Source organism: Mirounga leonina, unplaced genomic scaffold (assembly GCF_011800145.1).
Source record: "Mirounga leonina isolate KUSES-001 unplaced genomic scaffold, KU_Mleo_1.0 Mir_115, whole genome shotgun sequence".
NCBI lineage: Eukaryota > Metazoa > Chordata > Mammalia > Carnivora > Phocidae > Mirounga > Mirounga leonina.
Window position 1 is genome coordinate 40,931,198 of NW_023270268.1, and position 144,179 is coordinate 41,075,376.

Below are 144,179 nucleotides of genomic sequence, written 5' to 3' on the forward strand. Positions count from 1 at the left end.
CCTACCCAGGGAAGGTTTAGAAATTGAGTATTTCCACTTGCCAGCTGTGACAGTGACGGGAGATGAGAAATCTGAATGGCTCAGAGGCAGCCAAAGCTCACCTCTGCCCGTAAACGGACATTCTGATGATGACACAAGAGAGGCACCAAAACTTACAATCTATGAATGAAATTCTTCTGTACAAATATGGAGTGTGCTAGCCTTTTGTAATACAGCCTCTCACAAACGTTTTGACCCTTATTAAGAAAAAGATGAGATATGTGCATTGTTTAAATAAAAATAAACTGGAGTGTTGCAGACTGCCTTAAGCTAGGGTCCATCTGACGTTGTTCTTTGGAGAGTACAGTTGATCTCTCAATAACACAAGACAAATGTTGGTCAGATGCTAGATATAGCTAGACGTGACCCCAAATGTGACTTTGCTGTTACTGTGGTAAGTTTGAATTACTGTTCTCTGAGCTTTATTTATCCTAGGCTTGTAAACTAGCAAGTCATGGTAGTCTGTACTCTCAAAATGCATGCATGGGAAGCCTCAATATTGTTTGCATGGCACAGACTACAAGCACATCGGACTGATAAATTTCTCTAGGGAGAAGTTGTGGTAAACTAGGGCCATAATTAGAGCTGGATTATAATGTGATAAAATGCATAATGATTACCTTTTAAAAAGATGATTCTTGATCAAAGTTCAGGTCTTTAGTAAATATAAGTTCCTCTACTTACTAGCTTTTCAAGTATACATATAAATCAATAGACTGGCATTTTAATGACCCTTTTCTAGAATTAGATCTCTTTATAGTGAATTTGAGATTTTAAATAGATTCATAAATTAACATCCACGCTTTACTTTTAAAATATCAAATTCCTCGGGCGCCTGGGTGGCTCAGATGGTTAAGTGTCTGCCTTCGGCTCAGGTCATGATCCCAGGGTCCTGGGATCGAGTCCCACATCGGGCTCCCTGCTCCTTGGGAGCCTGCTTCTCCCTCTACCTCTCTCTCTGTCTCTGTCTCTCATGAATAAATAAATAAAATCTTAAAAAAAAAATCAAATTCCTCTTTGTCTAAAGCTATACTATCTTCATTTTCTCTTTTAATAAATATCAATTCTGGGGAGCCTGGGTGGCTCAGTTGGTTAGGCGACTGCCTTTGGCTCAGGTCATGATCCCAGAGTCCTGGGATCGAGTCCCACATCAGGCTCCCTGCTCGGCGGGAAGCCTGCTTCTCCCTCTCCCACTTTGCTTGCTTGTGTTCCCTCTCACGCTGTCAATCTCTCTCTCTGTCAATTAAATAAATAAATAAAATCTTTTTTTTTTTTTAAAGATTTTATTTATTTATTTGAGACAGACAGAATGAGATACAGAGAGCATGAGAGGGAGGAGGGTCAGAGGGAGAAGCAGACTCCCTGCTCAGCAGGGAGCCTGATGTGGGACTCGATCCCGGCACTCCAGGATCATGACCTGAGCCGAAGGCAGTCGCTTAACCAACTGAGCCACCCAGGCGCCCTAAATAAATAAAATCTTTAAAAAAAATAAAAAAATAAATATCGATTCTGCTTGCATTTTTTTGTTTATATAAACTTATTTACACAAAAACCTGAAGTGGAAGAGAAAAATGATTTTGAATTGTGTCCAGTTTTGACCATTAAAAATAGGAAACAATAGGAGTCCAACAAGAAAAATGAGGTTACATACATAAAATTTACTATTGTGTTATGTTCCTAAATTCTTAAAATTATTTTTTAACTGAAAGAAGCAAGAGTTGTAAATAAAGATTCAAATAACACTTTTCTAAACACCTGGGTTTTATCTCTACTATAACAAATAGTACAAGAACAGGGTCTGGATTTTCATGGCAGTCCCGGAATCTAAGAGGGCCTTTTAATTACTCTCACGTAATAGACCATGGTTTGAAAAATAAAGCCTTGAATGGAACTTCAAGATAGCCAAATACACATTATTTTATTTTGTGTCTGTGCTTCTTTAAAGCCTCATGTTCTCCCCAAATATCTTTTCTTTCCATAGCCACATGTCTGCCACCGAGCAAGGCTTTCCATTTGACAGGTAATTAAAAGGAGGAAAGGTTTGCCAAAGCTTACAACACTCTTATTCAATGTTAAAGATACCATAGAGAAGAGTTTTCTAGAATGTGCTTATAATACATAGTTCTGCATTTATTTCTGTTTAAAAGACCTATAGCAAGGAAAATAGCTGACAGGCAAGTCCCTAAATCTATTCAATCATTTCTTGGGAATTCAAAATGTACAGTAACCTCTCAGAGACTCTAGGAAGTCCTGCTATAGGGAGACCTGTTTAGCTTTGTTTAACAGGGGTTCCCAACTTTTCAGGCACTGTAATACTTATTAACATGGCCGTGTATGTTTAGGGAATTGCCAAAAGTGATAAAGTTGAAACGGGATAAAATGTTTTCAAATTGCATGTAAATATTCAAAAGTCAATATAGCACCATCATCACAATCCTAAGGTACTTTACAGTTTACAAAACACTTTCAAATATGCCATTTCATTTTATTTCTGTAAACATCTTGGGAGTTAAAAAAAAACAAGTATTAATCACACCCACTTCAAAGATGAAATAACTAAAGCTTACAAAACTTAAGTGAGGGTTCCTATTCTGGTGAAGATGAGGTAAGCAACTCTACTCTATCTCACCATCTGAATACAACCCAAAACTCCCTCCCAGAATGCATGGAGTGAATGCTTGACGACAACTCTAAGTAAATGGGAGCAGGTGACTTGGGGAAGAAAACCAGAACTCAAAGTACAAGAAATCAGTGGAAAGTTTCCTCGTTTTTTCTTTTTCCACCCATATCTTTTTGTCTTGGAGTCAGCACAAGTCCCAGAATAGTATAGTGTAGCAGTGACAAAAAGAGCTCCAAAAGAAAAAAAAAATTTTTTTTTTTGGTCTTAGTACTGAAAAATGGAGCCTCTAAAAGGAGGACAGAGTGTGGAGAACTTTATGGTCTTTTTTCTTGCTCTCTCAGCTTTATCGCCAGCAAGACCCACTCTTAAAGCTACAACCATATGGTGGGGCGGCAGTGGCAACGAGGTAGAGACTTGAAAGGAGGAGAATCCTTCTCTCTAATCAGAGAAACTGTGTGATCCAAGGACCATGGAGGAAGATCTTCATTTTTCCCTTCCATCCTCCTGCCATTTGCATTTGGAAGCAGAGGCAGGCTCAGGACATGTATGCAGTGTAAGCAGACCAGCAGGGGACCAGGAAGGAAGAACACTGGGAGCCAGTCTAGGGAAGACAGTGGAGAAAGAAAAGGACCCCAAAACATTTTATATGAACCCTTTGGCTTAATCCTGAGCTGAGTAGTAGATCTGACCCTAAACAGTGTACCAAAAGCCTTGAGGACTGAAGTAGGAGGTAGACAGCCACCCAGGTCTCAGACTGGCCCCAGGTGGGACACATGCAGGAGAATGCTGAATAACATAGCAAAAGCTTTAACAGTATATGGACATTTGAACTACAGTCCACATAAACATTTCAGACATTGCAGCCAGTTCCTAACTGACTCAATTGCCTACTAAAACAAAACAAAACAACAACAAAACATTCTCTATGGGATTTGATCAAGACCCAGATCCTCATAACTTAATATTCAAAATGCCCAGCATCCAACCCCAAACCCCAACTTATAAAAGAATCAAGAAAATCTGACAAATTACCAATGGAAAAGAAACAACAGATATCAATTAATGTGAATCAGATGGTAAATTATCAAAGACTTTAAAGAAGTTATCATAAAATGCTCAAAAATGTAACAACATTCTTAAAACAAATGGAAAGATAGAAAGTGTCATCAGAGAAATAGAAGTTTTAAAGGAGAACCAAACAGAAATGAAACTGAAAAATACAATCACTAAAGTTAAAAAAAAAAAAAATCACTGAACGAGCTACACAGTAGAATGGAGAAAATAGAGGAAAAAGTTAATGAACCTGGAGATAGATCAATAGAAATTATCCAGTTTGAACAATAGAGAGGACAAAGTTTAAAGAAAAAATGAACAATCTTAAGACCTGAGGACAACATCAAAAGGTCTAACATTTCTGTCTTTGGAGTTCCAGGAAAATAAGAGCAAGGTAATTGTGCAGAAAAAAAATATATTTGGAGAAATCATGCCTGAAAACTTTCCAATTTGGGTAAAGATATAAACTTACAGATACAAGTTCAGCAAACCCCAAACAGGATACACTTAAAAAACAAATAATACATTATATGTTAAAAAAAAAAAAAAAAGAAGAAGAAGAAGATAGCAGGAAGGGAAGAATGAAGGGGAGGAAATTGGAGGGGGAGACGAACCATGAGAAACTATGGACTCTGAGAAACAAACTGAGGGTTCTAGAGGGGAGGGGGTGGGGGGATGGGTTAGCCTGGTGATGGGTATTAAAGAGGGCACATATTGAATGGAGCACTGGGTGTTATACGCAAACAATGAATCATGGAACACTACATCAAAAACTAATGATGTAATGTATGGTGATTAACATAACATAATAATAAAAAAAAAGAAAGAATAAATATACATGGTCTTTTAAAAAAAAATTCATGCCCATACACATCATAATCAAACTAATAAAAATCAAATATAAAGAAAAATCTTGAAAGCACTTAGAGAAAAATAATGTATTACATATAGAAGAGTAACTATTTAAATGATTGTAGATTTGTCATCACAAAGAAAGCAGTGGAGCAAAAATGATATTGTACTAAAAGAAGAGATCTGTCAACATAGATGTCTCCATCCAGTGAAAATAACTTTCGTTCACAAAATAAAATAAATTCATTATCAAATGAATGAAAACTAAGAGGATTTATCACCAGCAAAAATCTGCTATGAAAGAATTGCAAAAGGAGTTTCTTTAGGTGAAAGGAAAAAATACCAGAAGGAAACAGATTTGGGAATAAAAGAAGAGCAACACAAATGGTAAAAGTCTGCCTAAGTAGACTGTACATTCTTTGAATAGCTGAAAGTAAAAATTATAACATTTTCTGGTGGGTTGTCAAATAAACATAAAGTTAATGAATATTACAATTGAAACATAAAGGGAGATATGGTGGTAAGGTCTCTACATTCAACTAGAAGGAGTGAAATATTAATTCTAAGTAGACTCTGAAAACTTCAGTATGAGTATTGTAATACTTGGAGCAAGTCTGCGAAAATATTCAAAAGAATATATTCAAAACTTAATTGATAAATTAAATGGGATACTTAAAATATTTAATTAATCCAAAAGAAGGCACAAACAGTGGAATGAAAAAGGGGACAACAGAAAACAGACAATAAAATGGTAACCTAACTCTAAACATATCAATAACTACTTTAAAGATGAATGGTTTAAACATACTAATTAAAAGGCAGAGTTGTCAGATTGAGAAGAGAGAAACAAATATATGTGGTCTATAAGAAACCCACTTTAATTATGAGCAACTCTATGCCAGCAAATTAGATAACCTGGAAGAAATGGAGGCATTCCTAGAGATGTATCAACTACCAAAACTGAACCAGGATGAAATAGAAAACCTGAACAGACCTATAACCACTAAGGAAATTGAAGCAGTCATCAAAAATCTCCCAAAAAACAAAAGCCCAGGGCCAGATGGCTTCCCAGGGGAATTCTACCAAACATTTCAAGAAGAATTAATACCTATTCTTCTGAAACTGTTCCAAAAAATAGAAATGGAAGGAAAACTTCCAAACTCATTTTATGAGGCCAGCATTACCTTGATCCCAAAACCAGACAAAGACCCCATCAAAAAGGAGAATTACAGACCAATATCCCTGATGAACATGGATGCAAAAATTCTCACCAAAATACTAGCCAATAGGATCCAACAGTACATTAAAAGGATTATTCACCACGACCAAGTGGGATTTATCCCTGGGCTGCAAGGTTGGTTCAACATCCGCAAATCAATCAATGTGATACAATACATTAACAAAAGAAAGAACAAGAATCATATGATCCTCTCAATAGATGCAGAAAAAGCTTTTGACAAAGTACAGCATCCTTTCTTGATCAAAACTCTTCAGAGTATAGGGATCGAGGGTACATACCTCAATATCATAAAAGCCATCTATGAAAAACCTACAGCGAATATCATTCTCAATGGGGAAAAACTGAGAGCTTTCCCCCTAAGGTCAGGAACGCGGCAGGGATGTCCACTATCACCACTGCTATTCAACATAGTATTGGAAGTCCTAGCCACAGCAATCAGACAACAAAAAGAAATCAAAGGCATCCAATTGGCAAAGAAGAAGTCAAACTCTCACTCTTTGCAGATGATATGATACTTTATGTGGAAAACCCAAAAGACTCCACCCCAAAACTGCTAGAACTCATACAGGAATTCAGTAAAGTGGCAGGATATAAAATCAATGCACAGAAGTCAGTGGCATTCCTATACACCAACAACAAGACAGAAGAAAGAGAAATTAAGGAGTCGATCCCATTTACAATTGCACCCAAAACTATAAGATACCTAGGAATAAATCTAACCAAAGAGACAAAGGATCTTTACTCAGAAAACTATAAAATACTCATGAAAGAAATTGAGGAAGACACAAAGAAATGGAAAAACGTTCCATGCTCATGGATTGGAAGAACAAATATTGTGAAGATGTCAATGCTACCTAGAGCAATCTACACATTCAATGCAATCCCCATCAAAATACCATCCACTTTTTTCAAAGAAATGGAACAAATAATCCTAAAATTTGTATGGAACCAGAAAAGACCCCGCATAGCCACAGGAATGTTGAAAAAGAAAAGCAAAGCCGATGGCATCACAATTCCGGACTTCAGGCTCTATTACAAAGCTGTCATCATCAAGACAGCACGGTACTGGCACAAAAACAGACACATAGATCAATGGAACAGAATAGAGAGCCCAGAAATGGACCCTCAACTCTATGGTCAACTCATCTTTGACAAAGCAGGAAAGAATGTCCCATGGAACAAAGACAGTCTCTTCAACAAATGGTGTTGGGAAAATTGGATAGCCACATGCAGAAGAATGAAACTGGACCCTTTCCTTACACCACACACAAAAATAGACTCCAAATGGTTGAAAGACCTCAATGGGAGACAGGAGTCCATCAAAATCCTAAAGGAGAACACAGGCAGCAACCTCTTTGACCTCAGCCGAAGCAACTTCTTCCTAGAAACATCGCCAAAGGCAAGGGAAGCAAGGGCAAAAATGAACTATTGGGACTTCATCAAGATAAAAAGCTTTTGCAAAGCAAAGGAAACAGTCAACAAAACCAAAAGACAACCGACAGAATGGGAGAAGATATGTGCAAATGACCTATCAGATAAAGGGCTAGTATCCAAAATCTATAAAGAACTCATCAAACTCAACACCCAAAGAACAAAGAATCCAATCAAGAAATGGGCAGAAGACACGAACAGACATTTTTCCAAAGAAGACATCCAAATGGCCAACAGACACATGAAAAAGTGCTCAATATCGCTCGGCATCAGGGAAATCCAAATCAAAACCTCAATGAGATACCACCTCACACCAGTCAGAATGGCTAAAATTAACAAGTCAGGAAACGACAGATGTTGGCGGGGATGCGGAGAAAGGGGAACCCTCCTACACTGTTGGTGGGAATGCAAGCTGGGGCAGCCACTCTGGAAAACTGTATGGAGGTTCCTCAAAAAGTTGAAAATAGAGCTACCATATGATCCAGCAATTGCACTACTGGGTATTTACCCCAAAGATACAAAAGTAGGGATCCGAAGGGGTACGTGCACCCCGATGTTTATAGCAGCAATGTCCACAATAGCCAAACTGTGGAAAGAGCCAAGATGTCCATCGACAGATGAATGGATAAAGAAGAAGTGGTATATATATACAATGGAATATTATGCAGCCATCAAAAGGAATGAGATCTTGCCATTTGCAACGACATGGATGGAACTGGAGGGTATTATGTTGAGTGAAATAAGTCAAACAGAGAAAGACATGTATCATATGATCTCACTGATATGAGGAATTCTTAATTGCAGGAAACAAACTGAGGGTTGCTGGAGTAGGGGGTGGGGTGGGAGGGATGGGTGACTGGGTGATAGACACTGGGGAGGGTATGTGCTCTGGTAAGCGCTGTGAATTGTGCAAGACTGTTGAATCTCAGATCTGTACCTCTGAAACAAATAATGCAATATATGTTAAGAAAAAAAAAAAAAAGAAGAAGAAGAAGGTAGCGGGAGGGGAAGAATGAAGCAGGGGAAATCGGAGGGGTAGACGAAACATGAGAGACGATGGACTCTGAAAAACAAACAGGGTTCTGGAGGGGAGGGGGATGGGAGGATGGGTTAGCCTGGTGGTGGGTATTGAGGAGGGCACCTTCTGCATGGAGCACTGGGTGTTATGCACAAACAATGAATCATGGAACACTTCATCTAAAACTAATGATGTAATGTATGGGGATTAACATAAGAATAAAAAAAAAGTGTAAGTAAATAAAGCATTTAGCAAACGTAGTAAAAAAAAAAAAGAAACCCACTTTAAATATAATGATATAGGTAGACAAAAAAGGATGGTAAAAGCAATATACTAGTACACTAATTAGAGGAAAACTGGAATGATTATATTATTATATTATTATCAAAGTAAACTTCGAAGCCAGAAAAATTACCAGAAATAATGAGACATTACATCATGATAAAAGGATCAAAACATCAGGAAAACATCCGTGCTAAATGTATGCAACTTCAAATAAATGAAGCAAAAATGGAAATAACTGACAAAAGAAACATGTAAATCCGCAATTGTACTTGGAGATTTCAACACTCCTTTCTCAGTAATCAATAGAATTAGTAGATAAAAAATCATAAGGTATAGAACTGAATGACACCATCAAACAATTGGGCCAATAGAACATCCACCAATAGCAGAATACTCATTCTTTTCACATGTACACGGAACATTCGCCTTGAGAGACCACATCATGGGTCGTAACACAAACCTTAACACATTTAAAAGAATGGTAATCATACAAATCATGTACTCTGACCATAAACATATTATATACTTACCACATAATACAGCCATCCCACTCTTAGCTATTGCTCTAGAGAAATGTAAACTTGTGGTTATGCAAAACATGTACATAAATATTTATAGGAGTTTTATTCATAGTCACCTAAAACTAGAAACAACTCAAATGACCTGCAATAAGTAAATGGGTTAGAAAACTGTAATTCATCCATACAGTAGATTACTACTCAGCAATAAAAAGGAACTATGTATACACACAACACTACTGATGAATCCCAAAGGCAATAAATACACTGAAGGAAAGAAGCCAATCTCCAAAGGTTACAGGCTGTACGATTCCACTTAAAGGCAAAACCTATGTGAAAGGGGAAGAGATTAGTTGGTGTCAGCATTTCGAAGCAGGGGGAGGTTTTAAGTACAAACGTGAAACTAAAAGGATTGTTTGGTGTGATGCTATTTTATATTCTGATTATGGTGGTGGTTACAGGAATTTACACATATGTTAAAAAGTGCAGAACTATACATCAGAACCAGAAAAGGTTAAACAACAACAACAACAAAACCTTTAATTGAGTTGCCCAAGATTATGTGACTTTTATGTGGTGAGTTAGAAGAAAAAGCGGTTGCATTTGTACTGGGCCCTCAAATATTTGTCGAAAGAAATGAACTGATAAATGAACCAGCACTTTACTCTCAAAATAGTTAATTTGGCAATATATTAATTCATTGCAAAAACTGAAATCACAATTTTTAATGTATTTATATAATGCTTTATACCTTTCAACAATCCTTCCTGCTTCAACAGTCTCTGCCATGTGACTTTGCAGTTTTTCTTCCTAATGGTTCCACGTATATGTCTCCAACCCTCAGTCTGGGTTCAGCTACGTGACTTGCTTTGGCGAAAGTATAAGGTAGAAGTGATGATGGGCCAGTTCAAAACCTAGACCCTGAAAGGCCTTCTATGTTTCCATTTGCCCTCTTATGCGTCTATCGGTGCCGTGAGGAACACATGCTGGGATTAGCCCACTAGGCCTGCGAGGGAAATGAGATATTTATAGAGAAAATCCCATTAAACTGAGCCCAGGGGACTCACAGAGCCATGAGTCTTTTGTGTGGCAAAGGCTAACTGCTATCTTTCTAAAGCACAAATTGACCCCTGGTCCCTCACAGGATCCCAGTCTTAGGGTAATAGCAATGAGAATCAAGATATCTAGGAAAGTATTCAGACAAAGGGAACAAGACAAATCCAGTTCTAGCAGATGGAGTGTATGATTTCTCCACAGGCTCAAAATAAAACTTGGTTAACAGATCTGAAAGGAAAAAATCAAAGGAAAATAAGCATCAATGTTAGCTTGTTACTTGATCTACTTGGGGCCCCCTTAAGCACAGACAGGAATAGAATTTAGTTAAAATCAAGCACGACTGAATCTCTAGGTGAAAGCCTAATAAATACAGAAATAGGAAAAAAAAACAGATGGGTAGCTGAGGAGCGAGGAATGCCTTTATGGCAATATAAAGAGGCCACCACGTAGATAAGCACTGTGTTTCTTCTTTTGACTTGGCTATCAAGGGAGCTGAATGGTAAGTTTTATGTGCAATTACCGTAAACTTCTCCGCCACTTCCTACAAATGTTTTCTGACCTTTCTTATTTTCAATTTAATGGTATTAACACTATTCCTTTGGATAAAACCAAAAAACCAAAACAAAACACTATTCTTTCAGACTATCTGTAATTCATTTTACAGATAGGTATGACAGATATTATAAATACCATATGATGCCTTAGCCTATGAACTATTTGCCTTCAAAATTGTACATTATGATCATCATCAACAATGTACTCAATATACCAAGAATTATGGGGGTTACTACATGAGGGCTGCTCCTGGCCTTTTAAATAAAGGGTCAATAACGTTGAATTTTGTGAAATTCTCATTCACTACACTGCAATATTCAGGCAATCTTAACAACTTTGAAAAAAAAAAATGCCCCAGAGATGCAAATTTAAGTAATTATAGTTGTTCCTCTTAACTCTTAGTCAATACTGTGATTAATTTCAGATGTGCCAGACTGTAAGCTTTCTGCTGCCAAACTTTCTGAAGGAATGCTCCTTTTAACAGCTAAAAGATACCAAAAGTCAAAGGACTAAAAAGTAGTTTAATTTGGATATGCCTTACAACTCAGTGTTTTAAATAAAAAGAGAGCCAACTAGCATAGCATTAATGCTTGTTTTATTTGGAAAGACCTTGAATTTGGAAAACCATTCTTTTATCCCATGCTTACTGGGCCATGTCATTTGCTATTGATGATCCTCCAAGTTTATTCATACCAGGATAGCAGGATGCTTTTATATACAATACAAATTATGTTGTGCATAAATTCAATAAGATAAATATTAAATTGAAGTGAATTAATCTTTACGCTTTTTAAAAATCCTTTCCAAACTTTTCTAAACATGTTATGGACATCAATAGCAATTTTAATATTCTAATTTAGTTGAAAATTGACCTTATAAAATTACATTTGGATTTTCTGGGAATCCTATTATCAGAGATAAATTACACTGGAACAGAACAAAATCTGATATTTACATTCAAATTTAAAAATTGCATTTACATATAAGTTGAGAGAAACCTCATTTAAGAGCAAAACACATTTTGTTACATATTAGAATCACTGAAACACTTCTAAAAAATACCTATACGTGGGCCTTCCCTCCAGAGATTCTGGTTTATTTGGTTAGGGCCAGAACATCAGTATTTTTTTACTTTTTTTAAAAGATTGATTTATTTATTTTAGAAACTGAGAGAGTGTGTGAGGGAAGAGGCAGAGGGAGAAGGAGAATCTCTTCCAGCAGATTTCCCCTCTGAGTGCGGAGCCCAACATCTCAAGGCCCTGAGATCATGATCTGAGCTGAAATCAAGGGTCAGATACTTAACTGATTGAGCCACTCAGGTGCCCCATGCATGAGTATTTTTAAAACTTCACCAGGTGATTTTAATTTGCAGTCTGGTTTGAAAACCACTGACCTAGTATTTTCTTTTAAGTCATTGTGGGATGACCCCTATAAGAACTAATAACATCTTAGGTGTTCTTTCTAGAAGTACAGTGACTAGACCAAAGGAGGCAATCAGAACCATTCCAGTAGGCTGTGCCCTACTCAGATGATAAACTGGAAGTGTGATGTTGGCAAAGGAGAAAGAAGCAGGGAGTCACAGAGGACAGGATGATGAGATGGTTGTGAAAACCTAAAATGTTTACTTTGGAGAGCAGACTTAGGAACGTTACAGTCCATTTGCATTGCTAACACATGGAAAAGGCATTCAACTTAGTCTATGTTCCTCCAGAAAGCAGAACTAGAGCCAACAGGAAGAAGTTAAGAGGGTAACTTGTATCAGCTCAATATATGGAAAATTCTGATAACAAAAGCATTTCATCCACCGATGAGCAACCTACAAATCCTCAAGTAGAGGCCAAGTGATCTATCATCAACATGAGGAGGTTGAACTAAATGATCTTTTCTTTATCGTTGTGCTAATAACCTGAGAGAACATCTTGAAGTTTCATGAACTATCTCAAACTGTGTTCTAGTGTTTTAGGAACTAAAACAGAAGAAATAATCGACTGCGGGAACACGGCCAGAACCAAGGCCGTCTATAGTCATGAACTGTTTTTTTATGTGATCACAATAGGTCCAACATGTCCGCCTTAGCCCTGGTCAGGTCTCTGGATGTAGTAACCTAGGGAGAAGTTGGTCATTTTGTCTTCCAATATAGAAACCTTGAGATTTCGTTTAGGTTGCCATTTGACGATTGATTAGACATTTTCCATTTAACACGGTCCCCACTAATTAGCTGAAGATCCTCCTGCAGTAAGCTAAGCACAGGTTATAAGTATTGTGTGGTGACAGAAATAACATCTTTGTTAAAGAAAAATTATTGAATGACACCATTAAAGTACTATAAGGCAAACTTTATTCAGGACCATTGCAATGGGTATAGGGACCACTGCAGGGGGATGTGGCAATGAGGGGGAGAGATTGGGCTCAACATGGAACACAGCATGGGCAGTGGGAATTTATAGCTGAGGAGCAGGGTGGAGGTCAGCTGATGGAAAATTCCTAAGAGGCAACGTCGGGGAAAGGGGGAATTCTGGCTAAACCAACCTAAGAGGATTCTTGCCGAAGGCAGGCCAGAGGGATCAAACGTCCCTGGACATATTGACAGATCATTCCAACTGGAAAAGAGAGTGCCTGCAGTGATATTAACACTTGGTAAAATCAGCAAGCCACCCTGAGCAGGAGGGAGGTCCAGAGGTGGTCATACAAGGACTAGTGGAGAATATGATATTTTAAGTGTGGAAAAGATAATCTGGTGAAGTGAAGGGGGTGGAGGGGAGAGAGGGAATGTTGGTGATTACTGCTTTAAATAATTGAAAGATAAGCCCATATTAAAAGGCATTTTTTCCTACCATTCCCAAATGCACAAATATAAACTTTAAGCAGAAATTACAAAAGACAGATTTTAGAACAGTTAAGAAAAAGCTTTGTTGTCTCTGTGTCAGAATTCAGGGACGAGCCCATCCCCGGATTATAATGCAAGGATGATACTGAAGTCATGTCTGTAATTTCAGGTAGCATGATGGGCATGTAACAGATACCTAACAAACATTCACTAAACAAAGTTTTCAAGTATAGTCTGGATAATCATCAACCAAGGAAGCTTGAAACAGATTTATTTAGGGTGGGAGCAGGGCAGAGATTGGACTACCGAGCTTTTAAGACTGCTTCCAATCTTGAGATTCTGTTGTCAGATGAGCAAATTAAATCACTAAGCCCTACAATAACTCTAGGTTTCTATTATTTTAAAATCAATACATACCTCAGTCCATCTTCTCCAAACAAAATATGTATCATTTTCTCAAACATGTGATTGGTTTTATTAGTCAGGTAAAAATAAGCTTTCTTGAAAGTCTTGAAACCGTAACATATAAAGCTTCATTTCTTTCTCACACACACCTGTTGTGGGCCTGGCACCTGTTAAGGCAAACTCCCTTCCAGATAGTGACTCGGGACCCAGATGTCTCAATACATATGCTTCAAGGGTCACTACTGCAGGCTCTTAAATGGTTGGCCTTGGGTGATCCATGTCACTTCTGCTCATAAGCCAATGGCCAAAGCAGTCACATGGTTCAACCTATGAGTGGGAAATCTGGGAAGCATGTGGATATTCTGTGAAAAGCACATGAAACTGTCACAAAAGTAAACCATTATCGAAGATTTAGATTCTGGGCTACAAACATCTGAGAGTGGATACCTATTAATCATGTCACATAGACGAATCCATATTCTGCACTTCTTGTTTGGTACTCACTTTAGAACTTAAAAAAATAGTGTAACATTGGACTAAATATTTGCAAGAAAGTCTGTTGAAGGATGAAACTGAAAAACAGTGCACACAACATACTTTCCAAAAATAATAGAATAATCTGACATCTTAAGGTCAAAACAAATGTCCCAAATTAGTAGATGTTACCCTTCCAATCCATGGCAAGTTAGATGTGGGTTTATGCCCATTTGTCACATTCTTGTTTTGAAATATAATTAGATTGATTATAACTCCTGAATATCATTGCTCTCTCCCAAGTCTTTACACATTTGAATTCACTGTTTGTTACCTTTTACATGTCTCAGATCTGCCAAATCCTTAACCAATTTTTTAAAAGATTTTATTTGTCAGAAAGAGAGAGAGAGAGCACACAAGCAGGAAGAGTGGGAGAGGGAGAAGCAGGCTCCCTGCGGGGCTCAATCCCAGGGCTCTGGGATCATGACCTGAGCGGAAGGAAGACACTTAACCCACTGAGTCACCCAGGCGTCCCAATCCTTAACAAATTTTAAGTAGTTAAAAATATCTCCTCCATATTTGTATAAAAATACTGCTCCCCAAGTCTGCTTTATTCAAACTATTAGTTACATGCAGTCAAGAAGTTTCTAAGTTCTGGATTTTTCTGACATAATCTCCACCACAACTCTCCTAAACAATTCATTCCTTTTTTTATCAGATTCATACAGGTCCATACCTCTGAAATGATAAAGTTTTTTTTTTTTAAGATTTATTTATTTATTTATTAGAGAGAGAGAGAGCATGAGAGGGGGGAAGGGCAGAGGGAGAAGCAGACTCCCCGCCGAGCAAGGAGCCCGATGTGGGACTCGATCCCGGGACTCCAGGATCATGACCTAAGCCGAAGGCAGTCGCTTAACCAACTGAGCCACCCAGGCGCCCTGAAATTATAAAGTTTTAATGCCATTGTTCATCACATTTCTAGGACCACACTGAATAGATATTAAAATCACGCTTGGTCGGGACACCTGGGTGGCTCAGTCGGTTAAGCGTCTGCCTTGGGCTCAGGTCATGATCCCAGGGTCCTGGGATCGAGTCCTGCATCGGGCTCCCTGCTCCACAGGGAGCCTGCTTCTCCCTCTGCCTCTGCATCTCTCTCTCTGTCTCTCATGAATGGATAAATAAAATCTTTAAAAAAATAAAATAAAATCATGCTTGGTCAAAATCAATGAGCCACACCCAACAGCAATGCAATCTGTAACCATGGTAACAACTGTAGTTCCAACAAAAATGCACATCAAGGCCACACTCTCCTTGGAGTTTCAAAATGCACTGCTTTTCCTTTTCCTATTTTATATTTTTCAGTTTAAAGTGGGATGATAAAATACGGAGTTTTAGTCGCTATATAAGCATAATGCTTTTTAAGGCATTTTGTTGAAAACTGCTTTAAGATAGGTAAAACCGAATTCATGCAATTCAAAATATTTATTGAAAGTCTAATACACATATAGCCACTAAAGAGGTTACTCGTAAATTGATCACTCCCTGTCTCAGTCCTTCAGCATAAAATGCTGAGAATAACAATGATACCAGTTTATTTTTACAACATCGTAGTATATCACTCTATCCAACTTGAGGCCTCCTACATATCCCTTTATTCAGGAACAAACTTGTACAATCTTTCTCAAGTCTTTACCTCACACATCAAAACCAAAGTACACATTATTAAAAACAGATTTATTTTTCTTTTTGGTCTATCTGTTAAATTCAAAACTCCCTTCCCTTCAGGGATCATTTTGATTCAAATGCAATAAAACCAACTCTCCATTACTTATTCACACATAAGTGCATACTATATGCCAGGCTGTATGCTAGGGTCTAAAACAGAAAAGACTAAATAAGGCCCAATCCCTTTCCTCAAATTGCTTGTGGCTTTACTGAGAAAAATTAAAGGTAAATAAACAATGCAGTGTGTTAAGTGCTCAGAAAAGCAGGCCCAATTAGAGAGGCAAGATAGGCGCTTATCCGTGTTTCAGTTATTTGCAGCTTTGTGACAAACTACACAGAACTTAGTGACTTAAAACAAGGTTATCTATGTTTCTCATGGTTCTGCGGGTTGACCGGGCTTAACGGGTGGATTTTTCTTGGGGACTCACATGTGGTTGCAATAGGAAGTCAACCATGCAGACAATAGCCATCTGAAGATGCGACTGGGCTCATTATATCCAAGTAATTCACTGGTGTGGTGCCAAACCATACAGGAACCCAGCTACAGCTGTCAGCTAGAGTGCTTGTACGTGGCCTCTCCATGTGGTACGGGCTTTCCACAGAATGGCACCTGGATTCGAGAGGGAGTGTCCTAAGAATGAATATTCCAAGACAGCAAAGCCACAAGGTCTCTCATGACAACTTGCAATATGCAGAGCTGCTTCACAGAAGACCCACCCAGGTTCAACGTGGGAGGGAACAGGACAAAGGTATGAGTCCTGGAAGTGTGGCTCACTGATGAACACCTTTGGAGACTTGCTATCACAGGCACCAAATCATTTAGGTTTCAATAATACATATATATATATATATATTTTAATTTCCTCTTAGCTCACAGAAGATCAACAGGGAAGCTGTCTTGGGGCAATGTGAAAATTAACGGAGTCCCTCTGGAGTTAGAGGAAGAGCACCTGAATTCAGTCAAGCAGCCAGGGCACAGGGTGACCCAATGGAAGGAAAGGAGATCAAGAAGATGTGTGGTCAACATTTGAATACAGGAAAGCTGGAGTAAATGAGCACTATTTTAGTACACTTCCTGTCAACAACTTCCGCAGGAACACATTTCATTAATCCTCAAAAAGCCAAAACAGAGATTATTAACTTTCAAAATTTGTCTGAATCATTCAATTTTTGTACCACAGGAATCCTGTCCTCGTTGCTGCACTTTTTTTTAAAGATTTTATTTATTTATTTGACAGAGAGAGACACAGCGAGAGAGGGAACACAAGCAGGGGGAGTGGGAGAGGGAGAAGCAGGCTTCCCGCCGAGCAGGGAGCCCGATGTGGGACTCGATGCCAGGACCCTGGGATCATGACCTGAGCCGAAGGCAGACGCTTAATGACTGAGCCACTCAAGTGCCCCCTTGTTGCTGCACTTATTAGCCCTTTGCTGATTATGAAGAAAAAAATCATTGTGATTTATCTTTGCCCACCATGCAGTTTTTAAAAACATATTTATTTTTACAATTAAACTCTCTGGAACTGTCCTAATGTAAGTTATTTGGTCTACTCAAAATCAACTACTGTATCAGTTGTAGTTGAGTCTGACCACTTCTACACTGATTTTATTATTAGTCTAGGCCCATATTTCCTAGTGAACATAGATTAGCAGTTTACAAAGTAGGTAAAAGAATAGAAAACAAATAGGGACACCTGGGTGGCTCAGTTGGTTAAGCGGCTGCCTTTGGCTCAGGTCATGATCCCAGAGTTCTGGGATCTAGCCCCTGCCTGGAATTCCCCTTAAGCACCAAACTTAAGCCCCCAGGGAATCTGCTTCTCCCCCTGCCTCTCCCCCTCCTCTCTCACTCCCTTTCCCTGCTCATATACACTCTCTCTCTTACACATGCACTCTCTCAAATAAATAAATAAAATCTTAAAAAAGCAGAAAGCAAATTATTTCCTCGGTACTAACTGAAAATAATGCTAGCTATCCCTTATTTCAGAATAAGGTATCTAATTCTTTCTTTTAAAATATTGTATCATGTTACCAAAATAAATAGGAAATTACCATTCAAAATCATCCAATGTTATCATTTTTATTCATATTAGCCTTTAAGAAAAATTTTGAAAGCATAAATTAAAAAAAAAATTAAGGTTCCTGCTTTGTTTCAAATTTAGACCCTACTAGTTATCTACATTGACCACAAGATGGGGCTGTGATGTCACAATTTGGCAAGATTTATAAAATATATAAACTAAACACAGATTAAAATAATTTAATAAAACAAAGTTTGATAAGATAATCTCATGTTTCAAATATTATATATTTTCAATTAATCGATTGTCTAATCACTAGTGCTCAGCAAAGAAAAAAAAATCACACTGTAATTTGTCCATTTCTCACTTGGAAGTTACTGAGCTTTTTCAAATGAAAAATTCTCCTGTGTTGATGCAAAATTATATATATAACGATGTGATTTCTTTAAGGATTCTTGTTACCATTTCACACTGCATTTTTAAAAGTTACTGAACTTAAATCAGTGTTAAGAAAGATGTCTTTTAGAAATACTTTTAAAATTATTGTATAAGCACAGAGAAGTTCATTCCTCATCACAAATCTACATGAAATTTTTCTCTCCTGTTCTATCCCTTGATTATTTTTTTGTAATCTAATATAGTTGACCCTTGAGCAACACGGGTTTGAACTGCACGTATACACTTTGTGAGTTTTTTTCCATACAGTACTGTAAAGGTATTTTCTTTTCCTTCTGATTCTCTTAACATTTTATTTTCTCTAGCTTACCTATTGTAAGAATAGAGTACATAATACATATAACAAAAAATATGTGTTAGACTTTTTATTATCAGTAAGGCTTCCAATCAACAGGAGGCTATTTATAAACTTGGGGAGAGTCAAAAGTTATACACACGTTTTTGACTGTGCGGGGAGTGGGAGTGGGAGGGTGGTCTGGGTGCCCATAACCTCTGCATTGTTCAAGGGCCAACTGTAATTACTTTGGGGTAAGGATGATTTGAAAGAAACCGTATTTTCTTTTTTTTTTTTTTAAGATTTTTAAGATTTTATTTATTTGAGAGAGAGATAATGAGAGATAGAGAGCACAAGAGGAAGAGGGTCAGAGGGAGAAGCAGACTCCCCGAGGAGCAGGGAGCCCGATGCGGGACTCGATCCCGGGACTCCAGGATTATGACCTGAGCCGAAGGCAGTCGCTCAACCAACTGAGCCACCCAGGCGCCCGAAACCGTATTTTCTTTATGTTATTTATGGCATGCATGATCTTTCCATTTCATCTGTTAAAACTTCTTTAAGTTGATTATTTGTGTGTTTTGTATTGTTAAATAGGCCAAAATTCCTTTCTAATTTTCAAAAGATTATAAAAATTCAGATTTCTTAGTTAACCATTTTTCAGTAGAGACACAACAGCATGCCAAAATAATCAGTTACTTGATTTATTAAACAAACACCACCACCTCAAAAATCAGCAAAGAAGCTACTTTTCACATGTTTTTTTTTTTTTTTTTTTTTTAAGATTTTATTTATCTATGAGAGAGAGAGAGAGCGCACAAGTGAGAGAGCACAAGCTGGGGGTGCGACAGGCAGAGGCAGAGGGAGAAGCAGGCTCCCCACTGAGCAACGAGCCCGACAAGGTCCCAGGACCCAGAGATCAAGACCGGAGGGGAAGACAACGGCTTAACTGATTGAGCCACCCAGGTGCCCCCCACATAATCTATTTTAATATATTAACCATGATGCAAAAATATAATTTAATTCTTAAAAGAAAGCTGTCAGGAAGTTTAGATTTATAAAGTCCACACATCCCTAGCATGTATACTCATCTTTCCAATTTTTCTAGTTCCTTTTATTAGAATAATTAAGCTATACTGTACTTCACATTTTAAAACAAGTCTACATGTAGTTTTCTACTCTTTCCATTACTTATTTGTATTTCTCTTCAAATTTCATCCAAAATTCATTGCTATCATTAAAGAGTTTTATACATTTTCCCCTTTTTTCACCCCAAGGGCTTTTTCTTAATAAGAGTTATTCTAAAAGAAGTCTGTAGCTTGCTATTCTGAAAGACCACAGATAAACAGCGCTGTTTGACAAAGGCTGCTTTCATGAAGTCTTAAGGACTTTAATTTTCCAAAATAGTCAACATCTAGTCAAAGAGGGCTATTTGCTGAGACCGACTCTCAACTGTGACTAAAAATTGTATTTGGCTTTCCCTGCAACTCGAAGAGATCTGTTGAATAGACCACTCCATATTCCAAATGAATGACAGGCCCCCAAAATGTCATACAAGATGGACTGTAGGGCTTAGCAAGCAGAGAAATTAGTAAGTGCAGATGACAGACAAGAAAATAGGAGTGAAGGAATATATAAAGAGATTGTTATTAGGATGGACAGAAGGGACTCAATCCATATGGTAATAGTTTTCCTTATTTTAATTCTGTGAAGGGGTATTTGATCTCTTCGGTTAGTTACCAATGCAAGTAAATTATTAGTGTTTTTTAAAAATGAACCAGAATCAAGAAAATTAATATACTGAACTACTACTAAAGTATCTGTATTTTTTTCCTTTTTTTTTTTTTTAATTATTATGTTATGTTGGGGAGGGTTTGTGCTATGGTAAAGTATCTGTATTAAGGAAAAATATTCACATTAATTCCTATGCACATTTAGAATTAGGAAAAAAGCCACCAATATGAGCATTTAAAGCTCTCTGGGAATACATGTATACACACACACACACACAAACATGTATGCATAAACACAAATAGTTACTATTGACATCAATATACTTCCATTTATTCAAATTAAATTAGTTATGGGAATTCCCCCCCTTTTCTTTCTACTGTTTGTTCTTTATATTAAACAATACACAAATATATATTCAGAGTAAAAGATTTCACTTCCATAAAGCACTAAAAATAGCAAGGATATGATCTAGCAATTCCAATTCTGGGAGTGTATCTGAAAGAAAATCATTATCTCAAAAAACAATCTGCATCCTCATGTTCACTGTAGCAGCGTGATTTATAATAGCCAAGACATGGAAACAACCTAAGTGTTCACAGGTGGATGAATGCATAAAGAAATTGTGGTATATATACAAGGGAATATTATTCAATCTTAAAAAGGAAGGAAATACTACAATTTGTGACAGCATGAACAAGCCTTGAGGGCATTATGCTAAGTGAAATAAGTTAGACAGAGAAAGACAAACACTGCATATCACTTACATGTGCAATCTAAAAAAATGAACTCACAGAAACAGAAGAACAGATTGGTGGTTGACAGAGCTGAGTGTTCTCCATGCATCCAATCCTACCTATTTTCCATCTTTCCAATTTGCTGATCTACTTACGGGAATTTTCACACTTTTCCTCACTAATTATGAATTGTTCTTTTTAAAAGTACATTTCATATAATTTCATGAAACTTGGGACAAGAGGGAAGATAGAAAATGCTACTGACTGCCTTGATCCAGTTTCTGAAAACATAGCATGAGATTAAAATAGTTACTATAGGTTGCCACGCATGTGAACCACAACTGAAAAAAACTAGGATCTAGCAGATGTCTTTCTTCTGAAGTGTATCACAAGGGACATTATGCTGCTTGCACTCTGTTAACAGTTTATAACCAGAGTCTGCTCTGATTGGCTGGTATCCACGACATACCAGTTGTTACATATTTAGAATACCATCCCTGAAGTATTGTAATGTAATTCAGAAATAATTAATAACATGTCTCTTCAACAAAGTTGATGGGCTGTAGGAATTTACTTCGAGTATTAAGTGCCACCAAAGAAGAGAAAAGAGGTAGAACCCAACTTCCTTATTTCCTAAGTCCATCTTCCAGTAATTATAATCTTGATCATCACTATCTCCTCAGGGCCTGGAACACTGCATGGCCCATAGTAGGGACTTGAAAAACACCACTGAATACATACATACAATGGAATATTACTCAGCCATCAGAAAGGTTGAATACCCACCATTTGCATCGACATGGATGGAACTGGAGGGGATTATGCTAATTGAAATAAGTCAAGCAGAGAAAGACAATTATCATATGGTTTCACTCATATGTGGAACATAAGGAATAGTGTGGAGGACCACAGGGGAAGGGAGGGAAAACTGAATGGGAAGAAATCAGAGGGGGAGACAAACCATGAGAGACTCTGGACTCCAGGAAACGAACAGAGTTACAGAAGAGAGGGGCGGTGGGAGGAATGGGGTAGCTGGGTGATGGGTATTAAGGAGGGCACGCATTGTGATGAGCACTGGGTGTTATACGCAACTAACGAATCATGGTACACTACATCAAAAACTAATGATGTACTATATGCTGGCTAATTGAACATAATTAAAAAAAAATCATCCCCCTAATAAATGTGATCTGAAGAGTCAATAAATAAATAAATATACCACTGAATAGATAAATATATATTGAATAAATGTTTGTCTGTATTTCTTCACTTGTAAAATAAATTAGGTCAATCCCCAGTCATTATGAAATTGAAGATAATACAATGCAATTCATAATTCAGTAAGTAGAGTTTTCATTAAGTTATAATATCATCAGTAAATATAGCAATCAAAATGAAAAAATCATAGCCTATTACATCCAGATATTGCTTTAGGATACTCCATCATACATTCTCTTCTAAAGATAAATCACCAAGTAATAAAGAGGCCAACAGAAACTTATTTTAATTATTTTATTTTTCATAATTTTCTAACACATGGTGTTAGAAAAGTGAATTTTGGCACCATGACTTACAACTTTATTTCAAGTTTAACCTTTAAATTAAAAACAGTAGCTGTAATAAGTATATTTAAACCTCACTCAGAGAAATGGTGAAAAATCAAGTCACAAATTTTTTGTGCTGGGGAATTTTTTAAAAATGGGATTAAGAAAAGGTAACAAAAAGAATAGGAAGGATAAAATGGAGACTATGCTGGAAAGACAAAAAGGTAAATAACCTTCTCTAAAAAAGAATAAGAAGGAGACAAAGGGCAAAGAGAAGAAGAAAGGCTCACCAACTTTATTTTCCTGATATAAAATTCAAGTACTTAACCAAGTTTTTTAAAAATCATAAAATGCTACTACTAATCTCATGAAATTTTCTTTTTCCTCATTATTTTCTAGAATTAAAATCAAAAGCCTGTTTTGACTCAAGGACACTTGCTGATCTTAAGTTGATATTTGATATACTTCACAAAATGGAAAGGCTTGAAAACTTTCCTAAATCTAATACCTACTCAATATAGTCCACCTTGGAAAATTAATCTGAAGGAATATAGGGTTTGATTTCTAATACAAATGTAACAAAACAAAATCTGTCTAACAATCTAAACAAAAATGTTTTCAACTGGCTCTAAACCTCAGTTGTATTCTGTACTAAGTTTCTTGAGGAAAAACATTGTGTAATATTTACTGTTCTTTGTATTCCTTCAGTAACTACTATAAAAGGTACCTGTATAGGTCATAAAAAAAAGTACTTACACAATTAGTTGCATACAAATTTAGTTACAACTCCAGTTTTCCAATGTTTCAAAAATTATCAATTTTCACTTATATTCATTTTGTTTACATGTTAATAAATAAAATTCTTCCCATGCTTTTTTAATAAAATATTATTAGTCTCTTGTCACTTGTACATTTATAGCTGAATATTTTATCAATTGAAACACAAATTCAGAAAACTGTCATTATTCTCAGAGAAAATAAGGCATAGAAATAAATATTTGCTTTTACTTTTTCTTTCTTTTCTTCTTCAATCTGTGTTTTAAGGCTCAGAGCAGACATTAAGAAGTATCAAACAATTTTTTACAAAAAGTTTTTCAAATGTTTGGCCCAAAGTGAAGTTGTTCTGTTGAAGTTATTTAAATATTCCTCTCATCTTCTCAAGCACAACTTCAAAGACATGTTCGTCCGTTCCAAAAGAAGATTCAATTCAATGAAAAGTAAATAACTTAGGGGTCTATAAATGACACTGCAATGTATCTCGTTCCATTTTTAACAGGAAGTCCTTCATGCAAATGTGTGAGTCTCCCTGGATGCATGAAGCTCCAGCCTTTTCTGGGTGATTCAATAGAGCAATTGTACCTTAGAAATTTGCATCCGCCTCCCTAAAAAAGATGGAACAAATGAATATATCAGCTTATTATGTTTAATTTTTAATCAGTGGGAAAATTCAAATTATGTCATCTAACCAGAATCTTAAAAAAAAAGGCAAATCTAAAAAAATCTAAAAAAATTAAAAATCGTAATGACATATTTCTTTTACAGGGTGTGAAAAATCAAAGCCGTAATTACCTGAAAATCTTCTCCCACGTTATTGAGTGCAATGTTGATGGTAAATGTAGAAGCATCATGATGAGGGCGAAGAGAGCGCTGTCTTTCAGGGGAGTATTTTACTACAAAATTCAATAGAGCAAACCCCTAAAAACGCAAAGTACACCAATGGATTTGCTTATCAATAAAAATGTAAAATAGCACATTTGTGTAAAAACTAGTAGGAGGTGGACAGGGGGAATGGGAGGATAACTACCTTCGTATAATAACCTGCAAAGACCTTCAGTGTAACAGGTGCAATAAACTCCCGGATAAAATGAAGCCATACATTCTCCAGATCAATTTGCTTCATGTGGATATCATCAGTTGGGACATTTTCATAACCACCAGATATACGGCTATCCTAGAAACAGCATTAATGATGTCATAAAGTGTGGTCCACATGTAATTCACATTTATATTACGTTGGAATTTTTTTCAACCACAAGATCATAATAGACAATAAAAATAACCGTTGTTCAATCATGGTGTACCATCTGCTTTAATTGCAAAACTCAAAATAACTTAGATAACATGCATCAAGGATGCAGCAAAGTATCAGACTCTTTTCTTACTTATTTAATATATATGTGAGGTCTCTATAAAGTAAATAAAACGTATTTCCAAAGCCCCCCCATGCCTCCTAAAAAACTGGTGTTTTACAGTAACCCTCCAGGCAGTCTTAGCTACTTGACGGACAAAGATTCTGCTTGTCTGCCCTTTGGATCCCCTACCACTGAAAACAAGCTTTCCCTGCTATGTTCCCCACTTGAAATTTACGATACCCAAAGTCCTTCCATGATTGCTTTTTATGATCCTACAACCTGCTGACTTCAAGTTCTTCCTCATACTTTGAACTTCTGTCTCTCTGGTCAGCTAACTAGCTGGGGTATGAAATTGAGCAGAGACAGTAATATTCCAGAGTATTCCCCTAAGAGCAGGCATCTGTGGATTCTCCAAGGAAAAGAAACACATTGAACCACCAACAGCAATACTTCCTGCCAAGTCTTTGACACTGAATATAAATGCAAAACTGAATTACACCAATGGCATTCAAACAGATTTCTTCTGCCAATGTTTACACACACACACACACACACACACACACACACACAAAGCTTTGGCAGTCAACCAGATAAACTTTGGGTCCTTTCACTATTATAGGTCACTGTGAAAATGCAGAGAATAAAAAGTGGCCCTGGGGAAGACCAATACCACAGAATAAATAGACATATATTACCTTACCATTCCAGCCTGGAGACACTGACTTTAGAAACCATCCAGTGTAATTACACACATAAATGAGAACCTGAGGCCAGATAGATTAAATGCTACCAGAGTGCTCCTGACAGCCTTGGCTAGCCCCTGCATTTAAGTTTAGGAGTCAGAGATGCATGACAAAACAGATAATCCCCTTTAATTGTCTAAATATCTACCCCTGCTTCTATCCCACATACACATTATAGTTCCTTGTGTGAAATTACCACTTACATGATGTTTCCCCCCAGACCACTGGCCATAATGCTCCATTTCTTCCACCAATTCATCACAGGCTTTTTCAGAAAAGATGGGAAACCAAAAGACATCAGGACAAGGCTATAAAACAAGGCATCACCATTAAGAGAATAATAGTTTGTATCTTTTAAGTAATAAATGGCATTTCAAAAGTAACAGGATGGGATACTCAATATTCATCTCATTTAGATGCCTTTTTAAGAGGTTTGCCCAATATTACTGACATTACTGTTACAAATAATAGTAGCTTTTCTTTAATGCTAAGACTTTTTTTTCTTTTTTTTGCATTTTAACATCTATAAAATCAAGACATATCTTAGACTCACATTTGGCCAGGGGGCCACCATGATGTAGTTGTAATGCTACAGTGTGTGTATACTTGGCAAATTTCCATTCTGCTTCACCTTGTGTGTACGTATACATCTGTGTGTGTGTGCACGTACACGCACGCATGTAGCTGGTGTTGCACTTGAGTTGACTTGCCCTTTGAAATGTTTTCTAAATAATTTACACTACGATTTGTCATCGACTCTTGGTGGGAATGCAAGCTGGTGCAGCCACTCTGGAAAACAGTATGGAGGTTCCTCAAAAAGTTGAAAATAGAGCTACCCTACGACCCAGCAATTGCACTACTGGGTATTTACCCCAAAGATACAAATGTAGGGATCCGAAGGGGTACGTGCACCCCGATGTTTATAGCAGCAATGTCCACAATAGCCAAACTGTGGAAAGAGCCAAGATGTCCATCGACAGATGAATGGATAAAGATGTGGTTTATATATACAATGGAATATTATGCAGCCATCAAAAGGAATGAGATCTTGCCATTTGCAATGACGTGGATGGAACTGGAGGGTATTATGTTGAGTGAAATAAGTCAAACAGAGAAAGAGATGTATCATATGATCTCACGATATGAGAATTCTTAATCTCAGGAAACAAACTGAGGGTTGCTGGAGTGGTGGGGGTGGGAGGGATGGGGTGGCTGGGTGATAGACATTGGGGAGGGTATGTGCTATGGTGAGTGTTGTGAATTGTGTAAGACTGATGAATCACAGACCTGTACCTCTGAAACAAATAATACATTATATGTTAAAAAAAAAAAAAAAAGAAGAAGATAGCAGGAAGGGAAAAATGAAGGGGGGGAAATCGGAGGGGGAGACGAACCATGAGAGACTATGGACTCTGAGAAACAAACTGAGGGTTCTAGAGGGGAGAGGGTGGGGAAGATGGGTTAGCCTGGTGATGGGTATTAAAGAGGGCACGTTCTGCATGGAGCACTGGGTGTTATACGCAAACAATGGATACTGGATCACCACATCAAAAACTAATGATGTAATATATGGTGATTAACGTAACAATAAAATAAAAAAAAGAAATGAAAGTTATTATGTATACAGTGCTCTATGACATATGATAACATCTATACCTTGATAAGTCTAAATTAGCTTTTCCAATATGTACAAAATAAAAAATTTCTAAATGACTAGAAAACATTGTGTCTTAGTTTAATTGTCAGTATTCTTATTCTTTCTCACAGTACACAAAAGAACAGCATCTCAGAATCAAAGATGCCTTACATTCTCTGAAATAAGCTATTAGCAACAGTTTGGAACACTAATCTAGAGTTCATTTTTTAAAAAAAAAATCTTTGAAAAGAGACTCTTAAAGTTCAATTTCTTTCAAAGATAAACTTACTAAATGAGGCCTACACTAGAGATTTGCCAAAGGTTCCTTATTTTTCGTGGTTTGAGATAGTTACAACATTTGGAAGCATGCTAATAAAAAGGGCAAGATCTTAAAATTATTGTTCGAGCCCATGTTCTACATTTTTACAACTATATGACCCTTAAGGCTGTAACATTTGTAATTAAGCCACATGATTTTTACCTAAAAGATGGTTTCTGCACTTTCACAACAACCTCTGCTAAAGCTATATTGCATTACTATTGTTCCCTTCTGGAAAACAAGGCAAAAGTGCTCTACACATCATAGTAATTATTAATACAAACCTGTTCAACTATATTTTCAGTGAAAATCTTTGAATAATCACGGTTTATATACTTCTCTTTCCAATCCTACCAAAAAAAAAAAAAATCAATTGCACAGATTAAAGCAAATACCTTTTTATAAGTAACAGAAAATCCAAAGTATATGCATTTTAGAAATTGCTCAATTTATAAGTGACTATGTGTACTGGACAAAAAGGAATTTTCAGAAATCACAGTTTATGTTTTTTAAACATAGTCTGATTCTGCATATGCTCACATCACTCTATGAAACATCAAAATTTTATTTATGAAATTTTATACCTCAAGATTTAAAATTTGAGTAATCTTACAGCAATTAGATTTACATACTGTGTTCTATGCATATATACAGGGATAGGTAAATATGTGCTTAAAAGTTAGTGATAACAAAATCCTATCAACAAATATTAGTAAAAATTAGCAAATTAATAAACTAGCATCTTACTTATATATACTTTAATAGTGAATTATCTAAAATAATTTTGATTTCTTAAAATTATTTCAAAAATTTCTATTCACTTCAGTTTTTAATATGTATCAACAAAATGATCATGGGTTACTAACACTTTCATTTCTTTTAATTACTGAAATTAAGGCATAGAACCATACATTGAGAAATAGCTTCTCTTCATGCTAATTCAGGAACCTGATTCTTCTCTTTGACTAATCTCTGATACATGAACCACATACAAAGATATCTCAATTTTTGTCAACATCAGTTAAAGAATCCTTTTCCTGGGTCAAGTGTTTTATTTAAAAACCACATATTTAGAGGGTATATATGAAAATATGGGGTGATTTAGTATCAAAAAAGATCTCTTCTTAAATGTATTTAGACATATTTAACAAGATTTTAATTTTCTCTTTACAAAGTACAAAGGGAACCAGGAGGGAAGAACTGAGGTATAGACTCAAAATAATGCCAAAGTATGTTGCAGAAAATATTTGTCTGAAACACGTCTTTTGAGGTCAGATTTCAGAGAGGCCCTGATAATCTGTATGCTATTCTTTGCACATCTTTGTTTATATGTAGCTCAGATATTTTTGATGTGGAAGAACCAAAGTTATCTTCAAATTCTTCAATATATTTCATTTATACATAGTATGTAATTATAAGAATCAAATTATTGTATTATCTCATTAATCTCTTCAATAGTGGTTGTTCTCTGATTCCAAAATACGGTGGGAAATTAGAAAAAAATAATCATTCATAACATTTCAGAATCTTTTATTTTTTCCTATGCATCATTATTGATTTTTTGAAGTAAAAGGAAAAAAATCCCTAAGATCTTACAGTAAGGCATTAACTTCTCATTTTAGGCTACCTTTCAAGTATCATTGAACAAACTGTGACTTTACTCATTTCTTAGAAATTCTGATAATGGGACAATCATCAAATATTTTGCTATGGGACATCCCTCAGGAGGCATTATCGATCAGGCTAATTACCAAAAATAAAACAAAGCCATGGAAAGAGAAGCAGTTCCTACTTACTTCTGATGTTTTCATTTCATATTCTCCAAAGATATGAATTCTGACACAAATGTCTACAATTCAGGATATAATTTGGGACATTTTTTCAGGAACTAATATTACCCAAGAAATAAAATAATTCTATTGCTCAAAATAACCAAGAGACTCAGTGCCAAAGTAAAATACGTAATTACATCCTCACCATTTTCAAGAGCCTCTTTTTAATTACACTCCTGTGAAAGATTAAGATATGAAGCTAAGAGGAAATGAAAATACTTTTAAATACAAAAATGTCAAAAGACATTCTTTTTCTATTGAACAGAGTTTTCAGAGACCACTAAATTTACTATTCCTGGATGTCAACTACTCCTACAAAATAAAAGACAATTCTAATCAGGTGGATTGAGTCTATGTAATTTAAAACTTTTGCTGTTGAAAAGGGGAAAACCATGAACAGTAGCATTATAGAGATGATTAATAAAGAGAGTATTTTCCCTTGAATAAATGTTCCAAACTGACTGAAGAAAACAGGCTCCCGTAAAACAAAAAAGGAGTGAATTCCTGTATAATTCAAGTCTTTAAGATACAAAATTTTAGAGTTAGAAGGAGATAATTTCTTCAACTTCAGACTTTCTATATATGCTGAATCCCCTTACTCTATAATCTTCTCTGGCTGTCTTTGGTGTACATTCACAAACTTGTTATAAAAAAATAAATAAAATGATAAAATAAAATGTATTTTCCCAAACTAACTTCTTGAATTCTCTTCTTGAAAATCAAAACATAATATTATCATATGTGAGCTACTTGTTTTTCTGAAATTACAATTAAAAATTTTATGATGCTTTTGAATATATAAAATAGAAATATTGAGAGAAATCATAGAAACTGATTAATTTCTTTCCCCACTCCTAATATATGTCTTAATTAAAAAAAATTTCTTGGTCAAGAAATATAATTAATTGTATCTTTTATTTTTTTAAAGATTTTATTTATTTATTTGAGAGAGAGGGACACAGCGAGAGAGGGAATACAAGCAGGGAGAGTAGGAGAGGGAGAAGCAGGCTTCCCGCTGAGCAGGGAGCCCGATGCGGGAATCAATCCCAGGACCCTGGGATCATGACCTGAGCCGAAGGCAGACGCTTAACGACTGAGTGCTTCTAATTGTATCTTTTAAAGAATAATATAAATAATAATATTTTAAATTATGTTATTTTTAAAAGACAAAATTAATTATATTTCTTGAGCTGTTTTTTAAACTTTAAAATTTTTAAAGCCTCTTACCACATTTTCATATTATTAACCCAACTGATTTACATCCATTTAGAGTTATAGGAAAAGAAGAAATAAATGAAGTTCAGTATGAAATACCTACCACGGGATTTTCAAAAATTTGCCAGAGGTCATTGTTATAATGGGAAGTATTGTAATTAGCAGTTGATAAAAGTCTTCCAAATTCATGTCTATTAGAAATGTACATAAACACACCCTATGTGCCAAAGAATAACAGTATTAACAATCTTAGAGGAAAATACAAGAAAATAAACTTAACCATAGGAAAAATATACATGAGATATTAATTTCAACTTTTATATCTCATTCCTGAACATGCATTTTTATTTTTCATATAAAACATGCATGATTTAAAATAAAAGAAAAAAAATTTATTAATTATGAATTCAGGCACCACACAAAACTAATTGATAGCACTAACACTCAACTGAAAAAAAGAAGAGGAAGAATGACTGTTTTTGTCCCTTTCTCATTGATCCTAGATGTAGACATCAGGGAAAAAAATTCCTGTTTGAAAGCAGAAATATTTTTGAGACAACAAAGTGCAATGAATTGTACCTGTTTTGGCTTCTTTCCCTTTCAAAGAAAATGTCACATTTTTAAACAAGAATTCAAATGTCAATATTTCATCAGACTATGTTATTCTTTTTATTGTTCTGATGTTTAAAAACTGAACATAGCAATTACTTATTCATTAAAGGCAGCTAAAGAAAACCGGTCTCATTTCCTTGCCCCAAACCAAATAAATGTGGCAAACACCACTATGGTAAGTTTGTTTCTTTTTGTACCTGTTTTAATGGTAAAAGGGTTAGTTATTAATAAAAAAAAAATAATAATGAAGAGTACCCCAATCTCATTTTAGTCAAGATGTACTTTATACTTACTCCTACTTTTTCTCTCCCTTAAAAAAAACAAAACCAGAAAAACTAGTGAAAGGGATTTGGGTTTAATTTTCTCATTCGTCAACCAAAAAATGTAAATCTGCCCAAAGAACTAAGAGTTGAGTATCACATAATGCCCACCCCCAACACACAAAACATACACACACATATACAATTTAAGAACCAATGAATACCAACATTTTACCGTGCTAAGTGGAAAGAAGACTCTTAAACTTTATTGGTAGGCAATATACCATATCTAGTATTAATTAAATAAAAACAAATAAAAATAAATAAAAATAACACCTTTGGGGGGCTGAGCATTTGGAATGTTTCCGGAGTAGGGGAGTCTTTTTCCCTTTGTAAAGTCTAAAATGAAGAGAAGCATTGGGTAAGTTGACCTGCACACCCACACTCCCCTAGGTATTCTTAGGTAAATAACATTAGCAGCCCTTGATCAAAAGCTGACATTCTGAAATGTCCTTCATAGACAACATGCATAACAAGCAAAGCTTATAGCGCACACAAAGAAACAACTCCAGCCCTTTCTTTCTTTTTTTTTTTTTTTGTCAAACATAAATCCAAGCTCATTCCTTAGTAGAATTTTCATTAGACACAAAATTAAGACAAAGGAAAAAATGTGTAAGAGAGGCCATTCCAGGATGCGCTGTTGAGTCAAATTAGCAGAACATGAGCACAAATTACAATCACAAGTACTGAAGATACTCAATATAACAATGCACATAGGTTTGTGGGAAAAACAAACATAGTCAAACAATACATGCCTTATTAAACTAGAAAAAATACTTGCCAACTTTTCTGATTTTTCCCAAATCACATTTGCTTATATGAATTTGAGTAAAATAATCCAATCATTTCTAAAATAGAAAACTATATAAACATGTTTTAAAACATTCACACATTTTGAAAAACAAACTATTTTCTACAATCATTGAAGTTTTATAATGAAAGTACATTTGTAGAATAGCAATATATCATTACTTTTCACACAGATGAAATATACTACATATCACAATCCCTCTCTCAGTTTAGTGATAAGGAACTGCTTTGAGGAGTGTGCAGTTTATAATGATAAAGAGAATAATGGGCATTGATTTCAGAACAAAAGTGTGTTCTTCTTAAATGTGTAAATGATTATTTCACCCAGGCTTTATCTAATTAATTTTAATTAAGTCAGTTTTCCACTATAAAATTTCAGATGGAAGTGAAGATGAATTCTTAAAAATGCAAAGCTGATTTGTAACAAATCCATGTTTATGATTGAAATCTTTCTGTTGCTTATGCCTAAGCATGGAACCTAACATTTTCCTATTTCTACAGATAAATGTTCACAAATTATTCTCTATAACTGCTCCCAATTTTTCAATATGGAACCAAAAAAATTGGCTAGTACTTACAAATTAGAAAGAAAAGGGGCATCAAAACACAATGACATATCAACTGGTAAAGCAAGCCATTTTATAAAAACATTCAAGCAAGCCATCACTGTAGACCCTACCATTTCTCTAGCATTTCGGCACAGAGCCATATCAGGATCCAATTTATCACGAACAAAATAGTTCCTTTCATTCATCTCTGATCGAAGAGTCTTTCCCTTAATTAAGTACACATTAGCCATGTATGGGACATTCCATATCCCCCTGAAAGTAAAGACAAGACATTCCAAAATACCACAAATAAAAAATATTTAAAGGTTTATTTTTATGTTTTCAAAACAAATACCTTGTATGTTTTTAAATTTTGTATATATAAATCATTGAATCAAATTACATGCAAATGCAAACATATGTAATGATATTTAACATAGTTATACACACATATATGACATTACTTGCTACACACTACATTTTTATGCAATAAATCACTATCTCCCTACATTAACTTCATTTTAGGGTTGATACCTGTTTAGCATTTTGGCTGTAATCCTTCACTTCATTATTAGAGTATAATCTATTGTACAGAAAGAGTTTCCATTTAGGATTAAGCAGTTTGATAGCAAAAATAATTACATACAACCTGTGGTGTACTACAGCTCGTTCACACTGGCTCCCCAGAGCACTTAGCTCTACTCAGTGACTTCCCATTGCGAGCCTGAAATCAGCCACTGCAGAAGCATTTACACCGCAGAAACTGGCAAACACTACAAATCAGGGCATCCCTCAACCCCCAGATCCAGTTGTTAGGCCTTTACCAGCACACCACTGAGTACAGCCTAAAATTCTCCTAAAATATATCCTCTTGAAATTCACTAAGCCATCTCAAATTTCTTGAGAAAGAGAAGATATGAAGAAATAGAGCTAGAAGTACGTGAGGGTTGGGAGATAACTTTATTTTGCCCTTCATTCTTCCCCACATTTGTCTTTTCACTCTGAACATGACTCATTTCCTAAGAATAGTGAGTGAGGTTTCACCTGAAGGCAAATGCCTATTGCTTTTAGAGAAAGAAAGGAAAGATTTTGACCAAGGAAATGAAGTTAGATGTTAAAAGGAATATGATTTCATTTTGTTTTGCTAGATGAACCTCAAGGGAAACAGCCATAAAAGATAATACAGTGTATCATCTGAATTCAGAAACTTGTCACTGGCAGAGTATGCAGTTTTGAAGAAAGACACACACACACACACACACACACACCCATGTGCATATGTGTCATAAGATGTCATTCCTTCATGTAGCTTTTGGACATGAAGTGCATTTTTGTATTAACTAGATCAAAAACCTCTCCCATATTCTTTTCCTTATACTTTAAACAACAGTGACAGGAGGCTGTACAAAATATCACCAGTGCCTAAAGCAACTTAAATGAAACATTAATTCTATATTCTACTTCTGTGAACCCTTATTTCTGTTATACCCACAGACAATATCAGGCATTTGGTCTATACAAATCATCCTAGAGATAATAAAATACTTTGAAACAACAGAACATGATCTGAACAGTGTTTTCTCAGCTATCATGCTTCTTAATTGCAGCTAACAAAAGCTTTAATCATATTTATCATTCAAATTTACTATTACTATTTTCACAAGTAAAACATCTTTTTAATACTCAACTGTTCAACAAAAAGTATGTGGGGTTTTATTCTCAATTTAGGGGCACATATTTTTAGTCATGAAAGAATGTTTTCCCTTTCTAACTGGGCTGATGTATCTGAGAAATTAGGCAAAGGCTTTAATGTATCAGTCACTCTGGTCCATCATCTGTATGAAGAAAAAGGATAACATTCCACTCTATACTACCTTAGGAAAAAAACACTATTTCAATTCTGATTATTTTTTAGTCTAAAAAATGTCAACTATTGTCTCTGAAATAAATATCAATTCATGCATACACTTTGTAGCAAGTATATTCTTTTTAAACTCTGGAAATGGAAATCAGATATTGGTGAAGAAATTGATCTTTAAAGCAGAATATTAGCTATTTTACACAGAACACTCTTGCAGTAGGAAATGCTAGAAGGTAAATCATTGTCTTTGTTATTGATTTTGTTTGTTCACTTGTAAATTTTAAAAGCTATCAAAACAACTTTCGGGGCGCCTGGGTGGCTCAGTTGGTTAAGCGACTGCCTTCGGCTCAGGTCATGGTCCCAGGGTCCTGGGATCGAGTCCCGCATCGGGCTCCCTGCTCGGCGGGGAGTCTGCTTCTCCCTCTCCCCCTGCTTGTGTTCCTGCTCTCGCTATCTCTGTCTCTGTCAAATAAATAAATAAAATCTTAAAAAAAAAAAAACAACTTTCATCCTGGCCACTAAATGAGCTAAACTAAATTCTTCTTCTAAACTTTTAACTAAATAATATTAGTCTTCTGACAACCCTCTCACAGCTACTCCCACCTACCATGTAGTATCTTAGTATTTCCCACAAGTTAAGTTTGTTCCTGTGAAGATTTAGAACCTCAAAGACAGATTTTTGTAATATTATTTTACACTAGTATTTCAGGATCCCAAGTGGTCTCAGGTTGGCAGATTTCCACTAATCATGAAGAAAAGAGGAACAAAAACTCAGGTAATGTTAACAAGACCACATTTTGAGGTTATGGCACTTTACATTAAAAGACTGACCAAGTAACTTACACTCTATTCCCTTGAACAATATCCACATAATCTTCAGATCGAGCATAGTATCCATCAGGACTCAAGGCTCCCCAGAAGTTGGACCATAGCTTTCCATGACGAGTTACGAGAGGAGCAATGATCTTTCTAAAGACAGCGTGAAAGGAAAAACAAATCCAAGTAATTGTTTATTCTTAAATTACCACAGAATTATGTGTTTTGGGCTTAGCATGACACATACAACACTAAAGTTCATTTAATACCCATGTAGTGAGTTAAAAAAAAAAAGTAAAATAAAAGATAAACAGGAATTTCTTTCCACTTTTTCTTAAATAAGCACACTGCTGATTTTCAATGATGTTTCTTAAAAAGGCAAAGTAATCGAAAATGCTAATTAAAGTATAAAAATGACTTTTAAAAGTACCTTACTTCTATCCAATTAAGTCAAACTACCTTAATTATTTAATTATTTTAAGTATTTCAGAAATTATACAAAATGAAATCAAATAGTTTCATTGTCATTGAGAAGACATAATAATCCCTGGTGCACTGAAGTATCCAACAAATATTTGACAAATATTTGTTGAATAAAAAAATGAATAAAGATGAACTGAGATATTTGTAAATAGGCCAGTTTTCCTTAAGTTAGGTCCTGAATTACTTTAAAGTATGTTTCCTTTTTTTTTTTTTTACAACTTTTAAAATGGGCTGTGCTATCCCTGGCAACACTGGACATTCTTCTGGCCCTTCAACTACTTAAAAAAAAAAAAATAGCTTTGCACAGTGGCAGTATCGTAGCCAATGAGGTTTATCTGAGGCGCGATTATTGCTAATTAAAAAAAAAAAAATAGAGGGTAATTGCCATAGCACTCTGTCTGACTACCTACCAGGAAAGTAGTCCCTTTGAGACAAGCACATGTTACAGATTCAAAATATGTCAGATTTTTTCTTAGGAAAATCTAATTTATAATGTGTCAACACTTTCCAAATGAGGTAATTCTGAGGTTCCTCTAGAATTACTTTAAAAATGAAGTGAATTATAGTGGTGTCAATTTTTAAGAAAAGCTCACCCAACTCTTTTATGAGGAAGTTTATGAACCAGGTATTTGCCACAAAAAAAAAACCCTATTTCACAGCACTCCAGTCCTGTGAAGACCAGGTGTGCCCTTTCCCTTACCTACAGAAAAGTGAAACAGTCTATAAATACACATTATTCAAAATAGTGATTTTGGTTTATTTTTCCTGGTTCCTATTAAAAGGAAATGTTAACCAGAAACACTTAAATTGTCCATCAACAGATGAATGGATAAAGAAGATGTGGTATATATACACAGTGGAATATTATGCAGCCATCAAAAGGAATGAGATCTTGCCATTTGCAACGACGTGGATGGACCTGGAGGGTGTTATGCTGAGCGAAATAAGTCAATCAGAGAAAGACATGTATCATATGACCTCACTGATATGAGGAATTCTTAATCTCAGGAAACAAACTGAGGGTTGCTGGAGTGGGGGGTGGGGTGGGAGGGATGGGGTGACTGGGTGATAGACACTGGGGAGAGTGTGTGCTCTGGTGAGCGCTGTGAATTGTGCAAGACTGTTGAATCATAGATCTGTACCTCTGAAGCAATATATTATATGTTAAAAAAAAAAAAAGAAGATAGTAGGAAGTGAAAAATGAAGGGGGGGAAATTGGAGAGGGAGACGAACCATGAGAGACTATGGACTCTGAGAAACAGACTGAGGGTTCTAGAGGGGAGGGGGATGGGGGATGGGTTAGCCTGGTGATGGGTATTAAAGAGGGCACGTACTGAATGGAGCACTGGGTGTTATACGCAAACAATGAATCACGGAGCACTACATCAAAAACTAATGACGTAATGTATGGTGATTAACATAATAAAAAAAAGAATATCTACAATATTAGAAATGATACTATAAATTAGAATCTATATATTATGTTAATTTAAGAAATAATTCAATGGTGTTAACTGATAAGATCAAATATATAATAGAAAAAAAAAATCTTGTAATTTATAATCCAGCTGCCTTCCATAGAAGGTTAGGCAAAGAAATGGAAATCAAAATCCATCTTCGGTGTGCCTCAATGTTTTTGAGTACTGAAATACAGTAAGGCCCCTTATCCATGGTTTCAATTACCCAGGGTCAACCATAGTCCAGAAGCAGATGATTCTTCTGATGAATCATCAGATCAATAGTAGCTTAACGTTAAGTCACACTGCCTGTGTCATTCCCCTCACTTCATCTCCTCACGTGGGCATTTTATCATCTCACATCATCACAAGAAGGGTGAGCACAGAACAAAAAGATATTTTGAGAGAGAGAAATCACATCCACATAACTTTTATTACAGCATATTGTTATAACTGTTCTATTTTATTATTGTTGTTAATCTCTTACTGTGAGCAATTTATAAATTAAGCTTTATCACAGGTCTGTAAGTATAGGAAAAAAACATAGCGTATATAGGGTTTGGGATTATCTGTGGTTTCAGGCATCCCCTGGAGGTCTTGGAACGTATCCCCTGTGGATAAGGGGGACTACTTTATCAGGACAGCAGCTGGGGGATGATGAATTACACTACATTACTGAAGGAGTAAAACCTGGAGTAAGGCAGTAAATAGCAGAGATGGGAAAAGAGGGAAAAGAGAGCTGATGAAATGCTAGAAAGCTACATGCCCTAAGATGTGACCCATCCCTTGTCCCTCTAACCTTCAGTCAAGTCTACTAAACCTCACAAGATTTTTGGTATATGTAAATTCTTTATAAAAACTACATGCTTGGATACAGAAGCAAGAACTGTATGTATCATATGAACCGAAACCTTTGATCAGTAACAGAAATTTATGGAATTGGAAAAATATCCTGAGTTTTCTAGCCTTTCAAGGGCAATGGGCCCAGATGGCAGTTGAGTTACTTTTGAGGGAATTTTATTTTTTACCAGGTTTAAAACATTAGATTAATATTAAAGGGGATATATGTTAAATACATAGTATGAATTCATTAAATAGTTCACTGTAAGAATAAGTACCTGCAAAAGTGTCATATAATAAAAACATATAGATATTATCTAAAAATGTACATTCCATAATATTGAATTTAAATCAAATTAAGAGGCAATTAACATTGCAAATTCAAGAAAATATTACTGAATTCCACTAGGTTTTAAGAGTTATAAATTGCAACTCTATCCCTTATCTCTAAGGTAGCCTAACTGCTCCTTGCCTAATGATCAAAAGGTTGTTCATGTTTTGAAAAATTACTTGCAATTTATAGATATACAGTGGGGCTGTATACACAGATTAATACTAAGAGGTCTTAGATTTTGAAGTAATAACTGAATTCTCAAATTGGCAAATCATATTACATATAGAGGAGGTTAGTATAGCATAACAGATTTCTCATATATTTTACTCAGCAAAATAAAAACAGCAATTCTAATATTTCACTGCTAACCATACTATTTGCTAAGATAAATAACTGCATTAATATATGTAAACATACTTAAAAACAATACGTGGCATTTAATAAGCACTCATTAAAGGTGGGCTATTAGTAGGAGGATTAATAAACTACTAGCAGCAATAGGTGTAATATAATAAATAATGACTAATATCATTATAAGCTGGTATAGATGATGTCTTTTTCACACTTCAATTCCACTAAATAAAAATAGGTACTGCCAAGTAATAATTATCAGTTCAGTACTAAATAAAATCACAGATCTCTGAAATTTCTTTCAAATTCTAAGACCTTAGATCTCCGTTTGCAATAACTTTTTAGGTCATAAGTTTTATGAAATTCTACTTTAAAAATATCTACAAAAAATTTTAAAATTCCAAATTTTACAGATATATCATAATTTCACCTTGCTTTAAACAGAAAAATAGGCCAAATATAATTGATAAACATTGCATTTGTGATTGTAACTAATATTAAATACTTCTAATTTTCATCATTGTTTTCTATTTGACTCCTTTGAAAGAAAACTAGTAAGAATTGAAAGTTTATAAGGCATAGAAAATAACTTCATGTGAGTTCCCTCAATCCACTAAACATAGATATGTAAGCATAGTGTGTCCACATAGACACAGAAAATGATTATCATTTTAAAAATAAATTGAAAATGAATCTTATGTAGTACCTGTTTTGTTCAATCAAAATTTTTAAGGTCCTTGGATTTGTCAAAACAACATCTGCATCCAGACTAAAATAATAATCACAGTTTTCATCCTGACGGCAAAAATCCCTAACATTGAAAAAGAAATAAGAATTAGATAAAATAAATACTTGCTAGTTGAAAAATGTCAACATAAAGCTTATACATAAAATAAAGTTTCTCTAACATATTCTTCTAATCAATATAGTAAGACAGTCTCCAAAGGGATAAATACTGTCTTAAATTTCAAAATGGTCAGTTTATCAACATAGATATTCACATGGAGATCAACACTAAAAATTTTAGGTCAAGTGAAATACATTTTCAAGCCACTAAGAAGTTTAAGGCATAAGATACCCAGTCAGAATGGCAATTTAGAATTTGGTACTTAGAACTCTCTAGAAGGGAAACATAATTTATCTCAATGTATTTATCAACAACTTTTTTTCACAAATCAAAATGCTTTCTGCACACACACACACACACACAGTGCAAAATCTTGCTTATCCAACAACTCAGTTTTAAGTGAATCTTGGAGATACAAGTGTGTAATTCTTTAGGTATTAATACTTTTTAAACTTGATTTGCATGGAATTCTAAGAAATTTACTCCCCTGCTTCTTATCAGGGGTCATCATGGACTATGACATATGTTTTTCTTGGTAGAGTCTGTAGCATTTTCATCAGGAACAACAAGGAATGAACTACTTGTGATACATGAGATGCTTCCAAGTATTATGATTTCTACATCTGGGGCTCTCTCCTTTTGACCTCCCCTCCCTCACTGCTGATCCTAGTTACCACTTTCTGCTATTGTCAGTATGTATCTCTATACCACATTTGTTTCTAAGCAACTGTCATACAGGAAACTTTGCTAAACTTGCACAAAAAATTAGAGAAAAATTTTTTAAAGTTTTGTAATTATGTATGATGACAGATGGTAACTAAACTTATTTTGTGTATTCAAATATTGAATCATTATGTTGTACATCTAAAGCTACAGGTTATATGTGAATTATACCTCAATTAAATACATAAGATAAAATAAAATAAAAATAAAATAGCCAAAATTATTTTGGAATAAAAACTGAAGGAATTACACTACTTGATTTCAAGATTAATATAAATCCCTGGTAATAAAGTGTTGCATTGATCTAAAATCAACGGAACAGAGTAGAGAGTTCACAATCACTCATAAATATTCAGTCAATTGATTTTTGACCAAAGCCAAGTCAATTACATAGGAAAAGAAAAGCCTTAAGATAAAAAGGAGTGTTGAAACAACTGGAATTCCTTTTGCAAAGAATAAAATTTGACCCCCACTTCACTCCAAACACAAAAATGTATTCAGGATGAATTATAGATTGAAACATCTTAAACATAAGTGCTAGGACAATAAAGCTTATAAAAGAAAAATTCCAAGGGATGTTTTCATAACATTGGAATCAGAAAGATTTCTTAAATAGAAAATAAACCCCAAAAGCAAAAAGCATAAAAGAAAAAAAAAAAAGAAATAGAATTTTATTGGAATTCAAATTTCTTCTTATCAAAAGACATGATTAAAAAAGTAAAAAAAATCAAGCCACAGAATGGAGCAAATAGTCACAAAACATCATACACACACACACAAACACACACACACACACCCCTTGTATACAGATTATATAATGAAATCCTATAAATAAACAAAAAAAGATAACCCAATGTAAACAAAAATGCACAAAAGACTTAAACAGATACTCTACAAATGAATACATACAAATAGCCAATTAATATACAAATAGAGAATTCGTTGTCAGGGAATTAAATTAAAATACAGTAAGATATTTTTGATACCCAATAAAGTAGCTAAAATAAAAAAAGATGGGCAACATCAACTGTTGACAAATGTGGAGCAGCCAGAGGTCCGAACTACCTGCTGTCAGGTGTGTACAATGGTATAACGGTTTGGAGGACTATTTGGCAGTTTCTTATAAAGTTAAACATGCATTTATTCTAACCCTATGCCCTAGTTAGTCTACTCCTGGGTATTTTCCTAAAATATACGGAAGCAAAATATGTACACACATACACCCACATATACACTTCTAATAAGGAGTCTTCTTTAGCAATCTTATTCAAATGGCTCCAAACTGGACATGATCTAATTCTATCAATAAGAAAGTGTAAAATCTATTTGTGGTATATTCACATGACAGAGTATTAGTCGGTCATGAAAGGAATGAACTGCTGATAACTGCATTGACATGAGTGAATGAGAATATGTTGTACTGAGCCAAAGAAGCCAGACACAACAGAGTATATATTTAAAGAAAAAAATCGAGAAAATAAGTTCCAAATGTGGATCCAAGGTATTCTCCAATGAATAAATTATGGAACCATTAGTTTTGTCTTTCTGAGGCTTGTTTTCCTGCCTACGCCTTTATTCCCCCACCAGGCACTACCCATCACTCTGTACCGTGAGCTTCCACAACACAAGAGAACATCTGAAGAGAAGTCACATGATTTATTTATCTTTTCTCTCAGCAGCTCTTAAGTCACTGCTGGCATATTCAATTAACATTTACTGAAAAATGATTGTTTTTATTATTTCCAGAGTTTTACTAGTAATCTGTCTAAAGTATTAAAGGGGCTAAACAAAGAACCTAAAACTTTCTTCTGAGGGATATAGTTTTATCTAGACCAGTAGGTGACTAGAAAGTAGGAATACCCTTTATACCCCACAATCTGAAACACACATTTTCACCACACATAATCTTCAGATAGTAAACATTTAGATCACTGCTACATCAGTCATACTATTCATTTGTCTGAGTATCTTTTTTTATTTCTTATTTTAAGTAATCTCTACTCCCAGCGTTAAGGCTCAAATTCATGACCCAGAGATCAAGAGTCACATGCTCTTCTGACTGAGCCAGCCAGGCACCCCTGTCTGAGTATTCTTTTAAATCTTGATCTGCAGTTCAATTAACAGCTTGATTAAATATGTTGACTCTCAACCATCTCTCTCTCTGTATACATGTAAATACACACAAACGTAGATACAGTCTAACAGTAGAGGTGTGCTCATGAGCATACACAGCACACATGCAAACTCACACACAGAGCTGAGACACCCAAGTTCAGGATACTAATTTTGAAGAAAAGTTGTTTTTCTTTAAATTTCTTTAGTAGAAATTACTTAAATTGATTAAAACATACATTCCCATGTTTCTGGCTTCAGCTTGACTTAGATTTTCTTCTGGTCCTACTATTTTTATAGTATTGATTTCATGTTTAGCTTTATCAAAAAATACTTTGATGTCCTTTTCATGATAAACTTCCTGTAACATATTTTAAAAACAGAACATTAGTGCGAAAATGACAATAGGATAACTGAAGTATTCATATGTAGGGATGGCATCGTATTCAAAGTTGTGAATTCCACAATTCACATATTCCCTCAATTACAGATGAAATGATAACCTGTATCAAACACGTATCACGTGAAGAATCTAAAATAGATACACATCAGTATTTTTTAAAATAAAAATAAAACAAAATTCTTCTAACATCTACTCCTGGACAGGTCCTTGAAGAAATATTTAAATCCTGGGTTTAAATTTAAACAAAATGTTTCTGACTTGAAGGAAAAATGGCTTGTGGCCTGAGAATTTCAGACATGTGTTTTAAAATATCCCAAAAAAATGTCTATTAAACCTAATAGACATTAATCTAAGTTAAAAATATAATCATATTTTATAAAGTAAGTATTATAATACTCTTTGAAGCCGGAGACAGAAATGAATGGTCATATATAAAATTGTATTTTTACAAAAAGAAGGTAAAGTTTAAGAAAACTTTATTGATAAATTATGAACATAAGTCATCAAATTAGTATGATTCAACTGTGCTAAAATTTAGATAAGATTATGTGTCTCCAACAGAGCATTTCAGAGCTTTTTGTGTATTGAGTTTCACTAAGTTATTTGAAAGCTTTTCACAGCTTGTTAAAACGAGTTATAGCATAAAAGCTGCACAGAGTTAATTTTATAAAAAAAGAGAGAAGACAAAATCCTCTCTCATCAAGGAGGTCCTATGAAAGGAGGAAGACATAAATAAATGACACAATATATAAAAACAAAACACTTCAATGTAAATAAATGTATTATGACACATTTTACAAAGCAAATGCTCAATGATTCACCCTTTTAAACTTATTGTAGCTGGTTTTCTGCAAATTTAAAATATTCTCTGGAAAAGGCAAACGATAAGCTGACATGTACATTAGGAAGAAAGAACAATATTAAACAAAAAGCATTAGGACAAAAGAGAGAAAATGCATATTTCATAGCTATTGTGTTTTTCTAGAAGATGTTAAGTGTCAATTGTTTTAACAGGAAAGGGACAAGTAAATGGGAAAATATTGAGCAAAAATGTCTCAGTTGAGATTATGTGTGGGAGGTTTGCGGGAGGTTCTGATTATTTTTGGAGGAAATGACAGTATCAAAATCCTTTGGGGAAGAGCATGCCATTGTGTGGTTAATCAAAACAATACTGTATCTGGAAGCTGTTTTAAGTTCTGATGTCACAGTATTAGCTTAAGCTGCAAACAATTTAATGACCAGTTCCATCAAAGAAGGTACAAGGACTAACCCAAAGGCAAAGGAATATGAGGACTTTGACATTTCTTCACATATTTATATATTAAGTTGAACCATATGAAAATAGCTGATATTCCACCATTTTGAATCTACAAAATTGAGTTTCATGTGGCTCATTCCAATATTATAATACTAGTTTCCAGACTCTAAAATCCTTAGGTCCTAAATAAACAGGACAGTAATTATCCCCAAAATTCCCCACTGTATTTAGCTCAGTGTGTTATTTTACACATAAACAAATAATAGCAAATAGTTCCAAAGAAGGTCAAAAACAATTTTCACATAAAATATTCATTTCTCAAACACTTACTTTGTTATGAATAAAGAGCTTAAGCGCTTCTTTTGGGTAATCCAATGTCAACAATATGTCCAGAAATCGAGGTAGGAAAGGGGTTGGTTGTTCAATAAAAACTCCTATTGTTACATTTGGATGGACCTTTGTTTTATGGCAAACATAAAAGCAAATTATTATTAGTGTGGGTGTACTCTAAATTCTATTTAAGTCTTAATCAGTACAACATAAAATATATTAGGAATATCATTTATAATCTGCTAAATTTCAATTGCCCCATGGCAATTCTCTAACACTTAAAATGCATTCCTATGGTCCCCCTCAAAGTGATTTACCTAATCACATCTTGACATTATGACTTAGGTTTGAAGAGGAAACTCACTATCATATTTATTACATGAATGTAATAAAGGAAATTGCCTACTCTACCATTCAATGCTTCCTTTATGATAGTCTTTAAAGAAATTTCCTTCAGATCTGAATCTACTTTGTCATCTTCATCTAAGAAGTCAGAATGCTAATTGTTTTTCCCTTTTGGTTTCCATGGCTTGGAAGTTCAACATTTAATTTGTAGCTCAGATAAAGCAATCATGGAGGTCTTGAGCCTTTATTTCTATCCTTGAATATTTCCTTTAATCTCTTTTATGGATAGTACTTTATTTTGCTCATTATTATATATAAGAAAACTATTTTCTTTCACTAATGTAGTTTATCTTGTTCGATCTATTTCTATAGATTTTTAAAAATCCTTTTTGGGTATGTTTTACAGGATAGTTTATCTTTCACTAATTGCATGAGAACTTTTTGAAAAATTCATCATATTTGTCAGTCCTTGTGATGAGCAACATTTAGGACAAGGAGTAAAAGGTTCCTGGCCTTAAAAATTTACAAATGGTTGGGGAAGACAGAAACATAAGTAAATGACCATGTAATAGTGTTATTACCAAAACTATAAGAAAGATTTCATTATAATGCTTTTTTAAAACATGTCTTAAAGTCTGAATTTAAAGATTAAAGATTTTTAGAAGTATCATATATGTTAAGTGCTGAATTAGGTACCGCCTCTCCCATCTTTTCATGCATGATGCCTCATGTATTTCTGTTATCTGGATCATAACTTAATATCTGTTTACATTGAAGAACAACTTATTTACTGTTTACTTCTTTATCAATTTATTCACTCAAATATTTATTACTGAATAAAAAAATACAAACAACTAAAGACAAAATATCTACCCTGTAGGAGTTCTCAATTTAATAGGGGAAATAAGTAAAAAGTTGATCACAACTCTCCCTTATTAAATGAAATAATACATTTAATTTACATTTCATAATAACCTTAGAGTTACTTATTATTCCAAATTTACACATGAGGAAAATGGGGTTTAGAGAAATTAAGCAACTCAGAACACATAATTAGTAGGTAAAGAGCTGGGTTTCAATGTGCTACCTTTTCATTATCCATCTAAGTTCTTTTTATATACTAATGATAATACAACAGTTAACATAGATTGAAGGCTTAGTACTGCATATGTATATATAATTTATACATGTAAAATATTATTTATATATCTAAGTATAAAGTTTCATTTAACCCTCCCTTTCTTTATATAGAAAGAAACTTGCTTATGGCCCACACCTAAGAATATGATAGGCCTGAGATCTTAACTACCCACATCATTTTAATTTTTATATCCCTATTGCATAATAACTACAAAATTTAAAAAAATTTTTTAAAGGTTTTATTTATTTATCTGAGAGAGAGAATGGGAGACAGAGAGCATGAGAGGGGGAGGGTCAGAGGGAGAAGCAGACTCCCTGCTGAGCAGGGAGCCTGATGTGGGACTCGATCCCGGGACTCCAGAATCCAGAATCAGTTGCTTAACCGACTGAGCCACCCAGGCACCCCAATAACTACAAAATTTTAAAGCAAACGTTTTTCTATATTTGCACCAGAAAGTTTATGTAAAAGAAGACCGAACAGATAAAAAGAATTAACCCTCCCTCCAAAGGACAACACTACTTTCTGCAAAAAAGATCAGGATGAATTTTTAAACATCATGGTGCTGCTTCATTCAAAAATATTCTGGCACTCTTTCCAGATAGGAAATATTCAGTTAGTTATTTGAGAGACCAGCCAAAAAGTCTTATTTTCAAGAAAAGTAGGGCTCTATTCAGAAGCTCCTAAATGTGCACAAGTTACTCTTTGTCCTCCTTTCAGACAGTGATAAGCATAGAAACAATTTAATTCAGGAGCTTCAGTTCTTTATAGTAAGAGTATTTTATATTTGCATGGATCCAGGAGTTACCAAGACTATATAACTGGGAATTTCATTTTTGCTTATATTGGTTCTACCTATCTGGCATGCTGTAGATACTCAATAAACCTATGATGAATGAAGGAAAGAATCAGCCTTAATGACAAAATCATCCCTAGAATCCAACTGGTCATACCCACAATAACAGTCTTCCAAGTTACAAGAGCAATTTTTTGGAAGAAAAATGTTACCATAAGATATCCTAAAGCTGCTCTGGTTGATGACAGAAGGATGCATCAGAATGTTCTACAGGTAAATATTATTTATAATTGCTCCTTTACCCTCAAAGTGTAAAAGATAAACTACAGCTATAATTCTCTATGAGCTATACATAAAAGTAGCACTGTGCCTGGCATATAATATGTACAGGGTTTAGAGCCAGATCGCCTAAATTCAAATCTCACCTCCAACGCCTAAAAAACTTGGGTGCCCTTAAGCAAGTTACTTAATTTGTATGTATCTCAGTTTTTCATTTGTAAAACTGAATCAATTAGTACAATCTACTTAAGACATTTCATGAAGTTTAATTGAGTTACTTTATGTAAAATACTTAAAACGGTCCTTAGTTACATAATCAAATATTATTATTTTTTAAATCATCATATTTGAAAATCAAGCACAGATAATACTAGTCAATACAAATGCTAAAGCATTTTTTTCCTCAATGCTTTAGCTAAGTTAGCGGACTAAAATAGAACAAGAGCATCCAATCATAACAACTATTAAATATTAACTAAGTCCCTTTTATTGGGATCAATTACTAGCCAGTTTCACTTTCAAAAACAGTTCAGAAACACACAAATCTAGCAATTTTCTGAATCATCATTTTAGCTTTATAAATCCATTATCTACCATATTACCAAAACTATAAAATAACATGTTTTTGAAAAATCACTGCATTTCATGACACTGTGCTTTTTATTTCTACATTTCACACATAGTCAATTCCACTCACATCTACCGTAGATAAGTCAATTGTATCCACATCACAAAGAGTGCAGCCATTATCCTGCGTCCATGCGTTCGGTACATAGTTTCCAAAATAATTCAGGAGAATCTAGTAAATGAAGGAAAACTACATTAAGTAAGCCTTTCCCATCAATTCTATAAACATCTATCTTCAAAGCAGGTTTTCTGCATTAGGTATATTCCTTAATAATTCTACTAATATTTAGCGCCTAAAGGTATACACTGAACTAAGTTCTCTCCAGATAAGGAATCATAAAATCAGGGCAAATTTTGTCTAGAAAGGCCAAAAAATGCATTATAAATCACAAAGGTCATTTTATTTCAGTAAGAAATAATACCAGAAGAGACATAATTGAATAGATATGTCAAATAATGAAATACAGAGTTTTAATTGAGCTAATGAGACTTAGCCAAAACAACACTAATAAGAGCAGTCATGTGAATAGTAATTTAGTAATAAGATAAATATGTTCAAGGCCTGGTGCAGACACCTGCAGTGAATGGGGCAGTGCCAATGTAAACTCTTGCCAACCATCACCACACATAACAGGTATTATATATATACCTTATCACCAAAAAGCACTAAACCCTCCCAGAAACTATGCTACCTACTATAAACTAGGCTTCTGGGCAGTGGTTCAGGGGCACTGACTTCAGGAAGACAAAGGTTGCAGATTAAAACAGATCTGGAACAAGGTCCTAATTACTGCCACCCCACAAATCCTATTAACAAAAAACTGAAGTACAATATTGCCTCCCCTTTCAAATCACTCAGACATCTCCTTTGTAACTTATCTCCCCCTCTCCTCAGGCATCTATTGGCAATCATTTCATCCATAAAATCGGAGTCCCTTGAGTGTGTTTCAGGTGGAGAAGAAAATGAGGGAAGGTAGACAGAGGACAGACATAAACACTAAAATATGAGCCCTCAAACAAATCCTGAGTATTCCTAGAGTGTAAACATTTTAGAGAAAATTCTGATCTACCTTTAAAAAAATCAGTACACTTTTCTACTGCAATTTTAATACCTGTAGTGGTATGACCATTTGTAATTTTTAAATTTTTATGTTTTTATTTCTTTTCAAAAACTATTTCACCTCAAGACCGTAAAGTTGCAGCAAACTAGCTTTAGCTGTGATTTTTACATTACTGTGAAAAGGAAGCACCTAAAATACTCACTGTGCTTATATAATCATTAATTTTTCATTAGAAAAGTGAGATGAACTCAAAAGAAAAAAATGTCAATATACTAAATACGATGGTCAAAATGTATGGTAGTCTAGCTTCTTAAGACCCTAAAAGATCTTCCAGTACAGAACAGATGAGGTAATTAGTCTAGTACCCATTTTACCAGATTCCTCTCAAATATTTGGGATGCCATCCAAATACTTCTATTGTACTAAAACTGAAACAAATGTTGTTGAAACAGTACAGTACTCATTAAAATGGGAAAATCTTTGTGTAATCGTAGTACGATCACAGGACATGAAAAAGTAACTCATTCACATCTCTTTCGAACTACATGATAATTCAGGAAACAAATTACAGGGCAGGAAATATGTACTCACGAAATTCATTAATGACATTTCAAGAGTCAATGTGGTCATTTTAATGGACCTCTATAGTAAAAACAGAAAATTTTGCTATTGTCAAATTACAAATGCAAACATTAATCATTCATATTCTATACAATAATATGGTTTTGAAGGAAAAAAATATATTCATGTGAAAATGGATCCTGTACTAAGCATTATTTCTAAAAGAAATTTTAAAACATTTTTTTTAAAGGCTAGTGGGAAATATAATTTGTTTAAAATATCCTGGGAAAGAGTTTTTTTTTTTAAAAGAAGAAAAAAAATCCCCCAAATAGTTGGCCATATCTAAAATTCCCAACAATGTGTAAAGACTGGCACTTTCCTCATCTCAGAAATCTCATAAAAATTAAATATTTATTTCATGAATTATTGATCAGTCTATTAGAACCCTATGTGAATATGGAACTGATTGATATCTTTTAAAAGGTTAGAGCATAAAAGGTATTACTACTTTTAGTTTTCAGAATTAAGACTTTATTTTTAACCTTTCCACTTTCTACTTTTTGCCTCAATTTAATTTTCATAGATAATTAAGATATTTTAAAAACATTACTTTTGACTGGAAACCTTTCTCTTTTGTATCTCTCACTACACAGGGAGAAGTTATCCATCACCTCCACCGTCCATTTACATCTGTTTTCTTCATTAAAATCTGCAGACATTTATGCTGGCAGCTTTGGAAAGTTCAGAAGACTGTTTATGTAGTTTGGCTGTTCCAGGCAGTCCCCGCTACTAGGTGGTAGTACTTTCCTGATCCTTCTTGCACAATTATCAGACCCTTTCCAGGAATGATGTCATTTCATTGGCAGAGAAACTTTTCCAACCAATCTTTTCTTTTTTCTTTTCTTTTCTCTCTCTCTCTCTCTCTTTCTTTCTTCCAAATCATCCAATTATTCAAGGTCACAGTGACCAAGTATGTACAAAATTAACATCCCTATTTTTATTGCAAATCAAATTAGTTTCAGAAATGCTTGTTTTCATGTGCAAATTAGGTGATTTGATCTTCTTCTGTTCAATTTTAGCTTCTATAAAAATACCACCAATTTCATGATTGCCTTAACATGTATATTACCTGATATTTAAAAGAAAAGGTTAGTTATTAAAGTAAGCATCTTATGTGTTCCTAACAATAAATGAGCTTCAAGCATAAAAAGTAAAGCTTCAGCCAGAAATCACAGTTTCTGTCTAAAAAGTTATTTATATCAGATTGTATGTATCTAGCCAAGCATGAAAATAATTATGTAGATAACATATTTTAAATAAAATGAAACTTTATTTTAAATAACATATTTTAAATAAAATATTACTTAAAAAACACAAAATTGTTTACACATCATTATGAAAACAAGTAAAAAGTATAATGTTCATAGATATAGACTGAAAGGACATAAAAACTGAAAGCCATCATGAACAAAACAATATCAGAGGTTAGTGGGATTATAAGTGATATTTAAAGTCACTTATAATTTAAAAATTACTAATTTTTAATTATAATTTAAAAATTATTTGTATTAATAGCATGAGATTTAGAGAAAGTAACTAACTTTAATAACTTCAGTCCATAAACACATTAAAAACAATTTATCATTTACAGATTATGTATAATTTTTAAATGAAAAAAATGGCTTAAATATTATGTTAGGTCAATGTTATGGTTCAAAGCCACTGACATTATAATCACCCCTTACTAAATAAAATAATAAGTAAAATTAACTTACAAAAATTCATACAGAATATCCTTTTGCCTTTCATGATGGCTAAAAAAACCAAAGTTTGTATCTAGAGAATAATCTGCTTTCTTTCCCCATTAGGCTGGACACAGGGGAAAATGTGATATATTCATGTGCCTCTAACTTTAACATAATATTATTAAATAAGGTATTCGCATAAAGTAAATGCTTATTTACATAATCTTTTCTCAAATGTTTATAACAAGTATAATTTTCATAATAAAAAATTTACTTCACTTTGTTACCAAATAGCATCCCAGGAAGACAGATAGGATCACGTCAGGAACTGTCATAGTCCAAACTGAGAATGTTTCCTAGAAGACCTAGACCAGGTCTTTCTAAATGCACTAAGGGTTAGGGCTCCTTTTCTTATGAGATGTCCTAAATTAGTCACTGTGTAAAACTCCAGGCAGCATTGTCCTGGGAATTGGGAAGGCACTGGGGATGATACCACCATCACTGAACATCAGGCCTTACTCACAACAGCTGAATTCTCAGGGCTAAGCCCCCTCTTTCAAGCCCTTTACATGTGATTTAAAACACTGCCAAGAAGAAACGGCACCCTATTTAGTTACAGGAGAGGTCTGGTTGTGCAAAAGCCCCTGCCTAACTGGCACAAGGGTCTCAGACTGAGGCCGAAAACAGACACTGTGAGCGAGCGTGCGTGTGCACAAACACATGCGCACGCGCACACACACTGTAAAGTGCTTCGTAGACAAATCTGTCCATTTATCTGCTTACGGAGAGTCACATTTTATGACTTTTTTTGCCCTGCCAAAAATTAATCTGTCTTGCCACTCCCATGAATAATGCTAGGTCGTTACATTGTTTCTAAACTCTGACATTTTTTAAAGGCTAATATATGGCAGACATGTGCTGGCCCCGGGGGAACAAAAAGTAAATGGGATAGATATGATTTCTATAACTCCTAGGCTAAAGGCCCAGTAAGGGAGACCAAAAAAACAAGTAAATCCCATCCCTGTCCAGAGTGTGGCAACATGTATTGTGACGGAGGAAGTTCCAAATATTATAAAAGCATGCAGGAGACCGGAGGAGTAAAGACTAAGCTGACACCTAAAAGGTGAAGAAGATTTAGTAGGTGGGTACAGCAAGTGGGAATTGGGGGCAGAGGATTCCAGACTGAGTGAAATGTGGGCACAGAAGACTTGTAGGATGAGGAAACACGAAACTTGCAAAATTCAAAGTAATTCAGTATGGCAGGGGGTGAGGGAGAGAAAGGGGGAGAGAATGAGTGAATATGAGAAATGTGTGTGTGGATATTTGTAGGGTCAGGAGTGGGGAAGTAGATGGGACGGTGGACTAGTGACCATTAAACCAGGAGTGGAATTTTAAAAAGAGCCTTAAAGGCCAGTTGAGAATTTGGATCTTCACCCCGAAGTCCACAGATGCAATTACGCAGGTGAATGACATGACTGGCTTTCTGCTTCAGCAGAATGCCCTAGTTCCAGGCTCCTGGTGGGTGACTGCGAGGAGTGGTAGGGTGCAGGCGGCAAGAACTAAGGAAACTATCACTGGCACTGAGAAAATTAGACAAGGCACAGGAATCAGAAAAAAATAGCTCTTGGATTGGGAGTGGGAAAGCAACTAGAGCCAAAATAAAACCTAGGTTCCAGTTAACCAAATGGATGAAAGAGGAGGCAGAGCTGAAGGTCTTGAGCTCCAGATCTCATACGATACACAAATAAACCAACTGGGTATTCAGACCTGGAGGTCAAGAAAGATACAGGAGCTAGAGTAAGGATTTGGAAATCATCAACATTAAGGTAGGAATGAAGCAAATTAACTAAGAATTTGTGAAGAGAAAAGGAAGGTGTCTCAGATAGATACCTGTGGAACGCTTACCTGAAACTAAACTAAATAAAGGGATTGCCCCCAACCACTCCTGAGCCACTCCCCACACACAATGTGTTAGATTTTTTAAATGCATATTTAAAAAATAAAAAGAAAATGAGAGAGGTTTAAGAGGCCAGATAATTAATAGACAAACCAGCACAGAATTGTGCAAAGGGAAAGAGGACCACGTGGGATCAGCATAGTCAAATGTTATCTTTGGGTAAAGTAAAAATCAGGACTGAAGAGGATGTCACAACACACGTCAGCAGGAGCATTTCCTGGTGTGGTGGGAAGAGGGACTGAGGGGGCAGTAAGTTGTCTCTACTTTAAAGAGTGTGGCTGTGAAGGGTGGTGGAGGAGGAAGACAGGCAGGCTGGAAGGCAAGGGGATTGAGGAGGATGTTTTAGTTTGTTCTGGCTCAGTTTTGTTTTAAGATGGGAAAGAGCAGAGGGTCTTTAAAATGCTGATGAGTAGGAGAGAATAGAGCAGGGAAAACTAATCCAAGATATAGAAAGTAATGCACCCAGCATGATGGCTTCGTAGGAGGGCCGGAAGGGGACAAAAAGCAAGGTGGAAAGATTAACGAGAGGAGAAGAGGAATCTACTGCTTCCAATTTGATGTTGGAAAAGCTGCCAGTATCGGCTTCCCCTTGCATTTCTTCCCATCCATATAGCTTTTATTGGAATTCCAGACTATTCAATCCTCTGAGACAGCAGGCGACATCTCCCCACCCTCCCTTCCCACAGTGCAGATCTGTTCATCTCTTTTCTAGGTACTTATGAGTAAACTAGGCATCTCGGTATCTCAGAACACTGCTTTAAGCACAGTTTTCACAAGATAGATAGGTATCAAACTTATCTATGAATTTTTCACTCAATAACATTTTCAGCAAGCTCAATTATATATATTTGAAAAGCATCCAAAATTTCATTAGTCACATTAAGTCTTTGTCAATTATAACCCAGCAACCTTCGTATAAGATAAGTGCAAGAAGAAAGACAATTATATGATCTCACTGATATGAGGAATTTGAGAAACAAGACAGAGGATCATAGGGGAAGGGAGGGAAAAATGAAACCAGATGAAAGCAGAGAGGGAGACAAACCATAAGAGACTCAATCTGAGGAAACAAACTGAGGGTTGCTGGAGTGGAAGGGGGTGGGAGGGATGGGGTGGGGTGACGGACATTGGGGAGGGTATGTACTATGGTGAACGCTCTTAATTGTGTAAGACTGATGAATCACAGACATGTACCCCTGAAACAAATAATACATTATATGTTAATTTAAAAAATAAAAAATTAAACATCAAATCTAAAAAAAAAAGATAAGTGCAAGAAGAAGCTTCCAGCCATATAGTTACATCTCAATCTCAACAGAGCTTTTAAGTAAGAAAATGGTGACTTACAGACCTGCACATTTCCTATTCAGATAGGATACCCTGTATGAGGGAAATATGGCTCATTCTCACATTCACTGTTATTATTAAACGCTAAAGTGAAATGTGTTACCAACAGAATGCAAAGGTATCACTTTGCTTAGGAAACATCATTAGTTTGGTGAATCTGAAAGAAATCACTTAATCTACAGTGTAAAAGATGAAGCCAGTAGATTGCTAGCACCAAAATAGAGCCTCTCAAAGACACTAAAAAAGAAAGGAGGAGGAGAAGGTGAAGGAGGGGAGGGATGGGGGTAAAGGAGGAGGAAGAGAAGAAGATATTCTACATATTGCTCTAGAGTCTATTTCCAAGAAATAAAGAAACAGGGAAAAGTCACTGTGACTCACCTTGGTGGGTCCATTTCCATTAACTGCCACTGGTAATGTTTCATAAAATACATTCTTAGCTCTGGCTTTGCCATTTTCAAATTTCAAAACAACTTCATCTGGGTTAAAAAGAAAAAAAAACAGATTTTAGTAATTTAAAATGTGTGTGTATTCATATACACACATATATGTGTACATTTATATATATCTTCTGGTTATTATAAAATTTCCCACAAATGCCATTCCACGTGCCACAACACTTTTACAAATTTTGCCTACGCTACATCAGAGAGCACCTCAGTCACTCCAACCTGGCACCAGCGAACTGAGGTGCTAATCCACTGAGGTGTCTAGCAGAAGGAAAGCATCTTTGCAAACCTGCCTCCAAGGACTCTTGATAGTAATGTGATCCAGGATGAATTAAATTATTGTCTGAATTTATTCAACTGTGAAATGGGATCTTTGCCTTTCAAAGTTATTATGATGATAATAACAATATAAATATGGTGAATAGAACACTGCCAGACATAAGCAAGGTCTCCACCATTGGCTATCATTGAGAGCATTGCCAGTTCTTGAAAATCAGGCCTAATGCCAATTCCAGGAATACACAAATCAAGTGGGAGCAGAAACAGCTGGGTGTTTTTGTTGTTGTTTTCCAGTTCCTTTCTTTGCATTTCCTAAGCACTCCAAACTAAATGCTTTCATCCTGAGAAATTTTTAAGGTATGAACTGCCTTGAAAAGTTGGACTGAATTGCAATGTATTTTTAATGTTTAAGGTATTAATGCATTAATGAATTAATGTCTTTTTATTTTTAATATATTAATTAATTGATGTATTAGTATATTTTTTCCAAGACATATGTCTAACTAGGAAAAAGCATAAAGGCATACATGCATATGCACACAAAACACAGACACACATACACACACACACATTCCACAGTATATGTGCCTGGTTACCAGTTTATCTTCAGCTAGGTAAAGTAGTCTAATACTCATACTCCTGAGTAATTCACAATATAAAGAACTTATACTGAAAAATGTGTAATAATAAGGTATAGGTAATTTAAAAATACATCTAGTCTCCAGATAGTGAGACACTAAATTCTAAATTACCTAAAGCTAAAAGCTTATCTTTTTTTGCACTAGTCTTAGGGCATGATTTTAAGTAAATGCGTTTCACTATATCAAGCTAAGCTCAAGTCCGTTATTTTTTAAAAGTTGTAATATCTGTACACTAAACCTTAATCATAGCCCCAAATTGATATGATAAAGGACAGACAGTTGAGAACACAGGTGTTCATTTGTATACATGAGCAATTCAGTATTTAGGAAGCATACCTACAGCTCCATTTAAAGTCTGGAAAATTTTGCATTTGTGATCCAATGTGATGTTAATAGCTTCCTAAAAATGAGAATACAGATACCATTGAAAATGACAATATGCAAACAACACTATCACGTTAATATAGTTTATTCTTTTGCAGAATTTAAAGATCCTATTTGTAAATTATTCCAGCAATATTCCTCAGAAAGACAGAAAGACTGTAATTTTATAGTTGCTTGAATTAAAGGATAAAGGGAATGGCAAAGTATTCATGCTATTCTCCAAATATTTCCACTTCCCTACCTTATGACTAATTCTGACCAGTGAATTTTTAGCAGAGGTGAAATTATTTCACTTCTAACCTGGAGCATGGAGCTTCCAGTTTGAGATGCTAGGTGTGCTCTCTCTCTGGCACATGAACTAAGATGGCTGCTCCATCAGCCAGGGTCCCAGGTGAGGACAGTAAGCAGAAACCCTCTGCTGACCTACAATGGACATGTAGCAGGAGAAACCGACCTGTGTTGTGTTAAGCTCTTGTGGTTTGGGTTATTATTACAGCATAATCCCCAATCCGACTGCTACAATAGATATGTAATTAACATAACCATAAAGATTAATCTGCTTTACAAACTTCATGATTCTCAATGCACCAGTTTTTCAGCTACATTTCTCTGTATAATAATACTCTTAAAATTGACTTTGTATATTGTTAGAGACCGAATGTTTGTGTCCCCTCAAAATTCATATGAAGCTCTAACCCACAATGTGATAGTATTAGGAGACAGGGCCTTTGGGGAGTAATTAGGGTTAAACTGAGGTCATGAGATGTCCTCATGACAGAATTAATGCCCATATAAGAAGAGACACCAGAGAGTTTGTACACATACTCTCTTGCTCTGTGTGTATGTGTGTGTGTGTCTTTGTGTCTCTGTGTCTCTCTCTCTTCAGCATGAGACGATACAGCAAGAAGGTGGCTGTCACCTACAAGCCAGGAAGAGAGTCTTCACCAGAAACTAACCATGCTGGCGCCCTGATCTAGGACTTGCAGCCTCCAGAACTGTGAGAAATGCATTTCTATTGTTTAAGCCAACCGGTCTATGGTATTTTGTTATGACAAACCAAACAGACTAGGACACATGTTAACCAGATAAAATCTTAGCCTTCCAGAGAATCTTTTTATTATTATTATTAAGTTCAATTAGCCAATATATTAGTTTCTGACATAGTGTTCAACGATTTATTAATTGCATATAACACCCAGTGCTCATCACAACACATGCCCTCCTTAATACCCATCACCCGGTTAGGTTACCCTATCCTAACCCCCTCCCCTCTGCAACCCTCAGTTTGTTTCCCAGAGTCCAGAGTCTTGAAAGAATCTTAAACAGGATTTATACAACTAAAAATATTATGAACTCAGCAGTGAGAGTTCAGAGAATGCATCCTGAAGCAGAGACAACTAAATATGACTCAAAGTACATTCACAGTTGAATTACACTGAGAAAGACAAGCATGAGGCTGCAGGCACTAGCACTCATGCCAACAGAGGGTTTCTCCTCCCAGATGAAAGAGCAAGTCCTCAGGTTTGCTCTGTCAGGCATATAAGAGGGAAAGCAAGAAATGGAGATGAAGAAAAACATTTTAAGAATAAAGTTTCTTCAGTATTAAGTGTCTAATGAAAATATTTAGATGACTGAAATATTTATCTAAGGAATAGAAAGTTACAGTTGCAAACTCACCGTAAAATACACTTTAAAAAACTTGTTTCCAATAATAGTACCCACAAATTATACAATTCAGTACATTTTAGAACTATATCAGTTCTAAACTATATCAGTTACATACAGTGAATTTATGAAACATTAACTTACATTATGTAAATATACTAAAAATATTCTCAAATTAGGGAACTTTGGTTCTACTTTTCTCCCAAGTTTCATTTAAATCAATCTCAGGAATGTTCTCTCAAGGGCCGATAACACAGCTATTGTTCCCTACATCCCCTCCTTAATAATAGAACTCAGATTTTCAGTAGGATGTTTCTGCTTGAAATAAAGGCCAACACTTACTTTCCATATTGTGAATAGCCACATAAATATGTGCTGGTCAAAGAAAAGTAAGAGAATTTTTTTTTTTCTAAAAAGGTTAAAGAGAGTTGATTCAACTGAGATGGCCCTTTATTTACTATTCTGCTGTTAACTGCCTAGAATATGGATGCAATGGCTGGAGCTCCAGTAGCCATCTTAAACAAGGAGGTTATATTGAAAATGGGAGCTATTCCATACCCTCTTCAGTGGATCAATGTAAATTTTGGTGTAAAATAGCTGATCATCATCATTATCCTGGAGATTCCACTGTTGAACTATCTGGTTGATATACGGAGCATAACCAATAAATCCTGCAATATAATAGAGATTAGAGAATTTAGTAGTCAAAGACCAAAACGTGTATCTATTAATTTCACTGACCAGTTGCACAGAGTTGTAAAACCATTAGGCCTAATCCTTAGGTTGGAATTTTACAGCTCACCATGAAAGAAATGTTATTGAGAATCCTTTTTTTTTTTTTTTTTTTTTTAAGATTTTATGTATTTATTTATTTGAGAGAGAGAGAGAGAAACAGCATGAGAGGGGATAGGGTCAGAGGGAGAAGCAGGCTCCCCGCTGAGCCGGGAGCCCGATGTGGGACTCAATCCCAGGACTCCGGGATCATGACCTGAGCCAAAGGCAGTCACTTAACCAACTGAGCCACCCAGGCACCCGAGCATCCTTTGTTTTATATATAAACTATAATAGAGTGAGTTTTTACCACCAACTACAAATCAGAGACTCTTTTTGAATAAACACATTCCCCAAATTAATCGACACAAGAGAGGGAATAATGTTTGCCAAGGCTCCTAAGGGAAAAAGTTACTAGGAAAAGAACAGAGTAAGACAGAAGAATTTTCTTCCTGACCTTCTAAAATGCTCTTTCTTGGATCCTTTGGAGAGGATTCACTGTTTCTGGGGGAAAAAAAAAATCTCTACTACAGTGGTTTTAATGTCAGTGCCGGTGATGCTAACAAAATCAAAGGAATGTTGGAAATGTCACTGACTGCAAACATCTCAAAGAAATTCTATATCTAGGACATTTTGGGAATTTTTCCTTTCCTTGAACTAGTCATTATTGTACCTGTTAAACCATTTTCTGGCCAGATTTTGTCTGTCACAGTCTGGAGAAAGGAAGTCTAAAATTGGATTGTTCTCCTTGGCCTTCGAGCATAAGCATTAAATTTGCCAGTAACAGCTGTCTATAAAAGACACAGACAACAGGATCATTTTCCCCCTTTTTCAATCTTCCTCTGCATTTCAGAAATGCAGGCAAGCTGCTATGTTTCACTGACATGCAATACTTTAGAAAAGGACCAATGTTACTCCTGTGAATTGAAATAAAACCTAATTTTTTACCCTCAAAATTAAAATTTCCTCGTAGGAATAAAAGAATGAAAAGAAATAAGTCCAGGAATAATACAGTTACCTAGAAGAAACAAGACAAAATGAAAACATACTTAAACCAATCACTGGTTGCTCATTTTTGTTATTTTCATCAAATTAAAAAATCCTAAAACACTGAAAAATAGCGCATTTTTAATTCCTATGACCCATCTACGGTGATGAAAAATATGTCCAAATAGTGACACATGACATTTTCCAATGGCTTATATTTCTGTTTTTCAAAAATTATGTTTTCTTATCCTTTTTATAAATCTATTTCAAAAATGAAAAGAAATTTTATCTATTTCAAAGTATGTGAGATCTATTTCATATGATTTATATTTTTTATTAAACTGCCATATTATTTCAAACTAATAAAGTTTATAATATTCTGAAATTTTCCTGATTAGGAAACATGTTTTCTAATGATAAATTTTTTTAAACTAAATGATATAATCATAAACAAAACTCTTGTCCCTTAAATAACTGTCAATATACCATTCATGAAATTATATAAACCTTTATTGAATATATTTAGATTTCCTAGCATCACTTTAATTACTATGACTACAGAAAGCAAAGATCATGTTTTGATGTCCTTATATGATCTCTTTCCCACTTAAAAGCACCTTTTCCTTAATTAAACTAGCTCACAAAGGCACTCACTTGCTAGTCTTCCGCTGTTTCCACAGCACTGTGCATCTGATTGAAATTTAGATTCCTGAATAGATATATCACTATCTAGATGAATTTACATATGACATTTTACTACATATGTCATGTTTAGGAAAATTAATAAATGTAAAATAAAACTTCTCCCAGAGGTCCATAGCTAAATGGTTTTTAAACTATCTAGGACTTCAGATAAGTTAAAAGCTAGTCATGTGTTATTGAGAACCTGACAGTTTGGAAGTAGAAGTTGCACCAATCCATAAATGAGGGTTCAGACAGAGACGTCAAGAGTGGGAAACAATCTTAGGAGAAGCTTCATCAGCGCATAAACTGTAAATGTAAGAGGAAAAGACAGCTAAGGTGATGAGGTCAGAGTGACCAATCTGAGAAAACCTAGGTTCTGACTTGAATGTGGAAGTAAAATCCAAAGGTGGTAGATAGATTGGGAGAAAAATAAAATGGTCAAGAGATCTCCCAAATGATAAACGGTGGTTATCTTGAGATGGAGAGAAAAAGTGAGCTGAAACCAGGCAATACAAACTGGAATTTAAGGTTTCAGAAGTGCAGTATTTATAATGTGCTGACAAAACTCCAAGGTACAATGACAGGAATGGGTTGCTAAAATATATTGCAGGTAAATAGAGCTGGAATTGAGGCACCTCAGAGAAATTATATTACTTGCTAAAGGTTTCATTTTTATAAGTGACTTGAGCAGAGCCTAGAATCCAAAAGTGCTGTTACCTCAAGTAGTACTTACTTGAACTAGACTGAATAGTATCAGTTATATACATGCAAATCACCCCCCAAAATTTGTTTTCCCAATGTGGCTTGCAATTTCCACCCAAATTGTTTTTCTAACATGTCCCCCATCCTATTTGGTTATATCTTCTGGTCATACGTTTACATTAATCCAGTCTAAGGAAAACATTTTGGAGTCATAATAATGTCCAAAGTCAAGTTTTATTTTATTTTTTGGAGAGGGGAAATGTGATAATTTGTTCCTTTAATCCATTATTAAAACTAATGCAGCACTTTATACCCACTCAGTGCCAAGCTTTTTGACTAGTGATTTCAAGACAAATCACTCATTTACTCTGATATATTTAAAATATACATAAAATTAAGTAATGCTTATTTTTATAGCTACATAATTAGTTCCCCCTAAGTAAGGGAACTTACTAACCCCATTATCCTAGAGCCAGAAAATTCTCAATGAAACTATAGTCAGAAGACTCGAAAAGTCACTTAAATTGGGGGAACATGGATTTTCCACTTATAATCTGGAAATAATATTTACACCACTTAGTTTTGTTAGGAGCATCATATGATATGACATGTGGAAAATCTTTTGTCAACTACAAAACCCACCATGGATTCTAAACTGATATAATTTTTTCGTAGTAATAAGATGATAATGGTTATTTAAAGCTTCATGTCTATAGTTACATATACCAAAAAAAAGGTTGTTTCATCAATCTTTATAATTTTCTGTGACTAGCATTAAACTCCTCTGCCAGTATCTTACCTCCTGAATTCAGGTAGCGTTTCCCAATGTGCACAATGGGATACTTGTCTGCTAGTCTTTTATCTGGCCACAGAATTCCATCTGCTGCAAACACCACTTTGTGGTTTGACTTTTGAAACTTTTTTAGAACTTCTTCTGGACCACCAGCAAATATGACATTAAAGCTGTTTAAAGAGCGGGGAAAAAGAAGTTTTAAAATACACTTGTCAGAATTTAGGCACATAAACCAAGAAATAGTCACTAATAAAGTTAGAATTTAGCATCAACCTAAGATTAATACCAATGATTTACAGAATACTCCAAACAATTTTCCCTCATTAAATTATATAGAATGTACTAAATTATTCATATTTACATTATATTGGCAAATGAAGTCCAAATAAAGATAACTTTTTTAGTACTAGTCTTAGTATCCCCCCAAATCAAAATGCTAAAGCAGTGTTGAAAGGTTAAAAAGTCAATAACTCACTATATAACTTAATAATAAAGACATAGTCATTGACAGAAGCTGCCATTATAACTGCCTAATGTTTCAATGTAATTTGTACCCATCCATTAAAATTTCTGAAGATTTCATTATCTTTGACAAAATGTGTTTGACTACTAAATGTCACCTATATAAATTTATATTTGAATCATTGTTTAGCCTAAAATCTTAAAAATAAAAGTGTTTAGACAAGTGCATCTTTTTAAAGCTCAATAAATTTGGGAAAAAAAGTCTAAAAGTTGACACTATAATGTCTATGGTTTCACTGATTTTTCTGGAGACATTATTGCTCATTGTTCATTCACAGAATGACAATGACTTAGCCAAATAGGAAGTGTAAAATCCACTACCTGATATGCTTCCACTCTGCAATAAATTCTTTATTCTTGTTACAAACACAAATTGTTTTGCATCCTTTTTTTTTTCACATCAGAGTACCTCAAGTCCAAAAGTTTCTAAAGACGATAATTTATTGACCTAACATCCCAGGTAGCAAACAATAAGAACAAACTAATGTTCACAAATTCAGCACCAAGTCTTCCTAACAGCCGATAGTCCAGATGCACTGCTGGGATATGTGAGTGGAGGAGTAAGGAGGTGTCCCACATTCCTTTCCCAGCCACACTTGCTCTCAAAGAGCTTGTTAATATGCCAGGAGAATAGTACTGCATCAGGCAAGATTTAATAACTTTCTATATATGAATTATTTTATCAAAATAAAACACACTATTGCTCATCTTTATAAAAGTAAAAACCACACGAAGTTGTAAAAATTACTTTAGCAAGAATAGTGCAAGTTTATTCTTGTGGAAGAGATGCTAACTGAGCCTCCATATACATTCCCGAGCCTTTATTTGAATAATGGAATCCCCCTGTGTTAACCGGGCACATGGCCATCCTGCTAAAGACTACTCTGAAGCTAGATGTGGCCACATGATTAAGTCTGTCCAGTAGAATGTGAGTGGGACCGGTGTGCTTCTCTAATCTCCAGGTCCTGTACTTTAAAAAGAAGTTGCTTGCCCTCTGCTCCTTCCCTCTCTTTCCCTTTCATGGTGAACTACACCTCCCAAGTAAAAAATACTTGACATACACACACCCTCACCATATACTCCACTTCTGAATCTTAAAGCCAAACTAAGAGAGTTAAAATATTACTAATGTGCAACTAAATTTAGTAATTGTATCCAGCCAATTTTTTTTAAAAAGTAAAAATAAGGTTGGGATCAGAGAGACAGACTATTTCATTTTATATTGTTCTAGAGGATTTAAATTTTATGATTTGTTTTTTCTTCAGTTATAGAAAATATTACCTCAAAATTAAAACATATCTATATATACAACATTTTCGTACATAGCTTTTTCTTTCTTCCAGAATCAATTGGCAAGCTTCTGTTAATACTATTAATAACATAACCATAAAGAGACTCAGGACATACAATTTAAAGTCTGCTAGTTGGGTTTTTAATTTCAGTTCTGCCATGAGCTATCTGAGTAACCTTAAACCAGTTACTTAAACTCTTTATGTTTCAGTTTCTTTATGTAGAAAATGGGGGAGGGGAGAACTTATCAAGTTATTGAAAAAAATTAAAAATTAAGAAAAAATACATGGCACATTATAAATACCCAATGAAGCTAAAAATTAACATTATTGTTACCAGAAGAGAGAGACTGCAGTAATGGGAGAGGCAGGAGGAAAACTCACTTTTAAGTTTATACCAATCTGTAGTTTAAAATAATTTTTATTTTTATATACACATATGTGTTAAGATAAATTCTAAATCAGAAAAAATGTGTTCCAGGGTGCCTGGGTGGCTCAGTTGGTTAAGCGACTGCCTTCGGCTCAGGTCATGATCCTGGAGTCCCGGGATTGAGTCCCGCATCGGGCTCCCTGCTCGGCAGGGAGTCTGCTTCTCCCTCTGACCCTCCTCCCTCTCATGCTCTCTGTCTCTCATTCTCTCTGTCTCAAATAAATAAATAAAATCTAAAAAAAAAAAAAAAAGTCTCTATTAAAAAAAAAAAAGAAAAAATGTGTTCTGACTAAAACCTCAAACTAATTTTTCCCCGTTGATTTAAAAAATGGAATTAACCTGACTACACAAAATAATATTTATAAAAATATATCAATTTCTTCTTTTTCTTATAAACAAGTACTACTTAACTCCTCAGTATGACCACTTTAGACTTCTGCCTACTAAGATAATCCATCCTCTTTTCTAACAGGGGTAATTTCCTTAAGACTACTAGTTGTTGATATATTCTTTTTAACATTAAAGATTAGGAAAGTAGACCAGTGTCATGGGTAATTGAGCCATAAGAGGCAAGGAAAATAAATCAAACCTTCTGAGACAGAGATTGCCCTGCAAGTTGCAGAAGAACCCCAATACATTGTCTGGACATGGAAAAAAGGGCTATATATTATGTCAGAGAATCACATGATTGGAGACTTGAGGCCAACTGGTTCAGAAATTTTGCAGGTAGCATTGTGTCTTCAGCGGTATAAATGCACATTTGGAAAGTGAATATTTTCTGTCTTTATAACCCTAGTGAAGGGGTACAGTATCTATGCTGTATGTCTCAAACTATTAGCAAAAGGCAGTAGCTTGAAAAGGAGGATTTGTAGCAACTTCTACTTTCATGACTTAGTAGTTTATAAGTATGCATTACCTTTATAACAAAAAAAACAATTATTTTAAAGCAAAATGTAAAGGCAAAAATTATGTTCACATAATTTAAGTAAGAATTTGACTGAATAAAAATTTAAGGTTGCTAAAACTTTCCCATCGTATTTTAGCGGCATTGTCATTTCTGTGTTTAAGTACTTTAGAAAAGTTCTCTAAATTGATTTAAAACTTTTCAAAGGGGAGAAAGTTTTTCTACTTAAAATTACTTTGGCCACAACAATCTGAATAATCAAATTTTTAAAAAATGCACAACGGTCACAAAAATAATTCTCATAGGAGTTTGGTCCATTTAAATATGAAGAATAAAATAAAATTTTCCATAGTTAACTCTGGTAAATATTCCTGGTCCTGCAAAAAGCATAAGGTCCCACCTTATGTGGTCACACTGAGTTCTCTAACAGACATGTCAGCGTTCTATCTCCAACAGGTCATTCAAATTTTACAAGTGTTTGTCCTTCTGTGTTCCCGGTTTCTGTGGCACCATCAACCACCCAGTCACGCAAGTTGAAAATCTTTCTTCCAGCCTTGCCTCCTTCCTTTTTTCTACAGCATCTCTCATCAAATATTTCACCAAATCCTATTGATTCCATCTACTTAATCTATTTAGCATTCAAATCCTCTCCACTTTTTCTAGAAGACACTGGACAAGATTAATTCAAAAATCCTACAAACCCCCACATTACCTACCTCCACCCCACTTCTGATAAGGACTGACTAATATAAACTCCTCTGGAAACCATTCTAGTTCCCAGACTGGATCAGTGGTTCTCAACTAGGTCTAGAGCAGGACTCTACAAATATTTACTATCTAGTCTTTTACAGAAAATACTTTCGGCTTTGAGGGCAATATGGTCTCCCTCGCAAGGACCCAATTGTGCTGTTGTGATGCAAGGGCAGCCAGAAGCAATTGACATAGCTGTGTTCCAATAAAACTATTTCTAAAAACAAGAAGTAGGCTAGACCATGGTTTACCAATCCCTGACCTTGGAATAAAGTCTAAATTAATCAGCATCACAATAATAACTTTCCATTAAATAACCTGTTCTGAAACCAGACTGAATTATTTGATCTGTCATCTGTGTTTACTCATAATGTCCCATCTGCTTAGCACATCCTTTCTCAATTGGGTCCACATCATTCACTCTTGAGGCCCATTTCCAGTCTCACCTCTTCTAAAAACTTCTAGTGGATCAGCCTAAATGGAAAAGATCATTTCCTTCCTTTTAACTCCCACAGCTCTTTTTGTTTCCCCTTTCATGAAACATTTTATTTCTTGCTCTTCATGCTTGGAATGCCTATCTTATACTAGACTGCCTGTTCTTCCTTCTTGGGCCAGATCCACATCTTTATTCATCTGTGTATTCCCCTAGCCTTGTATTTTGAAGATAGTCAGTAAATATTTGTTGAACAAATGAATGAATAAATAAATGAATGAATGAGTCATCCCCAGTCTTAACAAGAAGCAAAAGCTATTGGGTAGCCAGAAAAGAAAGCGACAGAAGTGTTCCCTAATTTTATTTATTTGTTCCTCCCCAATCCAACAATTTCTTCATCATCACTGACACAAACTTAAGCCAAGAGTTATAATCATCCAAACTATTAGCAGCTAGTGTTTAAAAGCTTAAAGTCTAATGAAACTGAAGCACACAAGTAGCAACACACCTGATGTTTTTGTCTGTAATCATGTCCTCACCTTAAATACGTATCTGTATTTCTATAGATAATAGCACAAACCAGTACTAGGGAAACCACTCTCCCCTCCCCCTGAAAAAACAAGCAGTTAAAACGGTCAACCAGAGGATGCCTGGCTGGCTCAGTCAGTAGAGCATGCGATTCTTGATCTCAGGGTCACGAGTTCTAATCCCACATTGGGTGTGGAGCCTACTTAAAAAGAATAAATAAATATTTTTTAAACAACATTGACCCAGTTGAACTTGCAAAATAAATTACAATAAAATCACAGTATAAAATGATAAGTTTTCTGTAAGAATTTTGAAGGAAGGGGTAGGAATTAGCTCTTAAAAAGTGGGTACTACTTTAAAAACTAAATATTACTGGGAGGCTTTTTCCTCCAAATGGTATAGACTTTCACTTCCTGTATAGAATTCTTACTGAGGCTGGGTAGAGGTAGGAGTCAATGAGGACACTGCCAAGCTGGAGAGTCATTTTCGCCAGACTGTTTTCTGAGTGGCTAATGCTACGTAACACCTAACGAAGAAGGCAGCCAAGACGGGAATGGTGGCAAGACATCAAACTGCTCAAGCTGCTAGCTACATGTGGGGCCACGAGTCACCAGCACTTGTTGTTTCTGGGTCAGTCTCCTTATTAGGAAAATAGTCAAAAGGTGGTTAATTAAATGAAAATTTCCCTCTACTTTTAAATAATAGTTACGTTTATCTCTGCAACATGAGAACTTTTAAATCTGACACATATTTAATACGCAGTAAGTATTCAGTAAATCAATGGGGGAATTAAAAAAACTTTTAAAAATCCTCCAAACTTGTGATTATGCAGCTACGACATGCTAGATACAACATACACAGAGCTATGGATAGAAAAACGTATCCAGCGGGCAAGATTTCTGTCCCACTCAGCCCTTTTCCCCAACTCCAGTTCCAACCACAGGGGCTAGCACCATATTTTGCACATAACAGATACTTAATACATGTTTACTCAAAAGAACAAACTTTAAGGAGTAGGCAATGTGGTCTGGAAAAAAAATTATATATATATATATGTTATACATTATATACACACACATATATTTGTACACATACATACACAGTCAGACAAAGTAATGCCATATAAGAGTATCATATATCAATCTACAGATAAATAGATAATACATACACATATACATATATATACATCCAATGCTTCTTTTGTATACAATTTATTTCTTCCTCATTCCAACATACCCACTAATATATTCAGTAAATATTAACAAGAACATTTGAACAATTTGAAAAAAACAAAAGTCACTCATTTCCTACATGATTCCTAAACATATTTCAGACTGTTCTGGATGAGCCAGAAGTCAGTACAATATATTTAACTGACAGCTAAGGATTTCAATCTTTCCTTCAAAAAAGGAAAAAAAGAAAAAAGCAATACTGAAACTAAGAACTCTGATGTATTTTGGCCTTCCTTCATACTAATATAATGAAATGTTGTCCATTGCTAATGAATAGGTTCTTTGTGTCTGCACACTTAAATTGTCATCATTGACAGGAAGGAGGAGTCCATCAAATAAATCTGCCATAGTTGGTTAAAATTATAGCCATCATACTTGAAAAGCTTTGCTTTCAGAAAATTTTTATTCTGTCTTCTGTATAAACTATATAAGACAACATAAAATGCAGGCATACTGGGTATGTAACCTGAACTATGAAAGGTATAAAATATTTATTTCACGGAATAAAATAGATAGGATCTGGTTATCTATAAAATGAATACACATAAATTATATTTATGACAATAACAATAAAATCATAAAAATATTTTTATAAACAATTACCAAAACGATTCAGTAAAACATAACCTTTGACAATTTTCTAAAAGTAAATGATTCTAAAGAGATTATGCCAACATACGAATTTTTTTTAACATCCAAACTTTTTTTTTTTTTTAAAGATTTTATTTATTTATTTGAGAGAGAGAATGAGAGAGAGAGAGAGAGCATGAGAGGGGGAGGGTCAGAGGGAGAAGCAGACTCCCTGCCAAGCAGGGAGCCCAATGTGGGACTCGATCCCGGGACTCCAGGATCATGACCTGAGCTGAAGGCAGTCGCTTAACCAACTGAGCCACCCAGGCGCCCACATCCAAACTTTTTTGAAGACATATCATGTCTTTCAAATTAGGTCTGTTCAGTTTTATTTGCAAAATTAGTATAATATGAGAATTCCTTGAGTGTGGGATCTATGTTTATCTCTTCTTTTGAAGGGTTAAGTTTAATGCCTGGATCATGGTTTGCTCAAGACATGTGTACCAAATGCAAAGCGAAAAATCTGTCCACTGATCTCACTTTCTCAGCAAAATAATATTTAGTTAGGAGTCAAAAAAAGAAACATTGGCCTACATCTGGAAGATCAGAAGCATCATTTTCATGGCTTCTGACAATCAAAATTCGTTTTTCTAATGATTTCAATCTTTGAGATTTAGAAAATTTGGATGCTTTCCTACTTTTATAATTCATTTTATTTCTCTAAATGAATGAAGAAAATCAATCTTTTAAAAACAGTTACAGGGCACTTGGGTAGTTCAGTTAGTTAAGCGCTGACTCTTGGTTTTGGCTCAGGGTTGTAGAATCGAGCCCCACATTGGGCTCCGCACTCAGCGGGGATTCTGCTTCGGGCTGTCCTCTTCATTCCTCCCCTACCCTCTCTCTAAAATAAATAAGTAAATCTTAAAACAAAATTAAAAACAGTTTCAAAACATCCACCATATTTCTCCTCTTGTAAGATCTATTTCTCGCTCTTTTAATGCAAGTTTCTGTTACCTAATATTTATTGATACCTTGCTATTTACACAGACAATATTTAAATCAGGTACATCCCCCAGCTTCACTGTCTAGGAATAAGGACAATTGGAATCCAACATGATAAGTGAATGGAAGCTAGCAATATACAAGTGGTAAGACATATACATTAACAGAAAAGATTTGTATAACTAAGATTATTCCTGCGTTTTCAACCAGTATTACTTATCCTCGATCAATACCCCCAGACCAGAGCCAACTAGAAAACTACTATAATAATGGCTTTACTTTATATTCATTTTAATTCTATATCGACTTTTGTATTGTAACATTGACTACCATTCTAGTTTTTTAAGTTCAGTCTTCCTTACTGCTATCATTAGATAGCAAGAGCTTATAAACTGCAAAGTCAATTCCTTTATCTTACCTCAAAGTCATATAGTTAATCATATTTAAACAAATACTTAAATGAACTGAGGAGTCTCTATCTACCAAAATCCTTGGGTAGATATTTTCATAGAGGAAATACTACTTTTTGGTGAGGCCAATAACCAGCACCAAATATTTCTTTTAAATATTTCATATACTGGGAGTCTTTCAAAATGTAGCACATCTGCATTCTGATTATTGGCATTATATTCAACATCACCAAAAAAATAGAAATTTCTGCTCAGTCCAAATTCAAACTCAAATATTTATACCAACTTTATTTCTAATTACTTTTCTTCTAAAGAATTTTCTTAAGTCTAAAAGAAAAAGAATAAAAGAAATAACCAAAGTTTTTATTAGACATTAATGTGATACCCAAAAAAAGCATTCTACCACATGCTTATTTTGGGGTCTGGACTCTGCTGGTTTATAAATTACTGTATCTAGTACAGAACAGGCTTGTGGAGATATTCAATTTGTATCTAATTTACTCATAATAAAACACTTTCTGTTACATATTGGCCTATACATTATTCTAAAGAAAGAAAAAAAACCTGTTTACTATATAATAATAATTAGATCGGGCTCCCTGCTCAGCGGGGAGTCTGCTTCTCCCTCTCCCTCTCCTCCTGCTTGTGCTCTCGCACTCGCTCTCTCAAATAAATAAATAAAATCTTTAAAAAAGACTCTCTTTTCCTCGCCCTCTGCCCCTCTCCCCCCTCATATAAATCTTACTGTTGTCTTTTTTGTCAAGCTGGATCTTAACATATCATCTAAATAAACAAATGCAACCTCAAGCAGTTTTCAGATATCTCAAAGTGTCCCTTTTCTTAAGAGAAACAACTGGCGGGGCGCCTAGGTGGCTCAGTTGGTTAAGCAACTGCCTTCGGCTCAGGTCATGATCCTGGAGTCCCTGGATCGAGTCCTGCGTCGGGCTCCCTGCTTGGCGGGGAGTCTGCTTCTCCCTCTGACCTTCCCCCCTCTCATGTGCTCTCTCTCATTCTCTCTCTTTCAAATAAATAAATAAAATCTTTAAAAAAAAAAAAAAAGAGAGAAACAACTGGCATCTAATTAAATCAGTTTCTCCTAAGGCTAAATCTTAGATTGGGGGTGGGGGAGGTGGAATGGGGCAAGAGGGTAAAGGTAGAGGTTAAGAGGTTCTTCTGAAAACACAAAAGGAGGCTTGGGTGTCTAAAACCATTACTGGCATATATGTGGTAACTTTTACAAGGAGAATTTCCCTCAAAGTCAAAATCAAAACGTATGTGTGGCAAGTTCAAGCTGACCAAAATGGTTGTTTGAAATCCACGGTAATTTTAAACCAAAACATACTCAATATTTAATCTGAACAGTTATTATGAGCTTCCCACTCTTTTTTCAAGGATAAAAAAATATATAATAATAGATGCTGCAGAAAAATCCCTGGTACACAAGCTGACAACAGCTATCCCACATTTCATGTTCAAGAACAGGTTAGCTATAAGCAGAACTTTATTTCTTTCCTGGGAGACATTAGGGAAATTCTAAAGAAGCAAGTATACAGACCCTCTCAACTTTTAATGGTTGATGGCACCAGGACTTCATTATGTCTATTTTCATTTCAAAATTTATGCCTTTCTTACTTATATACTTGCATAAAAAGCATTACCCTTACTTTTATCTACAGTAATTTATGGTGTTGGATTTTCAAATTGAGGAAGAAAAATATAAGTAATCTTTCTGAAGTTAAGAGGAAAGCACAAGATTTGAAATGAGCAATCAAGGACAAAAAATAAAAAGGTAGAAAAAATGGAAGACAAGGTAGCAACCCCTAATGACTCATGATAACCTGACATTATAAAAACTTGCTGAAAGAAGGTAAAAAAGGACAGTGGACACTCAAAATTAAGTAGAAGGAAAGTAAAACAATATACAAAAAAAGATATTCACACATGAGAAAGGCTTTTCTTTTTAAAAAATAGGCTTTCTCATGTCTCACTTATAACTTCTCACGATCTGTTTCTTTCTGGTTGACCAGGATCCACTGAATTACTTTCCTCAATAGAAAAGCTCAACATGACCTTTCTTCCAACTCAAGTTAGAATTAAAACATGAATTTCACAAAAATGCTAGCTCATGCCATGTTTTCTCATTGTTGCTTACAGTAAATCATCAGATTCAATCCATTACATAATTATGTCAAACCACAGTTTTATAATTATGAGTAAAATCTACTTTCTAAAACAGTAATTCCTTGAGAATAAAATAATTTAATATATAATCTGCAAATATGAATTTTGACACTTTTAAAAAATAATTTAATGTAAACTTAAAAATCCATAAATTATTTCTCTTACCATTCAGTAAACAAAACAACCAAATCCTCTTGATTGGCATAATGTTCCATGATTTCTTTCATTAATCTCACTTTCTGGCCCCCTCCAATACTATTAATTCCAGCACCACCTCTCCACTCTTCTCCTTGACCAAGGACCTATAAATGAAATCAACATTTATCACTGAGCAAAACTCAAGTTATGACAGTATCATAAAAGCTAGAAGTCATCAGCAACTTGTATAGTATGACACAGTATCCACTCTTTAAACATTTCACTAAATCACGAAATCACGATGCTACAGAGAAAAACACTTGATGCATAGGTCAGGTCATGATTCTTCAATGTTATCCACCCCATAAAATGCCATTCCCAATTTTACCATTTCAAAAGTAGAGTCTAATCTAAGGAGATCAAGGGGTATGGGGGGGTACAGACAATATTTCTCATATCTTATTTCTATTTGTTCAGATAAAATGAAAAAGAAAATACAGAAACTTTCCATAACTTTTCAATCTGGCAGGAAATCTGCATGATGAACACTGAAAGCTCAGTAACTCCTGGACAGGGCCCTTAGGTGATTTTCCTACTGAACCAAGTGGGTTGTTCAAGGAAAGACAGAGAACATTAGGTCAAATGTCACCTACTTTACCTTATAAATCTTACATTACTCTCAATAGCTTAATAATAATTTATCAATGCAAGAAATTGCCTAAGCACAATTAATCAAAGCTAAACTTATAGGTGTTCTCCTCACTGTTTGCCTTAGGCTCCTCAGTTGCCTCCCACATTGCAAGTGCATGGTAACACTAGGCTGCTTCCATAGTTTGGTGATTGTAGATAATGCTGCTATAAACATAGAGAGGCATGTATCCCTTGAATTAGTGTTTTTGTACTTTGGGGGTAAAAATCCAGTAGTGCAATTACTGGGTCGTAGGGTAGTTCTAGTCTTAATTTTCTGAGGAACCTCCATACTGTTCACAGTGGCTGCACCAGTTTACATTCCCACCAACAGTACAAGAGGCTTCCTTTTTCTCCACATCCTTGCCAACACTTCCTGTTCCTTGTGTTTTTGATTTTTGCCATTCTGACAGGTATGATGTGATACCTCATTGTAGTTTTGATTTGCATTTCCCTGATAATGAGTGATGCTGAGCATCTTTTCATGTGTCTGTTGGCCATCTGGATGCCTTCTTTGGAGAAATGTCTGTTCTTGTCTTCTGCCTATTTTTTATATTGGATTATTTGTTTTTTTGGGTATTGAGTTGTATCAGTTCTTTATATATTTTGGATACTCACCCTTTATCAGATATATCATTTACAAATATCTTCTCCCACTCAGTAGGTTGCCTTTTAGTTTTGTTGCTTAGTAGAAAATAAATACTATTAGCTCCAACATCACTAAACACTGAACCAAATATAAACCTGGCTAGCAAAGCCCACGGGGCTCCTAGCCTCAGATTCTCTAGTTATTACTTTATTACCACCTCTACTGCAGATTGGGGATAAACGCTACCAAGAAAACTCAAAACTGATGTGTATCTGGATTCATTCTGGGGCTAGTCTAGGAGAATTATTAATTTAGTAGAATTATTAGTTTTTGCCCTAAAAACTGGCCTCCTCTGACCCTGTGATTTGTAATACTTCGACTCCAAAACCCTTCTGGATTTTTCCAATATCACAGTAATACCAGACTCAGCCACATCCAAGAGCCTACTCTGTGCAGTACAGCATGCTAAGCTCTATTCTCTATTTTCTTTCCACTCCATCAGTGTGTCAAACTTTAGTATGCATCAGAATCACGTAGAGGGTCTGTTAAAACACAGACTGCATTGGGCTGCCTGGGTGGCACAATCTGTTAGGTGTCTGACTCTTGGTTTCAGCTCAGGTCATGATCTCAGGGTCCTGGGATTGAGCCCCACAACAGACTCTGTGCTCAGTGAAGAGTGTGCTTGAGATTCTCCCTGTGCTCCTCCCATTCGTGCTCTCTCTAATAAATGTTTAAAAAAATACAGGGTCCTACTGTGTCTGGCAGGGTCCTACTGCCAGAGTTTGTGATTCAGTAGGTCTGATGTCAGGCTTGAGAATCTCCTTTCTAATAATTCCCCAGATGATGCTGATGCTGGTGGTCTGGGGCCCACACTTTAAGAACTATTGCATTTCATAATTGGGAAGACAGCAAGAGTCACTCAAATGGGCTTGGTCCAAGATTTGACATTTCATAGCTATATACCCTGGGGCAAGTTTTCTTTACCTAGAAACAAAGTAATATCTAACATATATGGTTTCAACAGCATACAATATATAAAATTCCAAACAGCTTCACATATAAGGAACATCCCACACTCTCCCCAGTCCAAACTCTAAAGATCCCCTCTTATTAGATTTCAGCATTATTCAGCATTATTTTACCCTGATTTCTCTGTTACCTCCACATGCCTCCTATCAGTACATATTACTATATTTTTCCTCTATCCTAACAAACTTCTAACATATTTCTCATTTATCCTACATTGAACATCTGGTTGTTAACACTAGATCTCTTTTCCAGCACAGTTTAGCCTCTTTAATAGCTGTTCTATATTAACATCTGTACCTAGTCTCCAAGGGGCTATGTAAGTGAATACTACCTTCTTTCTACATTACATACTAGAACAGCTCAGTTTTTCCCTAAGCAAAACAGTCTTCCCCTCTTTTTTTTTTTAAGTTGTTTTTTGTTTGGTTGGTTTGGGTTTTTTTTGAGGGGGGGTAGTTTTTTTTTGTAAATGTTCAGTTTGTTTGTTGGTTTGTTTGTTTTCCTACTTGGGATACCTCCCCATACACCTCTTATTTGTGTAAAAGACTTGGCTGACAGTTCCTCATTTCTATAAAATAAATAAATAAATAAATAAATAAATAAATAAATAAATAAATAAATAAATAAATAAGGCAGGCCTTTAACACTCAGTTTACTAATTCTACCAAGTCCCCAGGTTTCCTCTGATCATTTATCAATGAGATATTCCCCTGGAGGTCAGTCTTCTAAAAAACCTTTTTATACTTTTATAATGTTCCCAAATTCCTCTAAAACAAATAACAGGAAGAGCAACTCTCAATACTGGGACAGAAAAGGTATTCCCCTCACTGCCATGTTTCCAATTCTCTGTAAGCGAAGAAACAGACTATGACAGACAAACCCATTACAGAAAAAATTCTTCAAAGTAAGTGAAAAACATTACTGTCAAATCTGTTATGTTGTGCTTTTTATGACCCTTCAAAAGAAGCATATATATAAACATATTTTTCTGTTGTTTTATGGAATGTGTTTATACAAAGCATTAGCAAATATGAAGAAATTATTGTCTAAGTGGCAGAGTATTAATAAGGTCAAAATGTACCCTTAAAACAATCAATTGTATATACAAACTCAGTAACTATGTAACCAAATTTCAACTCCCTTGTGTGGGTTGCGAACTGTGGTGGTGGTATTGTTGTTATTGTTATTAAAAAAATGTACTTTAGTCACATATTCTAACACCTCCATGAATTAAAAGATATACTGTACCTTCACAGTATAATTGAAGTATTTGGCAGACTGCATAAATCGATGGAATCCATCACTTTCTTTTGTTGCTACCGTTATGACTAATAATTTATCTGCAAAGACAGAGGGACTAGCATAAGATGGTTTACCAAGAGGTTAAATGTTCCCACTTTCCACTCTCACTAAACCCACCCGCCTACCTCCTGTTAATTTTTGTAATGAAGTCTTAAAATCCATAGCAACATTTATATCACCATCAGTGCATCATTTTTTTAACAAATAAAGGAACCAAAATCAGCACTGCTCTAGTAAATACACAGCTTTAGTTGCCATTTTATAATGGATGATTATTTTCTATCCAACATAAAACCACTTCTCAGTAGGAGGAGGTAGATTTAAGGAATCATTTTAAAATATCCATAAAAGCTATTAAGAGGAAACCGTATCAGAAAAAGGCACGTTGGAAAATGCATAGAGGAAACAAGTACATTAGTAGATATCAAAAGTGCTGGGACACTTCTTTCAACCATAGGACATAGAAGGACCCATGGACAAAGAAAGCAGAAGTTAACATCATTTCAACATTCTAGGCACTGAGCTGTATTGTTTGATCCTCACTTGCCCTTTACCAATAACAAAAAATCCACAAATTCATAAATGTCTGCTAAGCAATAGGCAATTATTAGAAATAGCATTAGTGCATTACAGAATTTAATTAGAAATAATTTAATATAAATCAATTTTCCATGAAATTTTTTAAATAAATAAAACAATAACATATATAGATGCAATACACATGAAGAAATAACAGATTCAAACATTCATTAGTCAACCAAAAAAAGGAAAACATTTCCATAGAGATAAATATCAACATTCTTAGTTTTTTTTTTCTGGAAAAAGGTATATTTCATATAATTTTCACCATTATGAGAAATAAATAGTCAAAGAAAAATAAGTTATTTTCATAAAGTTGTCAGGCCCCAAATCAATATATTTTAAGAGTACTTTTTCAATTAACTATTCTTTTTTAAAAAAAAAATTTCATTTGTAAAGTTTAAACAAGGCTTAACTGATTGAGAAAATGTGACATATTACCATTCACAATAAATTTTGAAAGAGAATACCAGATTTTTATAAATATTTTATACATAAATCATAAAAATTATCTACAAGCTTAGATTCTGATTAGATGGATTTTGACACTATTTTCGGTATAAAATTAACAACAAGGATTTTAACATCCTTAATAGGAAAAGTAATGTTGGCCAGACCACTAAGTAGACAGAAACGTCACCTAACCCAATGACTCAGAAGGCAAAATTAAAAATGTGTAATCTGACTATGTCTGGCAGTCTTATGCCAAATAAGGATTCCTGTTGTTTTACTATTGTTGCTAATTACAAAAACAAAACAAAACAAAATAGTGAATTAGTAACTTTGTTAAAGGTATGTTTAATAGCATTATGTATAAGTATCTGTTTCCTCTTACCTGCTATTCAATATCATTACTATGATGAGAAATAAATCTTACTCAATTGGGGGCAATAAAAGAAGAAAGTGTTGACATGTACTGCTCATAAGTTTCACCAACCAATTCAAGAGTCTAACTTGGTCACCATTTATGAAGTATCCTTGTCAAAACTTTAACCTAAATTTGATACATACTTGATTTCACAACTGACCTAACGAATCAGTGGCAAAAGGGAAAAAGAATGGAAGGGAAACTGATGTAGTATATTAACAGAATTAAGAGATAATTCAACCAAATGTAAATCATGGAGTTTAGTTGGATCCTGATTTGAAAAACTAACTGCAGAAAGGTATTTTTGAGAAAATTAGGGAAATTTGAACACTAATTGGATATTTGTTGATATAGGAAACTGTTAATTTTTTATTGTGCTAATGGCATTGATTTTTTAAAGAGTCCTTATAATTTAGAGACACATATTTAAGTATTTACCCAATGAAATAATATACAGTATTTACAGTTTCTTTTAAAATTGTCTGAGGTTGAGAGGAGGCAATGAAGGAGGAAGATAAAAGATTAAACAAGACTGGCCATATGTGATGACTGTTAAAACTGGATTCCTTTTCTATATGTTTGGAAATTCCTACAATTAAAAGAGAGTTGAACTTTATGCACAATCCCTAACCTTCCAATCAGAAAAATTACAGAAAAATATTCAATATAAAACTTTAAATAGTCTAAATAAGTAAAAAGAAGGATGAAATAGCAGAAATATTCTAACCAAAAAAAAAAAAAAATTGTAATTTAAACAACTACTATTAGTACTTCACTCAATCCACCCACCACAACCAAAATGATAATGTGAGATGACAGAGGAAGGAAATGGGCTTGAATAAGAGGCACGCATCAACCATTACCAAAACCGATCTATAATGGTGTCAAAAGGTAAATGGAAGCTTAACTGTGACCAAATGTAACCTCTATTGCCACTGTCTGGCCCTATTATAAAATAGATTAATACAGTTTGCATGAGGAAGAAACATGTAACACATCTATAAAGTGTGGTAGATTAGAACCACCACTTATCAATGAAAATTCACACCATAGCAAAAAACAAACAAAAACTTCTGTAATCATCTTTACAATCCCCCCAAATGCCTATCATTATAGTAAGATTTAATAAATACCTAAGCGGCTAAATATATACCTCTCTATAAAATTCAGATGAATATCAGAATTTCTCAAAAAGGAAGAAGTCAATTTATCTAGAAAGGCCAAAAATATGCTATATTCTCTCTTATTGATGCAGTTCTGAGGGCAGGAGAAACGCATTGTTAAAGAGGCATTCTTCTTTCTCCAAACAGTTGTTGCTATAAGAGCAAAATTATCAATATTTAGTACTGACCTAATTTTCCTTTTCAAAAGCAAACCATGGGTTCAAAATAGAAAGTTTTGTGTAATATACCATCTCCAAATGCTAAAGCAGCACACAAAATTCATCTGAAATTCATTGTCTTAATGACAGTCATCACATTAAGTAACTCAGCAATAGCCCAGCTACCTTTGATCCTACTACGGGAAGGATAAATTTATCTTTCCAAGAAACTTTCTCCACACAAAGTCAAACCAGTCCTCAATTTTAAATTTGCAGATATCAAGAAAAATAATTCTAAAACAGGAACTATAAGTATGCTATTCTCACTCTGCAACTAACTCATTTTATGACCAGATATGTCCTTTATCTATAAAGATCTGTGACTCTCAACTTTCTACTGAAGGAACATATCATATCTTCTTAGTAATGGTTAGCATAGTGCAGGGGCTAGAAACTTTCACTGTACAAGGCCAAAAAGCAAGTATCTTAGGCTTTATGGACCACATATAATCTCTGTCATGATTCTTTATATTTTTTTAAACACTTAAAAAAAATTTTTTTTAATTATTAATTTTCTGGCTGTCTTTACAAAAACAGTGGGTCAGATTTGGCCTAAGAGTCATAGTTTGCCACTGGGGTTGGCCAAATGAATCTGAAGACAAATACGTGCGTTCAAATCCCAGCTCTACCATTTATTTGTTAGAAATTAGTCAGCTGTGTGTGTCTCCATTTATGTCTCAACTATAATATGTGCAATAATAGCACCTGCCTGATAGGTTTGCTGTGAGAATTAAATTAGTTAATATATGCAAAGTGGCTGACATACTGTAAAGTCTACATATATCTACATAGATAGTATCTTCTTATTTCTACTCAACAAATGCATGGATAAGGTAGGCTATTGTTGTGCAAATCTCAGCAGGTTATAATTCCATCTCTTTCTCTATGAGAGTTACATACTCAAGAATCTGACATCTCTCCCAACTCTCAAGATTTTATGATGCTAGATTGATACACACACACACAAACCCAACCTATGTAAAAACAATTCAGGTTGAAGCTATTTAATCAAAGAATTTAGCAAGAAAATGCAGATATGTCTTCTCAAATGTTTACATTTCTCTCCATCTCCAAGCAAGCTATAACACTAACTCCAGTTATGGTCATGACTAGCCCAGGCTTCTGCAATAGTCTCCTAAACCCACTTAACCCACTCCAACTCTACAAAGCAGCCAGAGTGATGTTGTTCCACTGCTAAACACCCTTAAATGGCTTTCCATTGCTCTTGGGATGGTGCCCAAGGTCTATCACCTAAATGTGGTCCTTGACAGTGGCCCTCTCCACTGTCACCCATTACCACTCCCTCCTGTCTTCTCTCTGCTCCAACTGCCCTGGTTTTTTTTTGACTCTCCAACAACACCTGCTCCTTCCCACCCAAAGAGAAGAGCATATACAACATCATTATCTAATTCCCCTCCTGACCTCTTGATGGAGTCACTGCCTATTGAAATTTCAGATTCTTTTTTTAAAATTTTATTTTATTATGTTAATCACCATACATTACATCATTAGTTTTTGATGTAGTGTTCCATGATTCATTGTTTGCGTATAACACCCAGTGCTCCATTCAGTACGTGCCCTCTTTAATACCCATCACCAGGCTAACCCATCCCCCCACCCTCCTCCCCTCTAGAACCCTCAGTTTCTCAGAGTCCATAGTCTTTCATGGTTTGTCTCCCCTCCGATTTTCCCCCCTTCATTCTTCCCTTCCTACTACAGTAGAAATTTCAGATTCTTACAATAGGCTATTTCCTTAGGGAGACTGTCCCTGACTACCTCTCTTTCAGGGCACTTACCACAAATTGTATATTAATATTCACAATTATTATTTAAGATTAAAGTCTCTCCCCCTCAGCTAAACTATAAATGTCTTACAGGATGTCTTTTTCTCAACACTATACCTCTAAGGTATATCAATGTCTAGCATATAGTAGGTTCTTAATAAACATTGGTTGAATGAATAGATTCAAGGATAAGTAATGCTATGCTTCATGTGAATGTGTATATAAAATAATTTGTTCTCAACAAAATCCCTATGTCATTAGCTTTATTATCTCCAATTCACAGATGAAGAAAGTAAGGTTTAAATAAGTTAAACAATTTTACGAAAGTCACCCAACATGTTACTAGCAAAGCCAGGAATAGAACTTCAGTTATTTCTCAAAGTCCATTTCTTTCCAACATTTCATGTGGACTTACTTGCTAGTGAGAAGTTAAGAGACTAGACGCAAACTGAGTTTTACTACATGTGTAGAAAAGAGAGAACATAGCAAGCTGAAACTTCTAGCCTTAGAAAGACCTGCGTGCAAGGTTGGTCCTTGGCTGCCATCTGGACAATTGGATTTGGGGAGGGTTCCCACCATTCCCAGTAAGAATGGCTCACTGGGCCTAAAATGTAGAAACAATGTACTTAATGCTGAACAGCTGCTTTCCTTCTAGGAGCTTGGAATTTTGATACAGAGCTTGCCTATATGACCAGCCCCCACTAAAAACCCTGGGCACTGAGTCTCTAATGAGTTTTCCTAATAAATAACATTTCACATGTGTTGTCACAGTTAGTTGCTAGGGGAATTAAGCAAATCTTGTGTGACTCCACTGGGAAAGGACTGTGGGAAGCTGCATCTGATTTCCCTGGATTGGCTCATGTGCCTTTTTCCTTTGCTGATTTTGCTTAATATCCTTTCACTATAATAAATCACAACAATAAGTATGATTTATATGCTAAATCCTCTTAGCCCTCCTAATGAATGGTTGACTCTGGGGTTGGATGACCTTGAGGATGCCAGACCCAACATGCTTCTAGTTACAAGCAGCAAGTCTTCATCTGAAAAAGATATTCTGGGCCTAATTAGGTTATGTGTCTGATAAAGGGCTAGGTATTATGTTCAGGGCTCAAAGGTCATGCTAGAGAGCTATAGAAAAGACTCCCAACAGACATTAGAGAAGTATTTGGTACATAAGGCAATCATACTCTGTTCCTCTGCTGAGAGTTATTTTATTTTATTTTATTTTATTTTTGATTTTATTTTATTTTATTTCTTTAAAAGATTTGTTTATTTGACATAGAGAGAGAGAACACAAGTGGGGGAGAGGGGGCATGGAGAGGCAGAGGAAGAGGGAGAAGCAGGCTCCTCACTGACTGAGCAGGGAGCCAGATTAGGGGCTTGGATTCCAGGACCCTGGGATCATGACCTGAGCAGAAGGAAGATGCTTAACCCACTGAGCCACCAGGCGCCCCAAGAGTCATTTTATGTTAATGTAAATTGTGACCTCATGCATAATGTAGCAAAGTCTATTTCTTTTAGAGAGGAGGAAACCAAGACCTAAAGAAAAAAAAACACTTGTCCAGGATCTTGCAACTCAGTGGTAACCAATCTAGGACTGGAACTCAAGATTCTCAATTACTAAAAACATGGTTTTCCAGGTCCTATTGAATAATTTTGTTGCTTTCTTAAGTACTGAATCATCCAAACACTATGACAATTAAACCAAAGCCACAACGCGTAGGTAGCAAGAAAACAAATTGTATTTTGTAGAATTGTTGAAAAAAATTCAAAACAAAGATTCCTCAAGAACAATTAATGCCAAAAACTTCAACAAAGAAAAAACCTAAAAAGGATATGACAAAGAGACATCAAAGGATTCCTTACGATTTTTGTAGGAAAGGGAGGAGAAAAGGGAACACTTAAAAAAAAAAAAGTAAACTTTCAACCACTAATGCTACATAGGGAACAGCTTCACACATTAGCATTCAGATGGATACCTGAGCTTCCACACCCCACTCTGGACAATGCACAGATATACAGCAAATCAGGAGATGTGCCGTGAGGTAGTAGGGGGAAGGTAGTATGTAGGGTGACCAATCACCCCAGTCTGCCTAGGACTAAGGAGGTTCTCAGAGCACAGGGATTTCAGTTTTAAAACCTGGAAAGTCCTGGATCACCTGGGTGGCTCAGTCGGTTAAGCATCTGCCTTTGGCTCAAGTCATGATTCCAGGGTTCTGGGAATCGAGCCCCATGTCTGGCTTTCTGCTCAGCAGGGAGCCTGCTTCTCCCTCTGCCTGCCACTCACCCTGCTTGTGCTCTCTCTATCTGCCAAATAAATAAAATCTTAAAAACAATAACAAAACAAAAAAAAAACACCACACAATTAAAAAAAAAAAATCAACTTGGAAAATCCTGAGCAAATCAGGACAATTTGATCCCTGTAGCAGTATATGCAGTGGGATTAGAGAAAGTGAATATTGCCAGTTATGTATAAAAGACTGAATGACAAATGGTCCAGGAGCCAAATGGTAGGAGAGCATTAAGTTAAGGATAAACACTTCTAGAACCAGCAGTTCAACCAACACCAGATATCAAGTGAAGCAGGACCAGATTAAGACCGCCAGAGGCCTTAGCACCTAAAAGGTCAAAGTGGACAGAGACCACCTTTCTCCCTCATAAGTATTTCAAACCATAATATGCATTTTAAACTTTTTTTCAAATAAAAAATTGTACATACACTAAAATTAGTATCACCTTTTTAAAAAAGGTTTTCTAATTTTCTTTTTGGGGGCCCATGTTTCCTGATGGTATATACCCATGTTTAGTTTATTAGGTAACCTAGTAGTGAATGAAAGACAAATTTCAAGACACAGTCAAAAGAGTTATTTAATATTATGCCCAAGAATTCCTAGCAGGTAGTTGATTTCACAGGACTATGAAAGCTTAAAGGCATTTAAGAATAGCATTCAAACAGATAATTATATTGCAAAAAACATCAAATTTAGTGTATGTAGTCAGTAAAACTTGAATAATTATTAGGATAACACTGGAATTTTAAAATGAGGTGAAATTTTTAATATCAAAAATCATGGGCCCCTCTATAACCATATTAATCATAGCAACCATTGAGGAATTTATGAAAAACCTTGACATAAATACATCTTTAATAAATTTAAATAAATTTATATTTAAATAAATGTATATTCACCTAATCACAGAAGTATTCACATACTTTAGAAAAACATTAATATGAACAATATAATCTATTCAAACTGTGTTAAAAAAAAAAAAAAGAACAAACTTTATTCAGAACTCCAGTGCAATAACTCTCTTTGGTAATACCCCACCATCCTTCACAATAACTATTCATGACCTAAATTTTAAGAACTCAACCTAAAGGTGATAGACAAGAAGAAAATTAAAGGAGACCCGCTCCTCTACATCCATCCCCATCCCCTTCCAGAAACACGGAGATAAAAATGCAAGGACCTGATTGCAGCCAAAAACTATACACTGAGTTCCAACAAATTGTTTCTGGAGTTTAGAAGGGGAAACTAAAGTTTAAACACCGTGAATGATCATAGTAAGGGGGACTTCGATCAGGGTAAGTAAGACATGACTTAAAAAAATGAAAGAATAAAAAGTGCCGTAAGGGCTCTACCCGAATATAAACTCAAAAATGAGCCAATATGTGAGAAAGCTGGCCAAAACAAACAAAAAAGCTATCTTGACAAGAGAGGTGATGATCCCTGTGTAATCAGTGCAGCCTATGCATGGAAAATTATGAGATGTTTGGCATGCTACACTGAGGAAAATTTTGACAAACATGAAGTTTGACCAGCATGGTTAGAAGTCTGGCAATTATTTCAAATATTGAATAGTTGAGGGATTGAGAATTTTTCTACTTGAAAAAAAGACTCAACACCTCCCTACCTCATCACACTTGAGAAGAAAAAAATAGATTTCCTCTATCTTATTTTGAAGAAGATAACTGGCTGGGGAAGAACTAATGGAGAGAAGGCAGATCTTGTTATCAGTATTGTCTTAGTCCATTCAGGCTGCTCTAATAAAACCACCATAGACCCTGTAGCCTAAAAACAACAGAAATTCATTCTTCACAGTTCTAGAGGCTAAAAGTCCAAGATTACCCCACCAGCATGGTGACAGCCCTCTTCCTGGTTTACAGCCAGTACCTTCTCCCTGTGTCTTTACATGGTGAAAGGGGCCAAGGTCTCTTTAGAGCCTTTTTTATAAGAGTACTAACCATATTCATGAGGTCTCTACCCTCGTGACTTAAGCACCTCCAAAAGACCCCACCCTCTAATACCATCACCTTTGGGAGGTAAGTTTTTGACATACGAATATGGGGCAGGAGGGACACAAACATTCAGACCATAGCAAATACAAAGTATGATTAAAAGCATCCAGGATGAATGGACTGTCTTAGAAAAGCAGTGTTTCCTATCTTTATAAACATTAATACAAAGAGGATAGGTCCATTTTCCAGGATTTATGACTTGGAGGGCACACTTGATACATTCAAAATATGAAATTTATACCTCGGTAATATTAATGTCAAAAGGAAAAGGCGTTGCCCCCTAACAGACAGAACAGATTTTAATCTGTAGAATTCCAAGGGTTCAAAGGTTACAGCAACCTCCAAAGTAGAAAGATGTACCGATAATGAGAACCTCCATTGAGTGGGCTGGGGTAACCCATCTGCAAGCCAAATGCTTTAGCAGAGACTCTAAATTGCCTGCCAAAAATCTGGTCCCAAGGTTATGTAGTTTGTTCAAACAAATTTGATTTATTGCTGTTTATTCCATATTTTACATAAGCACTAAAAATATTTCCCAGACTCATAAGCAAAGGTCATCAACAGTAAAGTTAACAACGAGTACAAAACAGCAGAGGCTGAGATAACATATTCCTGCTAATTCAACTACAAATGAAGAGTTCCCCTTGCGCAGAGGCCAACTTGAGATGGACTTGTGGCCAAGCAAGCCACGCTCTGAGAGAAAGTTTTAAGGATGAAGTGTCTGAACCAAAATGGCCTTACTCCTCCATAATGGAAAAAGAAAAATCATTATGAAGTCTGTCTAACCTAAAGGAATAAAAATAAATGCATCTGGGTTGCAAAATTAAAAGCACACCTGATAAAGTGCAGAGTAGCTGAAATGGAAACAAGAAAAAAGTCGTAACTTTCATTCCTCATCTTCAAATATAAACATTTGCTTCTTCTAGTCCACATTGCCATGAACACATATAAATACATTTTTTCGAAGAGGGTATTTTCCATTGTATCCATCTTGCACAAAATGAGTACATTTAATCTGAACAGCAGTCCATCCCCACTCTGTCTGCAAAGTTTTATGGCATCTATTTTGGCAGCTCAGAATCCTCCCCCAACAACTTGCTAGTTCTCCACATTGTTCAACAAATTGAACTTGCCATGTAAGAGATTACTAGAAAATTGAATCTGTATTTTTGATCTTTGGGGAACATAAAATTAAATGTAGATGATTTGATTTCTACAACTATGGATACCTTCTTCTATGGAATTACTGTAAGACGCCAAAAAAAAAAAAAAACGAGTTTTATTATTTAATTTGTGTAGTAAACTGTCATAAACTTTCATCTTTATGTAAGAGAAATGCCCTATTTTTTGGAAAGTATGTCCCAGAAAATGTAAGAAATATTCTAGCATTCACTGGGCCAAGTTAGAGATTTAAAAAATATGTTTATGTATACAGATGACTGATTTTTCCTTCCTCAGCCACTCAAATTAGTAATTTAATTTTTTGGACTAGGTGATAAAGTAGGAAGTGATATTCCTTCGCAGATCTTTCTCCCAGATCTCTAGCTTTCTCCCAGGAGATACCAGTAATGTTGTTCTTATGGATGCTTCAAAAGATGTCAATATATATCCTACACTCCAATTTTGCGTATTTTAAATTTTTTATTATTCAATTTATTTAAATATTTTTTAAAAAGCAAAAAAAAGTTCACCCATTTTTCCTTCCCTCCCCCAATCTCTGACCTTTGGCAACCACCAATCTGTTCTCTGTATCTATGAGTTTGTTTTATGTATATTTTAGATTCCACATACAAAAGTGATCATATGATATTTGTCTATCTCTGACTTATTTCACAAATGGCAAGATTCATTCTTTTTTATGGCTGAGTATATATGTATATATGTACTGCATTTCTTTACCCATTTAGCCATCGATGGACACTTAGGTTATTTTCAGATCTCGGTATTGTAAATAATGCTACAATGGACATGGGGGTGCATATGTAACTTTGGAATTAGTGTTTTCATCTTCAAATACCCAGAAATGGAATTGCTGGCGTATACAGTATTTATATTTTTAATTTTTTGAGGTATCTCCATCCTGCTTTCCACAGTGGCTGGACCAATATATTCCCACCAAGAGTGCACAAGGGTTCCCCTTTTGTCCACATCCTTACCAATACTTGTAATTTATCTTTTTGACAACAGCCATTCTAACAAGTGTGTGGTGATCTCATTGCGGTTTTGATCTGCTTTTCCCTGATGATTAATCATGTTGAGCATCTTTTCATGTGTCTGTCGGCCATCTGTATTTCTTCTTTGGAAAATGTCTATTCAGACATTCTGCCCAACTTTTTAATCAAATTATTTTGTTGTTATTGTTGTTGTTGTTGTTGTTGTTATTGAGGTGTATGAGTTTATATATATTTTGAATATAACCCCCTTATCAGAAGCATGGTTTGCAAATATTTTTTTTTCCCATTCAGTAGATTGCCTTTTCATTTTTTTGATGGTTTCCTTTGCTGTGAAGAAGCTTTTTGGTTTGATGTAGTACAACACGTTTATTGTTTATGGTGTTTTTCTTTTTCTTTTTGGTTTTGTGTATTTTATTGTTGCTTTTGATGCTTTTGCTTTTGGGGCCAGATTCAAAAAATAATTTCCGAGACCAATGTTAGGGAGTTTATCACCTGTATTTTCTTCTAGGAGTTCTATAGCTCAGGTCTTATATTCAAGTGTTTAATCCATTTTGAGTCAACTTTTGTATATAGTATAAGATAGTAGTCCAGTTTCTTTCTTTTGCATGTGGCTGCCCAGTTTTCCCAACACAACTGATTGAAGAGACTGTCCTTTCGTCATTGCATATTCTTGGCTCCTTTATGATAAACTAATTGACCACACATGAGTTTATTTCTGGGTTTTCTATTCTGTTCCACTGATCTATGTGTCTGTTTTCATGTCAATATTATACTATTTTAATTACTATAGCATTGTAATACAGTTTGAAATCATGAAGCGTGATACATCCAGCCTTGTTCTTCTTTCTCAGATTTGCTTTGGCTATTCAGGGTCTTTTATGGTTCCATACAAATTCTAGGATTGTTTGTTCTATTTCTGTGAAAACTGCCTTTGGAATTTTTATGAAGATTGCATTAAATTTGCAGACTGCTGTGAGTACTATGGACATTTTAGCAATATTAACTCTTCCAGTTCATGAGCATAGAATATCTTTCCATTATTTATGTGTTCTTCAATTTCTTTCATTGTCTTATGGTTTACAATGTATAGGTCTTTCACTTCCTTAGTTAAATTTATTTCTAGGTATTTTTATTATTTTTTATGCAACTGCAAGTGGGACTGTTTTCTTAATTTCTCTGATAGTTCATTAGTATATAGAAACACAATAGAATTTTGCATACTGACTCTATGTCTACAACTTCACTAATTCATTTATTAGTTTCAACAATTTTTTTGATGAAATTTTGATTTTCTATATATAATATACCATGTCATTAACAGTGACAGTTTTACTTCTTCCTTTCCAATCTGAATGCCTTTTATTTCTTTTTCCTGCCAATTTATCTAACTAGAACTTCCAATACTATGTTGAACAAAAGTGGCAAGAGTGGGCATCCCTGTTTTACTCCAGATCTTCAAGTTTTCAGCTTTTTACCACTACTTTAGCCTTTATTATCTTGCCACACGTTCCCTCTATACCCACTTTGTTGTGGGCTTTTATCATAAATGGATGTTGAATTTTTTCAAATGCTTTTTCTGCCTCTATTGAGATGATCATATGATTATTATCCTTCATTTTGTTAATGTGGTATATCACATTGATTGATTGGTGGATATTGAACCATCCTTGCATCCCTGGAATAAATCCCACTTGATCATGGTGTATGATCCTAATAGTTCAATTATTGCTGAATTCAATGTGCTAATATTCTGTTGATTTTTGCATCTATGTTCATTGGGGATATTGGCCTGTAATTTTCTTTTCCAGAAAGACATCCTTGCATCCAGGCATCCTTGCCTGGTTTTACTATCACAGTAACTCTGGGCCTCTTACAATGAATTTGGAAGAGTTCTTTCCTCTTCTATTTTTTGGAAGAGAATGAGAAGGACTGATATTAATTCTTCTTTGAATGTTTGGTAGAATTCACCAGGGAAGCCTGGTCTTGGACCTGGATTTGATCTCCTTATTAGTAATCAGTCTATTCAGATTTTCTATTTCTTCATGATTCAGGGGTGGTAGGCTATATGTTTCTAAGAGTTTATCCATTTTCCCAATTTATTAACAAATAATTATTCATAGTAGTATTTATGGTCCTTTATATTTCTGTGATGTGGGGACACCTGGTAGCTCAGTTGGAAGAGCATGTGACTCTTGATCTTGGGATCATGAGTTTGAGCCCCACACCAGGTGTAGAGATTACTTAAAATATTACTTAAAATTACTTAAAATAAAATATATATATTTCTCTGTGATATCAGTTGTAACTTTTATTTCATTTCTGATTTTATTTGAGCCCTCATTTTTACTTTTTTCTTTTCTTTCTTTTTTTTTTTTTTTTTGTGAATCTAGCTAATGGTTTGTTAATTGTATCTTTTCAGAGAACCAGCTCTTAGTTTCACTGGCTTTTTTATTATCTTTTTAGTCTCTATTTCAATTATTTCTACTCTAATCTTTGTCGCTTCTTTCCTTCTACTAACTTTAGGCTTCATTTGTTCTTCTTTTTCTAGTTCCTTGAGATATAAAATTGGTTGTCTGAGACTTTTTTTGTTTCTTGAGGTAGACATTTATTGCTATGAACTTCCTTCTTAGAACAGCTTTTGCTGCATCTCATGAATTTTGGTATATTACATTTCCATTTTCATTTGCCTCAAGGTATTTTTCTTATTTCTCTTTTGATTTCTTCTTTGATCCATTGGTTGTTTAGTAGTATGTTGTTTAATCCCCACAGACTTGTGAATTCTCCAGTTTTCTTCAAGTAATTAATTTCTGGATTTATATCACTGCAGTCAAAAAAGATGCTTGATACTATTTCAATTCTCTTAAATTTATTAAAACTTGTTTTGTGGCCTAGCATATGATCTATCTTGGAAAATTTTCCATGTGTTACTGAGAAGAATGTATATTCTGTTGCTTTTAAGTGGAATGTTAACTGTTAAGTCTATCTGATCTAATGTATCATTTAAGGTTGGTGCTTTCTTACTGATTTTCCGTTTGGATGATCTATCCATTGATGTAAGTGGGATACTAAACTCACCTAGTGTTAATTATTGCTGTCTATTTCTCCCTTTAGATCTGTTAATATTTGCTTTATATATTTATTTATGTATGTTGGGTGCATAAATATTTACAAATGTTATTTCTTTTTCTTGGAGAGCCCTTTAACATTATGTAATGTCCTTCTTTGTCTCTCACTACAGTCTTTGTTTCAAAGTCCATTTTGTCTGATATAAATATAGCTACTCCAGCTCTCCTTACATTCCTTGCATAGAATATTTTTTCCGTCCCTTCATTTCCAGTGTGTCCTTACATCTAAAGTAAGTTTCTCATAGGCACCATATAAATGAGTCTTTTTTAATCCATTCTGCCATTCCGTGTCTTTTGATTGGAAAATTTAGTTCATTGACATTTAATGTAATTATTGATAAGTATGTGTTTATTGTCATTTTGTTAACAGTTTTTTGGCTATTTTGTAGTTCAAAAAATTTTTTGCATCTCTTTTTAAGATCTACATATCTTTGATATATTTTCAAATGTAATCCAGCTACACTGTACCCCATCATATAGATAAACTACAATTTAATTAAGTACTATGCTAGTGACAGGTATTCACATTGTTTCCAATCCAATGCTATACTAAAAAAAAAAAAAAATCTGTAATGGGTAATGATTTATATAAGTATTTCTTACATATAAGATTGTATCTTTAGAATAAATCCAAAGTAGAACTTCTGGGTCAAATATTTTCCTCCCATTTACTATTTATCTTTTAACTTTATTTTGATTGTATGATTTTTGCCAGGCAGAATTTCTTTCTTTTTTTTTTTTTTTTTATCAGCCATTAACTCTTATGTCTTCCAGGTTTTAGAAAGACCTTCTACCTTCTACAGCTATACAACAACCCTTCCATATTTTCTTCTAGTACTTTTATAGTTTCATTTTTTCACATTTCTTTCTTTTCTCGTATAGCTGATATTGAATAAATGAAGTGATGAACCTGCTGAAGATTTTCTCTTATATTATTCGAAACAAGGAAGTCGTTAGATTCCATTCTGAATTACCAGAATTTGTGATGAATTAACACAATAATGCTTTATGAAAAATATTACTTATTTCAACCATGACAGGATAGTGACCTATGATTATTAAAGACAGAATAAACCAAAAGGTAGTTTATATGTCTCAAAGTATGCAAATCCCCAAAACCTAAAAATAACAGGAAGATGACTTTTCATAAAGGTTTTTTTCTAAGTAAAATTGGCTTTCTAACACTATTTTGATTGGATATAAAGCTCTATATAGAAGATTCTCTATATAGAAGGTTCTCTATGTGCCCCCATCTGCCACACTGACAAAAATTTACCTAAGGTGTAATTACCTCTGTCCCAATCAGTTCCCTGTTGTCTAAGGGCCTGTTTCCTCCCTTCTTATTTCTTCTCTCAATTTTGAATAGCAACTTACTTAAATTCTGAACCAAGTCATATTTTAAGATACATACATGGATGATTCTCTCTGACAAGTCATTGTTAGACAAGCCCGGCCTGTGTCTGATTAACCTCACAACCTTAAGACAGCCATCCTCCCAGTATGGCCTCAGTCACACCAGTCATGGTGCATCAGAACCCCTGCACTACACTCCCAGATCTAGGCAAATTCCATGAGGTGGGGATGGTGTGGTGTGGGTAAGCATGCATTTCAACATGGGGCTTAGAATGCCTGAAGGACAGCAGTACAGAAATTCTATACAATCGAACTTCTATCTTATTTCATGCAAAATATAAAACCCTGAACATGTTCACTTTTCTGTTTTGTGCCCATGGTAATATGTATGGTAAGTCAGTTATAGCAGGGGGCCAAAAGTCTTTCTGAACATGTGCTATATTCTCCCAGTTATTGAAGCACTGTTTTATTCAAATTCAAAATTAGGGGGGAAAAGTAAAAAAGATTGATATCATATAGCAAACACATATATATGATTAAAATAAGTCCTCATAAACAGAAAGCTATGAAAGTATTTGATTTCAATCCATTATCATTCAGGCAATGAAGAGACAGAAAGATGTATAATGTACAAATCACCTGTCTTCAAGTAAAATATTTAATTTGACATGTAACACAGAGTAGACACTGTTGACCTTAATAATTTATGTGATAACCAGCCCCTCCAAACACTATCCCTGAGGCTGTGTAACTTTGTTCCAGGAGCTCACACCAACCTATTCTCAGTCCTCAGGTTCTTTCAATTCCAAGCTCCTCTGCAGAGATGTATTCCTTTCCTAATAACTGGGTTTCTCGGCCTTCTTCCATCAGTGGTCAGAACTCTATCATGACATCATTTCAATAGGTGACCAGAATCTGGTTTTGTACCCTCTTCCTTAATTTTAGTTCCTGTCAAAAATTTCCAGTCTTAGAGCTGGTATCTCAAATGCTCACCACCCAGAAAAGGACATACGCATTGCCTTAATCTTTGCATGGCTTACCATTCTCAAGATCTGCCTGACGCTAACATTCATAACTTCCAAGTTCCCTGCTAACCATCTTTGTCCAAAATTTACTCAACAAGAAAATCTTTGACAGATTTCTATTCCCTTGACTACCCTTTATCTTGTAGACATACTTCCCAGTTTCTGATACATTTCAGAGAAATGCTTTTGTTTATTCATTCTTGGAACATTCTACCTCTGGACCTCCTATACCCAGTTTAGTTTCCTTCTACCCCTGGGGATCACTGAACCCTGAAGATCCAACTGGATCCTTAATCCAGACACTCCCAATCTGATCAATCACGCCAATGTCCTTGTCCAGTGGTTCTCAAATATTAGCATGCATTAGAAATACCCAAAGGCTTATTAAAACAAAAATTTCTAGACCATGCCCCCAGAATTTTTGATTTGGTATGTCTTGGGAAAAGCTCAGGAATAACTTCTGAGCACTAGGTTTCAGCACAGGAGATGGTGATGATGCTGAAAAGCTATGCCAATGAATATACATACTACAACATCTCCAATTATAGATTATAGCCCAATAAGGAGGTTAAACAATGAAGGAAGAAATCAAAAGTAGTTGGGATATTCCCACATAAGAAAAAATTTTAGGTGGGCCTCAAAGATGGGATAAGACTGCCATCATAGAGTTTACATGCATGTGGAAGACAAAAACCAAACAAAATATTTTCATTCAACTTACAGGGCTAAAAAAGAAGGGGGGTAGAATAGGGAGTCTTGAATATGTTACAGTTTTGAATAGCATAACCAAATTTCACTGAGAGGGTAACATGAAGCATAGGAAGTGAGCTAGCTAGGCAGACACCTCAGGAAAAGCTTTCCAGTAAAAGGAAGCAAAGAATACAAAGAATCTGACTAAGCTGGGTCCAGTCCTCATATGTCTTTGAGGGAGTGAGGAGAGGATGCTACAGGCACCAGAGTGGGCAGAACAGACTAAGCAAGAGAGAAAATGAGATGAGTTCAAAAGTCAGAATAAATAGATTGTGCAGGGCCTAGTAGGTCATTGTAAAGATTTGCCTTTTGCTCCAAATGCACTAGGAAGCTATTAGAGGATTTTGAGTGATGGGATGACATAACAGTTGCTAAATACTACTATTAGTACTACTACTACTACTACTACTACTACTACAACTACTACTACTACTACTAGCAGTGTCTACCATGTAGATACTATTAACTAATTTAATCTAAGTACTACAGTGTGATATAATGATTTGTCAGAAATATATATTTGGTCATTCCAATGACCAAAACAAATTTCTCAGATATAATTTGGTCTTCATCCATAGTTCCTAAAAATGCCTCAGAGCCATAAAGGTGAAAATGGGTGTCTTGTTATTAATGAAGGTGACTTTTGGACCTCACCCAAATGTGGGGGTTGGTTGTCAGGAGGACCAACCATGTGATTAGAGGGTTGGAACTTCAGTCAATACCTCCTGACCTCTGGGGAGGGGAGAGGGGCTGGAGGTTGAATCAGACAATGCAATCATGACAATGCAATGAAGCTTCCATAAAAATCCAAGAGAACTGGGTTCAAAGAGCCTCTGGGTTGGTAAACACATCGAGATTAAGGGAGAATGGCACATCTGGAGAGGGCATGGAAGTTCTGCGTCCTCTCCCCATACCCTGTCTTATGTATCTCCTCCATCTGGATGTTGATATGTATACTTTACTATGTCCTCTAATAAACTAGTATAAGTATGTTAGTGTTTCCCTGAATTCTGTGAGTCACTCTGGCAAATTAAAAGAACCTAAGGAGGAGTTCATTGGAACCTCCAATCTATAGCCATTTCGTCAGAAGCACATGTAACTTTGCAACGGGTGTCCAAAGTGGGGGGTGGGAGGCAGTCTTGAGCACTTAACCCATGAAATCCGATGCTATCTCCAGAGTAGATGGTGTCAGAATTGAGTTGAATTCTCAGACACCCAGCTAGTGTCTGAGAATTGCTAGGTGTTATTGGGGGGGCCACCCCCATAGGCATTGGGTCCAGAAACCTAAAAAGATACAGTTATTCCAATTTTACACTTAAATAAGTTGCCTTAAATTGAACAGACTATAAATGGCAGGACCTAGATTTGAACCCAGACAGCCTGGCTCCAAAGTTTGTGCTCATAACTGCTATACTATACTGTGTCCCATAATCAGACTGAAGTTTAACAGGATTACTCTGGTTGCTATGACTGAAAGAAGTCAAGGATAAAATCAGGAAGCCTGGTTGGGAGTGTTCACAATAATAATCTAGGGTAGAGGCCATGGTGATATGGATCAAGGAGTAGCAGTAAAGAAGATAAAAAGTGATCAGTTTGGATATGTTTTGAAGGTAGATTAAACAAAACTGACTGATAGATTAAATGGGAGATTTGAGAAAAAGGAGTGAAGAAGAACTCCAGATTGTTTAAGAAGACTAACCTTAAAAGATCAGCCTGCTGTGTGGATAAAGTGGTAAGAAAATGTTTAAATTAAAAGGATTTACTGTGGGGCGCCTGGGTGGCTCAGTTGGTTAAGCGACTGCCTTTGGCTCAGGTCATGATCCTGGAGTCCCAGGATGGAGTCCCACATCGGGCTCCCTGCTCAGCGGGGAGTCTGCTTCTCCCTCTGACCCTCCCCCCTCTCATGTGTGCTCTCTCTCTCTCAAATAAATGAATAAAATCTTTAAAAAAAAAAAAAAAAGCATTTACTGTGCCTTCTAGATAATAAAAATATCTAACTGCCATATTCCCTATCCTGAAGGGGATACAGTCCCTATAACTTCCCGATAACTTCTCCTTGTCATTTGTTTGCTCCTGAAGGAATTATACACACCAACTATTAGACAACCTAAATGTAGATTAAGTGTTTTGTTATAATGCATAGAACAGGATAATGACTGAGCTCATCCTAAAATGTGAAGCTTTTCTGTACTTCATAATATTTTATTTAGATTTTTATTGGTTTTAGGCAGAAATCAATATGCAGAGGTTTTCTTTAAAAAAAAAAAAAACAACCTATTTTAGAATAAGCAAGGCATAGCTGCACATTCCTGTATAAATGTCATCACTTTGAGTCATTAGTAAGAAATGTGTTACAAGGATTAGAACATGTACATTGAAAAGCAGCTGGGGAAAAGAAATATCAGCTGTTGGCAAAGAGCATTGTTGGAGGATGGTCACTGTGCAAAAGCTGATCTCTCCCTCCCTCTCTTTCCCTGTCTCTTGTACAATCATATTCTATTAATACATTAGAAATGAGTGGTTCAACTGGTTCTTCAAAAAGAAGAAAAACATAGCAATGCATTAAGTAGTCATAAACAAGATGCATATTTAAAACAGATGTTTATAAAATCGTTCCCTTTTGAATGCAGTCTAATCTCAGCGGTATCAATCCATTCAGGGCAGCATGATCTTGGGTACTGGGTCAGGTTGTATCTGAATGAGTCAGCATTTCAGTCAGAGAACTTCTGTAATAGGAATGAAAATCCCCTGGTTGGAAAGCTTGGCCAGTGTCACGTGGGACCCACTGATGTGAGGAGTTCCCCCAAATCCAAACTCTCAAGAGTAAAACAAGGAGACATCCCCACTGCTGAAAGGGTTCCTGACATTACTCATCAGAGAACAGCTCCCCAGTGAAGTCTGATTTCACTGTGACCTAGAAGCAGGGGTAAGCATTCAGTATTTCTTAGTACTGAACACCTCTCCAGCACTCCTCACTTGCTCTTAATTCTGGAATTTCTCAAAGTAGAGAAAACTCACATTGATTTCATAAATTGGTATATTGTTTATACGAGAGATTCCAGATTAAGCTACACTATTCATGTGTTATTTTCCAGAAATACACAATCTGGCTTAAAATAAGAATAGAAAATATTTTCTCAAAGTCACAAATGACTCTGTTAGCATTTTTGGTCACTTAGCATTCCAGTCAATTAAACCATGGAGTCTTTGATCTTCCTCTAAACACTTAACAGGAATCATTCTATAAAATTCTCTAATTAAGCAGAGAATACCAAATATAATCTCTTCCTGATGTTTCATGATCATTCCTTACAATATCTTCCCATGATATAGTAATTCCCCAAAACACATCTAATTCTATACAGCTATTTATCCCCATAATAAGTTTTTGGGTTTTTTTTAAGATTTTATTTACTTATTTGCCAGAGAGAGAGAGCACAAGCAGGGAGAGCGGCAGGCAGGGGGAGAAACAGGCTCCCCTCTGAGCGAGGAGCCCAATGTGGGACTCAATCCCAAGACCCTGGGATCATGACCTAAGCTGAAGGCAGGTGCTTAACTGACTGAGCCACCCAGGCATCCCTCCCCATAATAAGTTTTTCACATGCTATTTCTTACCTTTAACTTCTTGGTCTCCATTTTGATGTCTGAATATCAGTATGCCTGCTTCTATCAACAACACAGTATGTTTCTCCAGTTACTGCCCCCTTATAATTTTCATAACATATTATGTCCTGAGAGGTAGAAAACTCATTTGTCCATACTATGTATTAAATAAAGTCAATAAATGGTTTTTCTATCTTTAATTATCAGTAATATAGACAGCTGGATGTTTAGATTATGTCCAAAATGAAAAGTACAGTTAACTATATTAAAATTAGAATTTCTGTATTTCACAATGTTTATCAAGTGATCACTACCACTTGAAGTCTTTAGAGATGTATCTCGCAACTTACTTAAACTGTATAAACTCCCCAAATGCAGTTACAAAATAATATCTAACATTAGAGAGGTTCAGGTTTTTATTGAAAAAAAAGTCATGCTGACCTAAAACATTCTCAGGCTGAAGCAGTGAAAAATATCTCAGGCTTCCATGGTATTTGGTGAAAATTTGTGTTGCTTTGATAATTATTAGAATGGCATGGAAAAAATTCAAAACTCCTTCTGGGGAAAAAATGCACAACCATACACACACACACCCTACCTAAAAACTCTTCTGCCAAAATAAAACAAGCAGTATTTGAAGAGAGGAGAACCCTCTAGACATAAACTCCATTCTCTTCTTCCTTTAGGATAGTAATTTTGGACCTGGTGTGCATAATGCAAACACCTAAAGAACTTTAAACAAACAAACAAAAACTGATGCCCCAACCCACCTCACATCAATTAATCATCAGTATCTCTGGATTATTCTTATTTCCCTTTTCAGAGAGGTAGATCACTGTGGTCAGAGGGAAACCCTCGTTCACCAAAGGAATACTACATAGGCAGGGGAACTTGGAAATTTCAGCCTGTGATAGGGGAAAAGAGTCGCAGCCTCAGCAGAAGTTTATATTGCTGAACTACAGATCTAAACCTTGACTGCACTCTACCTTTGAGCCCTGCAAATAATCATCAATGGCTTTCATCTTCATTCTTTCAACAAATAGTTATTGATGGTTCTCTGTGAACCAGGCCCCTGTGTGCTAAATGTTAGAGATAAAAGCAAATACCAGAATTTAAGACAATGTAAACTTTAAGAGCTGTGTTCCCAACTCCTAGTTGACACATAGTAGGCACTCAGTAAATATTCTTGGAAGAATCAATCACTGCCTTCATGGATTTTACAATATAATAGGGAGTGGAGTGGCAGATAGTAAGAAAATAATTGCATTACTAAGTATAAGTAGAAATTTTGGTAAATGCTAAGAATGAATTCAAAGCAAGAATGAGAGGAGAGATTTTAATAAAGGAAACTGTTTTAAATTGGGGGGTTAGGGAAGAACTCTCAGAAATTCACAATGAAGCTGAGACCTGGAGGAAAGGAGTTCAGGTGAAAAAATGTACTGTTTGCATAGGGAGTGGAATTGAATATAATCTAGCAATTTTGACATCGCAGGGGTTCCCTCTTTAAAAGTCAGCTATTCAGGATTTTTTCATTTCCGTTCCTAGAGGGTTAGAGGAGTTGTAACAATGTCTCTTACTGTATCATTTACCAAATGTACTGTCAGAAAAGCGATTACCAAGTTACAACTTAACACAATAAGAAAAAATCCTGTTGGAAGTAACAATAAATAAACCACAACTGAAGCTACTACCTACTATTTAATTTCCTTCCTTAAAAGAAACTAATTTTTTCTAAACAAATTTTTGTCACCTAAACCAATGTGCGTATGGTATTTTCTTTTTCTCTGTAAATAGAAAATTATGCAATCCAACAAGTCTCCTCGTTTGATTCAATTAGCAAAAAAGTTTACCACCAAATTCACAGTCCAGCTGTATCAAACTAGTCCCTCCAGATATTTCTTTCTACTGTTTTTTCTCTTCTCTTTGCTTATTCGTTTTCAGTGTCTTTTTCTAGTTTTTATCCCTCCATCTCCTTCAGAAAACTAACAGTGGCACATATCAGAAGCACTGGGGACCTTTTTCCAATTACAGGGTAGTTGCATATGTTATGCAAAGGATAGCCAGTGAAAATACTGCAAAATCCAAACCTCTCCTACTACACTATTAATTTTCCCATTGAACTGAATGGAAAGCAGGCTGAGGGGAGTATTTTCCAGGTACATACATCTCCTTCCTAATGCTTGCCTTTAAACATATTAAGCATGATAAATAACAAACAATAAAAGCTGCATTCAAATAAAGCTTTTTAATTAATACATTGCATCAAATTACAAGAGAAAGGCACTATCAGCACATTCCAATCTCTGATAAATCAAACGCACTGATGCCTTGGTGCAACCCACAGCTGACTCAGCCCTGCAGCAGCACAGACTGATCTTACAGTCATGAACCCAGAGCTTCCCCCCATTTGTTCCCATCTTCCTTGTTTTGGTTATATGGCATTTCCATAAACTTAAAAATCTCCGGCAAGCTGCTCTGTAATTTTTCAGCACTTTAACTATCATTTTTGCAGAGTGCTCTCTCCCAAACTCACAGTTCAGTGAATCATAGCAGCTGTTCTGGCCTTCTTCCTAGAGTTTAACATTCTGACTTCCCTTACAAAATTTCTGTTGTAGGGGGTTTGTTTTTTGGTACCAGCACTTTACCAAATAAACATTTGGATAACAGTATTATAGACACAAAACAGACTATAAATTTCAATAATGGTGATTATTAAAATAACTGTATAAAATAGTTACCAAAATCCCTCAAGGAAGTTCCAATCCACAAATCTCACAAAAGTGAGAAATAAGAATGGCAGCTAGACTATATTACTGACATAAATTTAGGCAAATTTAAACTTCTTTTCTAGTTTTGAGAAATAATTGACATACATCATTGTGTATGTTTAAGGTGTACAGCATGATGGTTTGATTTACATATACAGTACTGTCATCCCCATCTCCCCCTGGCTTATTGGTGGGGGATATGTTTCAACACTCCCAGACAAATTTAAACTTCTAACATGCAGAACTTTGACTCCTCTGTTCTGCTCACATTCCCCATCCAATCTATCTGCAAATCCTATCAGCACTACAGAATCCAGCCTTACCTGTGAGTGGTCTAAATCTCCGGGAGTGGTCTAAATCTGGGCACCATCATTGCTTCCCTGGACTACCAAAATAGCTTCCAGAAGGATCTCCCTGCATTTATCCCTGCCCACTTCAACCTATTCCTTCCACTGTCCCTAAAATGACACATCTACAACTCTGTCAGCTGAGGGCTTCAATGTATAGTTGAGCAGTTGTATTCCACATGGTCACCTAGCAAAGGGGCTTGTTCTCAATAAAATTCAAACTCCTTACCATAGTTTCCAAGTCCCTAAGTGATCTGGTCCTGTCATTCTGAGCTCCTCTCCCATCACTAGCCCCTCCCTGCCCCTGCTGCAGGCACATGGGAAAACCTGCTATTCCAGGGACACATCAAGCACACTCTAAGGCATTGGTACTTGTGATTCCTGCTGCCTATAACGTTCTTCTCCCAGCAACAATTCCTCCCTTCATGTCTGTTCAAATGTAACCAATATGAAAAGTCCTCTCTGAAAACAGTACCTAAAATGGCATTGCCAACCTCAGCACTCTTGGCCCTCATCCCATTTTATTTTTCTTTGTGATACTTATATCTACCTAGTACATCTGTTTATGGTCCTTTCTTACTCCACTAGAATGTATACTTCATTGATATGAAGATGCAACTCACAGAAGAAACAGCAGGGACAATAAAATGCTTTTATTTTGACAAGTAAAGAAAGAAATCACTATAAATTTGAGAATCAAACTCTTATTTCCCATAAAAACTAGAAGAAAATCTTTTAAAAGTAATGCTACTGGGAATTCCACACAACAGACCATTTGGTACCTGCTGGTGGAGATGACAATCCATAAAACCTCTGAAAAGCAAACTGATAATATGCAACAAGAGATAAAACAGTTCATATCCTTTGATTTCAAAATTTTGTTTCTTGGACCTATCTTGTAAAAACGGAAACCAAACACATTTTCAAGAATATCCCTACAATGTTATTTCTGTTACTACAAAATAGAAAAGAAACCATATTTCCAATAATAGAATAATAGTAATACAAATTATGGCATAACCCCACAACAGATATCAAAATGTTACTTAAAAATCATGACTTGAACAGTATTTTAAGCCATGAGAAAATACTTACAATGTAGTGTTTTGTGAATATGGTAGAATGCAAAACGCTTTTCGATATGTGTATGTATCCTGACTTTATAAAGAAAACATATGAAGAAATGTGAACCAAAAAAGGGAAAAAATTATCAAAATGTTTTATATTGTTTACTAATGATAGTGGGATTATGGACAAATTTAATTTATTCTTCTTAAATGTCTTCATTTTCATTTATATGTATTTAATTTCACTGTAACCAAAATATAATTTTTAAATGAAGTTATACCACCTTCGTGAAGTCTGTTGTATCTTAGTTCTTACTGACTCCCACTGGTGCTTCAACATGTCTTAGAAAAGATTTGTCACTTTTTACTAGTTTTCAGAATGATCTTCAGATGAAAAACATGTTTAGAAAGGGCTAAACTAACTGCTAACTGGGCACATGACATCAAAATAAATCCAGATTCACCGAAGATTTATTTTTATCTTCATCAAAATGAAAGCAAAAATTATTGAGATTTATCATTTTAAACACATGCACTTAAAACCAAAAAGGTAAAATTTCCATGGCAGCATATTAAACCTGTATTAGCATTTATTAATCTAACCCATCCATTTTCAACCTAGTTTTGTTTATTTGTTCATTTTAACATTGAAGTGTATGTACTTCTCATCCGGAGTTGCCAAAAATTATCAAAAATAAACAAAACACATGTAATTAAAAATAAATAAATGCCATGTGTAGTTGGCAAAGAGCTTAGAGCCTAGAGAAGTAAAATGAAGCACTCTATGTCCCAACTCCAAATAATTTTGAGGAAGCCCAACATTCTAATTATAATGCAAGATTGTCCTGTAGATTTGCTCAGCAGAAGTTTCAGCCACAAGCTTATTTTTTGTTTCTGCAATGGGCAAAAAAACTATAAAAGTTTTTAAAAAATTACATGAAAACCAAACTTTCAAATAAAAATCATTAAATCTGTAATTGTGAAGTATAGTTATGGTGATCCAAAAGTTTTCTCTTGTACTTTTGCTTTCATAAATACTTAAGAAGTGGAGTCAAATTAAATCCTTCCTTCCTAAATGAGCCAGATTTTTTTTCCGGTTATCTCTTGACCTTCTCAAATTCCAGAAGCCTTAAATAAGCCCCAGTTGTTTCATCTCAGAAAAGTAACTTTAGTCAGCTAAGTAATTACTGAAGACTAAGAGGGTGCTGTGTGAGATGAAAACACTAGAAAATAAGATGAATGAATAGCTGAAAGTCAAATAAACACTATAAAATTATAATTAGAGATAAGTGGCACTACACTGTCCTCCACATTAAGTTATGATCCACTGGCCTTAAAAAAAAAAAAAAAAAAAAGAGGATAAGGGGGAGATAAAATCCTATTACTTAGCTGCCTCTATTTTATAGTTTAATTTCATTTTCCTCATGATTTTCTTCAGCAGTTGTTCTTAAAACTTGAGAAAGTATTCAAAGATCTTAGAATTTTATAATAGACTTTCATGTGAATAAGTAGAGCATAATGTTTTATGTAATGCTGACCCCATACTTGGATCCCCACTGTCAAAAAGACATAAAATTCTGAAATTGAATTATTTGTCAACCTTCAAGAACAATACTGAAAAAAAGTCATACAAAAATAAATGTTGGGGTCCCTGGGTGGCTCAGTCATTAAGCGTCTGCCTTCGGCTCAGGTCATGATCCCAGAGTCCTGGAATCGAGCCCCACATCAGGCTCCCTGCTTGGCGGGAGGCCTGCTTCTCCCTCTCCCACTCCCCCTGCTTGTGTTCCCTCTCTCGCTGTGTCTCTGTCAAATAAATAAATAAAATCTTTAAAAAAAAAAAATAAATAAATGTTAAAACTATATTTCTCCAACTCCTTTGGAGCTAAACTTCTAGATGAAAATTAAGCCCCATCTTTCAGATTCACGTCTATGAGATGTAGAAGACAGATGGTCTTCTCCCCGTGACTACTGGCTGTTTCTCCTAGGAAGCATGTTTCAACAAGATGTGGAGTTATCCACATTAGTGTTCTAGTCTTCCATTTTGTGTGGGAAGATAGAGGAAAGGGAGAAAATGAAGGAGACAGGGAGAGAGACACACAGATAGACATGTGGCAGAGGAAGTAGTGGAATTCTGCTCCTAGAGTCTAGTCACCAACTTCACGTGAGTAAGGAGTCAGTGGACACAGCTTCCTGATCCCTGAATTATATTTACGGCAGCATATTCATAACTCAATAGACCTACCCCCCAACTATAATCAAGGTAGTAACTTCCCACTTTGGTCAGCTGTTCTGCTGTCTTAGGTATCAAGGCTGAAGGCTCAGCCTAAAGCCTGCCCTTCCAGCCTTTCCCACAATTGTGTAAGCCCATACCTACTACTGTTAAATCCCTTTCTGCTCCAAATATCTAAAGTGGCTTCCCTTTTCTGAATGGAACTCTGACAGACATAGGTGCCTACCCCTCTTGGTAGTTGTGACTGAGGTGAGCCATGGGTCATCAGACCCCTCAGTAGGATCCACAAAGAAACTTCCAGAGGCATGCAGTTCTAAGGCATAGCAATTCACAGACTTGGTACCCACAGTAAGAGATACTGTCTCTGTCCTCTTGCAGGTAAATCCAGCTGAGAAAATGAAGTTAATTCACATGAAAAGACTGAGAATAATATATTAAGTACTTAATTAACAGATTATATATTAGCATGGGGGGGGGGACAAAGAACCAGGAGACACCTTGAATATATCACTTAATGCCTCTAGATACAGTTACTTGGATTAGAGAAGCAGGAGGTAGTAAGGGAAAATATTAAAATCAGTCATCTTTAAGAAAGTTCCCAGTTCTAATAAAATGATTTTTGGAGAATACTGTGATAAGGTGACATCAAAGACAGCTTCATGAATGGGAAAGATGGAGTCTTAAAAAAGACAAGTGGGATTCTGATAGTGGGAAGGAACTGGAAAAACAGATATGACTTAAGAAAGGTAAAAAAGCATGATATCTTCACTGGACAGTGAGGAGTCCAGTATGAATATAGAGTGAAAACTGGGAAATAATAAATATACTTGAAAAGAGGGAAGGCACTGGAAGCTTCTGAACAGGGCAGTGAAATTAGAGATTAGAAAAATCTGGAGCCAGCTAATTCTTTCCTGTGGGGGCTGTGCTGTGCACTGTAGGATGTTTGAGCAGCATCCCTGGCCTCCACCCACAGAATGCCAGTAGCACCCACCACTCATGGCAGTCAAAAATGTCTCCAAACATTACCAAGTATCTCCTGGGCTGGGGGCAAAATCACTCCCGGTTAAGAGCTACTGGACTCCAGAAAGATTAGTGTGGAAAGATAAGAGTAATAATTTAAGAAGCAATTATAACGATCTCATTCTGTGATGTGCGCCCAGATCAGGAGCTGCACACACACATTAGTGCAGAGGCCAGGGGAGAGCTGTGGGGAACACAGCTACAGGAGCACCATCCCAAGGAGAGAACGCCTCAGCATCAGCCAGCTGTTGTTGCCAGGGGAAGGCAAATCCTTTCTTTCTTCCCCACCTCCCCTTCCAAGAGAAGTAAATTCCAGATTTTTAAGTAAAATTTCCTGATTTTAAAAATACAGGACTTAGTTCAAGTTTTCTGGAAAACAATAAACAGGTTGGTTGGGGCGCCTGGGTGGCTCAGTCAGTTGAGCAACTGCCTTCGGCTCAGGTCATGATCCCGGGGTCCCGGGATCGGGTCCCTCATCGGGCTCCCTGCTTGGCGGGGAGTCTGCTTCTCCCTCTGACCCTCCCCCCTCTCATGCTGTTTCTCTCTCGCTCGTTCTCAAATAAATAAAGGGTGCCTGGGTGGCTCAGATGGTTAAGCGTCTGCCTTCAGCTCAGGTCATGATCCCAGGGTCCTGGGATCAAGTCCCGCATCGGGCTCTCTGCTCAGCGGGGAGCCTGCTTCTCCCTCTGCCTCTCTCTCTGTCTCTTATGAATAAATACATAAATCTTTAAAATAAATAAATAAATAAAATCTTTAAATAAAAAAAAATAAAATAAAATAAACAGGTTGGGTTTAACCCTCAAGCGACCCAAGATTTGCAGCCTGGACTAAGGTGATGATAGCTTGGAGGGTGTTTAGGAGGAGAATTTAATGGATCCAGATCAAACAAACCCACTGTAAAAAGACAGTTTTGGGAAAAGGTGGAAAAGTGAACTTGAGTAAGCATTAGATGACATGAAGGAATTACTACTGACTGTGATAATGGTATTATGTTAAAAAAAAAAAGACATCTGTTTGCGATATTTAATTATATGTTATATATAGATACGTTTTCCATTATAGATGAAACAAAAAAAGAGAGAAAGTAATGAGTGGAATTCAACACATCTGAATATCAAGAATCAATCAGAGGAATGAGGAAAAGTGACTTCAAAGATTTGAATTAGAGTAAATAAAGAACATCACCAAAGAGACTGCACCACTAAATTTATTATTTATTTCCTTTGGGTTCCCCTGGCAAAAAACTGTCTTAATTTGTTAAAACTTATTTTCTAGAATTTATTGACAGCCTATACTTTTCTCCCATTACCAATCAGAATACGAGAATTAATTCTATACAATAATTCTAGGTTCCACTTTAGAATAATGTTAATCAGAATTCTGTTTAAATAATAGTAGCACTCACTGGGCCATTTCTGTTCCCAGACCCTGTGCTAAGGTTTTTATTGGCATTATCACATGTAATCCTCAAATCAACCCTAGGCGACAATTATCATTATAAAGAAACTATGATTCAGAGATCTTAAGTAACTTGTTCCAAGGATAATCAGCAAATGAGTGGTAGAGAAGAGATTTAAATTCAAGCTGTCTGATCACAAGACCCTATCCCCTTAACCATTACACTGTCTCCCACAGGGCAACTTTCCCATAATTAGCAGGCAAGCAGTTTATTACCATCTGGCCTTAAAATAAATCACGTATCCCAGTGAGCCAGGCAAGCCCACATATACCTTTAATTCACAATTAATGGTGTCCAACCCCTTTCCTATTTCGTAAACATTCTTTGGCTATATCTAGAAAGCAAACATCCTCTTCTGTACTGCTTAATGTTTGAAGAGTAAAGTAGCATTTCCCTCAAATTCTTAGTACCATATTCAAAATGAAAGTGGGACCAAGACAGCTTTCCCGATCATTCAAAGCACAACAGACTTGTACGTCAGTTTATCAGAAATACCAATAGATGTGAGGCACCCTCTGCCACCATGAACATGGCCACGGTTGGCTTCACAGAGTCACAGTACCTATGTTCCTGAACTTCTGCTGATCCTCAAGGCAACCAAATGAAAAGTGAATCCAGTACTGCACACTGTCTCTAATGCTTGTCCCACTAGGGTTCACGTACGCTGGGCTAGGCTAGGGGCCAGGGCATGGCAAGAACAGCTGAGATATACAACTTATTATGGTTAATATGAAATGCTATACCATCAACTAGCATCATCCAGATAAACAAATCCCTAAGTATAAAAATATGCAAACCATATTGCTGCTTGGTGCATATCCAATTTTACATAAGCAAAATTCCCTTTTGCCAGCATTCGGGGCAGTGCCTTCTAGTTCAGAGTTTTTGTTTGTTTGTTTGTTTGTTTTTTTAATTTTTTTTTTTATTTATTCATTTGAGACACAGAGATACAGAGAGAGAGAGAGAGAGAAAGCATGAGCAGGGAGAGAGGCAGAGGGAGAGGAAGAAGCAGGCTCCTCGCTGAGCCAGGAGCCCTATGTGGGGCTCGATCCCAGGACCCTGGGATCATGACCTGAGCTGAAGGCAGACGCTTAACCATCTGAGCCACCCAGGCGCCCCGAGTTCAGAGTTTTTTTAATTACTGGTCTGAACACATTCAAATCACTTATTTTATAATTTTCTAACATGCTTACAAGCAATTTCACCTCCCTTTCTCCACTTACCTTCTACTCCACCACCTCTTCACACTGAATAGGATTCACTCTTAGAAGGATTTTCTACAACTCAAATACGCTTGAAACTAATTCAAGTGTGGGCTATTCTGACACTTGAGAAAAATTCATATCTTGCATCTACAAAAAATTTAAATCCAGTTACAGAAAAGAAGATGTAGCTATCAATTGTAGTCATTTCTTAAGTTTGCATGTTTAAAGTACTATGCTTAGTTTATCTTTTACCGCAACCTGAAAAATCTTACCTCTCGACTCATCCATATACTGCAGCCCACGATGGCACTGCTGATCCTGGGGCAATAGTGCCCTTCCGTGACTTGCGATGGAGAAGAGGGGCTTGGCTGTTGAGGATTTTATACCATATGAAAAAAAACCTTATGCTTACATTTGTGGGATATAAAAATACCAATCACTTTATATTAAATCATAACATAAAGGTTAGTTTATCAGATTTTAAAAGAGATCTTTCTTTAACCTAACCTACTCTACAGGAAAAACATCTGCTAATGCTTACTTGCTTATTCAAAAAATCACAGTTAATCTCCAAAAACAACATCCAGCCTAAATGGTTCTGTGATTTTTGGTAATCTTACTCTTGAAAAAGCAACAACTGTATATATTTTCAAAATTAAGCCACCCTCTTCCTCCTCCAATTGTTTTATTTGAACTGTTTCCTCCAATTTACATAAAATCCTTCTGCAAACAGTAGGGGGAAAAGCCAAGAAAAGAGAAAAAGCACTGGGCACCACCATCTCCTCCAAAGATTGGGTCTAAGATAGTACCACTCACAAGATATGTTCCATTCTAGAGGTGCAAACTCATGTAGAATAAGTGTTACTGTGACAAAGATCGAGCAGCATATCAAAGAAAATTCCAGATCAAAAGGCATTCCAACTTTCTACTCCATTCTTAAGGCTTAACAGTAATCTCCATGGCTAGAGACACATGCATACAGACAGAGACAGATACTCACACAAATACTTTTCTCCCAAAGACTGATTTTCTTTTTATTTACCATGTTTCTAGTTTACTGAATGCGATCATATTTTAAAGATACTTAGTGAATCTAAAAATTAGGTGATTTGATAACTTTTGGGAACAATTTGGAAGAGGGCCTCCAATTTTTAAACAGCACATTTCATTAAAAAAAAAAAATTTTTTTTTCTAATTTTAAAGTTACCAGCATCATTTTTGTTAACCAATAGGACTTAAATAGTCAAGACTGAAGCAGAAGAATGTAAAGTTATTTTTTAAAACAGCTTACAGTATTCAAATGTACTGAAGAGTATATGATTCCTTTCAGAAGACAGAAAATAGCTTCATACAAACACCAGACTATTTTCTTCTCTCACATTAAAGCACTTGGAATATTTTTAAATGTAAATTTAATTCCAGTTATTCTTAGATTTACTTTCTTACCTCTAAATCAAAACTTAATTAGGAAAAAAAGCAATATCAAGACCTGTCCAAGTCCAACTCCTGAGAGAATAACTAGAATATTAAAATACAAAACAACTTTGTATCTATGCTTCCTTTGGCATAACGAATGTATTAATAGTAAGTTCCCTTCAGGCCTGTTTTCTGATCCCTGCAGCCTTTGTCTCTACTCCACATCCTGACACTTAGAATTCAAGAGACATCAAATGACAGAGCTATAAAGATCATAAATTACAAAGGAAGTCTGGAGAAGCAAGGTAATTGGCTCAAGGTTGGTGAATGGAAAGGTTAGAACTTAGATCAAAGTTTCCTGATGCCCAGATGTCAGTGCTCTTCCCCATAAGCCAGGCTGTTTCACCTTAAAAGCTTCTTTGATTTGTTCAGTTTTATATAAGCATTATTCGTTCTGCAAGAATCTTAGAATTTCAGTGTGAAGCAGGAGCTAAGCCTGGTGTGTTTTTTGTTTGTCTTGTTTCATTTTTCTATTTTTCCTTCGCATAAGGCAACACAGAACACAAGCAAGTCACTGAGTAAATACTTGAATTAAATTTTGAAATATTAATTGTCATATTCAGAGTATTACACAATGGGAATCGTTCTTAGCATACATTTGTATCTAGGAAGTTACAATATGTAAATTACCTCCATAAAAAATGTATTCTGGGAGAACTTAAAGCTTAGTTAATTAAATAAACAGATTTATTAAAGTATGTAGACTCATAAAAGAAAATATAAATTGCTACTCAAAACGAAGAATTAAAGCAATACCAACAGAGTTATAGGTAAAAAATGCATAAAAACTTTCACTCACAGAAGAAAATAGATTGCCTAATTGCTAGGGTTATGCTGATATGTTCCATGAAACTTTAGAGATATCAGGTCCCCCTCTGTCTACGGAAAACACAGTCATGTTTCTCCTCTACCTACTCACACACAATACTTCTGATACCAGATGTGTAGATTTTTTCTCACACTGGCCAAGTTTCCAAGACCTCCTCCAGTTTGATAATTTACTACAGCAGCCCATAGAACCCAGAAAAACAGATTACTATTGCAGGTTTACTACAAAGGATATTTTAGAAGATGCAAATGAACAGCCATATGAAGAGATAAATAGGATGAGATCTGAAAGGATCCCAAGTGTCCCCATCGATTTGGGGTACACCACCCTCCTCGCACATATATGCAATCACCAACCCAGAAGCTCTCCAAACCCCATACTTTAGGTCTTTTTTGTAGGCATAATTGATTATTAACTTATTTTCTAACCCCTCTCCCTCTTCAGAAAATGAGGTTTAGGGCTGAAAACTTCAAGTTTTTTTTTTTTTTTTAAGATTTATTTATTTTAGAGAGAGCACAGGGGAAGGGTCAGAGGGAGAAGGAGAGAGAGAATCTCAAGCAGACCTCACCAAGAACAGAACCCCATGTGGGGCTCGATCTCATGACTCCAGATCACAATCTGAGCCGAAATCAAGAGTCTTAACTGACTGAGCCACCCAGGCACCCCTGAAAGCTTCAAGCGTCTTAAGCATAGCTTGATCTTTCTTGTGATCAGCCCCCATTCGAGAGCCCATCAAGAGTCACCTCATTAGAATAAAAGATGCTCTTTTCACCCAGGGAATTCTAAGGGATTTAGTAGTTCTATGACAGGTACTCCTAACACTCAAAAATTACAAGGGTTTTAGAAGCTTTGTGTCAGGAACCAGGGTCAAGGACCAAATATTAGCAGGAACCAGGGGCAGAGACCAAAATATATATTTATTATTTCACAACCTAACAACACTTATGGACTTACAAAGTCCATGATTTCATGGACTCCAACCCTGGAGAAGAAAGAGGTGTCTGTGTAAAAGAACGTGGTAAGAAGAAGTAGAAATGGGATTGAAGAATGGAGAAAGAAAAGCTGAGCCAGGACACAGAACCTAGGAACCCCCCAAAATATGCCAGGTATGCAGGTCTCTAACTAAAGTCAGAATACAGTAAGGACTCTGAGTCTCTACTTTGTAAGTCTGTTCATTTCTTTGCTTTGGTGGTTTTCCAGTTTGGAGTTTTGTTTTGTTTTGCCCTTGGTTACCTAGTAAAGTCACTGTTTAAAAAATTCCAACCCTGTTTAAACTAAACTAAGAAGTAAAGGAGAATTGTCCTTCTCTAGATGCGGCTGACAAGAATTTCAGAGGGTCTAGACAAGCAGAGCACTCTGGTCACAGTGGTGGTGGCAGCTGGAGGCCAGGAAAGACTTTGCACGGCTAGAGCTGGAGAGGGAATACCTCTGAAGACAAGGGGCCTCAGAGCTGGCTTGGGCATGACTGGAAAATCCCATCAAAGGACCCGTTAGCTCACTGCATAACAGCTCTGTGAGACTTCCCTGGATGATTGAATTAGGAAGGTCATTTTAGTCTGCCTGCAAAATGTTTGCCAGTTTCTTTTTTATTTTTTTAAGAAATGATTTAAATTCAATATTTGCTGATTTTTTTTTTTTTTTGAGACGTTGAAATAGCTGCTGGTGTTTATCATCCTGACAGAACCAGGAAGGAAAGGATTAAATGTTTAAAGAACCGGTCAGAGAATGTATTTAAAATGTCTAAAAGTAACTGGCTTCCTTCTTAGCGCTGTGTGCAGTACCTATAAGTAATTAGCACCCTAAGGCACCCTGAGAGTTTTGGCTTCAAACCAGTCACCAGTCAATGACAGAGCCTTGCTAATGGGACAGTGGCCCTGTGTCGAGACTCTGTGGCCACTGGAATTAAGGGGTAGAGCTGGAGTTTCTCCTGAACAATGCCCAGAATCAGGAATCCAAAACTGCCGGGATTGCACGTACATCTTCCACTTGCTGCTGTGGGGACCGGAGGGTGAAGCTGGGTGGCCTGACGCATATTCAACTTAGTGTACTTGTGTCTGGGACTGACAGCAGATGGTGGTGAAAGAGATAAAAATTGCATGTGCTTGGAAGTTCCTTCATGCCTAAGAACCTTTACTTTGTGATGTCCACAGCATAGAGAAGCAGAACCACATTAGCATTTAAATCAGAGGAAAACCCTCTCTCTTTCTCTTTGGAAGGAACTTTAAAACAGACTAACCGTAACTATAAAATAAATAGGAGAATTCCTTCTACATGTTTGAGAATGTAATCCTAAAGAAAATGAATAGATGACCAGTAAATGTGATACACACTGGGATGTCTTGTGCACCCAAAATAATGAAAGCAATTATTAAAATCAACATATCAATGTAACAAGTGATATTTAGAAACTGACGCATTTTAGAAACTTAAACATATTTGTTAGAAACACTTTTCCTGACCATTGCTCTCATTTAGCCCCTCACTTTAACTGTATGTTCACCAAAACTCTTATTAGTGTTAAAAGTTTTATATAGTATATTTGTATACTTATTATAGAGTATATGTAGAGAATATATTTTTGTATTTTCTTTGAATTGTATTAAAATTAAAATGTGGTAGGCTTTTTTCCCTTCATAGTGAAGACTTTGATTATAAACACAGTAATTCTCCAGAAATATGAGCCTTCAGCCTAAAGGGAGAAGATACTCAGATGTAGTAGACCCTGACATTTCATCTTAATAATGACTAGAGTGCTCCCATCACTCAGAAATATGCATAGAAACTGGTTGATACTCTCTCGTAAGAAGAATAAAATTCAAAAGAACGGTAAAAGAAAGTATTTCAGTGTTGATCTTAAATGAAAGCAAAGACTGTCTACTACTCACTGTTTAAAGCTCTTCCCTTGTTAGACAAAATTTAATTCTAAACTTATACAAACTAAACTTTAAACCAAATTTCTTGTAGAAGAGAAATAGTAAACAAAGTATATTTCTTTTTTTTTTTTTAAGATTTTATTTATTTATTTCAGAGAGAGAGAATGAGAGACAGAGAGCAGGAGAGGGAGGAGGGTCAGAGGGAGAAGCAGACTCCCCGCCGAGCAGGGAGCCTGATGCGGGACTCGATCCCGGGACTCCGGGACCATGACCTGAGCCGAAGGCAGTCGCCCAACCAACTGAGCCACCCAGGCGCCCCCAAAGTATATTTCTTTACCAACAAATTAAGCTTTTTCTCACTTAATCACATCTCCTTTAAGATATAAATTTAAGTGGGTGGCTCAGTCAGTTAAGCATCTGCCTTTGGCTCAGGTCATGATCCCAGGGTCCTGGGATACAGCCCACATCAGGCTCCCTGCTCAGCAGGGGAGCCTGCTCCTCCCTCTCCCTCACCTTCTCCCTCTCCCTCTGCCCCCGCTACTGTGCTCTCTCACTCACTCTGTCTCTCAAATAAATAAATATTTTTTTAAAAAGATATAAATTTAAGAAGGGAAAAGATATATACATGTTTCAATAGGAATAAAAAGTGACTGCCAAAACTGCTACAGTATCCTACTAATACAATTTAAGATCTGAAAAATACTTGAGTCAATTCAGCAACTAAGTATATAAATGCACTACCCTGAATTAGTTTTTTTTTAATAAAGAGATTTATATTTAAAAATTAAGTAAAATTATTAACAGAAGTCAATTTCCCACTTTTAACATACAAAAGAAAATATGTAATAGAAATCTTTCCTCTGTGTATAAAAATAACATACCTCCACTCTTTGAATTTTGTTTTAAAATAAAGTTATCCTGGGCACCTGGGTGGCTCAGTTGGTTAAGCGACTGCCTTCAGCTCAGGTCATGATCCTGAAGTCCTGGGATCGAGTCCCACATCGGGCTCCCCCCTCAGCAGGGAGTCTGCTTCTCCCTCTGACCCTTCCCCCTCTTGAGCTCTCTCCCTCAAATAAATAAATAAAATCTTAAAAAAAGAAAAGTTATCCTGAGTGGGAGATGTTGAAAGTTATTTTTTAATTATAAACAACAGTTTTTGAAGAAGCATTATTTTTAAGATTTTATTTATTTATTTGAGAGAGAGATCGAGAAAGCACAAGCAGGGAGAGCAGCAGAGGGAGAGGGAAAAGGAGAAGCAGGCTCCCCACTGAGCAGGGAGCCCCATGTGGGGCTTGATCCCAGGACCCTGGGATCATGACCTGAGCCGAAGGCAGAAGCTTAACCGACTGAGCCACCCAGGCGCCCCTTGAAGGGGCATTCTTATGACACAGTTGATAGGATGGTAATAAATTCTGTACTGCTACACCATCCTAACAGCATTTCCAAACACAGGTTGCAACACATAAGCTTTAAGGTAGTAAGAAGTATGTTGATAACAAATCATAACAGACTGTCTATAATTCTACTACTCAGGGTAACTGTTTCTTGGCTAACTATAATCTCAATAGCTCTAAAAATTAGTTGTGTTATTTAAGTTTAATTTAGTGAGGCAAGCACACCACTGCAAATGCAAACTAGTAAAATGTAAAAGAAAAATATGTCACTTTAAAAGCCACCAATTTCTCAGTTTAGCCTAATTCGTACCAATTGTTGAAGAAAAATAAAAGTACTCACTGATAAATGTGCTAATTATTTCCTCCCAGGAACAGAGCCACAAATTTATAACCAAGTTTCTAGACCAAATTCTAGAACACCCACAAGCTATGAAGAAGAAACATGCATCTCCTTTCCAATCAGCCATCAGTGTTTTATTCCTTTCTGATTATGAGTATACTCTTTACACCACAGCACATGTCTAGTTAGCATCAAGTGCCATGTTTAAAAAGATGTAACAGAGAAGCTGTATCTTTGAATTAAAAACACCATAGGAATCACTGGAAAGTCTAAAATGAAAAACAGACCGTTCAAATGCCCGGAATCAGCTGCTACTGTCCAGAATCCTGCTCCTTCCAAGACAGCAGCAGCTCAGCGTGAGCCACAGCTTAAATGGGAATGTCATCTCCTAAGGCAAGGATCCACAAAGTTCTTCTGTACAGGGCCAGGTAGTAAGTAATCTATACTTTGCAAGCCATAGTCTTTATGGCAATTATAAGACCCTGCCTTGGAACACCAAAGTAGCCACAAACAACATGTAAATAAATAAATGTGGCTGACGGCCAACAAAACTTTATGGACCCTGACTACTGAATTTCATAGAACTTTCACATGTCATGATACACTATTTTTCATTTGATATTTTTCAACCATTTAAAAATGTAAAAACTATTGTTAACTCACCAGCCATACAAAAACAGATAGTTGTGGCCTGCCAGATTTGGCCCATGGGCCACCGTTTGCCACCCTGGGCTAGGGCCCAGTTTTCCTTCAACCTGTGCCAATCCCTTTCCCCTCCATTTACACAAACCTACAAATACGTGTTTTCCTTTTAGCAAAGCATTCCTTGTACTTCTTTAGGGCTCTGATGTCTAGTCTTTATTTATTTCCCAGAGGTCCCAAAAGTCCAACAGAACAATAAGGAGGTCAGGAAAGATGTGGAGCCTAGTCTGGAGAAAGGACACAAGCCCTACCTGTGTTGCTTTCCAGCTACATGATCTTCTGCAAGTTACATAACCATTCCAAGGTCTCCAGGTCACCATCCATAAAGTTTAAAAGAGAAATAAAAATCATGGTATCCAATCACCTGAGAGTATTTCTGAAGGTGTGACTTTATATTGAGTAAGGTAAGTAGAGCAGAAAAATAGAACCTGTGGAAAAGAGTTGCCAAACCACAGTTCAGAAACAAGGCCTTGCCAGAATTTCATTGATAAATTGCTAGATCATGGTAGTGTATGGGTCCCCGGGTGGAGAAAGGAAGTTCAGCAAATTTAGTTAAAATCCTGGGAAAACGAGCATCCAGCAATCTCACTGACTGATGCCACTTTTCAAAATTCTACATGTGGGCCACTCAACAAATATGAAAGAATATGAGAATCTCTGTGTTAGAACACAGAAGAAACTGTGAGGAGCACAAAAATGAATAACTTAGTCCCTCATTTCAAAGAATCTACAATTTATTAAACATAAAAATCCATCACACAAAGCAGGTATGATCTATATACCAACTGCATTAAAATGTTAGAAAATGAGCCAAACGAAAGATAGTAAGGGGCGGTGGGGGGAGGGGGGCAGTGCCCGGGTGGCTCAGTGGGTTGAACATCTTCGGACTCTTGGTTTCGGCTCAGGTGGGGATCTCAGGGTCCTAAGAGTGAACCCCTTTGTCAGCGGGCTCAACGCTCAGCAGGGAGTCTGCTGAGATTCTTTCTCTCCCTCTCCCTTCCCCTCTGCCGCTCCCGTCCTCAAAGAAATAAATCTTTAAAAAAAAAAAAAAAAAAAAAGTAAGGGGAAGAATTTCCTAGGAGCTAGATTTAATAATGAATAGAATTTCAAGAACAGACAGACACAGAAATTTGAGAGTACTGTACATGTATGTATCTAGAACTGTAGGGTATGTGGATTATCAATTCCACTAGACTGTTCTCCAAAAATGATGTGCTTCTATCAACAGTTTGTGGATTCCCATCCTTAGAACAGTTGTTATGAACAGAGTTCATTTTTAAAATGCTTTAGTCAACATGATGGGTAGAAAAGGGTATCTCAATTTAATTTTCATTTCCTATCCTCACATTCTCCATAAGTGTTTCATAGGTCCCTTTTTATATTATGAAATAAAAGGCATAGTCTGCTTAAGCATGATGAGCCGTTCGTGCAGCTGGAGCCCAGGACACAGAAAGTACACAGAGGATAAGCCTCGCTCTCTCCCTTCCAGAGGTTTCTCCAGGACCTTGGTCTTTCCCTCTCCACCCCAAAAATTGCCAGTTTGCATCAGCAGATGGGACAAACCTTTCCTTTCCTCCCTGAATGCACCAGAGTAAATTAAAGAGTTCATAAATGAACATGGTTGAAAAATACAGATCTTGACAGAAACATCTGAAACCATTTCCTCCATTTTTGCCCAAAACTTGGTTTCTGCCCAATTTAGATCATGGAATAGTCAAGGTACCTTAGAAAACACACAGAAATTTTTATCCAAGCCTGGAGACCTGGTTTGTAAATACGAGGCATAAATACATCCACTCTTCTCCCCCTCTCATCCAGAAGGCAGAAAAGTATATGAAAGATAAATCAGGGTTTTTTTTTTTTTTTTAAAGATTTTATTTATTTATTTGACAGAGAGAGACACAGCGAGAGAGGGAACACAAGCAGGGGGAGTGGGAGAGGGAGAAGCAGGCTTCCCGCAGAGCAGGGAGCCCGATGTGGGACTCGATCCCAGGACCCTGGGATCATGACCTGAGCTGAAGGCAGTCGCTTAACCAACTGAGCCACCCAGGCGCCCAGGGTTTTTTTTTTTTTTTTTTTTAAGATTTTATTTACTTATTTGACAGAGACACAGCGAGAGCAGGAACCCAAGCAGGGGGAGTGGGAGAGGGAGAAGCAGGCTCCCCGCAGAGCAGGGAGCCCGACGCAGAACTCGATCCCAGGACCCCGGGATCATGACCTGAGCCGAAGGCAGACGCTTAACGACTGAGCCACCCAGGCACCTAAATCAGGGTTTTAATCTGATTTGTGGACACTCATTAGGAGGGTTTTGCCTCAAAAGCTCCCACAGGGATAAAATTTTAAGGGAAAATTCCAATAAATAATACTAGGAGAAAATAATTGTTTTTAACCAAAATCTTATTTAGATTCTTTCCATGCTAAAAAACAAAATGGCAACCAAATAGGAATGAACACAGTACACAGTAAAACCCTCAGTAGGTATTACTAAAAGTGGTATTCTCAACTGTAGTCAACACACAGTATCAAAGAAAGCTAGGAAAAAACATATTCCAAAACTTGATTAATGTGATTCAAATAGCACATTCCCTACTACAGTGGAAAAATGGAAAATCACTATAAACATTTGCTTTCAAAAAGGAGTTGCTAGTATCATTCCAGTAACACTATAATGCCACATTGCCTCAGATCCACATCGATTTTTCTAATCCAGGGGTTTTCAACCCTGGGCAATTCTACCCTTCAGGAAACATTTGGACATTTTTCATTTTTTTTCTTTTTAAGATTTTATTTATTTATTTGACAGACAGAGACACAGCGAGAGAGGGAACACAAGCAGGGGGAGTGGGAGAGGGAGAAGCAGGCTTCCTGCAGAGCAGGGAGCCCGAAGGCAGACGCTCAACAACAGCCACCCAGGCGCCCCTGGACATTTTTCCTTTTGAGACATTTTTCATTCTCACACGTGGAGGAGGGTGCTACTGGTATCTAGTGGGTAGGGGCCAAAGATGTTGCTAAACATAGCACAATGCATGGGACAGCCCCCCTCCAATAAATAATTATCGGCTCAAAATGTCAATTGGGCCAAGAAAGCCTGGTCTAATCTATTTCTTCACGGCTAACTGGGACATGGTGACAAACACAGGTGGATAGAAATGATAAGTACTTTTCTTAAAGACCTCCTATTAAGTGAAACAAGTTAGAGTTCTAAAGTTCACTTGATAGATGGATAAATAAAATTTCCAATTTAGCAATTTTCGGGTTGCAATATTTTAGGGAGAAAATGGGACATAGTACATGACTGGCCATGTTACTGAGCAGTGTATCATCTATATTTATCAGCTCATCACATTCACCTACACAGAAGTTCATAATCAAACTGGCTACTGCTGCCTCCATGTACTACAAATTAATATTTTCCTGCATTTAGGCGCTAACTGAATTCTCCATGCCTACCCACCAAGATTGACCAGACCTCAGATTTCGGCAGTGGGTTTTATGTGCTCAGTTTCTGAAGAAAACATTCATATCTAAAATTCCCTTTCCCTTATGTTACAATCCATTAAAACTTTACTGTCCAGCTCTATGAAACTTAAAAGCCAGAGTGGGAAAGCAAGATGATTTTGACTGAAAACCTAAAGGAAGCTACAAAGAGATGCCTTCTATAAAAAAAGGGGGGGGGGGTTGGTAATGCACTGAAATAAAATATACAGAGGCTGAAGAGGTCCCTCTAAAAGTAGCAAAGCCCTTCGAGGTTATTTTATTTCCCAGTAAGGTTTCCTTGGGTGTTTCAACAAAGAAAGTCATTTTTCTGGGGGCTGTTTTTTTTAATGTCTCCATTTCCAAGTTTGCTGAAGGCACTTACTCGTCTATTTTCTAGGTGTTACACTAAAAGAAAATTTTAAAGTTATGAAAAAGCTCAGTTCAAATTTAAAGAAACCACACAGTGTTCAGAAATCCATTGTGAAATCAACACATTTATCTAGAAGAAAGAAAAGCATCATGTAACTGACAAAAATCCATCTACACGCTGAAGTTTTTCAAGCTAACAAAGCAAGTACTGTTTGGCAGGAATGTAGAAAGATGGGTAATTTAGCCCACTGAAGCCTTCTTAAACACTTAAAGATGAAGACAAAACTACTGCTTAGATGGACTAACTGGGTTCTACACCAAATGTCATCTTCTGACTGTAAACCTGAAATAGAAATGTGTCCTTGTGCTTAAAGTTCAAGCAGAAAAACGCCCTATTTACTTACCAAAAAAAAAAAAAAAAAAAAGGACAAAATGATCCTAATTTAAAAAAAGAAACAGTACAGCACGAGGACATTTAAGTGTGAGATCTAATTTCAGAGTGTTGAGCATAGAGTAAGAGCACAAAAGCGGAAAACTCCAAGGGTATCTCCTGTGCTGTAAATGGCACCGAAGTACGTTTAGGCAAACATGTGGTGAAACTCTTTAATCTTGGTAAACGTAAAAAGTTTTGTTTTACATGAACTTGACTGGACTCTTTGCTGCAGTTCCAGCTTCTGAAAACAAGAAATGGCACCAGGCTTAGGAAAAGGGTGGCTAAGGGGAGATGCGTGTCCACAGCTTCCCCTCCAAATCCCTAAGGAGGAAAGCCGCCTCCTGGAGGTATTGGGTAGCCAGGCAGCCTTACTGAAAACAACCAAGGTTTTGAGCGTTGTTTTTGGCAAAAGGTAGGTGTTACCGGCTGCTTCCTGGGGCGCTGGAAGGAATGTGTCACCATCAATCAGAAAGTACACTGCGCCCCGTGTTTGGGTCACAGAGGGACTACTGCCTCTTCCAACACGAATAAATCATGCCAATTCCAGGAAAGGAGGAGAAAGGAGAGTTGCCCGAAAGGTGTTGGCGCCCAGTGACCTGCAAGACGAAAAGGAAACCCCAGCTTGTGCTGAGGAAAACTTCGTGCGCTCCCAGGTTGCGGCGAACTCCCAGAACCCAGGAGGGCGGGGGCTCCCACACTTCCCGGGGACCAGCGCCGCCCGAGCGCAGTTCTGGGGAAGACCGCCGCGGTCCCGAGTCACTCACCTCGGTGGTCCTGGCGAAGGACAGGCTCCCACGAACTCAGCTCTGCAGTCCTGGGGAGGGACGGGCGCCCCTCCTACTCACCTGGCAAGCCCCGGTGGATGAATGAACTGCCCACCCGGCCGAGCCTCCCGGACACGGGCAAATCGCGGGAGCGCTCACCTGTGGGGATACTGGAAGGCTTCCCCGAGTCCGCACCCAGGCAGGGATTCCAGAGCTGGAAGACAAACGCCAGCAGCAGCAGCTGCGGCTTCAGGGCGCAGCACCCCATCTCCGGCCTCCCGAGAGCCCGCTCCAGCTCCGGCACCGCACTGCCAGCAGCGGTGCTCTTCTCGCGAGAGCGCGCGGAGCCCGGTCCGCCCGGGGCCGACGACTGCGGGCGGGAGCCGGCGGGCCAAGTGCGCGCGGCGGCGCGGCTGCGGGCGGCTGGCGCGGCGGGAGGGCGGGCGGCCGAAAGGAGGCCGTCGCGGAGTCGCGGAGGAGCTAGCGCCCCCCGGCGCTGCGGGCAAGTTATAGGCTCCCCGAGGGGGAGGCGACAGGGCGGGCCGCACCCCGGCTATTGGCCGCCAGCTGACCCGCCGCGCCGGTGCGGTCGCCTCCGCTCGCCTCTGCCGGCCCCAAGTCTGGGATTGTTTGCTCAACTCCGACCTATTTAAGGAGCTGTCTGCGGCTACGTGTAGAGGCTCACGCAGGGCTTGTGGCTGGAGCAAGGGAGCGTGTACTTAAGTTTGGGAGCGGGCCTGGGAGAGGGGAGGAGCCGCGGGGAGTCTGGCGGGCGGGCGGTGCTCCGCTCCCCTTCTTCTCTGCTGCCTCAGCACCAGAAGCCTCCCAGTAGCCTCAGAGGGTGTGAATTTGCTCTTCTCTGAATTTGGACTCTACTCTCTCATCAGAGTGACTGCAGATCCTCAGCGATCTTCGCTCAAGAGACCTCGCCAGACTCTTAGGTCATGGAAATGGATCGCCCCCCACCCTCAACCCTTACTCAGGGGGCAAGTTTCTTCACTCTGTAGAAGGAAGGCCCTGCTTTTGTTTTACCCTGTAAACCGAATTTTTTTATTGTCCAGTGAACATTTCATCCTCCTCTGCCTGTGCCAGGAGAGCCATAGACTCTCTCCAGTCATGGCTTGTAAATCCCGCGGAACTGGAGTCCAGCATGTGTAACCTGGGGCTGTGCCTTACAAGATCTTCCTTCAGTCCACATGGAAAATTACTCCCAGAGTTGTCTGAGCGATCTCTCAGGTCCCTGGCTCGTCCTCCCCTGCTTCCAGTTTTGACTCTTGTCTAAGCAAATGCCCTTTTTCTGTATTACATCTCATCACATTTTAGCTAGCCCAGTATTTAATCTGTTGGGATGAGCAGGGGCAAAAAGTACAAGCGTGACAATTTTGCTTCATATATTTCATGACGTGAGCTATCTTATGGGAGAAAAAAAATCAGACTGGTAATGCGGTAGCATTCTGTAATCTTCTACCTCTATTTTCCTAAAATGAAAAAAAAAAAAATTGAGCCAAAGCTTTTCCAACTCTGAGCCTTTGAAGTTAAAACAGAAAATTATTGAAAAAGATATCCCATTATGATCTCATTTTGTCTAAAACTAGCATGGTATATAGATGAGTAATAAATGGTTGCATTTAAAACAGGTGGAAAAACCTGCAAAGAAATGTTGCCTGGATGTGACATTTTAGAAAATCATTTCCTGTGCCCAGAACTAAGCTAGTTGCTATTGTTTTGAAGGTTTGGTCTCAGGATTTTTTTTTTTTTTAAGATTTTATTTATTTATTTGACAGAGAGAGACACAGCGAGAGCAGGAACACAAGCAGGGGGAGTGGGAGAGGGAGAAGCAGGCCTCCCGCAGAGCAGGGAGCCCGAAGTGGGACTCGATCCCAGGATCCTGGGATCATGACCTGAGCCGAAGGCAGAGGCTCAACAACTGAGCCACCCAGGCGCCCGGTCTCAGGATTTTTAAAGGAAAATTGGAGAACGTTCAGAGAAGGATAACAAATAATTTAAAAAAATGGAAACTATGACCTGTGAGAAGAATGAAATAGGTTTATTTAGCCTGAAGAAGAAAAAGCTAAGGGATGGATTCCCTAATAACATCCTTCAGCGTGTGGCCAGCTCCACTCCACAAAATTAGGCAGAAAATAAACATCAGTCTTCGGAGCCTGAGGACTCTGAAAGGAATGGCTGGTCTTTTGACCAAATCTAAGTCTCCAGAATTCCAGAACCTGTCAACTGTACCTGAACTGTGCCAAACTCCTTGGATTGGACTTCTTGCTTTCCTGGTTGTCCGTATCTTCAAGAATTCACCTGGTGAGAGCCTACCTTTCTGCCCTGTCACTCCCCCTTTTGCCTCTATACACACTTACAGTCTCTCCACATCACAAGTAGGTATTTCAATTGCAAAGTCCATCAATGCCTGCAGGTTACTATGAAATTTCTCCTCTTTTAGAGTCACAAGGTCAGGACTATAAGACTTGTATAAAGCAAGTGTTTCTTTGGGATTTTAACATAGCCAGGCACCTTTATCACTGTCTAAAAGAGCTCCAATTCTGAAACCAAATCCTTCCTGCCTTCTTATATTTCCAGCTGTCTGCTGGACATTTCTGCTTGGACATTCCACTGGCACAAACCCCAAATGTCTTTAACTCATCAAATCCAGATCCCACTCACAGCTTCCTCATCTCTGTTGATACTTCTGCTCTCTAACTCACAGAGCCTCAGACATTTGCTGCTCTCCTCCCACCCCCGCAACACGCAGAACTCGATTCCAAATCTTGTCATTTTTTCCCTTGACATTTTCTCTCCATCTATTCCTTTCCATTCTCACTGCCACCTCACTAAGGCACTCCTGAATATATCCTAACTGTGCTGCCTGAACTGTTTCCTAACTGTAGACCTTTCCTGCCCCCAGTACAATACCACTATATACCACGGCTAGATTCATCATACTCAGATATCCTTTGATTACTTTATCCCCAAACTCAAAGATTTCAGAAGGAATTTGGAAACATTCTAAATCCCTTCATGTAGAATTCAAATTCCTTTACTATCAAACCTAATCACCTCTCCCTATACCTATACACAACCCATATGGCTTGCTTTATTATGTCCCAAAGCAGACCAAAGACTTTATCATTTTTATTCTCTAGAGTTTGGGTAAAAATCACTGTCTTCATTTGAGTTTCTCCAGGGCCAACCCTAAGCCAAGATTCCAGGATCAACAGTTTGTTGGAGTTTCAAAGAAAAGGGGTAGTTGAGGGTGAAGTGACACAGGAGAGAGAATTTTGTCGATAATGGGTACATTATTAAATCGACAACAGTGATTAAATAGAGTTCAATCCCACAAAATTGCTGTACTTACCCCTCAGAAATATCCTGGCCAAGGGGCAAGAGAACAGGGGTATACATACCCCAACACTCATTAGTCATTAAGAGCTGAGGGGCACTTATTAATTCTCAGGCATTCCAGGCTGCTTATGTCCATAGGCACAGCAGTCTCCCAGTAATGATGCAGCTCTTGGCCATAAGTCAGGTTGACATATTCGGAAATAGTAAAAAGCTTTGAGGAGAAATGAGAGGACCACTCACAGCATCTGCTCAGCCACCATGCCTCTGTTCATGTTGTCCCTCCATCTAAAAAGCTCCTCTCCAAACCTCTCCTTTCAAAGGGCTAACTTTTGTCAGGCCCAGGTGCGACCTCCTACAGGAAGCCCAACTTTGGTGCCTCATCCAACCTCAGGCTGAGTTAGGTATCCCTATTCCAGGCTTTCTAACTCCTTAAACAAAACTCTCTCATTAGTGACAGTGTTTTATTAAACAGTTTGGTTTTTTTTTGTTGTTGTTGTTTTTTAAGGATTTTATACATTTATTTGAGAGAGAATGAGATAGAGAGAGCATGAGAGGGGGGAGGGTCAGCGGGAGAAGCAGACTCCCTGCCGAGCAGGGAGCCCGATGCAGGACTCGATCCCAGGACTCCAGGATCATGACCTGAGCCGAAGGCAGTCGCTTAACCAACTGAGCCACCCAGGTGCCCAGTTTGTTTTTTGAGGGCAGGATCCAATTGTTCATCATTGCACACTAAGTAACTGGCACATAGTAACATGTATTCTTTCATTCATTCATTCATTCATTCACTCAGAAAACACTGTGTATCTACTCTGAATAGGCACTGTCCTAGATGCTAATAAAACAAATATATCAGTGAAAAAACAAACATCCCTATGCATTGACTCTTACATAAAGAGATAATAAACATATAATGGTAATAAGTGGTAGAGAGAAAATAAATCGGTAATGGTAACTAGGAAGGACCAAGGAGGAGAGGGTATGTGGAAACTTGGAATAGGAAGTCCTAGGAAAGCCTCACTGAAAAGATGATGCTTAAGCAAAGACCTAAAAGTGGTGAGGGAAACAGAGTCATTGTGCTGTATGGGAAAACTGTGTTCTGGGAAGAAGAGACAGGGAGTTTAAAGATTCTGAAGCTAGAACATATCTGGAGTGGTAAAAGAAGGCAAGCTAGCAATGAGCAGGAGTTCAGTGACCATGGCTAAGACCAGTGAGAGCTGTAGCCCCTGGGAAGTGACAAGGAGGGCAAAGGTAAGTAGACATGCAGACAGTGTGAAGTCAGTCATAGAGTCTGATAACATCTTTGCCCTTAAGGACATTATATTTAAGTGAAATAAGCCACTTACATCTAAAACAATCAAACTCACAGAAACTAAAAATAAAATGGTGGTTGCCAGGGGCTGGGGAGGGGGAAAAGGGGAGCTAGCTAATCAGTGGGTATAAAATTTCAGTTATGCAAGATGAATATGTTCTAGAGATCTACTGAATAACATTGCATCCATAGATAACAATAATCTCCTGTACATTTAAAAAATCTGTTAGGAGGATCAATCTCATGGTAAGTGTTCTCACCACAAGTGAAAAAAGAGAGAGAGAACACCATCCAGATGGTTGTACACATAGTAGTGATGGGGTCTGGTGTAGGGTTTGAGAAGGCTCACAGAATCCAGATGCATGGTTAGACTAAGGGACATGGGAAAATGAAATACAAAGCCTGGAGACTAATTTGGAAGCAGATGCAGTGGTCCAGGAGATGATGGTGCTTTCAGCCTGATAAAAGCAAGTCAGCTTCTAGGTAGATTTTGATTGTAGAGCCAACAAAATTTGATCGTTTGAATGTAGGTGTGAGGGAAAAAAAAAGGAGACAGGGATATTTATTCAATGAATATTTGTTGAATGAATGAGAAGTCAAACCTTGGAAAGACATGAAATAGCCCTGGGCGTGGAGAGGAAAGGAGAGGTTAAATGAAATAGATGAGAAGGAAAAACAACCAGACAGCCGAGAGCTGAAACTTGGAGATGACAAATGCTTTGAGGGGAAGAGGAGGAGTCAGCAAGGGAGACTGATAAAGTCAGAGAAATAGCAAAAATTCTGCAAAAGAGAGACATGGGAAATAGAAGAAAGCCTGGGAAAAGGTCAGTGCTTTTAGCACTATGGACATGAGTTTCAGCTCAAAAGCTTAGATGGGAGCAGAAACCACGGTGAATGTAACATACACTAGAGATGAGGGCATGGAGAACACCGTGCAGCAGAACTCTCAGGCTGCCCCTCTGGTCTAAATCAGCCTCCCGGCAGACGTCAGAGCCAGCCTTTCTAAATTTAGGGTGAGCAAGTTGCCACCAAGCTGAAGGTGCCTTCTACGAATGAGAGACTCTTCTTTTTAAATTCTTCAAGCTGCAATTTGAGGGGAAGGATTTCCAAGGTGACTTTTTCCAGAGTGGGCTCCAGACAAGACCAGTATGAGAAAATAAACATATGTTTAACATATGGTAAGCAAAAAAGCTTTCAACGACAACTTTTATTTATCACAGGGGAAATGTGCATGGACTGTTTTCTGAAGTTTTTTACTTCTCTGGCTTCTTTTTGTCTTCAGGAAAAGACAGAAGCCCTTTATAAATTCAAGTTCCCATTCAGCACTTCCAACCACTTTTTTTTAACCTTCATTATATGATTTAGGCATCTGAGCATGACTGTATAGAATCTCCCCCTAGGCTAGGTATGAATTGTGAAACCCTCATACCTAGCAAAATGATGTCAGACCTAAAGCTAAACTCAGCCAGATTCAAAGTAAGAAGAGAAGGCCAGGGTAGTAAAGAGAGCCAGAGAGCACACAAGTTCTCCAAAGATGATCCTAACAGATGTTTTATGACTATTCACACTGTCTGGGCCATGAGTCACCCTACAAGGTCAGCAAAAGAAATGTGTGGCTTCTGCATTCAGTCTTCTAAACAATTTTGCCAAAGTTCCATACCGAAGCTGTGACATATTTGCTGACATAGGTGACACCAGAATGACATTAATTCTGATTAACCACAATGTAGTGTCAAAAATGTCTTGTTCAACAGTAGTATGTAATGATTTCCTATTTCCTATTTTCTGGTCCCTCATTCTCCTGGACCTGCTTCTTCTCAGGACCATTTAACACCTCGCTATGGAAATATCTCTACCTAGAGGCACATTTGCCCTGAAGCTAACAGAGTGTAAGCATCAGTGCCCTCACTTGCAAGAGCCCCTTGGGAGTATTGGGAGTGTCTGGGAATTGTATAATATCCTGTGTTGAGAAGGAAGCAAGGTTGTAATCAGGAACAATTACCAAAAAAGCATTTTGCAGAAACTACCAAAGGAGATCTTAGGGAAAAAAATGGAGACCTGAACCCCAAGGATTCCATCAATTGTTAGGTTTACTCTTCTTATCCTAAATAAGTACTCCCTCTTTACCTTATTTTATATTTGTAACTCTATGGTCTTTTTCTTCTTAAAAATGCCTAAACTGATATAAACTTTAAACCTTTGATTTTTTTCATTGTCCTACCCCTAAATCTAGATCCAATCCTTTCCATAAGTATTGAGAATATAAGGAATCTATAATCAGTAATTCCTGATCAGCTTGGAGTTGCACCTTCCTGAGTCAACTCTGATCTTACACCATGCCCAGTTTCTAAAAATGACATTGTCACCTTTTTCCTGTGTGACCGGGCTCTTCTTTGCATACCCTAGCTCAAGTATTTAGCTATATCTTGGGTCCCTGTCTGATAGCCTAGTTCATCGCAGACCCAGAGCTTTCCTTGTCTCATAAATCTCCAGAGAATGGAGTTCTTTAGCTTTGCCAACCTCTGAACCTCCTCAAGGCCTCCTGCTGGCACTATCTTACCACCTGCTATTGGGTGCTTCCTTATGGTTTCTGCCCCCCCACTGGCTGGTCTGATTCTGAACATCCCTGTTCTGGCAGAGCTGATGAAGGCAGAATTGAACTTAGCATACATTGATTATGAGTGTTTGATTCAGCCAAAATACTATGAGTAAAAAGATTGTATTATAATTTCACTTGGTGAGATCTCCAATGATGCTAATTGGAAATGAAGCATAGCCTAGCTAAGAAATACATAGACCCATTATGCAATAAAACAGATGTAAGTAATTCTAATATTAGATGTTATAAAAAGAACAGAGAGAATAAAATCATAGAATATTATAAAGCTTTGGCCCCAAGGAAATGAATATGATTTAAACATATGCCATGAAAGTACTAGTACTATTTTAAATTCATCATTCCTGGGGCGCCTGGGTGGCTCAGTTGGTTAAGCAACTGCCTTCGGCTCGGGTCATGATCCTGGAGTCCTGGGATCGAGTCCCGCATCGGGCTCCCTGCTCGGCGGGGAGTCTGCTTCTCCCTCTGACCCTATTCCCTCTCATGCTCTCTCTATCTCATTGTCTCTCTCAAATAAATAAATAAAATCTTTAAATTCATCATTCCTAAAATCTGGAAAATGAATTTTGTGACATACATTAAAGGAAATATTTTTGCAATAGAACTGAAAGGTAGAAGGATTAAATTTAAAGGGTGTGCCAATAGAGAAAAGCATGGCATTGGTCAGCATGCCATGCCATGCCCATTCTGAATGCAGCACCCAGAATTATAAGTGTTGTCTTCTTTAGAGTACTTTCCATTACAGGTTTCCAAAAGAAATGGTTTGCATCAGATGTAATTTTCTGTATTATAGACACAGATCACAATTCACAGAGTACCTTCATACCTTTGAAGGTAGCTGTAATGATCGTGCAGCCCACTTGCTGACTGCTTGTGAATATGTGAAATGTTCAGTGAACTCCCTGCGGCATCATATTTTGCAAAGTTCTCTAATACTATCTCTGACACCACTCTGGTATCTGAAGGTAGCCATTTAGTGGGTGCCCTCTAATTTATCTTTACCTTCAATTACAGTGTTTTTGTTAATTACTGCTCTCATGTTACTTTGTTAATGTGTGGCCCTCATTTTTTTCCAGCTATTAATGATTCTTAAAAACCACAATTTTAACCTAAAGTGGGAACACTATTTAGATGTCAAGGATTATTAGTTTTAAAAAAAATGTTTCAGGTATAGACTATAAAAGGTAAAGAAGTTCTTAAACAAGAATATTTTTTCTTAAAAATTGAAAAATCTCTTAAAATGAACCATATTATCAAATCAGTTATGTAAATGCCAACCTTTGAATTTTTCAGTTTTTCAATAATTATTATTTATTGCATAAATAAAAACAAATAAATGTTACAACTAGTATCCACACAGCAAAATTGCCACAAATCAATCACAAAAGTGGAAAATCCCTTTTTCTCTTTATTCCACCCATGTTTTCCTTAAAGTAGGTGCACAGTTGTTCATTATTCAGTCAACAAATAGTTACCTGCAGGCACCATATTCCAGACACTACTTTTTCCTCAGGATTTCAAAATGAATTAGACAGTTCTCTCACTTTGAATATATTCATGCATATTTAAATCACTGTGCTAAATAGTAAGTTAAATCATATTATGCATTTCTTTAGTCTATAGTATATCTAAATAAAACTCCATTAAAGAAAAAAATGTTCTGAATTTTGGATAACAGAATATTATGGATAGATAGACCTTGATGTCCCAGATAAAATAATAATTTGAATTATCCTCTCAAGGTAATATTTTTTGTCATTTCTTGTTTATAAGGATAAAAATAACATTTGTTGTTTACTGATTTTGGCACCTAGTTAAATAATAGAAGAGATATTATGTTCTTTCATGTCTTTTTGTTGTTATCCATGTCAATTCTCAGTATAGTGCACACATAGGAAATAATTAATTTTGATACTTCAGTTACATAAAAAAATCACAAAAAATGTCATTTTTATTGCAAAACTAAAGCATTGAAAGGTAAGTTATTAAAGTTTTAATATAGCCATTACTCATGACCAATATTGCCTATCAGCTAACTTTCATGTGCCCTAATTTTTTTTCTCTGTCACAAAACCAGTTTTGTGAGTATTCAAAGTATACTCTGAAGTATACTTTTAAAGTATATGCTGAAGGTATTTCAGCAGTGGTGATATGGCATTATGCTTACCTCAAATCTTCGACTCAGGTCAACCTGGGTCCCAATCCTAATTCTACCACTTAACACCTGGGAAATCTTGACCGGGTTTCTTGACCTCTTGAACTGGTTGAAATTAAAGAAAATCTACTACTGCACAACCAACGGTGTCCAGAAGCAGGAGGGTCCCCAGGCATAGCGGGTTAGGTCTCTGGCTCTGAGTATTTCTGATGCTCTTGGCTTGCCCTACCCTCGCTCTTGGACTGGTAAGAACATGTGCAGGCATCTTAGGCATTACATCGACATGAAGATATACTGAAAAAGGAAAGGAACTGCCATTTTTCATGTCTTTGCCCAGCAGCAGCCCCCAAAAAACATGTCAAAAGACTTCCCCTGGTGTCATTAGCCAGAATTAGGTCACATGGTCATTACTAAACCAATCATGGTGGGGGAAAGGGACTGCTAACTCACATCCTGGTCAGAATCTTTCCCTAGAGATATGGATAGGGTCACCTTTCTCTGAGTCACATGGGAGGGAGTTGTTTTTTGTTTTTTTGGTTTTTTTTTGGAAACTTAAAATTAAGATTCCATTAGGAAGAATGAGTAAATGGTTGACAGCCAACATAGCCCATTATCTGTTTATTGGCTGGCTACCAAGTAAACTGAGGATTCAGTACTTTAATCTCTCTCTCTCACACACACACACACACTCCCTCTCCAAACCTCCCAAAATGTGTCATGATTTTAGTTAGATTACTATCTAAATTTGCATGATTATTGTTGTGTAAATAATATTCACTGTTAAGGTAAATAATTTTCTATGGTTTCATTTCCTTTCTTGTATGTTTTCTGTTTTTCCTTGGATTAATAATTATATTTTTAAAAATGTATTTTTAAATACATTTCAGCCCAGTAGGTGCTGGGTGGCTCAGTTGGGTGGCTCAGTTGGTTAAGCATCGGATTCTTGATTTCGGCACAGGTTATGATCTTAAGGTCATGAGATCTAGCCCCGCAGCGTGCTCTGCGCTCAGTGAGTAAGCCTGCTTGAGGATTCTCTCTCTCTCCCTCTGCCCCTCCCCCTTCCTTATATTCATCTAATGTGGGTCCCTGAATGCCCTCTGTTCGGTATTCTGCAGAGAATAAATCTCCAGCTACTGGTGGGGGAAGGAAGTCAAAGAAAGAGTGGTGTTCTGGCAATGCAGGTGGGACAGGGGATCTGAGGCCTACAGACTTTCTATACAGACCTTTAACCAAGCCCTTTGTTTGTACCACTCAGTCTCACATTCCAAGCTATTCAGCAGCTCCAAATTATGAGCCTTTTCTCCACCAAGAACTGTTTTGTTTCTTGTCTGCAGGCACTCAGGTTTCAGCTTTCTCCACTCTGCTAAGAGGGTTACTAGGGATCTATCTGCTTTACACGTTCCCATAATTTACTGATATCACTTACACTCAACCTACTCGTATTAGTTTTTATTCCTTCCCTTACATTTAGCTGGATTTTTGGAGAAAGACAGAAATGCATGTGTTTAATTTGCTATATTTAACTAGGTATCTGTTTAACTACATTAAGCCTCAATTTCCCCGTCAATAAAATGAGAATGTTAACAGTACCTAGCTCATGGTATGGTTGATGAATTAAAGGAGCAAAGTGTTAAAATTGCTAGTACATTGCCTAACACATAATAAACAGCAACTTAATGTTTATTATTATTATAGTTATAAAACAGACATACATGCAACAAATAATGCACAAGAAAATATGTTCAATTCTCTCTATTTTATATTAAAAATTCCATAATAATAGAAATGTTGCCTGTTCTGTTTATTGATTAATACATATTTTTCTAATTAAATTGAATTGAATTTTTCATACGTGCATTTAAGAACCTACTAATTAAATAAAGAAAACATCTTTGTAGTTAACAATCATGCATTTCACAGATGAAGACATGTAGGCCTACTGGGCTGAAATCATCCGAATGGAAGCTTAGAGAACCCATTGTCATTGGTACATATTGATTTTACCTCCCTGTCCCCCATCCCAGCAATTAATTATCTCTTTGTTGTGGTTATAAATAATGATATTTTTGTAATCATTTCCTATGGGCAAATTATTGGTGTGAATAAGATGATTTAGGGGGAAGGGGGGGTGAGTGAGACTTAGAAATGGATTTATAAATATTTCTGATATTTCTAATTGTCAAACTTTCATTTATCAAAACCTGAGGGACTTCCATAGTGTTGCCTGATAGAAATCGTCATCACTATAGGCTACATAAGGTCCAAGTGATCAACATATTAGAGGTCTATTTTTTAAAAACTATATCATCAGGATGGACCTAGTCACTAAGAATACATTTAATGGTGTCTGGACATTCTGTAAAAAAAGGAAGCAGCTTATCATTTTATCAGTAAAGGGCCTCCCTGATCCATGCCACTGCAAATACCCCTTCCTTCTCTGCCCTGCCTGGCATTTCGCCTGTATCCTTCATCACATATGTCACCTCAGAGTATATTTACTTCCTCGCACATGGGTTGTATTTTCCTTTGAGGCAGGGCTGTACCTGATTCATGTTTGTATTCCCCAAAGCCTTGAAAATTGCAGGCATGCCATAAATATCTGATGAATGAATGAATGAGTGCCTTTACTATTTCCCCCCTTTCTGTCATATATAAAGACCCAATTCGTTGTTTTCTTTTTCTAACCAGTATTTCAGTAATTGATATATACTTATTTTACTTACTATACCAAGATTAATAAAACAGGATATTGACTCCTCTTATATAATTGTATGCCACTGCCCACTCTATAAACTATTATAGTTGTACTGCCCTGTTTTTAATTGCTTCACATGCATCATTATACCTGAATCTCCACTTCTCCACTTCTTTTTGATTCAGATGTTAGGAAGCTGGTGTTAAGCTCACCACCATGTGCTATCAGTTTGGGAAGAGTGACTATTGAACATGGTACCTTTTCAGTCCAGTGAGGGATGTTCACTTGAGCCATAATGCTCTTTTCTTGTCAAATTCTAGTTTCATCATAAATGAAAAATAATGTTAGTTTGCTGTCTTATATTGTGACTTATTGTGAATCTTATCAGAATTTATCTGAAAACTGGCATTTAAAAATATTTAAAAACAAGTGTGATGTATTATCAGATTTGAAATAATAATACTATGTGATAAGAAAAAAATGTTTTTGATTTACCTCTCCCATCAGAAGTCAAAAAAGGGGCGCCTGGGTGGCTCAGTCGTTAAGCGTCTGCCTTCGGCTCAGGTCATGATCCCAGAGTCCTGGGATCGAGCCCCGCATCAGACTCCCTGCACAGCGGGAAGCCTGCTTCGCCCTCTCCCACTCCCCCTGCTTGCGTTCCCTCTCTCACTGTGTCTCTCTCTGTCAAATATATAAATAAAATCTTAAAAAAAAAAAAAAAAAGAAGAAGTCAAAAGAAAAACAAGAGGCAGCTTACAGACAACATAAGAAAACTGTAACTGGTTGAAAAAAACCTTTTTTGATTTTTTAATTGTAATTTTTTTTTTTTTTTTTTGAGAGAGAGTTTGTGAGAGGGGGCTGGCAGGGGATGAACAGAGAGAGAGGTAGAGAGAGAATCTTAAGCGGTCTCCAAGCTGGTGTCCGACATGGACTCAATCTTAAGACCCTGAGATCATGAGCTGAGCAGAAATTGAGTCAGATGCTTAACCAACTGAGCCACCCAGGTGCCCCAAAACCTTTTCTGATTTTAATAAAATATATTTACTAGTCAATCTAAACTGGACATCACTAATAACATGATGTCACATTGATTTCTTCAGAAAATATTCATTTTTCTATCAACTGCTTACTATAAAATATCTGTCATTTCTCCAAGGTGTTTAATTATGGAATTTTTAAAAGACAGTAAGTGTTTTGAGGGACGAAATAAAGTTTAATTTGAGGCCATGTAAATTTATTTAAACATATGCTTGCTTTCCTGTTGTGTAGACAAATAGGTTTTGGTGTAACTCTACCAATCTTTACATATATGATCATATATATATATATATACAATTAATTGCAATCATAGGGATAGAAATTCCAAAAAATCAGTACAGTATTGTCTGTTGGATGAAATTTGAAAGAATAAAACATATTTGAAGAAATAATTTTTAAATTAACAATATTTTAATTTTTTCCCATGTGCATGTGTCCAAAGCCTGAGGCCTAACATTTGCTGTATGTCATGCTGGGGCTAGGGCTCTAAAGGCTGACGTGAAGATTTGACCTTTCGTCTTTGGTCACTGTCAAGACGATCCAAACTGATATTGTACCCTTCTTGTCAATTGTTGCTGAGACTTTCATATTTCCATCTATAAAAAGAATCTATGTGTCTTTCTGCTGCGTCATTTGAAGAAAGTTTGTTTTTGGTCACATGACAGTGTGAAGATGTTGTCCCTGAAATTGAGGCATAGGTTTAACATTTCCCTGAGTCATCTCAAGGCTCAGCTAATACAATTTCACCTCACTGATGGTGTTGCTAATCTTGTGCAGTTAAGCAATAAAACATTTGCCTCTCAGAGGGATTATAAAAAGTAGGATATTAAAAAAAGGATAATGTCATATGATGTGCAGGGTCACCTTTTGTACCTTAAGATCTGCTACTGCAGTGAGCTCTCACCAGAATTGCCTTCTCTCCCCTCCCAGGCCCCGACACACGCCAGGCCGAGAGTTACACAGAAGCCTTCCATTTGCCTCGCAGCCTGAACAACCAACTTCCCCCATGTAAATACATGTAATCATTCTGAAATATGAATGAAGCTGATGTAGCATTTTTTTAATACTTTCATAGATTTGCTTGAGAGGTAGATAGGTCATTGCAGATTGCGAATAAGACAAGGTGGAGCCCACCACATATTTTTAAAATTATATCAATAATGCAATTCTGAGTTAGGGAACTTTGCTAGTTCCAGGAAGAGATTTTTGATCAAGTGTGTATTTCCAACCTCATAAATGGTATACCCTTGCTCTATCCTTTAAAGCCACAAACTAAATCTGACATAGTCAATTGCTTTTAATCTATAGTGGATATGTGAGAAGAATATGGAGAGTGGCTTTTCTGAGAGAAATAAAAACCTTTAATTTAATTTGCTGCACAGTTTAGTAAGAATTACCTAACATATCTAACTCCAAGACGTTATTGTAGTCATTTTTATAAGACACCCTTTTCCTCATTTTTCATTCTTCACATGAGCTAAACACAATATGAATGAACAATATTCAATAACAACAAAAACATTTGTTAAGTTTTTCCATGGAAATTTCAGGAATTCCATCCACAGTTTATCTGTGATCATTTGCCAGCATAAGACTAAATGTTCCTGGAAAGCTTTCTCTCTTATTCCTGTAATGGTTTGTAGAGTTCTTTACTTCTTTCCTCAAGATCCTCTGTACAATCTCAATCTTAAAAGAACCATTTGTCTTCTGCTTAATAGAAAAAGTCAAAGCCATCAGTATAAATGGTTTGAACTACTTTCCCTCCCTACTCCCATTGCTGTTTCTTGATCTTGGACTTCCCAGCCTTCAAAACTGAGAGAAATAAATATTTGCTGGTTAAGCCACTGAGACCCAGTCTAAGATTTTTTTTTTTTTATGGCAGCCTCAGCTGCCTAGGACAGGCCCCAAAGATGTTTTGTTTGTGTGGGTTATATTTATTGATACTTACCATAGTCAAAATAAAACAGACTTCTAAATAATATTTATTTATTCATTACATGTTGTAGTCACTACGTGTTAGCATAAATAACATATTTTATGAAAAATATATTTCATAGGAAGAATGGTAAATTTTTAAAACATTTTGCCTGATAGAAAACAGCTGGATTCTCATATCTTCTACATTCAATTGGTTGTGATGTTTTGGTTTTTGGTTGAAGTATATGAACAATACCTAGTCTCATACAAATATGTAGACAAAAAAGACAAGATTATTGTAATAGCCTTTTTAGATAATTGTGGATATTCTTTGATGCCACATCAAAATTTGCATCTGGAAGGTTAGTTGCAAAGTGAATCATGTCAATGAATGTTTGGTATTCTGTTACATTAAAATTCATTGGTCTATTTTGCACTTTGAATGGATCTTTTACTTATGTATGATGTTGTAACACTGTGCATTAAAAATGTGAAATATATTGGCTTATTAAGTTATGCAGATCTTCCAAATACACACACATGAGATAATAAGAGTGAAAAAAGTAAAATAAACTCAATATTATTATGAAAATAGTTTTGACTATTTCTAGACAGTACGGTCTAGTGGTTAAGAGAGCAGGATCTGGTTTCAAACTCCTGACAGACTCCTGGGCATGATTATCAGCCATATTGGGAAAAATTTGTGTATCCATTTATTATATGACTGATAAAAAATACCTTCATCATTAAGATTGCTGTTATACGGAAATGACATAACACATGTAACTACTGGTACACAATAACCAAGAACGACGGTTCTTTTTACATTTCCTTTGGTTCCTAATTTCATTCTGTGCTTCCAGCTTGTATCTGTGTTCTTTACTTTGATTTCATTTCCTCTTCTCATCTCTGACATTCAAGGTATATGTGACCCAGGTCAAGCCTGAAAAAATTTTCAGATATTAGAATCTTCAGCTATACCCAAACTGGAAGGCAAGGAGACAGGCAAATGAATGTTTTTTAGGAAGATTTTAGAAGCTTTCTAGAATTTTAAGAGGTAAAGAAAATGAGTCCTTAAATCCTAAGGATCCAGAAGTTGTGCAGGAGAAAGATATAATTTACTAAGGATATTTCCTTATTAAGGAAAGGATATGATTTATTAAGAGGAGTTTCTATTCCTAGAGCCTCCTTGGGCATCTCTATAATAGGAAGCAGAACTTCTCCTTCAGGCTGTTTGAGTTGGTGGAACATTTGGGAAGAGCATTATGTTAACCTTAAGAAGAAGGGTTGCATTCGGCTCCTGGGTCATGGAAAAAATAGCTGACTTCAGCTCTTTGTCAGAAGTTTGACTCAAGTTGGGTTCAAGTTTCCTGTTTTGGTTACTATTACTGTGTAACAAATTACCCCAAATGGCAGTGTAGTTTAAAACAACCATTTCATTAAACTCACAGATTCTACCATCGGTAATTCAGACAGGGCATAGTATGAACGGCATGACTCTGCTTCTGCATGTCTGGGGCCCCAGCTGGGAACACATGAAGGCTAGGGGAAACCCTCCAGAGCTGGAATCATCTGAAGGCTCATTGATCTCATTATTGACCTCTGTACATGGTCTAGCCACGGGGCTGAGGCTAACTCCTAACTTGGCAGCTTCAAAGTACTCAGAGGTTACATGGTGGTTTAGGGCTCCAAGTGTGAGTGTTTCAGAAAACAAGTTAGAAACTGCATTGCCTTTCATGACCCAGCTTCATAAGTCACATAGTATCATTCCCACCATATTAAATTGGTTGAGACAATGTCACAAGACATATATGGTAGGATCAAAATGTTGTTTCACATGCATGCTCACACACACATACACACTCACTGAAATTGTGAAATTCTCACTCCCATACATGCAGATACAACACTGAAAGAAACACATTAAAATGGAAACTCTAGTTACTTCTGGGTGATTGGATTATGAGTGATTTTATTTTCTTTCTTTCTACTTTATTTTCCCATTTTTCTTGCCAAGCTTTCTCATTCAATCTCTTCATACCCAGCTCTGCTACTGTAGAAACCTTGATCCTTCTCAAGCTCAGTCCAGCCCAGCCCTGAACTATCCAAGTCTACCCCGGACTCACTGGGCTCTGAAGCCTTTTGTTTTATCTCCTATTCATTCTTTTTTTTTTTTTTATTCTTATGTTAATCCCCATACATTACATCATTAGTTCTAGATGAAGTGTTCCATGATTCATTGTTTGTGCATAACACCCAGTGCTCCATGCAGAATGTGCCCTCCTCAATACCCACCACCAGGCTAACCCATCCTCCCACCCCCCCTCCCCTCTAGAACCCTGTTTGTTTTTCAGAGTCCATCGTCTCTCATGGTTCGCCTACCCCTCCGATTTCCCCCGCTTCATTCTTCCCCTCCCGCTACCTTCTTCTTCTTCTTCTTTTTTTTTTTTTTCTTAACGTATATTGCATTATTTGTTTCAGAGGCACAGATCTGAGATTCAACAGTCTTGCACAATTCACAGCACTCATCATAGCACATACCCTCCCCAGTGTCTATCACCCAGTCACCCCATCCCTCCCACCCCACCCCCCACTCCAACAACACTCAGTTTGTTTCCTGCGATTAAGAATTCCTCATATCAGTCTCCTGTTCATTCTTTATCACTGGGTCTAAGCTCACAGGGTTAGACAGTTCTTTACGTTAAGCTCCAGAGAGTAGTTTCCCTGTCTGGAGCTCAGGTAGTTTAAAACCTGACCACACCGTTCTTTGATACCGCTCCCCTCCTCTTGACTATAGGCCCTCAACCCAAGGTTTGCTTCTCATTGGCATCCTGCTCTGAACAGACTTATATTTCAGCTTTATTCACTTCTGCTGAGTCAGCTAAGGTAGCCTTGATCGAGTTCCCTTGTGCCTACGTTTCTGTGCCCAGGGCCAATAGCCTGGCACTGAGTTTTTGTTGTTATCGTTGTTTTTCAAGTATTTACCAATTTGAAGAAGTCTTCCCAACCTAGAGATGAAAAAAGTCATTAATTACTCCCGTCTATAAATGTAAACGTCAAGGCTCAGATACAAGAAAGCTTCTGCCCTATAACCAAGCCCCTGTTATCTTTTCTTAATATACCATTCTTGGTATAACAGCAAAAAGACAAGAAAAAGTTGCTACCAACAACCATCACTCCTCCCTTCCAGAAACTATTGACATAGCCTCAGATTGACCATTTGACCAACTGGGGTGTCCTTGTTTTCTCTTTGTAACAAATGTCCAAAACAATACAGTAAACTCCCATATCCTCAACCGGTAGCTTCATCTACTAGCAACCAGTTGTTCTGAGATGGAAATGAGTCCAACTAACATCTCCCAGGCTCCCAGGCCTACTTCTGAGACATCTGTTGGATTCCTGACCATAGCCAACAGATAGGGCCTAGCCAGAAAAGCTCTTTGCAAAACAAACTGGTGAGGAGGAAATTATTCCTGGGTTTATATCACAGGAAAATCAATAGCCAGAAGTTAAATATCTCTTGCCAAAAGGTTTACAAGACCATAGAGCCGGGAGTCAAGCTGAATATATACAATTTGTTGTATTCTTAAACAAAAATTTTCTTTTTTTGTTGTTGTATGGTTAAAGAATATTCCAAATAAATAATAAATTTCCTTCAAAGTAGCCATCCGAGCTAGGGACACAATTATTCTAATAATGCTATTCTTATCCATACCTTTTTAAATTCCTCTTTTAGAATTATCTTTACAGAGGCCATGTTATTTTGCCTATATTCAATACATTTAGTTAATATTTATTTAGTCTCTGCTTCTTGCTAGACGCTGTTAAACACAATGAAGATATGGTGGTAAACATGAAACAAAATCCCTGCCTTCTCTGAAACTACTATAAACAAATAAACATATAAGTGCTGACAAGGAGAGAGTGATTTGGGAGACTGGAAATATTTTAGATAGAGGGGTCAAGGCATGCCTTTCTGAGCAGGTGAACTGTGAAGAAAAGGAATAAGCTTCCTTAGGATCTGGGAAGGATGATCTAGGGCCCTGAGAGAAAACTGAGTTTACTTCATAGCATATGGATAAATGGAAAGCTACTAGAGGATTTTCAGAAGGGCGTAACTTAATTTGGTTAATCTTTGAGAATGGATTTGAGATAAGTGGGTGAGTGTGGTGAGCCATTCAACTGAGTCATGGAATTTATGGTACAGACTGAGTTTTGTAGTTTGGGGAATCATTTTTAAAATATGATTTCCAAAACTGTTGTTAGCAACAGAGACCTTAGAAGATTCTCCACACTGGCCTCACCCGAAGTCCTTGTGAAGAATAAATATCTTGTTAACAATGGATGTGTATACAGGGCAGTTAAGTTTGTAAAGAATGTGTCTAAGAATTGAATATACGAATTATATATAGATAGATAGATAATAGGGTTACTTAAGTTAGTTTTTTTTAGGAGGGTTTAATTTTTTTATTTGAGATTTTATTTATTTAGAGAGAGCACATGCACGAGCAGGGGGGAGGGGCAGAGGGAGAGAATCTCAAGCTGACTCCCGCTGAGCACAGAGCCCTACTCACCACCCTGAGATAATGACCTGAGCCAAAACCAAGAGTCAAATGCTCAACCGACTGAGCCACCGAAGTGCCCTTATGCTGTTTGATTTTTTAAAAATTTTTCATGAAAAGTGTAATAGTACACTTGAACCTAGAGCTTGTCTAAATGAACATATATTCAGACTTAGAAGAGCTCAACATAATGCAGTCTCCTTGAGCCCTAAAATACAGAATTGGGTCTGGTTCATAAGGGGAACATATATTAGCTAATCTATCTAGACATATGGAAACATGGCATCCATACACATTTTTTCCATTTCACTTACTTTACCACTCAGACTTTGGGAATCTTCCCGTAAGTTTGCCTATGACTCATCCTTGGGTCAGATGACTTAATGCTTCCATCTAACCAAGAGAAGGGAACATGATTATTTAAGAAATCCACCATCCCCACTCAGGATTCCAGGAACCTCTAAGGGGGCTAATCTTGTGGCTTGGCATTTTCATCTTTTCTTTTTCCTTAGAAAAATCAGTGCTTACAGTTGGCCTGCTAACTGGCATTTCTTTTATCCCTTGAGGGTATTTCTGGGTCAGTATGCTTCGATAATGCAGAAAAGACTGTACTAGAGTCCGGCTAGATTTCTTTGTGCAGAGCAAAACAAACCCTGTTCCTACTCTTCCTTCTTTTCTTTTACCTAGTAAAATTGCTAATGTTTGGAATAGTCCAGTCCAAGCCACATAATTATCTCATTGGAATTCTTATGAAAACGCTTATCAAAAAAATAAATAAATAAATAAAACACTTATCAAAACAAGTCAGACATTATGGTTTTAATTTTACAGATGCAAAAGTGGAGGAGCACGAGATCTTCATTTCTAGCCTGAGGTCACTTAATTAGCAAGGGCAGCTGCTAGGCTCAAAGCAAAGTCTGCGCCCCAGAACATCTTGGACACTCTTTCTGATACACCACATGTCTCTCCAGAAAACATCTAATACTTGCTGGATACATGCTTCCCCACCCCCAACTGAATATTGGACACTGTCACAGTGTAAGCCTTCGTTGTTCCCTTATCATATATTTGTTATCTATAGTGGTGATTTGTGTGGTCAATAACGAATTCTAGGCAACAGAGTTTTCAAGTTGGTACAGGTAATAGTACTTCTTTCTTTGCAATAGACCATCTACCGAAGGAGACTCTGGTTTATGTTTGAAGCTGACACTGAAAGCAGCAGTTAGGAGATAAATTTATCTAAATTCCTAGTTTAACACTGACAGGATATACCCTGAAGGTTACATTCCCACATGAATAAAAACAGGATGATACCTTTAAAAAAGAGTCTTAAGGGCACAACACACACACAAACACACTCACACATACACAAGCCAATCCAACTCTGCATTTCCTTGGTTTAGAATCTTTTCTGTGTGGTTCAGAAAAAAAGATGATCAAAATCTTAGTTGGCTGAAAGAAGGAAGGATTAAGGGTGGAGTGGGAGAGATAGGAGTGGGGTTGGGGAGTTATTTGCTTATTTTTGAGTTGGGTCAGGGAAATCAGCAAAGGAATTGAGCCAGTTAAAAATCTAGGAATATTGGGGAAGAGAGATAAGTAATGACAATTTGTAGATTGTTTTACTGGGCATTCGCAAGGTGATCTCTCTTTGCTTCTTCCTTAAGTATTCAATCTTCTTTTTTTCCTTAACATTTTATTTATTTATTTGAGAGAGAGTGCGCGTTCGCAGGAGTCGGGGGAGGGGCAGAGGGAGAAAAAGGCTCCCCGCTGAGCAAGTAGCCCAATGCGGGGGGTGGGGGGGTCTCCATCCTAGGACCCTGAGATCATGACCTGAACCGAAGGCAGCTGCTTACCCGACTGAGCCACCCAGGCACCGCAAGTATTCAATCTTCTTAAAGCTCCTTTACATACAGAGCGGGTCTAAAGTACTCTTCAGTGATTTTTGTATTTTGTTTGTAGAGTTGCCAGATTTCACAAGTAAAAATACAGGAAGTCCAATTAAATGTGATTTTCATATAAACAATGAATATTTTTTTTATGTGTGCAAGTTTCAAACATTGCATGGGACAATCTTTTACTAAAAATTGATATTTGCAATTTGAATTTAACCAGGCATCCTGTATTTATTTCATCTAGCAACCCTATTCATTTGGCTAAGACATAGATAAAACAAAAAGTTTTTTATTAGCTTACTTGCAAATTGGAAGAAAGTTTCCAAAAGATTTTTGGGCAGTAACAGCTGTTCCCAAGCTTGGCTGCACCTTGGAACCACCTGAGGAACTCCAGATTCTGGAGGTGTTGCTCTGAGATTCAGTCAGGACTCAGGGTTTTTCAAAGCATTCCAGGTGACACTAATGTGCCCCAGTGAGGAGTTGGTGACGAAGTCCATTGGTTCTCATCCTGCACTACACACAACAAAGACCTAAGAGACTTTTGGATCCCAACCAGATCCCATACCCAGATCCCACCGCAGAGTAAAGAAATCAGTGTGTTGGGCGCCTGGGTGGCTCAGTTGGTTAGGCGACTGCCTTCAGCTCAGGTCATGATCCCAGGGTCCTGGGATCGAGTCCCGCATCGGGCTCCCTGCTCTGCGGGGAGCCTGCTTCTCCCTCTCCCACTCCCCCTGCTTGTGTTCCCTCTCTCGCTGTGTCTCTGTCAAATAAATAAAAAAAAATTAAATCTTTAAAAAAAAAAAAAGAAAAAGAAATCAGTGTGGAGGGGCAGGAAAGAGGAGTGGGTCCCCTACATTGCAATTTAAGAAAAGCTCCCAATGATGCTAATGTTCCTTCAAAAGTTAGGAAGTCCTAAATTATAGCCTAAAATATAGCATCGTAGGGAGGGCCATCTATAGGAAACATTTAAAAGTTTATCTTTAATATTTTAAGTTATGAAATTAATATTTATTATATAAATTCAAGCAATAAAGAAATATCTGAAATAAAGATGATGTCTCTGTCAAATAAATAAATAAAATCTTTTTAAAAAGGGGGGGCGGCGCCTGGGTGGCTCAGTCGTTAAGTGTCTGCCTTCAGCTCAGGTCATGATCCCAGGATCCTGGGATTGAGCCCCACATTGGGCTCCTTGCTCTGCGGGAAGCCTGCTTCTCCCTCTCCCACTCCCTCTGCTTGTGTTCCCTCTCTTGCTGTATCTCTCTCTGTCAAATAAATAAATAAATTCTTTAAAAAATTTTTAAATAAAATAAAATAAAGACGACTCCCCCAATTCTACTTTCCAGAGGTATCCACTGACAAAGACTTGATCTGTTTTTTTTATTTATTATTATTATGTTATGTTAATCACCATACATTACATCATTAGTTTTTGATGTAGTGTTCCATGATCCATTGTTTGTGCATAACACCCAGTGCTCCATGCAGAACGTGCCCTCTTTAATACCCATCACCAGGCTAACCCAACCTCCCACCCCCCCTCCCCTCTAGAACCCTCAGTTTGTTTTTCAGTGTCCATCGTCTCTCATGGTTCGTTTCCTAGGCCAAGTATAAAGGGAGAAGGAGAGAATCAATGAGAAACCAATATATGTGTCAGTTATCTTTTAAAGAAGTTGGCATGCTTCACTTTTAATGGAACAGAACTTTGTCATGTCACCACTTCAGGGAAATGTTGTGTTTCTTTCAGGCTTCACTGTAAATCAGTGAAATTGGGGGTTACATAACATAAGGGGAGAAGGGGAAGAGAGATGGAAGAAGACAAAACAGCCTCTACGACAATCGTATTCCTGTCCTGACATACCCATGTAATGGCAGTGGCCGTAGAGAGCACTCGGGCCATTCTGTCCCCTCATGCGCTTGCCTCAGAGAGCAGGAATGACTAACCCAGCCACCGAGTTGGAAAAAGGAACTGGGCCTAAGTGGCTCCGTCCAGTCATTTTGTGTCTCTTTGGGGAGGCAGCTTGCCTTGCAGAAAGTGCACATTCCTAGTTCTTCTGTGGGGTATATTTTATAGGGGCAAGCCTCTCCCAGGGATCCCTCTGGTTTTCCAGCTCTGCCTGAGACGGACAGGGTAGTTCTGATTCTACACCATTCTGCAAACCTTTTGTTGCCAGGGAAAACCACATGTCCTTAAAATAGCCTTATCAGAAAAAAAATAATAATTTGTATTTCCTTCCTGTGTCTATCTCACACGTAATTTCATTCACAAAGTAATCTCTCAAAACACCAGCAATATATAGTTTCCCTTTGAAAGTTATAGAGCTATCAGTGAAGAAAACAGTGTTAAGTTCTCCCTGATTTCCATGTCGAGGCAGGTCCTGTGACCACATCTCAAACTAGTGGCATGATATGTCATAAACAGAAAATCACAAAGCCAAATAGAATGGGGAGAGATATGCAAACATATGAAATGCAGAGAAAAATAGAATTTTTTTACTAGTAGAGAAAATAATAGGGAAGAAATTGAAGGGGATAAAATAGACACTGAAAGTTGCCAGCAATATAGCTGACTGTCATCCCATATATCTGATTCCTGAATAAAATATTCCGCATCCAGCCATGTCATCTGTCTGTCATCTGTCAGGCCAACAGGTAGCTACACTAGGTCATATCTAGGCAAGAGTTGTGCTCAATTTTCCGTTAGCTGTATTAGTTTTCCTTACTTAAGGTAATGGCCTTATTGTCTTTGCCTGACTGATACTCCTTTTGAACTGACAATTACATTTCTTCAAAGCAGGAAAATCGAGCGAACAACAAATAATAGTCTTTTACAAGTACATATATACACAAATATATAATATAATACATATATATACACAGACATATACATTGTATCAGTGGATGAATAGATGAATATAT

At 36.6% G+C, this 144,179-nt stretch overlaps 1 protein-coding gene and 1 pseudogene across 2 annotated transcripts; one reads left to right on the forward strand and one right to left on the reverse strand.

Moving 5' to 3' along the window:
- Positions 1–23,590: 23,590 nt before the first annotated feature.
- Positions 23,591–120,179, reverse strand: PLOD2 (procollagen-lysine,2-oxoglutarate 5-dioxygenase 2). 2 transcript variants are annotated; one of them, XM_034996356.1, is made up of 20 exons: positions 119,890–120,179; positions 75,982–76,073; positions 72,459–72,595; positions 62,049–62,212; positions 58,664–58,776; positions 56,393–56,456; positions 55,069–55,166; positions 48,090–48,191; positions 44,835–44,960; positions 43,083–43,204; positions 39,868–39,972; positions 35,724–35,849; positions 33,151–33,292; positions 31,938–32,000; positions 30,833–30,946; positions 27,967–28,032; positions 25,931–26,035; positions 24,657–24,803; positions 24,422–24,547; positions 23,591–24,234 (listed from the first exon to the last, which is right to left on the reverse strand). In XM_034996356.1, exons 1-20 carry the CDS (start codon positions 119,996–119,998, stop codon positions 24,079–24,081), a joined length of 2,277 nt encoding a protein of 758 aa, XP_034852247.1. In that variant the 5' UTR covers positions 119,999–120,179; the 3' UTR covers positions 23,591–24,078. The 2 variants fall into 2 exon arrangements, with proteins under 2 accessions (XP_034852247.1, XP_034852255.1); XM_034996364.1 differs by lacking the exon at positions 31,938–32,000.
- On the forward strand, positions 36,475–36,659 carry LOC118007248 (annotated as a pseudogene).
- Positions 120,180–144,179: the final 24,000 nt, after the last annotated feature.

Bases quoted from the DNA above. Each gene is read 5' to 3' on its own strand.
- PLOD2 (XM_034996356.1), bottom strand. From the start codon at position 119,998: ATGGGGTGCTGCGCCCTGAAGCCGCAGCTGCTGCTGCTGGCGTTTGTC. The intron at 30,947-31,937 runs GTGTTATTTTTA...TTTGGCACATAG, and splicing joins AAATGCTCAGCCCCCCAAAG to GGTGTGTTTATGTACATTTC. The intron at 24,548-24,656 runs GTAGTTATCCTC...TTGCGTTTTTAG, and splicing joins TTGCAGGTTATTATACGAAG to GGGTTTGCTCTATTGAATTT.